Raw genomic sequence first — 144,179 nt, forward strand, 5'->3', positions numbered from 1 at the left:
GGAGGTGATAGCGAGCCTGCTTCTTGAATCGCTGTACTCCATGTGGTGAAGGTACTCCCACAATGCTGTTAGGTAGGGAGTTCCAGGATTTTGACCCAGTGACGATGAAGGAACGGCGATATATGTCCAAGTCAGGATGGTATGTGACTTGGAGGGGAACCTGGAGGTGATGGTGTTCCTGTGCACCTGCTGACCTTGTTCTTCTAGGTGGTGGAGGTCGCGAATTTGGGAGGTGCTATTGAAGAAGCATTGATAAGTTGCTGCAGTGCATCCTATAGATAGTACACACTGCAGCTAGGGTACTCCGATGGTGGAGGGAGTGGATGTTTGAGGTGGTGGCTAGGCTGTCGATCAAGCGGACTTGTTTATCCTAGATGGTGTCGAGCTTCTTGAGTGTTGTTGGAGCTGCACACATCCAGGCAACTGGAGTGTATTCCATCACACCCCTGACTTGTCCCTTGTAGGTGGTGAAGAGGCTTTGGGGAGTCAGGAGGTGAGTCACTCGCTGCAGAATACCCAGCCTCTGACCTGTTCTAGTAGCCATGGTATTTCTGTGACTAGTCCAGTTGAGTTTAGGTCAATGGCAACCCTCAGGATGTTGATGGTGGAGGATTTGGCGATTGGCGATGCCAGTGAATGTCAAGGGGAGGTGGTTGGACTCTCTCTTGGTGGAGACGGTCATTGCCTGGCACCTGTGTGACATGAATGTTACTTGCCACTTATCAGCCCAAGCCTGGATGTTGTCCAGGTCTTGCTGCATGCAAGACCTTACAAAACATGAAATTAGCCTAAAATGTCTTGCCCTCTGTTTTTCTCTTTGTCTAGCACCTCTTTTTGACAGCTTGGCCAAGATTTATACCCTTATGCTGGCCTTTACTAATTTCTGAAATGTATGCCAAATAACAGTTGATAAAACATTAAAAACCATGAACTGTTGCTAGGTCAGGCACTTTGAATTCTTCAGCTTGGTGGGGAGGGGGGATCTTATCTATAATACATTAAAAATGTGAGTGGTCTCAGAATTCCAAACCTGTAGGTGGCTTTGTCAACGTAACATTACCTGACAAATTGGAAAGAATGGGATATCACCTAATATTACATGAGAGCCCAAACGGTACCTTCAGTGAACCCTCAAATTATGCAGAGAAAGAAAATGTCAGTAGAAGCCCATTTTTATCAAAAAAGTAAGCAACCAAAACAATATGGATGGCTGCAGATGGAGGAAATAATGTAAATAGGAGAACCTAATGGACATTTAAAGTGCAACAAAAATGTAAACAAAGCCTTATAAAAAAGTCTTAGAAGGGGAAGAATGAAATATTTAATTTTGAAAATAACTTAGTTCAGCATATATAAGTTGCATTGATAGCAATGGAGAGGCCTGAAGAAGAAGATTCTGAAATCTGTACAACTACAGCAAGACACACTCGTAATATGATGGAGTTTCCTCTCTTCCCCAAAATACTAACAAATATTTGGATACCACTGCATCCCACCCCCTCACTGCCCCTCCCCACAACCTCCTTGCTGAGCAAGTTTTTGGGCTCTGCCAAAAATCTCTCCGTGGAGTCCCTCCATCCTGTACAGTCACCTACTGTTGCAAAAGTGGCCCCAGTACCCACAAACTTGTGGACAACATATTTATTCAATACAAGCTGTGCTTTTTATGTTAGTATTTGCGACTGTAAGTATATTTTTATGTGTGGAATAATTTTGCGGAGCTTTGAAACACAGATGGTATTTCCAACAGCTCCCTTACAAAATGAAATAAATTAGCTGTTGACCTTTAACCTGTTTTGAATATAAAACCTGAATGCCACATACTGTGAATTTACAGGATGCTTGCCATGGATATCCTGCATGGAAAACTATCATATAATAAAAACAAGCTTGGATTTATTGGAGCTGACTTATGTGGTGGAAGGGGAGGGAATTGTTCATATCAAGTATATTTACTGTCTATTTTGCTCTTCAAGCTAGAAATTGTGTGTCAATTCTTAAATATATCACTTGTGTGATTTACTTAGATGAAATTTGCTGGTGTATGCTCAAATCCATGGCTCCCAAAACTATGCTACATTTCCATGTGAAGTTAAGCCATAGACTGAGCTGGAGAATCCCTATAAACATGTATTTGTGCAGTTCCAAAGGGAATTAATTATAAAATTGTATCTAGCTCTTTCAATTGCAAACTTTGGCTTTCTTTCTAACTTAAGAGATAAACCCAATTTCCAAAAATATGAATGCTCTTTATTGAGGAATTGCAATCTTTTGTGTGTGTGTGCGCATGCGTAAGGAGGAGGTGTAATTTAATAGTAGACATGAAGGTGGACATTAGGTAAGAATTAAGGACAGTTCAGCTAAAACTATGACCAATGCAACAATCCTCAATTACAATTTCCTGTACAACTCCAATTTATTATTATTAGCTGTTTTCTTTTGTTAAGAATATATAAATTATTTTAAGCCATTTTGAAAAGAACTTTTATTTTAGGTCTTGTGTTGCAGTCTGAGGAAGCACAGCAGGGTGAAAAGTCAGCACATGAACTGGTGGTTTTATTAATGCTGACAATCCAACAGCAGTAATAAGCTTACATTTCACATTAATGCCTGTGACCCTGCTAAGGTACCTCAGACATCACTTCCTAAGGGGCGATAAGTTAGATGTCCTCAAGTTGCCATGAGTGTCCCACAGGACCAATCAGAAGTCAGGAAATGCACTTAAGTGTGTTCAGACTTTATTTATGGACACATGTGCACTTTGTCCTGTGGAAGGGTTCCCCTCGGAGCTGCTGACCTATAATATAGCTCGAAGGAGCTGTAGAAACAGGCGGTAGACTGACATTTTTGAGAAGTCGTGACAACTGTAACATTTCCTCTACCTTTGACCTTTTAAAGATCATTTAAACTTTACATTATGTAAAAAATAGACAAGGGGACAAGATTATGGTGACCAAAAAAAAGACACTGGTTCCTCTAATGATTGTTAATTGACCTCTGTTTAGTGTATTAAAGGTAGCGGGCACTCCAGAGTTTTGTTCTGCTTACCTCAGTCATTATTGCTGGAATGCGCAGTGAAGGCTTTTATGCTACTGGTGGAGGAGGAAGGCTGAGGTGAGTGCTGCTTCGGATGGAGGCCGAGTGAACATCCACAGAGCATCCTGCCTCCCTTTTTTTAATTCAAAGAACCAAGATCAATTAAAGCTCCATCAAGACCACAGGGTAGATTTTCATCTTTGCTTAGGTGGGTATCTGGTGGAGCGGATCATTGCCGTTTATAGAACCGGCCTAATTTTCATAAAGGGTGAGTGATTCACTCCGCCAGATGGGCAATGAGGATGAACATCTACCACCATTCCCCCCCACCCATGACATATTTTACTTATTTTGAACTCATGAATCATGCAATTTTAGACCTTTCTGAAGTGAAGAGTTCATGGTGATGCTCAATGATATCACTCATTGTGCTAACATCAGTGAGGTTTTTATATCTGTAATATGGAGGCCAAAACTGAATGCAGCACTTCAGGTGTAGCCTCATCAAGGCCAGATAGAATTTCAACATCACTCCCTTAGACTCATGTCACACCCTTAGCTATACATCCCACAATTTTTTTGCTATACCTGCAACCATTGAACCAGTAGTTTTAATAGCCTAGCCACCAAAGCCCCCTGATCTCTCTCCTGCTTTGTTACCCTAAGCATATTGCCATTCAACATGTACTGCACATTCAGTCTCCTTTTACCTAATTTCATGACTTTACACTTATTTATGTTGAATTCCATCTGCTACCTCTCTGCCCAGTGACGTAGCCTGACAAGGTCTCATTGAATTATCGCACCTTGATTAACATTATTGGCCACTGCACCAGGTTTAGTATCATTGGCAAACCTAGACACCTTGAGCAATATTCCACACTCCGAGTCATTTATAAAAATCATAATCATACTCATACTGTATAGTGTAATAGTCAGACCATACATTGAGTGTCGTGTTCAGTTCTCGTCACCAAGACTCAAAGGAGACATGAAACCATTGGAGGCAGTTCAGAGAGAAGTCAAGAGGCCAACTCCTGGTGTCATAGGTCCACTTTATTAGAAAAGCCTAGAGAAGCTTAAACTTTTCAGACTTGAAGGGAGGAGACTGAGAGGTGATCCTATATAATATAGTAAACATAATAGAATAGGTAAATCTGGACTATTACTTCAAAGCAAATTGTGAGAGATAGTCAAAGGGACACAGGTTCAAATTAGTAAAAAGTAAATTTAGGCTGATATCAGGAAATTCTTCTTCATATGGACTGGACTTCCAGCATAAATGTTGGAATCATTTCAGAAAAAAGATTGATGCTGCAATGAGGAGAATGTAGGGTCTTTCTGGATGGATGAAGTGAGATAGGCTGAACGGTTTTCCATATCTATGTTTACCATGAGATCCTGTGAAGTGGTTTCAGATAGGTGGTTAGCTGAAAGTGCTTCTTGTAGTTATCAGATGTGGCTTGATTGTTCTGATGATAACTGAAGAAAATCAGTGACTCAGAGCAGCTGCTTTAACCATAAATTAGTAGCTGGAATTTGTTGGTAATGCACGACAAACGCCATTAATTGGGGATTTGCACTCTCCATTCATCTCACACTGTACTTAGGCCAAAATTTGCTGGAAAATCAATCCGGGTATGGCACAGCAAGCTCATTGATGAATCAGGGACCTTGCTCATGGCGCAGCCAATGGCTTACCTCTCAGATATCTGCTTTATGATGCAGGAAGTCATTTTGCAGTAATACTGCTGGCTAATCAGGAAATTGCACACAAAATGCGCTTGAAATTTGCTGGTTAGGTTACAGTTCAGGTTTCTGCTAAAATTCATTTGCATAATCACAAATGTAAAATCTTCCATGAACCAGCACAATCAGGCAGCGTAATAGAACGTAATTATTTCTTTTTGTTTTGTTTCCATTAAAAAGTATTCCTTGAGGTATTTAAGAGTTTTAACCTGGTCGAGTTTTATCAATACATCCAAAAATGGATTTATCACAAAAAATTAAGCATTTTTAATAAGGGTGTCCAGTCCTCCACCTGTGAGTAACCTGATTTAAAATCACTGAAAATGACTTAAAAAAACTATATTGAAACATTTAGTAGTTTAATTGGTGTACACTAGTCAGTTTCTTAGCAAATTAAATATTTCTTGTAAAATGTGCCTACTGGTGCCTCTGCGCCTAAGGAAATTAGTGCAATTTGGAGTCTTCCCAAACCAGCGCAATTGGCGGAATCTCGACCTGGGGGCGTGGCCAGTTGTGGGCGGGGCCTGATCCAGCAAATTCAATCTTGAACCAGCATAAAAGATCGCGGAAAATTCGAACATAAATGGTTTTGGGTGTAGCTCACTTCCGTTTAACATTCCCTGATCTTTTGCGCTGGTTCCAACCGATTCCACCCGGATTGAGCTGACATTACTGGCGTAAATGAGCGGAAACTCTACCTCTTGAATTTTACTAAGATGAAATATTTTATGTACAGGATAGGATGCTATAGTTTGAACCACAAAAATGCATAATTTATAGATATTAAAATCTATTAGATCTCGGATGTTTTCAGTGGGATTGTGTAAACAGCCTAGGAAAACATAACTGCCAGTACAATCAGAAGGAATTAGCATCAGTAAACAAAGGGTGTTTTACATGTAGGGTAAAGCCTTTCTATAAAAGTTCTTAATATGCAAAAACGTACGGCAGCGTCTAGTGCATCACAAGTTCAGTTATAAAGCGGTTAATTTTGTTCATGCATCAACCAGGCGTCTATCGACCCTGTGGGTGCAGTTTACACTGAAGAGTTGTTTCCCTCCCTTGGGTAGGAACTAAATGTTTGGGTTGATGTTCTGTGGGGACGGGTTGAGCAGCTGGAGCGGAAGTGCATGGTTATTGTGGCGCTGTAAAGTGAGGCCGACGCAGCGGATTGAAAGTAAGTGACCGACCGGCAGGGTTAGGGGCCGCTCCTTCCTCTCCCCGGCCGAGATACTCCCTGAACCAACCGACCCCGCAACAAGCCGACCGTTATTTAATCTTTCCCCTGACGTGCGGAGGCTGAGCCCGTTCATCAGGCCCCGGTGTCGGAATCACTCCCCCCGGGATTCTGTTCAATTAAAGTTCAGGCAGCAGCAGTTTGTGAAACTCCCCAAATATAGGTACAGGAGTAGGCCATTCAGCCCCTCATGCCTGCTCTGCCATTTGATAAGATCATGGCTGATCTGTGATCTAACTCCATATACCTGCCTTTGGCCCACATCCCTTAATACCTTTGGTTGCCAAAAAGCTATCTATCTCACATTTAAATTTAGCAATTGAGCTAGTATCAATTGCCATTTGCGGAAGAGAGTTCCAAACTCCTACCACCCTTTGTGTGTAGAAATGTTTTCTAATCTCGCTCCTGAAAGGTCTGGCTCTAATTTTTAGACTGTGCCCCCTACTCCTAAAATCCCCAACCAGCGGAAATAGTTTCTCTCTATCCACCATATCTGTTCCCCTTAATATCTTATAAACTTCGATCAGATCACCCCTTAACCTTCGAAACTCGAGAGAATACAACCCCAATTTGTGTAATCTCTCCTCGTAACTTAACCCTTGAAGTCCGGGTATCATTCTAGTAAACCTACGCTGCACTCCCTCCAAGGCCAATATGTCCTTCCGAAGGTGCGGTGCCCAGAACTGCTCACAGTACTCCAGGTGCGGTCTAACCAGGGTTTTGTATAGCTGCAGCATAACTTCTGTCCCCTTGTACTCCAGTCCTCTAGATATAAAGGCCAGCATTCCATTAGCCTTCTTGATTATTTTCTGCACCTGTTCATGACACTTCAATGATCTATGTATCTGAACCCCTAAGTCCCTTTGGACAGCCACTGTTTTTAACTTTTTACCATTTAGAAAGTACCCTGTTCTATCCTTTTTTGGTCCAAAGTGGATGATCTCACATTTGCCTACATTGGATTCCATTTACCACAATTTTGCCCATTCACTGAATCTATCAATATCCCTTTGTAATTTTATGTTTTCATCTATACTGCTTACAATGCCACCAATCTTTGTGTCATCGGCAAATTTAGATATGAGAATTTCTATCCCTTCATCTAAGTCATTAATAAATATTGTGAATAATTGAAGCCCCAAGACAGATCCCTGCGGGACTCCACTCGTCACATCCTGCTAATGTGAGTACCTACCCATTATCCCTACTCTCTGTCGCCTTTCGCTCAGCCAACTTCCTAACCAACTCTGTACTTTTCCCTCGATTCCATGGACTTCTATCTTAGCTAACAGTCTTTTATGTGGGACTTTATCAAATGCCTTCTGGAAGTCCATATAAATAACATCCATTGACATTCCCCTGTCCACTACTTTAGTCACCTCTTCAAAAAATTCATTCAGGTTTGTTAGGCACGACCTACCTTTCACAAATCCATGCTGGCTCTTTCTGATTAACTGAAAATTTTCGAGGTGTTCAGTCACCCTATCCTTAATTATTGACTCCAGCATTTTCCCCACAACAGATGTTAGGCGAACTGGTTTATAATTCCCTGGTTTCCCTCTCTCTCCTTTCTTAAAAAGCGGAGTGACATGCAATTTTCCAATCCAGAGGGACGGTTCCTGAATCTAGAGAACTTTGAAAGATTATAGTTCGGGCATCTGCAATGTGCTCACCTACTTCCTTTAAAACCCTGTGATGGAAATCATCTGGCCCTGGCGATTTGTCACTCTTTAGCGCTATTATTTTCTTCATTACTGTTGTTTTACTTATGTTAATTTTATTGTGTCCCTGTTCCCGATTCAATATTAGTTTTCTTGGGATTTCCAGCATGCTATCCTCTTTTTCTACTGTAAATACTGATGCAAAGTAATTATTCAACATGTCTGCCATTTCCCATTGTCAATGACAATATCCCCACTTTCAGTTTTTAAGGGGCCAACACTGCTCCTGACCACCCCCTTTTTCCTAATATAACTATGAAAGTTCTTCGTATTGGTTTTGATATCCCTTGCAAGTTTCTTTTCATACTCTCTTTTTGTCGCTCTTACTATCTGTTTTGTGACCCTTTGTTGATCTTTGTATCTTTCCCATTCGCCAGGATCTCTGCCATTTTTTGCCTTTTTTATGCCCTTTTCTTATGTCTTATACTGTCCCTTACCTCTAGTTGTCCATGGCTGTTTTTTTTGGCAAGTAGAGTTCTTGCCCCTCAGGGGTATAAACTGGTTCTGTATCACGTTAAATGTTTCTTTAAACATTTCCCACTGATCATCAGTTGTTTTACCCATTAACAGATTTGCCCAGTTTACTGTGGACAGTCTCTGTCTCATCCCATTGAAGTCGGCCTTACCCAAGTCTAGAATCTTAGCAGCTGATTCACTTTTTTCCCTTTCAAACACTACCTTGAACTCGATCATGTTATGATCACTATTGGATAGATGTTCACGCACAGTTAAGCTGTTAACTAAATCTGGTTCATTACTAAATCTAGTGTGACTTTCCCCCTTGTTGCCTCTAGGACATACTGCTGTAGAAAACTATCTATTCTCATCGCCCGCTTACAGGGAGCGCATTCGTATATCCGATTTATTGATATTGGCTGTGCTGGGCCGGAGGCCGGGGGTCCGGCCCGTGCCCCTGAAGTCTTGTTCATTTAATTATTTCCTCTCCTTTGTGTCTGTACAGTTTTTGCTGTCTCTGTCCCTGTCCAGATTTGCACTTGGTAAAAGGTGACAGCTGCCTATAATCTACAAGGTTTACTTTTATCTGGCTGGAAGATGCACAAAATATTTCAAAATGTTCAATAAATTATATAAATGTTTTTAAAAATGTAGTATTCATGTAAAAGTGTGACAAGCATTTATTTATGTATCCTAGAACCACAGGGATTGTCTCCTTGTCCTCCCCACATCAACACCGAATATTGGGGAAGGTTTTAGTTTAGGTTTCTGCAATAGTGGCTGTGGTTCCCTACAGTATTAATGTTTTCATCTGTTGAAAGTAGTTTTGAATGTGGAGTTAGATGTCTGAATATCGCAGTCTTGAGGGCTAAGGGAGCAATTTTTGTGTGGGGTAAGCATTGTTTTTGCTACTATAGTTTCATGTGTAAGTGTTGTGGCAGTGAGTTATGATGTAACGTTGTTGCCACTGTGATTTTGAAACACATAAAAGGTTAAACACTTTTACAGGAAGACTTTTTAAGATTTTAATTTCTTTAAGAAATACTTTTTGGACCTTCTAGCTGGGTTTAAGTAAACTTTGTAGTTGTGAGACAGTCACTGATGCTAAGTTTGAATTGTAAACTAAAGGAATAGCTGATCTATAAAACAATATTTTGTTGGGAGTCTGGAGCCCATATGAAAATTAACGAATTCTTATTTATTTCTTGCAATCAGGCCATTTTATTTCATGCTACATGATTTGGGAAAGATCATTGTTTTCAAAAATTTAGCATTTCCTGTTTATAAATATACTTTCTTGTGTGCATACTGCAGTGCTTGTGTCGCTATTGTTTAGCTGCACACTGTTGGTCTCATGTTTTACTAAAATTTTGTTTGCTTCAGTATTCTTGTAGGTGCTAAACTATAGTGAAAGGGTGGTGGGTACACTGTTAATTTAAATGACAATTGTGATCTTCAGCAGCAAGTTGGAAATGGTCCATACATTGTAAATAGTCATATTGCTAACTCTTAATGTGAAATTCATAATGAAATTAGGTTGTATATTTAAAAGAAACTGAAAAATTAATTTCTCCAGTCTACTCCACTGTGTGATAGTATTGTCTAATTAATTTTTAATAAAATTTGAGTTGAAGCATATTTCCAAATGTTTAAATTAATTTTGGAAACAATTACTCTGTATATTGTAAGGTTGTACCAGTCAAAAAAATGAATTTGAAACATTTTTATATATCAAAGTGATGCTGATACGTTTGATCATTCTCTAAGTTCTTAAAAACAAAAATGGAAAATTACTCTCTTATTTATCTAGGACGATAGTATGCTAAAGATTCACTTAATTTTACAGATCCTTATTTAAATTGAAGGGACATAAGAACATAAGAAATAGGAGCAGGAATAGGCCATACGGCCCGTCAAGCCTGCTCCGCCATTCAATAAGATCATGGCTGATCTTCAACCTCAACTCCACTTTCCTGCCCGATCCCTGTATCACATGATTCCCTTAGAGTCCAAAAACCTATCTATCTCAGCCTTGACAACTCAGCATCCACAGCCCTCTGGGATAGAGAATTCCAAAGATCCACAACCCTCTGAGTGAAGAAATTCCTCCTCATTTTAGTCTTAAATGACCGACCCCATATCCTGCGACTATGCTCTCTAGTTCTCAACTCTCCAACCAGAGGAAACAACCTCTCAGCATCTACCCTGTCAAGCCCCCTCAGAATCTTATATGTTTCAATGAGATCACCTCTCATTCTTCTAAAATGCAGAGAGTATAGGCCTATTCTGCTCAACCTCTCCTCATCGGACAACTCTCTCATCCCAGGAAATAATCTAGTGAACCTTCGTTGCACCACCTCTAAGGCAAGTACATCCTTAGATAAGGAGACCAAAACTGTACGCAGTATTCCAGGTGAGGTCTCACCAAAGCCCTGTACAATTGTAGTAAGACTTCTTTACTTTTGTACTCCAACCCCCTTGCAATAGAGCCCATCATGCCATTTGTTTTCCTAATTGCCTGCTGTACCTGCATGCTAACTTGTGGTGTTTCTTGTACCAGGACACCCAAGTCTCTCTGGACACCAACATTTAATAGTTTCTCATCATAGAAAAAATGAATATTTTTTAAATTCTTCCTACCCAAAGTGAATGACCTCACATTTCCCCACATTATACTCAATCTGCCACCTTCTTGCCCACTCACGTAACCTGTCTATATCCCTTTGCAGACTTTGTGTCCTCCTCACAGCTTACTTTCCCACCTAGCTTTGTATCGTCAGCAAACTTGGATACATTACACTCGGTCCCTTCATCCAAGTTATTTGTATAAATTGTAAATAGCTGAGGCCCAAGCACCAATCCTTGCGGTACCCCACTAGTCACAGCCTGCCTACCTGAGAATGACCTGTTTATCCCTACTTTCTGTTTTCTATCCGTTAACCAATCCTCTATCCATGCTAATATGTTACCCCTAACTCCATGAGCCCTTATCTTGTGTAACAACCTTTTATGTGGCACCTTATCGAATGCCTTTTGAAAATCCAAATATACTACATCCGCTGGTTCCCCTTTATCTACCCTGCTAGTTACATCCTCAAAAAACTCTTAATAAATTTATCAAACATGATTTCCCTTTCATAAAACCATGTTGACTCTGCCTAATCACATTATGATGTTCTAAGTGCCCTGTTACCACTTCCTTAATAATGGATTCCAGCATTTTCCTGATGACTGATGTCAGGCTAACTGGCCTGTAGTTCCCTGTTTTCTCTCTCCCTCCTTTCTTAAATCTGCAAAGGGATATAGATAGGTTACGTGAGTGGGCAAGAAGGGCAGATGGAGTATAATGTGGGGAATTTGCTACCTTTCAATCCACTGGGTCCATTCTGGAATCTAGGGAATTTTGGACGATCATAACCAATGCATCCATTGTCTCTGCAGCCACCTCTTTTAGAACCCTAGGATGTAGGCCATCAGGTCCTGGGGATTTATCGGATTTTAGTCCCATTAGTTTCTCAAGTACTTTTTCTCTACTGATAATTATTTTAAGTTCCTCACTCTAATTAGCCCCTTGGTTCCCCACTATTTCTGGTATGCTTTTTATGTCTTCTACTGTGAAGACAGATACAAAATATTTGTTTAACGCAGCTGGCATTTCCTGATTTCCCCATTATAATTTCTTCCGTCTCAGCCTCTAGGGGACCAATGTTTACAAATTTACAAAAACAAATTCTGATAGCCTATATGTTTTTCCCAGTTCTGACTCTCGAACATCTAGCGGATTAATCAGAAGATGGAGACTGTACCTCAAGGCAAGAAAATGGTGGCACCCACTGTATCTCAGATAAATGCCGAGTATGTTACTCAGGTGAGGCTTTGCATGTGTGTGTGATATGCAGATGAAGCAGTAGTGTTTCAGTATCGTCTTTCGTGTTCATGTCTGAAAAACATTAATCAGATCTATTTCACAAGGGTTTTATTTGTAATATAATTTGTGACAGTAGTCTTTTTGAACAGATAAGAGACTCAGATGTCTGTACCAGATTCTGTCATGCATGACACCTGTAGAATTCTATATATAGAAGATACTCATTTTTAACATTATAAACAGGATTGATCTCACAAATGGTATGCCCGTATAAGCTGTGCTTGTTTCTTTCACGTGGGATAAACATTGTTTTTAACACCTAAATATCAAGTTCCCTATTTATGTTTAATTTAGTCCAGAAATGCTCTTTTATTAATGGGGTAAATAGTTTCATGGTGGGTGAGTGGCTGAGGTCATCATTATTAAATGTGATGCAGGTAACAATATGGGGGATATATTTATTTTTAATCCAGTGGATGTGTCAGATAATATGCTGTCTGACTTTACAGTCAAGAGTTATGGTATAAACTTGCATAGATCCACCATACCAGTTTGCACTGATGCAATGCTTTGGAAGTGTTTACAATCTCTATCTTCATATTTTCAGCTATCAAATAGATATTGGGCACCTCACGTGAAGAAAAAGATGACATTTGATTCTAAGGTAAATCAGGTTTAGTTTTCTGATGTTCAAAGCATTTGCACTGTACAGAACTTTGTTAAATGTGGTCGCACCAACAAAATGCAATTAATTCATCACCAGAAATATATAGAAAGCTCATCAATTTATGATATGGAAAATATTTTTCAACTGCAGAGTTACTTAACTAGAGATTATTGTATAACTAGAGCTTGCAATGAAAGTCTCAATACAGTACATTTTGATACAGATTAAATGGTCCAACAAAAGCACAATCCCCTTTCCATTACTTTGTTGTAATATATTCTAAACCTAACTGGACCACGTGGCAATTGAACTGTTCATTAAATTTGTTCCCCTGCCCCAACTCCACACACCACCCAAAAATGATCAGTCTTTATATTGGAAATAAATTGACTCATTCTGGTGTTGTTTGGTTTTTTTTCTATTCCACAACAGATCATTGAAGATGTGTATCAGAAAGAAATTGTAAAGACAAAGTAAGTTACACCCTTTTCTGTGTGATCCAGTTTTAAGGCAGGGTCTTTTCCTTCTGCAACTTACTTATTACTTTGTACTAAAGAACCCCAGAATTCTAAAAATGCTCTGCATGATCATTATGTTGGTCTTACCAGGAGAGGAATATTTTTGGCACCTGTCAATTTTCCACTGCAAATTCTGTTTATTGCTACAAAGTGCCAGTGGACTTTTTTTAAGAGCAATCCCTCCATAAAAGATCTGCTGTTGGGAAATTGAAATAAATGTGCACATTGTACACTGTTATTGAATAGATAAGGTGGTGGGGGAGAGAATTGATCCAAAGTAAATATAAGATGAGTAACAGCATTGCAATTCAACATAAGAATTTGAGGCAAGACAACAAAAGTGCACCACGTGCCCTTTCATTTTCAATTATATAGCAAGGATCTAAGCATAAGAGTAAACATACATATCTCTGTCTTTAACTAGAATCCAGTTTTATGTATTGAAAAGCCTAATTTAAACGTGTCGTCTGTTTTCTAACCAAATCTAAACTTTTTTTTAGTACTTGTACTATTTGCATTTAAAATGTATTAAGTGTTAGTCTTGAAAATGAGATTTAATTCAGTATCATTATTTGAATATGGAAGGGAAAGAAACAAAGGATTTAATGAGTTAAATTCTTGCCCACTTTCCTGCATTTTCCTTAAACAAAAGGAAGAGAAATTAAACTTATCAAAACTACAAAGGCTTTTTTATAATTTTTGTGCTGCACAAAGTGAAGAATGTTTTTTTTTGCAAGTATGTTTATTGTGTTTCAATGTCCATTTGGGTACTTAGGGAATTTGAGCCAAACACTTTGTACACCATCTCTTTAATCTTAATAGTGGGGCTAAAGCAACATTGTTTTAATGTGGTATTCACAAATATATGCAAACAACAATTAAATACTGTTTCTACTTTTCAGGTTTGCAATTAGAAAAATTATGCTGCTTGAATTCAGGTAAATGTTTTTGTTTAATGGTTTGGGATTTTTTTTTAAAAAGAGAAACATTTTTGAAACATGATTTTTAATGAATGTTATGCCTCCAAGTTACTTTGTATATTTTTTTGTGACATTGATAGCCAGTATCTGGAGAACTATCTCTGGCTAAACTATTCTCCAGCAGTGTCCAGCAATGCCTACCTGATGTCCATTTGCTGTATGGTGAATGAAAAGTTTCGAGAAAATGTTCCTGCTTGGGAGGTAAGAGGCTTCCAGTTGTCTGTTTGTTTGTGTAGATCAGTGTTGCTTCTTAACCTTTTACTAAAAGGTGTAATCGGCGTCGAGGCCTGAGGGGGTATCTCCCAGGGATGCTGCACCAAGAGTAAGGGTACGCAGGTCTATGCCTGTGACTTCCCCTAAAGTTGGTTTCATTGTGAATTGTTGCAAAGTGGTGTCCTGGCAGTGCCACTCCCCCTACCCCCACCCAGTAATAGAAAGATATAAAACTATAGGACTAATCGCCTCCCAAACCCGCGACCTCTACCACCTAGAAGGACAAGAGCAGCAGGCACATGGGAACAACACCACCTGCACGTTCCCCTCCAAGTCACACACCATCCTGACTTGGAAATATATCGCCGTTCCTTCATTGTCGCTGGGTCAAAATCCTGGAACTCCCTTCCTAACAGCACTGTGGGAGAACCGTCACCACACGGACTGCAGCGGTTCAAGAAGGCGGCTCACCACCACCTTCTCGAGGGCAATTAGGGATGGGCAATAAATGCTGGCCTCGCCAGCGACGCCCACATCCCATGAACGAATAAAAAAAATAGTTTGATTTTAATAGGCTCTTATCGTTTGCTACATGAACACTCCCTTGCCTTTGTTGGAGAAAAAGATTAAAAAGAGGGGACTGCACTAAATCCCAGCTCACTCAACATTTCACTGTTGAGTAGGTTGTGAATGAAGGCCCCAAGCCACATGGAGCAGCAAGTATGCTAAGGATCACTGGTCAAGGAGAAATGGGGAATGACTCCTGGGCTGTATTGTGAGAACCATTGCTATGCACACAGTTGAGAACAGCTGCTGTTCACACAATTTAATCCACACATGAACTTAACATGGATGCAGTTATTTTTTTTATTTTTCCAACAAATATTGCACATACAGAAGATTTTTTAAATTTATTGTTCTGTCCATGGGATAATACTTTTCATGTTGAGTTTTACAATTCATTTCTAAAGGCTGTCCTAGAATGACTTGACATTCAATCTGAAAATTGCATTTTCCCCTTTGTCCATGCACATCATAAAATTAGGTGCTAAAGGAGGAAGTTCCTTTGACAGCCGCACTGCCATATTCAAGGCCACAGTAGCCAATAACAATAGTACTTGGAATCACAGCCATGTTGTTTTTTACATCCAGTACAAACCACTTGAATTCTGCACAGTACGAATGTATTTTTTTGATGGATTCAGATAAAGTCGCTTACTCTGTGATGGAAGTACACATTGCATTACATTACCTGCAGTTTGTCCTGATTTTACTAACTTTTTTTACCTAAAGTTTGTGTTTGTATATATGCATGTCTCTGACCCTTTAGGCATGATATTTCTTCAACTTGGTGTCATAATGTACTCATGGTTTTGTCCAGTAGATCTGTGACTTGTATTCTCTGTCCATTATTTCAAAACTGGCAGTGAGTCAGGAAGTTATGACTCTAATTTTGATTTTATCGTTTTGATTCCGCTTAATATGAATGCTGAAACTTCTAAGATTAAAACCCAGGTTAAAAAAAATAAAGCCCATGTAAGTCCTCTTCCTGGAATTCAAAATTGCTGCTGATCACTTTTTTAAATAAAATCTGTATATTACTGTATTGCTTGGCTGACTGCAGCAAACTGGCAACTTAACTGCTATTGATAACCAGCAGTCATGGAAATGTAATACAGTGCATCTCTATTTGTCACTTTAATTTGCTACACAGCAGTCCCATATAAGTGCATCTTGGTGCTTTCACAAACAAACCAAATTGTAACCCTGAAGTATTTTGCAAGCAGCATATACCATATTGTAGAGTACATTAAGCTGATTATTGATACAGTGTGCCTTGCAGCACTTAGTCTCACTGTTCAAAAGATTGAGAGTGTTCTGCCATTATTGCAGGGCTGAATTGCAGAATTTAGTGTAAGGTTGTTCAACAATTTGCTTCATCTCAGTCCATATAAATGAATGGTAGTCTGATATTTAGTCTCTTTGCATTTAGTATATTTTCATGTGAAAAGTGAAGGTAGTACATGTGAACTGAATTCTAGCAGCATATGTAAAAAGATAAAAACAAAATAAAAATCTCAACTACAGCGATGGCTCCTGAATATTTATGAAATTTCGATCCTACTTTATTCAAAATGGCAAACATTTAGAAAATAATTGTGGCAAATATCACCTTTTGAAAACTGCATCTGATCATAGCCATAAAATCCAGGGCAACAGCTGCTCTTGGAAGCTTTCTATAATCTGCGAGCATGGCAGGCGTGACTTTTACACTGATGTAGTGCATATACTTATTTATGTTAATAGTAGATATTGTTCACATGGTTCATTCCCTTTTGTGGTTTGATTTAAGGAAATGTGTTTGTTTTTGCGCCCTTTTTATTTTAGACGTTTACACAGAAGCCCGAACAATTTCCTTATTTTTTCAAGTGTATTTTGACTGCATCTCTTGCTGAAGAAAATAAAAATCTTTCATTGCGGGAACGGACTGTCCTCCTGGTCTTTCTTGATCACTGCTTCAACAGCTTGGTAAGTAGTTTTGGAAGTTATGAACTTAAAAAAAATGGAACCTCTTCAGGTCACCTTATCACAATACTTTGTATGGGGGTTTTTAGTTGGTTTTGTTTCTAGATTGTATAAATGCAAAACAGAAATGACCCAATTAGTCTCCTGACTTTTGGGAGATGGGACCATATGATTAGAAATTGACTGATTTGTTTTTCCTCATCTTGCCCTTTGTGTACTGTGTCAGTGAAAGATATGGTTCCAAACTACTCAAACTTTGATTTCACTTATGTTTTATGTAATTCTGATCTTTGTTTTATCTGAGAAAATTTTGTAAAATTCATAATAGTTCTCAATATGTCAAATGCAACTCTGCAAAACACACAAAAGATACCTTCAGAATAAAGATTTGCATTTTTGATCCCCTTTGTTCAAGAGTCGTGAAGTTTTGAGTGTGAGAAATACTATACTGTGCCACAAGAGGGCCTCAGCTGAGCATGTTAAACTTTAAACATATTTTCTATGGTTGCCTATTATTTGGGAGATAAGAATTGAGAACCATGTTAACCAATTTGACCATAGTTAAGTAATGTAAAAAGCTTTGGAGGGAGTATTTGTGAAGATTTCCATTCCCTAATATCAATTAAACTGCTCCTTTTTCTTGGGCAAGATCTTATTGTATAATATAATTGAGTTTTAAAGGAGATGTTGCAAAGGTAGGATTGGACTGACCTTGTTCCCCATTCATATTTCCTAATGTAATTTTTTTTGGAGTTGGGACTCATAATATTGCAGTAAGATTAGCATTTATTTGGCAATGAATTTGCCTATAAAGCATTGATTCCATTAGTGTAAACAGTATTGTTTGTGAACGTGATTTCAGCCTGTGAAATACCTTATTATCCTCTAACAGGAAGTGGATCTAATTCGAGAACAGGTGCAGCGGCTAATCTCTCTTCCAATGTGGATCTGTCTGCTTTCGGTAAGTTCAGTGACCATTCAAGGTATATATAAAAGAATGAATACAGATTAGTGACATGTACTTTTGCTGAGAAGTTTCCTTGAGGTTCATTTATTATCTTTCAGCAAAAACTATTCCATTGCTCCAAAAACATAGTCATGTATTTGGTATAATTATGCACTTACCTCATTAAAATATGGGACTAGGACAAGATCCCTGACTAGGGTGTCACTGATTGTTAAACTGTGGGTTAACATTAAATCTGTATTTTATCAGTCAAGACTTGAACACGAACTGAAAAAGACACCAAAGCTGAAGAAATTCTGGAATCTAATTAAAAAAAAGGAAGAGAAAATGGATGAAAAATCTACAGAACAGTAAGTTTGTTGTAATCTCAAGCTGCAAGTAACGGACTATCCATTCTACAATGTTGAGATCAGTATAGCCTTTGCAGTTGTCTATTTAATTCATGTTGCTTGATAAAAACATGGCTACTGTATCCTCAGATATTTTGTATTCTTCACTGGAGTTTGCTTTGAGTTTTTTTTTGTGGGAACATACTGCTTTGGGAAGTTACTTTATGTTGCACAGAAAATGGTATATCAACATTATCTTTGTTTCTTAACCTAAAGGGCAAATCAAGAAAAGCGATTCCTTTCTTGTCTGATCAGCAAATTCCTCGGCGTATTAAAAAGTATTCCTCTTTCAGGTAACTGCTCGAGCACCTTTGTATTACCTCTCTTGGCTCCTCCCCCATAAACACAGTGGGTCTGAAATACTGATTTTTTTTTTTGCAAAAGTGTTGTAGTTCTGGTGCAGGGGACTGAAATTTGGGGCACAAGTCAGTTGCACAACAAATAGTAGTACAATTGGCTGATGGCAGAAGAGGTGCCCGCTTCCAAAGTGGCGAATGTGTGTAAAAGACAGGATCATCAGGGCAAAACCTGCTGTGCCAGAAATTCTGCCTTTTACCCCAGAATTGCACCTGATTTAAGTTAAACCTGCAGAAAAGAAGGGTAAGTTACCATTGCAACTTGGTAATTCAGGAGGTGGTTGAGTTCACAGGCTTTGAATGTCCACAGACTTTGTCTGAAAGATCAGCTTTGACTGAAGCAATTAGAAAAATCTTTTTGTAACTGTGCAACTAAGAAATGATTCTGCAAACTGCCTTTCAGCAGTTTCTGAAAGTCTTTTGCTTCCCCTCTTTCTGTCACACAGCTCTTACTATGCACTTACATCAATAGCCACCTCTCTTCAGAAAGTGTGCATCACATTCCTGAAGGGTCTGTGACCCCCCTCCATGCCCTAGATAATGCCTCCACTGTATCTCTGCTACAAGGATGTGCAAGTCTGGCTCTTGTTTGCTACTTGTCCTTTCAGTCTGACTGCCATTCTTGTTGCATGTTCCCTCCAGTGTTGGCATAGCCCCTTAAACAGTAGCAGGTTTTACAGGTCTCTGCCTCACCTTCGCATATTTTCCTGCCCACTCCTCCCCTCCCCCAACTATTCCACAGCCCTGTCATGGCCCATCTGGGGCTCAGCTCCTGCCCCTGTGCTTTTTCTTCCACCTCTAGCATATCCGAGGCCTATTTACACAGCCTGCACACCTCTTCCTATGTAGGTTGGCTGACCTTACACTTAACAGTGGAGTCAGCACCTTGTCCGATGTTGGGCAGAAGTCCAACTCGACCTTAGTTCTGTACAGATAATTTGTCTGTGCAGACAAATATCTCAAATGTCAGATTGCTAGGATTCATTTTATTGACAATTAACTGTTCCATTAAATTATCTGCTTTAATTCTATCTATACTAAAACATTCACTTTTAATTTATATACAGGGTTGTAAAATTCAAAATAGAACTGATTTACACTGAAATTTCTTAGTTTAATCTAATAAAAGTTTTATTTTGTTTCAGTTAAGTTAGTCTGCAGCAAATGTCTTTGCTTGTATGATACCAACAGTATGGTGAAGGAGAAAATGACATACATATATATATATAGGTGATTGATTTGAAACTCTTGAGGATACATCATACGTTTTTGCCACTAGAGGATGCTGTAACTTTGTGTCCCCTGGATGAAGGAAGATGATATTTCAGTAGCCTTCAGTATAGAATGAAGATTTTATTAAAGGTTTATTCCATACAGACTTAGAGATATCATTTACAGATTTACTTTAAAATCAAATTTATTATTTCATAGCAATCAACATTAAAGTTCTGACGGTGAACATTCCTGTAATGGTGTTAGAAATCTTCGAATTGACAGCACACATGGAAGCACTTTGGCCCATTGTATTTGTGTTAAGGCTAGTTCTTCAACTGCAGCTATCTGCTGTAATCCCTTTTCCCTGCCCCTCATACCTTATTGTGTTCATCCTTTTCAAATACTTATCCAATTGCTTTTTAAATGATATTACAGTCTATCTCAGTAGCCACTTGTGGTACACCATTCAGTGGACTAATAAATCTCTGTGAGAACAAGTTTCTTCTGACATCCTTCTTTTATTCTAGTGAAGATCCTCATTCAGCAACCAGTGGAAACAGTCTCACTATTTACCCCTTCGACGTCTTTCATAATTTTGAAACTTTAGTTAGACCCCTCCTCCTCCCTTTAACCTTCTCTGTTCCAGTGAAAAAAAATTGTTTTTCAAGGTTTTCTTCATAACTGGAATCTCTCATTCTTGGCATCATTCTAATGAATCCTCACTGTACTCTTTCCATGGCTCTAATATCCTTCCAGTCATGGGATGCCCAGAACTGCAAATGATATTCCAACTGTGGTCTAACCATTGTCTCATACAAATTCAACATCACATCCTTGCTCTTATATTTAGTGTCCCCACATATATAAAACTCAAATCCCAATTACCTTTTGATGACTTTCTATCTGCACTCCCAACTTTTAAAGATCTATGTTATTTTATTGTGAGTGAGTTTTTGCTGCCACTTGTTAGACTTCTCATAACTCTCTCACATTCAGGAAATCATCTTGTGCAAAAGACCTTCCTAATGTATCTTGTTCCATTAGCTGTCATTTTTTTTTTGTTTTTACTCCTCTTACCCCATCTCCCTCCAAGCCCCCAATTAAACCTATAAGCACAATGGTTATCCTAGGTATGTAGCTACTCTTACAAGCAAGTGTCCCTCAAAAAGGAGAACTGTATGAACATCTGAAGTGATTGATGTGGATCCACATTTTGCATTATTACATTATCTGTTTTTTCACTTGTATGTAGGGCCGGTCAGTATGGATATGGTTCATTATTGTGAGAGATTTATCGAACTAATGATAGATTTGGAGGTAAGTAGTTTCTATATCGACATGGCAGATGTGTATATAAATTCTAAAGTGGTCTCCTTTAATAAATCAAGATAATCTGCTATGTTTGCCAAAAGTTTAACAGGCTGAGCCTGAATTGAGTATTTGGTTAAATATGTACGGTTCAGTTTGGAATTACAAAATGGGATCTTTTTATTGATGGTTAAAGTGTATTAAAAAATCAAATTTTTTAGTTGAAATGAAGCAAGATCTTTTAATTTTCACCATATGTATTTTCTTAAAGGCACTGCTTCCAACTCGACGTTGGTTCAGCACCGTACTGGATGATTCTCATCTAGTCACTCACTGCTATCTATCTAATCTGGTCCAGAGGGAGAAGGAGGGACGGCTTTTCTGCCAGGTGAGACATGGCAACAACCATATACTGCTGCTTTTACTTACAGTAGGAGATAAATATATGCTGATAATTTTCCATAAAGCCTTTTGAAATCCTAGCAGCACAGGGATCCAGTGCATTCATGCTCTAGTCTGCTGTGATGCGGAGAGGCGGGTTGTGGGATTGCATTGTGATAACCTTAGATTGTGAGTTCCCACTGTGAGCTGTACTGTTGGAAGGAAATGTTAAGTGGAGGCTTTTTTATCCACTCTTTGGAGAGATTAGCATTAGCAGAGGCATTGCCTACCATTCCTCTTGGCTGAAGAATGATGACACCTAAAAGTAAAATATTTTCCAAAGAAAGGATCATTTAGTACTTTCAGGTTTATGATTTACACACTTTTTTGTTGGATGTTTTCCCACCCTTCAACTGCTGAGCTATAGTTCCACTTGTACCCTCTAGGATATTGCCTCTTCTAGTACCTTACGCAAGTGGCCATTATTCATCTGTGAGCTTAGACCAGGATTGTCCAACCTGTGGTCCGTGGATCACATGCAGCCTTTGAAGCTGAGGCAACTAAGCCCTATTTGTGCTTATATTTATTATTAACTGGTTTGGCCTGTTTAAATTTTGTGAGCCTGGAGGTTTGGAAAGAGTTGTTTCTAGTGCTGTTGCCTCATTGTGTGTTCAAACCTAAATCAAAAGATCAAGATCAGCATCTTGAGATATGTACAATTAGTGGGAACATGGATTTAAACTTTATATGTGTCCTCCCCCTCCTGCCCTCCATAGTACACAGCTATGTGGCCCACAAAGACAAAAGCTTATGCCCCTCTGGCTTAGGCAGTGGGAGTCTGCAGGCTCTTCAACCACATGGGACATCACAACTGAGCTGGATCCTGTGCTCAATTAATGACCACAGATCCAGTGTTTGTTTAGGTCCTCGGCAGCTCCATTTTCCCCAAAGGTGAAAGGGTCTGCTTGTTATGTACCTTTCCACTATGTCCAGCTGCGAATAAATAAAATTTCTAATTTATTAGAGAATCTATTAGATTGAAGGGCAGAAGCCCATAATTTCAGAATATAAAGTGAGTGCCTTCATTGTTATTGTCCTGGGTAACTGAATCATGCATAATTATTTCAAATTAGTGACCTATTACAGAAAGCCACACTGGGAATTTGCTTTAAAATATATGAATGTCTGTGGTTTAGTTCAATGGTAATTCATTAACTCCACAATTCAAATGGCAGGACTAGGCAAGAAAAGTGGTAAACAAAGTTTTTATATGTTCAATCATAAAAAATTCTAATGTGTAGCTTTTGTGCAAATCACCTTGGGCTGACACATGACTGGCTTGTTTTTGGCCTTTACTCTTAGGTCTGTGACCATGCATTAGATCTAATTGAAATTCAAATTCTTGGAAGTTTAGCTTTGAATTTGAATCCTGTGAGAGTCACTGCTAGGTTTGTTGGAATAGTGTAAGGCCTTCGACTTATCCAAATTTTCTATCTGCTTATTTGCAGCTGCTGGATATGATGAAGTTTTACACCGGTTTTGAAATTAATGATCAGACTGGAAATGCTCTGACTGAGAATGAGATGACTACAATCCATTATGATCGCATCACCTCTCTCCAGGTAACATACAGCAAAGCTTTCTTTTGTGGGGTCTTCATTGCAAGATAGTGTTCACTTACAAAATGTAATTTTTTTTCACTCATTTAAGCTGTTTACAATCCAAGAATGGTAAGATATTACCAGTTACTTATGCTGTTATGTAGTGAGTAAAATACTTAAACATGCATCAAGATTCAACTTTAACCTTTATAGCAAGAAAAATTCATGACAGTAAAATTTATAACAAATTCAGCCTATCCTTCAAAAAGCATAAATAGGAACATATACCTGTTTGTGCTTTTTTTTGCCTTCTTGTCCAAAAGCTAGTTACTGATTTCCAGGCAGTTTTTTTTTGTGCATTGAATGTTGATGTTTTGTTATTCTTTGCTACGTTTTGTAGCTTGAAAGAAAAAAAAATCCTGCACATAATTAAACTTTGGTACTCAATTGGTTTACTTGAGATATTTTTCTTCGGGGGAAAATAAAAATTTCCATTCTTGTCTATGAAACACAAACTCTTTCCAGTTAGGCAATTTTCCAAGAGGTCTTTCCTGGTTCTCAGAATATACAGCAATCTCAATCCAGTCCTACATCTTTACCAAGATTAATGAACTCGTGCCAAAATCATATCCTGTAGCAAAGCTTTGAATTTCAAACATGCATTGTTTAAACTCCTTCAGCCATTGTTGAGTTAGAAAATTAAATGACTGCTAGTTTTGAAGTATTGTACATCAGACATCTGGTTTTGTCATTAAATTGAAACTCAAGTAATATTCTTTCCCCTTCTCTTCCCCCTACCCGACACACACAATCATACAATACAGAAGGAGGCCATTCAGCCCATCGTACTTGTGCCGGCTCTTTGTAAGAGCTATCCAAATAGTCCCATTCCCCTGTGCTTTCCCAATAGCCCTGCAGATTTTCCCTTTTCAAGTATATATCCAGTTCCCTTTTGAAAGTTACTATAGAATCTGCTTCCATCACCCTTTCAGGCAGTATATACCAGATCGTAACAACTCATCTCTCCTGGCTCTTCCATGCCAGATATATTAAAGTTGTGCTTAAAATATAAAATGAACACTCAGAAATGACATGGACATTTTGTGACATTGTGCATTACCTGTCGGGGGAAGAAATGAGTCCCTCAATATTAGCTTTTGTCTATACCGTTCTTGGTAATGACAAGGAAGGAATGAGAGAGTGATCAGGGTGGCTCACTCTGTTTTTACATCCCTTTGTGAGGAAGCACTAAGCATGATCAAGATCAGGAAGTCACCATATTAGGAATTGTGTGTGAATGCATGTCCTACTACTTCAGTAACTTGTGATATTCAAACTTATTTATTTTGCCCTAATTAAACAAATAGTCTGTGGAAGTTAATTTTAGCAGGTAGAATTGCTAATGTGGTGGGGTTTTTTTTGTTACCAATAATTTGTAAAATATAAGTTTTTAACTTGTCTGCCTCTGCCCCCGCATCCCAAAATGAAGTAAAGAAGTTAGTTAGCACAAGAATGCAGTGGTTTCACATTCCCACCCACTACAACCTAATCCCTATTTCAGAATAGAGTAACAAAGTAGTAGACTAGTGCCAGATGAGTTATAAAATTGAATCCAAATTTTGTTATGAATTGTTGGAATAAGGATAATAAATTTGAAATTAAATTTTTACACAAAGTTTCTTTAACTAGTTCTAATAAATTCTTCTGCTGTCTTAATTTGATGCAGTATTTCTTCACATTGATAAAATCTGTTCCATAAGCTGTAGATGTTTCTGTCATCCGTTGTGGATTAGTGATTTGCCACTTCTTTCTTCTGTTACTTCTTGGGTCCTTCCATTCATTCTTTCATGGAAAATAACCATTAGCAGCTACGTAATAAATAAATTTGTTTGCCTCACATACCACCGTTTGATAAATAAATCTGTGCTTGTGTCATGCGAGGAGACAGCACTTTAATTTGCCACTTTGAAACCATATGGGTACACTTGTTTCTGTAGCCATTTTTTTAGTAGACAAAGCCCTCTCCTGTACATTTACAGAAATCAGCCAGGTGTGAGTAAAACATCTACTTTTATTCAGCAACTGGTGTTTTCATTGAGGCCAGGCCATTTGGAAAATAGGTATTTCTGAGCAAACCAAAAGTCACATATTATAATATATATTTGTCTGACCTATATGAGATAAACTGAAGCACTAAATGAGTTGACTGCTCCCTATTTTGACCAGCAGTGCTTCTTTCAATTTTAAGCACCACTTTAATATTTTGCCTTGCAGAGACTTCTATATTTCCTTTGTGGTCAAAGGTATAAAATAGTGTTTTGAGTAAAAGTAGTACGAATTATAATTCCTTTCAAAAGCTTCCTTAAAAGAGACTTAATTCAGCATTTCCTTACAAAATGTTGCATCTGTTTAGGATGTAGGTTTGTAAGGAGAACCAAAAAATATAAAACTGAAGAAAAAAATTAAGCATACTTTACCGAATGTTTCTGCCACAGCACTTATTATTACAAAAGGTTCTGCTTAAATAGAATCATAAAATGGCTACAGCACAGAAAGAGGCTATTCGGCCCATTGAGCCCATGCCAGTTAGTCCCATTCCCCCGTTCTTTCCCGTAGCCCTGCAATTTTTTTCCCTTCAACTATTTATCCAATTCCGTTTGAAAGCCACGATTTGAATTTGCTTCCACTACGCTTTCAGGCAGCGTATTCCAAATCATAACCACTCGTCATGTAAAAAAAATTTTCCTCATGTCACCTTTGATGATACAAAAATTGGTAGGGTGGTAAATAGCGAGGAGGATAGCCTCAGTCTGCAGGACGATATAGATGGGTTGGTCAGATGGGCGGAACAGTGGCAAATGGAATTTAACCCGGAAAAGTGCGAGGTGATGCACTTTGGAGGGACTAACAAGGCAAGGGAATACACAATGAATGGGAGGACCCAAGGCAAGACAGAGGGTCAGAGGGATCTTGGTGTGCAAGTTCACAGATCCCTGAAGGCGGCGGAACAGGTAGATAAGGTGGTAAAGAAGGCATATGGGATACTTGCCTTTATTAGCCGAGGCATAGAATATAAGAGCAAGGAGGTTATGATGGAGCTGTATAAAACACTGGTTAGGCCACAGCTGGAGTACTGTGTGCAGTTCTGGTCGCCACACTACAGGAAGGATGTGATCGCTTTGGAGAGGGTGCAGAGGAGATTCACCAGGATGTTACCAGGGCTGGAGCGCTTCAGCTATGAAGAGAGACTGGGAAGATTGGGTTTGTTTTCCTTGGAGCAGAGGAGGCTGAGGGGGGACATGATTGAGGTGTACAAAATTATGAGGGGCACAGATAGGATGGATACTAAGGAGCTTTTTCCCTTCGTTGAGGGTTCTATAACAAGGGGACATAGATTCAAGGTAAAAGGCGGGAGGTTTAGAGGGGATTTGAGAAAGAACTTTTTCACCCGGAGGGTGGTTGGAGTCTGGAACTCACTGCCCGAAAGGGTTGTGGAGGCAGGAACCCTCACAACATTCAAGAAGCATTTGGATGAGCACTTGAAATGCCATAGCATACAAGGCTACGGACCAAATGCTGGAATATGGGATTAGAGTAGACAGGGCTGATGGCCGGCGCGGACACGATGGGCCGAAGGGCCTCTATCCGTGCTGTATAACTCTATGACTCTATGACCTTTGGTTCTTTTGCCAATTACCTTAAATCTGTGTCCTCTGGTTCTTGACCCTTTCACCAATGAGAACAGTTTCTTTTTATTTACTTTATCTAAACCCTTCATGATTTTGTACACTTCTATCAAATCTCCTCTTAACCTTCTCTGCTCTAAGGAGAACAACCCCAGTTTCTCCAGACTATCCACATAACTGAAGTCCCTCATCCCTGGAATCATTCCAGTAAATCTTTTCTGTACCCTCTCTAAGGCCTTCACATCCTTCCGAAAGTGCGGTGCCCAGAATTGAACACAATACTCCAGCTGTGGCCAAACCAATGTTTTAAAAAGGTTTAACGTAACTTCCTTGCATTTGTACTCTTTCCCTCCATTTATAAAGCCCAGGATCCCGCATGTTTTTTTAACTGCTTTCTCGACCTGTCCTGCCACCTTCAAAGATTTGTGCATGTACACCCCAGGTCTCTCTGTTCCTGCATCCCTTTAGAATTGTACCATTTAGTTTATATTGCCTCTCTTCATTCTTCCTGCTAAAATGTGTCACTTCGGTCTTCTCTGCGTTAAATTTCATCTGCCATGTGTCCGCCCATTCCACCAGCCTGTCTATGTCCTCTTGAAGTCTATTACCATCCTCCTCACTGTTTACTACACTTCCAGGTTTTGTGCCATCTGCAAATTTTGAAATTGTGCCCTGTACACCCAAGTCCAAGTCATTAATATATATCAAAAAAAGCAGTGGTCCTAGTACTGACCCCTGGGGAACACCACAGTACACCTCCCTCCAGTCCGAAAACAACCGTTCACCACGACTGTTTCCAGTCACTTAGTCAATTTCGTATCCATGCTGCCACTACCCCTTTTATTCCATGGACTTCAAGTTTGCTGACCAGCCTATTATGTGGCACTTTATCAAACGCCTTTTGAAAGTCATCAACCGCATTGCCCTCATCAACCCTCTCTGTTAAGCATGTTTAAATTCAGGACCTTTATTTAGAATCTCCTGGGTTGGAATCAGAGCTCCAATATGCTTCATATAGTAAAATTCTATAGTTTTTTTTTATTGACTTGACTTTAGATATCATAATGTTGAATTTAAAATTAACTTCAGTTAGCTGTGGCTGAGACATAGTTCTTTTCTCGGTGTCAGGGGAGACAAACAATATATGAAGCTATCCAGAGATTTTCATATTTTCAACTTGTTAATTACATTAACAATTTCTAATGAACTCAAATTTGCACTGGAAATTTCAAAGAAGACCGTGTCTCCAGTTTAACACGTATAAAAATCTTAACCCCCTGACTTGTGAAGAATTTTGCTTCTCACTGTTACTTGATCAGTGGTATGTTAGATATTCAATAGATATTCTGATTATAAATTTGAAGGGATTGTCACTGATTTTCATTGCAGAGAGCAGCGTTTGCTCACTTTCCAGAACTACATGATTTTGCTTTGTCTAATGTGTCAGCTGTTGATACTCGAGAATCTCTAGTAAAGCACTTTGGATCACTTGGGTAAGTGATTTCTTTTTTCCTCTGTGTCCTGTACTGTTTCTGTACAAGTTGAGTTCACAAAGTATTACATAGTATTTACAGCACAGAAACAGGCCATTCGGCCCAACAGGTCTATGCCAGCGTTTATGCTCCACATGAGCCTCCTCCGACCTTACTTCATCTCACCCTATCAACATATCCTTCTGTTCCTTTTTCCCTCATGTACTTATTTCGCTTCCCCGAAAATGCATCTATGCTATTTGCCCCAACTACTCCAATGTGGGAGCAAGTTCTACATTTTAACCACTGTCCAGTTCAACTAACATTGCGAAAGAATTTATTGAGTTTCAACTTCATCCTATTTCTCATTTCTTTGTTCATCTGAAAACTTGGAGGACAACTTATGTGAAGACCTGTATGTAGAAATAAAATGCTAAATTAATCTTATTTTCCATTTGCAGCTCCACCACACTCCATCAAGTGGCATCCTACCTTTGTCTTTTGTCCACCCTGCCTGAAGGAGAGAATACTTGTTATGAGAAGGAATTTCTTTTAGAGATGTTGGTAGGTATTGAAATGAAAAGGGCATTGGTTAACATAATATTGGGACATTTTTTAAAGCAGGAAGTTGGTATTCATTTAAAATTGTTTTTCATTATTTTAACAGGTGTCCCGACACGAACGACGAACATCCCAAATTCAACAGTTAAATGAGATGCCCCTTTACCCCACAGAAAAAATCATCTGGGATGAAAACATTGTACCAACAGAATATTACTCTGGAGAAGGTATGATATATATTTAGGTTTGTGGACAGTTTTTTAAGACAATGCTGGAATCTGTTTGGTTTGACAACCTCTGCTTTGCAGGACAGATTCTGTATATTTTTTTTTACACCAGGCTGCCTTGCGTTACCTAAACTGAATTTGCAGTTCTTGACACTTCATGACTACCTACTGAGGAATTTTAATCTCTTTCGTCTGGAGTCCACATATGAGATTAGACAAGATGTGGAGGATGCGATCAGCAGACTTAAGCCATGGTGGGTAGTAATGTGCATGGTTGTACCATTCTGTTTATAAATACATTTTTTTCTGACTTAAATCAAAATTTCTGTCCAATGTAGGTTTCATGGTTGTTATAAATTATTAAAATGCCAGAAATGAAAGTATATTTTAAAATTTGTTTAAAACTTTCCATTTTATGTCTATAGGATGCATTCTTTTTAATCTAAATGTGCACCTACATTTGTCCAACATAATTTGTCTATTTAACATTTTAAAAATAGCAAATCATAGTCCAGAAGTGAGATTCCTCTCATTAACTGATGACACCGATGTTACACTGCCCAGTCCACTCGAATGGGTGGAATTACATGGCCCAGTCCACTCCGCAGCGAGTGGAGTGACACTGCCTAGTCAACTCGAGTGGGAGGAGTTACACAACCCAGTCCATTCCGTAACAGGTGGAGTTACACTGCCCAGTCCACTCTGCAGTGGGTGGAGTTACACTGCCCAGTCCACTCTGCAGTGGGTGGAGTTACACTGCCCAGTCCACTCTGCAGTGGGTGGAGTTACACTGCCCAGTCCACTCTGCAGTGGGTGGAGTTACACTGCCCAGTCCACTCTGCAGTGGGTGGAGTTACACTGCCCAGTCCACTCTGCAGTGGGTGGAGTTACACTGCCCAGTCCACTCTGCAGTGGGGGGAGTTTTTTTTTCAAAAAATATACTTTCTTCATAAAATTTGCAAAAATACATACAATACAGTTGTCATATCTCATTCCAAACGTACACAATACAGATTATACAATTTGCAGGTTACATCAAGTACAGTTCAATGAACACATTGGACATAATTACAGTTCATGACACTCTAGGGTGCCTCATTGCATCACAATCAATACAAGTGATTCATTACAGATTCATTACAGGTACATTATATTTCATTACATCAATTTGAATTTTACATTCTGCCCGAGGGGTTTTTCCCTGATTTCAGCCCCTCGGTATACAGTGGCGGGAAGGCTCTAAACGGTTGCCTTTCCCCACAGAGCCTTTACTGCGGCCGCACCCATCCTCAATGCGTCCCTGAGCACGTAGTCCTGGACCTTGGAATGTGCCAGTCTGCAACACTCTGTCGAGGACTGCTCCTTGCACTGGAAGACCAGCAAGTTTCGGGCAGACCAAAGGGCGTCTTTCACTGAGGTGATGGTCTTCCAGCAGCAGTTGATGTCCATCTCAGTGTGCGTCCCCGGGAACAGCCCGTAGAGCACAGAATCCTGTGTTACGGAACTGCTCGGCACGAACCCGGACAGATACCACTGCATCTCTCTCCAGACCTTCTTTGCAAAGGCACGTTCCAAAAGGAGATGGGTGACGGTCTCGTCTCCCCCACAGCCTCCTCGGGGACAGTGCGTGGTGGTGCTGAGAGTCCGGGAGTGCATGAAGGATCTGACAGGAAGGGCCCTTCTCACTACCAGCCAAACTAGGTCTTGGTGCTTGTTTGAAAGCTCTGGCGATGAGGCATTCTGCCAAATGACATTGACAGTCTGCTCGGGGAACCAACCAACAGGATCCACCATCTCCTTTTCCCGCAGGGTCTCGAGGACGTTACGTTCGGACCACTTGCTGATCACCTTGTGGTCAAATGTGTTTTTCTGCACAAACTTTTCCACAAAGGACAGGTATGGCGGAACAGTCCAACTGGACGGAGCATTCCGTGGCAGTGTGGCCAGGCCCATCCTTCTCAACACCAGGGACAGGTAGAACCTCAGCACGTAGTGACACTTTGTGTTTGCGTACCGAGGGTCTATGCACAGCTTGATGCAGTCGCACACAAAGGTGGCCATCAGGATGAGGGCCACGTTGGGCACGCCTTTCCCCCCTTTCTCTGGAGATTTGTACATTGTGTCCCTGTGGACACGGTCCATTTTTGATCTCCAGATGAAGTGGAAGATGGCTCAGGTGACTGTCGCGGCGCAGGAGCGAGGTATGGGCCAGATCTGCGCCATGTACAGCAACTCCGAGAGCACCTCGCACCTGATGACTAGGTTTTTGCCCACGATTGAGAGGGATCTTTGGTCCCACAGTCCCAGTTTCTGCTTAACCTTGGCAATACGCTCCTCCCAGTTTTTGGTGCACGCCCTGGCCCCCCCCCCGTACCAGATCCCTAGCACCTTCAGGTAATCCGACCTGATGACGAAGGGGACAAAGGATCGGTCGGTCCAGTTCCCAAAGAACATGGCCTCGCTCTTGCTATGATTTACCCTGGCCCCCGAGGCCAGTTCGAACTGGTCGCAGATGCTCATCAATCTGCGGACCGACAGCTGATCCGAGCAAAAGACGGCGACGTCATCCATGTACAGGGAGGCCTTGACCTGAGTGTATCTGCTGCCTGGGATCGTCACCCCTCTTATGCTCGCATCCCTCCTGATGGACTCGGCAAAGGGTTCGATGCAACGCACGAACAAGACGGAGGAGAGAGGACAGCCCTGCCTGACTCCAGATTTGATCGGAAAGCTTTCTGATTCCCACCCGTTGATTGAAACTGTGCTACTGATGTTTGTGTAGAGCAGTTGGATCCAATTGCAGATTCCCTCCCCAAACCCCATTTTGGAGAGCCCGTCCATCATGTACGTGTGGGATATTCTGTCAGTCCACTCTGCAGTGAGGGGAGTTACACTGCCCAGTCCGCTTTGCTGCGGATGGAGTTACGCTGTCCCGTCCGATCCAGAATGGAAACCTCACCAGATTCACTTAAAAACATTCTTAAGCTGTTGAAGCTTTTATTTCCTCTATGTTTACAAAACCTTTGCAACTCATTTGATTAATATTTCACCTTTTGTAAACATTGCTCTGGCTGGAGTGCAATGAAAGTAAATTTTTATCTTTCCTTCTACAACTATTCCAGTGTTTAAAATTAATTTAAATAAACCACCTCTACTAATATGTATTATTTGTTTAGAAACTTTCTGTGCCAGCACTTCTCAATGGATCACAATTTTAAAAAATGTTTTCAAATCTTTCACTACTGATATTAAAAATAATTGTTATTTTTGTCATTATTAACCTTTTAAAGTACATGGTTACATGGATATTCTAAAATAAATCTTGGATCACAACAGTTTCTTAAGCCATTTTTGTATCCATTGTTATTGAAAACAATTTCATAAAAGCATTTGTGTCACTTTAAACTGTAGAATATTTCTGTGGGCATATTTTGTTATGACTCATGTCAGATAATTGACTTAGTACATTTTGGTTGGATCATTAATTTGTTCAATAACTTCATAGGCAGGGGGAGTATGGAGGAGTTGTATTTGGTGGCTGGGCAAGAATGGCACAGCCTATTGTCACTTTCTCTATCGTCGAAGTAGCAAAACCCAACATTGGTGAGAACTGGCCAGCAAGAGTCCGTGCAGACGTATCCATCAACTTGAACGTTCGAAATCAAATCCGAAGGGAATGGGAAGGTAACTCCAAGCACTTGAATTAATTTGTCAGTTTTGTTTCCTGTATTGCAGAGAGTATGTAGAGTATTGTAACTTCTCTTTTCCAAACGTAACATGGAAAATAAATCATGAATCAGAAGGCAATTCCGGATACTGAAAAATTTATTTGAATCGCCCACAGAAATAAAAAAGAGAGAACCTGGAATTATGCTGTGCTGAATGGCATCAAAGATTAGTTCTACTCATTTAACTAAAAATACCTTGCTTGAATATGTGTAGATACATCTAACCTGGTTTTGGGCAGACTTGTACTACTAAAACTTTTTAAGTTGAATAGAATAAATCTTATAACTCTTCCACAAGGTTTCTGTTTAGGGAAATAAAACAGCAGAGTTGTATGTCTATTTTTGGGTTTATCTGTTGCTTTTTCAATCCTGTAGCTCTTCGCAAACATGATGTATGCTTCCTTATAACTGTTCGACCAGTGTTGGCTTATGGCACAAAGTTTGATCGAAAGCAACCATTTGCAGAGCAGTCTGGGCTCTTGTTCGTGCGAGGATGTGAAATTCAAGGCATGCTGGATGAGAAGGGACGGGTCATTGAAGAAGGTATAGTTTTATGATCTTGATTGCAGAATAAGGTGGGCTAATATGTTTTTAAAAAATTGAGCATATATAGAGTCATAGAGTTATACAGCACGGATAGAGGCCCTTCGGCCCATCGTGTCCGCGCCGGCCATCAAGCCCTGTCTAATCTAATCCCATATTCCAGCATTTGGTCCGTAGCCTTGTATGCTATGGCATTTCAAGTGCTCATCCAAATGCTTCTTGAATGTTGTGAGGGTTCCTGCCTCCACAACCCTTTCAGGCAGTGAGTTCCAGACTCCAACCACCCTCTGGGTGAAAAAGTTCTTTCTCAAATCCCCTCTAAACCTCCCGCCTTTTACCTTGAATCTATGCCCCCTTGTTATAGAACCCTCAACGAAGGGAAAAAGCTCCTTAGTATCCATCCTATCTGTGCCCCTCATAATTTTGTACACCTCAATCATGTCCCCCCTCAGCCTCCTCTGCTCCAAGGAAAACAAACCCAATCTTCCCAGTCTCTCATCATAGCTGAAGCGCTCCAGCCCTGGTAACATCCTGGTGAATCTCCTCTGCACCCTCTCCAAAGCGATCACATCCTTCCTGTAGTGTGGCGACCAGAACTGCACACAGTACTCCAGCTGTGGCCTAACCAGTGTTTTATACAGCTCCATCATAACCTCCTTGCTCTTATATTCTATGCCTCGGCTAATAAAGGCAAGTATCCCATATGCCTTTACCACCTTATCTACCTGTTCCGCCTCCTTCAGGGATCTGTGAACTTGCACACCAAGATCCCTCTGACCCTCTGTCTTGCCTAGGGTCCTCCCATTCATTGTGTATTCCCTTGCCTTGTTAGTCCCTCCAAAGTGCATCACCTCGCACTTTTCCGGGTTAAATTCCATTTGCCACTGTTCCGCCCATCTGACCAACCCATCTATATCGTCCTGCAGACTGAGGCTATCCTCCTCGCTATTTACCACCCTACCAATTTTTGTATCATCAGCGAACTTACTGATCATACCTTTTACATTCATATCCAAGTCATTAATGTAGACCACAAACAGCAAGGGACCCAGCACCGATCCCTGTGGTACCCCACTGGCCACAGGCTTCCAGTCACAAAAACAACCTTCGACCATCACCCTCTGCCTTCTGCCACTAAGCCAGTTTTGTATCCAAAGTGCCAAGGCACCCTGGATTCCATGGGCTCGTACCTTCTTGACCAGTCTCCTGTGCGGGACTTTATCGAAGGCCTTACTGAAATCCATGTATACCACATCCACTGCGTTACCCTCATCCACACGCCTAGTCACCCCCTCAAAAAATTCAATCAAATTAGTCAGACATGATCTTCCCTTGACAAAGCCATGTTGACTATCCCTGATTAATCCTTGCTTCTCCAAGTGGAGACTAATTTTGTCCTTCAGAATTTTTTCCAATAATTTTCCTACCACTGATGTTAGGCTCACTGGCCTGTAGTTCCCCGGTTTTTCCCTACTCCCCTTCTTGAATAATGGTACTACATTAGCGGTTCTCCAGTCCTCTGGCACATCCCCTGTGGCCAGAGAGGTTCTGAATATATGCGTTAGAGCCCCCGCAATCTCCTCCTTTGCCTCACTCAGTCGCCTGGGATACATTTCGTCCGGGCCTGGGGATTTATCCATTTTTAGGCCTGCTAAAACCGCCAATACCTCCTCCCGCTCGATGTTAATATGTTCGAGTATATCACAGTCCCCCTGCCGTATTTCTATGTCTACATCGTCCTTCTCCACAGTGAAAACAGATGCAAAAATTCATTTAGAACCCCTCCTACATCTGCCGGCTCCACACACAGATTGCCATTTTTGTCCCTAATGGGCCCTATTTTTTCCCTAGTCATCCTCTTACCCTTAATATACTTATAAAACATCTTAGGATTTTCCTTTATTTTGCTCGCCAGTGTTATTTCATGGCCCCTCCTTGATCTCCTAATTTCTTTTTTAAGTATCCCCCTGCACTTTTTGTACTCCTCTAGGGCTTCCTCCGTCTTTAGCCTTTTGTATCTGCCAAAAGCCCTCCTTTTTTTTCCTAATCCATTCTCGTATATCCCCTGACATCCAAGGTTCCTTGGAGTTCTTGGAACCACCCTTGACCTTTATGGGAACATGTTGCCATTGTATGGTCTCAATCTCCCTTCTGAAAGACTCCCATTGCTCCGATGCGGATTTTCCTACAAGCAGCTGATCCCAGTCCATTTTGGCCAGATCCTGCCTTATCCTATTAAAATCGGCCTTCCCCCAATTTAGAACCTTTATTTCCGGCCCCTCCCTGTCCTTTTCCATGACCACCTTAAATCTCACCGAATTATGGTCACTGTCACCAAAGTGCTCACCTACTAGCACTTCTTCCACTTGGCCGGCCACATTCCCTAGAATTAAGTCCAGTACCGCCCCCTCTCTTGTAGGACTTTCTACATGCTGGCTCAAAAAGCTCTCCTGGATGCACGTTAAGAATTTTGTACCCTCTAAGCCTTTTACACTCTGAGTATCCCAGTTAATATTGGTGAAGTTGAAATCCCCCACTATTATTACCCTATTATTTGCACAATTTTCTGAGATTTGCCTACATATCTGTTCCTCTATCTCCCCCTGACTGTTTGGGGGCCTATAGTACTATATGTATCTTAAGCACGAATAATATGTTTTACATTGTTTTGGTTCAGTTGATAGCATTCTCACCTCTGAGTCAGAGGGTTCTGGGTTCAAACCCCACTCCAGGACTTGAGCACAGAATCTAGCTTGGTATTTCAGTGCAGTTCTGGGGGAGTGCTACATTGTTGGAGGTGCTGTCTTTCAGATAGACGTAAAAGATCCCATGACACTACTCAGACGAGCAGGGTGTTTCTCCTGGTGTACTGGCCAACAATCATCCCTCCAACATCGCTATAAGATATTACCTAGTCATTCATCTCCTGTTTGTTGGACCTTGCTGCACGTGAATTAGCTGCTGTGTTTGCCTAAAAAAAAGCAATGACTACACTTCAAAAGTACTTCATTGGCTGTGAAGCACTTTGCGATTTCCTGACGATGTGAAAGGGCTATTGGGTTAGTGGTTACCCAAGCTGAGCAAGTATATGTACTTTAAACACTGAGAGTACATTACTGTGTTCCTAATGAAACTTACACTGGTTACTTTTTTTTCCTTTCACAGGTCCTGAACCTAAACCAAAGTTGAAGGGAGACTCACGAACCTACAGAGTATGGCTGGATCCTAACCAATATCAGCAGGACATGAGCTATTCCATTCAGAATGGAGCCGAAGATGTCTACGAGACCTTCAATATTATCATGAGAAGAAAACCTAAAGAAAATAATTTTAAGGTGAGCTTAATGTAACTTGTAGAAATACAATTTTCTGCTGTACACTTTTAACAAACTAATAGTCATTGTAAGCAGCAAGAATGGTTGTTGTTAAGTAGAAGTCCCATACAGTAATTTATATGCAATCCAAATACAACAGAAAATCTATAAAGCAGGCAGTAAAATAATAATTGACTTTATCGCTTTAGTGAAATGAATTGTTAGATGAACTTTACAATATGAATTAATTTCTCATTGCTTATTTGTTTTAACTGTCGTAATCACAAATGTAAATCCAGTCCAGTAGTGTAGTGGAAATGTTACTAGACTAATAATCCAGAAAACATGAGTTCAAATCCCACCATGACAGTTGGAGAATTTGAATTCGGTTTTAAAAAATCTATGAATAAAAAGCTGCTAACAGTAAAAGACACCATGAATCTGTCAGATTGTCGTAAAAACCCAATTGGTTCACTGATGTCCTTTTGGGAAGGAAACTTGCTGCCATTACCCGGTCTGGCCAATATGTGACTCCAGTTCCGTACTAATGCGGTTGTCTCGTGACTGGCCTGGCAAGCCACTCAGTTGTATCAAACCATTAGCGGTTCAAGAAGAAGGTCCAGCACAACGGGGTTTCTCAGGGCAACTAGAGATGAGCAATAAATGCTGGCCTTGCCAATGAAGTGCCCACATCATGAGAATGAATAAGAAAAAATATTTTGCACCATTTTCTACCTGAAAATATAATTAGAGATGATCCCAGTTTGGGGTGATCTCATGCTTGCTGACCTGAGAGGCACATGCGTATCTTGGTAACTCAGTCACTGACTACCCTTCCTCCCTGAAAGAAAGTACTTGGCTACTGCTTAATATTTCCTTGTAACAGCATAGCTGAGCTTGTGAACTTACCATGTAGGGAATAGTAGGCACACAGTGTTACCTATCCCACTGTAGCACACAGTGTGTTTTAGCACCAGTACACTTTGCAACCTGCACCCCCACCCCCCGCCCCACCAAAAATAGAATTTAAACTATTGCATTCTGGGAAGGGGAGATAACAAAGAGGAGCTGAGTTTTTTTTCCTAATCAGAATAGAAAAGCAGAGAAAAACATTGACAATTACTAAACACACAGAGAAGTCACACAGACCGATTCGAATTTAAAGCCTCTTAATTTCACAGTGGAATACACTTTGTAGTCTCCAGAGTAAATTAGCAATATGTATGTGTAATTGTGTATATTCAAAAAAATACATTAACCTTTATACATAGGACCTGAAATTTAAAGTTATGATATACCTGTTCACAAATGGCCCAAAATTAGCTGCTTTAATGTTGACGTTAAACAGTGATTTTACATATGGAATGCATGTTTGCAATTAAAATACTTTTCTTAAATCAAATTGAAAACTAGTGGCCTCTGAAAGGTTTGATTCTGCTGTTTATTTTGTTCAAATAACAGAACATTATACTAAAGATTTGCTCTGAAATAGTTATCAGAGCAGGCCGCTTCAGTTTAAATGCAGCCTAACTCTTTTCTCTTCAATTACTGACCCTAAGATGTTTTTTAATTTAAAAAAAACTGTGTGCCTATTACAGTAAGTATGATCTGAGGAATTGACACTCAATCCCTAAATGTTGTAATGGTAGCTGTACACTTACTGGCACCTCCCAGTTGCCCTTTGCATGTTGAATTGATGGTTAGAAGCAGCAGAGATTTTGTATGGAACTCACCTTTAATTAAAATTTTTCTTTATTTTTATAATACTTCACTGCAGTAGCTTTCATTTGGAGTGACTTTTCTTTTTAAATTTCATCCCCAGGCAGTGCTAGAGACTATCCGGAATCTAATGAACACAGAGTGTGTAGTCCCTGACTGGCTTCATGACATTATCCTTGGATATGGAGATCCAGGAAGTGCTCATTATTCTAAAATGCCAAATCAGATTGCCACACTGGACTTTAATGACACCTTCCTCTCTATTGATCACCTGAAAGCTAGTTTTCCTCGGTGTACTATTAAAACTACAGTTGAAAACCCAGCTCTACAGAAACCTCCCTTCAGGTAACAATACAATGATATAAATTGACATGTGCGCAACCTTTACATAAAAATAACATTCTTTCACCTTTCATACCTGTAAATACTAATATCTTCTGAGCATTCTGCGATAAATTGTTTGGTGCCAGTTATCAAGCTTTCTTTGCAGACTTGCAGTGTCGCCTTGTATGAAGAGGAGTTGTGCAGCATAAAGTCATAATGCTGAATGTTTTTAATAGAATAATGTTAATGGCACAAAGATAAATGTTCGAGTTAATGAGAAAAATCTGAAATAATTTTGTGATGACCAATTTGAGCACTTTTTAATCCCTGAACTTTAGGATCACATTCCCAGTACAGTGTGGAAAAGGAAAAAAAAGAAAAGGGGAGAATGATGAAGAAGGGATGGAAGAGACTCAACCTTTAATTGTTGAACCTCATGTGATTCCGAACAGAGGACCGTACCCATACAATCAGCCCAAGAGGTAAAGGCAAAGTAGCGTCCTATCCAATGTAACAGATTTGGACGTGACACCAATTGGTAATCAATGTCTCATTTATTAATAGTCAAATCAAACATATAAAGGTATTAAATATTTAGACAACAAAGATCAAAACAATATTATTCCATTTAATCTCTGGGCAGAGGTCGTAATTACGTTGGCGACTTGGTCATTTCAAGTTTTTCGACAGTGAGGTAGTCTTCTGACAGCGGTGTCGTCTTCAGACAGTTAAGTGTTCTTTCTACTGTCAGATGGTCTTCACTGATTCCCCTGCCCTGAGCTCAAAAAAACGTTGGGTTTTTATGTCTCCTGTCAGGAAACTCTCACCATATATGGAACAACATTTATAAGACCCTTATAGATTAACAAAGTTGTTTTTCAAAGAATTCAAGATAGTCAGCTTGTTTTAACATTACTCATTTAACCACAAGACCCTTTGTGTAGTGCTTCTTGTTAGTTGTAACACAATACCTTCCTCTCTCCGAAAAAATAACGTTGGTCCTTTTCAAATTCAATAGTACAATTAGGGGAGTCTTCATCCAGAGTGAAACCACAAGCTAGCAATGCACTTTGTAAAGCATAACATCTGCACAACCAGGATCCACTTTTCCTGAAACAGCATGAAGTGTCTGGTGTAATCCAGAACCCTTCTTTTCCCCTTTACTGATATCTTTGATCTTCGGATAATTTACAAATTCCTTATGTATATCATCATCCAACAAGCCCATCGATTCCACTTTTTAAATACTTTCTTCGGTTTTACATCAGCAGATAGCAATGGTGTTGCCACTACCACAGGAATCAGTCGCAAAGCAATGTCACTTTGCTTGCAAAGCTTCTTAGCGTAATACACCAATCCAAGTCTCTGCAGCTTACTCCAATCTATATTCCCATCTGTTTTCTAGATTTTCATTTGTTTGTCCAATGTAAAATTTGGGATCCAATTGTTTTCTATAGCATTTAACCCCCTTTTGAATCTGAATATTGTAAAAACCCTCCATACATAACTGCTTTTAAGATCAATTCCTTAGTCTTAGTTATTCTGAATGATTGCCAATATCCCTAACCTGTCTCTGCCAGTCCTTTTATTAAAACCAGGGACTCTCCTTGTTGATATAACATAGGCCTATTCATTCCTTTAAGTAATCCCTCTAATTGCTCGTGCATTGTTTTATCATTTTCCCATTGTCTCTATGTGAGTTCACCTAAATCTCTTCCCGATTGCACTTAGTAAAACTGTGTACCATTTCTCTTAGTGTGATTAAAAAATCTACATATGTTCAATTACATAAATCAGAAGACAAAAGATAGAGAAGGAAAAATTTAACAGAGCAGGAATAATCTCTAACTGCAAATTATAACAGGCTTCTTATATTTGTGTCACTACAAGTTCATTCACACATCTTTTCCTGCACCTCCCATTTTAAAGTTTTAATTACATTGGTTTCAATTTTAGATCACGTCTCCACTCAGGCATGCGTGCAGGGAAACATCCACATCGGACTAGGTATTGGTTCCCCTGCTTGACACAACAGTCCAAATTGGGCACCTTCTGTGATGCAGTTTTCCTGTCATACACTGTTAACTTAGGCGAGTTTACCCTTTGCTTGTACACTTCTCCCTCTAAATATCCTACAGAATGTGGTTCTGCATTCAGTAAATACTTGGGTCATAACATCCACGATGGGTGAGGATAGGGTAAAAATCTAGGTTTGTTCTTATCCCTAACTTGGCTCATTGGGTGAATAGTAGTGAACCCCTGATTGTGGATTGTTGATACAGGTGGCACTTCAAGCCTCACATTTGTTTCACCATTTCCCTTAGAATACCAACGGACAAGGTCGTGGTCCCTTAACATATTCGGGACTTCACCTCACATCAAAAATCTGAGTGTTTGATCAATAAACGAAAGCACATATGCGCTGTATGCCGTACAAATGGTTGCCTGTCTATTCCCTTTGCTCGCTCGTTTCCCTTGTATATCATCTCATTTATTTTACCCTGCGTCTGAATGAAAAACTTGGCAATATTGTGCATCTTATAGTCGGTATATTGTTCTTCCTGTGCTAGCTCATTGATTGCGTTTAGGATTGGTGCATCGACCAGTTTGGCCCGCGCATGTTCATAATGACATGCATGCTTCTTTATAGTCTCAACATTTACCCAATTCCAGTTTGACATTCTTGTTCAGAATACCCCCGTTATGGTATCTATCATTCTCTACCTCTCATTTCCATTTTATCTGCATGTCTCGTGGCCATTTACAACAGTACCGTAAATTGGACGTTATTCACTTGGGGCATATTTTACAGTTTCTAAGTCCCTGTCATATTGCACTCCCCAATAATAAATGTAATTAATACCACATTTTCCATTGCGCTTCATCTGTGGAGAAAGCACAAAGAATTATTTCTTCCGCCTCCAGTTTCTTTGGAGACTTGGAGTAGAACACTACACAATCTTGACCTGATGTCTTAACTGTCTGTTGTCTTGGACGCTTTGTGCTCTGTGACGACTAACTTTTCCCCCATTGGACAGCTGTAGACCCACAGGGTTAAAGTCGTCCCAAATGTGGAACTAACTCGGTGTAAGGCAACGTGATTTGAAAACTTCTTTGCAGTACTGACTGAAAAGAAGACGGAGCCAGTTTCATCACAGCAGCTTCAGACTCGGGCAGGTTTCAACTAAATTTAAAGAAACTTTGCCGAATTGAAAAGAAAACAATCTATTTAGATCTCAAATCTCACATACATAAAATAGGACATAGTCCTGTAACTGTATAATAATTCTCCAAACACTTTTGATGACTTGTACATTGTACAGTGACACTATGCTTAGAAAACACAATGATTTGAAATGCTTATATTAAACAACCGGCACTACAAAGAGTGAACGCTGCTTCAGTTTTGTGAAAAAAGAAGAAATGGAGCCAGCTGCAGCCTGCATGCTGCAGAGTGCAACACACTAAAAACTAAAGAAAAATCCAGTAGCTTGTAACAGTAGGAGCGATGGAATCTTCCCTTTTCACCTTTTCCCCCTGATTTTAATCATCTATCCTTTTATTTCTCCTCTGCTGTTTCCTACTTGACTCATGTCTCACGAATTTGATTGAGTTTTTTGAAGGGGTAACCAAGAAGATAGATGAGGGCTGTGCAGTAGACGTGGTCTACATGGACTTCAGCAAAGCATTTGACAAGGTACCGCATGGTAGGTTGTTACATAAGGTTAAATCTCATGGGATCCAAGGTGAGGTAGCCAATTGGATACAAAATTGGCTTGACGACAGAAGACAGAGGGTGGTTGTCGAGGGTTGTTTTTCAAACTGGATGCCTGTGTCCAGCGGTGTGCCTCAGGGATCGGTGCTGGGTCCGCTGTTATTTGTTATTTATATTAATGATTTGGATGAGAATTTAGGAGGCATGGTTAGTAAGTTTGCAGATGACACCAAGATTGGTGGCATTGTGGACAGTGAAGAAGGTTATCTAGGATTGCAACGGGATCTTGATAAATTGGGCCAGTGGGCCGATAAATGGCAGATGGAGTTTAATTTAGATAAATGTGAGGTGATGCATTTTGGTAGATCGAATCGGGCCAGGACCTACTCCGTTAATGGTAGGGCGTTGGGGAGAGTTATAGAACAAAGAGATCTAGGAGTACAGATTCATAGCTCCTTGAAAGTGGAGTCACAGGTGGATAGGGTGGTGAAGAAGGCATTCAGCATGCTTGGTTTCATTGGTCAGAACATTGAATGCAGGAGTTGGGATGTCTTGTTGAAGTTGTACAGGACATTAGTAAGGCCACACTTGGAATACTGTGTACAGTTCTGGTCACCCTATTATAGAAAGGATATTATTAAACTAGAAAGAGTGCAGAAAAGATTTACTAGGATGCTACCGGGACTTGATGGTTTGACTTACAGGGAGAGGTTAGACAGACTGGGACTTTATTCCCTGGAGAGTAGGAGGTTAAGGGGTGATCTTATAGAAGTCTATAAAATAATGAGGGGCATAGATAAGGTAGATAGTCAAAATCTTTTCCCAAAGGTAGGGGAGTCTATAACGAGGGGGCACAGATTTAAGGTGAGAGGGGAGAGATACAAAAGGATCCAGAGGGGCAATTGTTTCACTCAAAGGGTGGTGAGTGTCTGGAACGAGCTGCCAGAGGCAGTAGTAGAGGCGGGTACAATTTTGTCTTTTAAAAAGCATTTGGACAGTTACATGGGGAAGATGGGTATCGAGGGATATGGGCCAAGTGCAGGCAATTGGGACTAGCTTAGTGGTATAAACTGGGCGACATGGACATGTTGGGCCGAAGGGCCTGTTTCCATGTTGTAACTTCTATGATTCTATGATTCTATAATTTTGTTACGATTTAAAATCTCACGTGGGAAAAACCATGTATCAGGCTTGTATTGGCTCTCTTGTTTAAAAGTTTTCTCCTTCTCCTCCGTTGCTGGAAAGATTGGGTATAGTGAATGGAAAGGTGTTACTGGGGAACCAGCCAGGAGCTCTAGTCTCTTTTTTGGTTCACTTTCTAGAACCTCTACAACTGCCTCTCTCCCTTCTGGTCTTTGACTCTCTAACACATTTTGGGTTTGCTTAAATGATTGTTTGACTTCTGCGACTTCCATTTCGCAGTCCTCACCTAAGCCTTCATAATCTACTTTATTCTCATCACTGGCTCCTTGTGTCATTGTGTTGTCTGGGGAGCGATAGTTTGCATTCTCCTCTGCCAACCCTTCCCTCGTCTCCATCACCACCTGCTTGGGTCATTGTACATATACTATCTCTTTTAACTCTCAACTATTCTTGGAACTGTTGTATCTGTTTCTGTTGTTGGGTAGTTAGGAGGGTTATTAATTTATCTAATTTTTGTTCGACCCCTCCAGGTTTTTGGAGAGTCATGGTCTGATTTCCCTCATTGTTTCTCTGCCAGGGGGTGCTACGTTACTCTGGCAGTCTACGGTGTAATGACCCATTCTTTGACATTGGAAACAACTGTCATTACAACCTTCTGTTCCTCCTATGGCTCCTTACATTACAGCCGCCACCACAGCTCCTTTTCGGCCCAATTTGCCCCGTAACTCCTGAATCATTAACTTACACCGTGTATAGTCTACCGAATTCATGGATCGACACGTAATCTCCCTTTTAAAGCCCCTCTACAGTTGGCGAGTTCCGACTCTAGTTTTCTCTTTTTTTTTCTGTAAGTCTATCTCTCTCTTGTAATATTTTCTGACTCTGTAGTCCCTGTGCTGTCGCAGTTTTAGCCACCAACTGCAAACTTTCCAGCATAGCCATGACATCAGTCAGACGTTTTTTCATCTGACTGTCTCTTAATTTCCCTGTCTTTTTCATCTGACTGTTAATATCCCTGACTTTTTTTATCTGACTGTCCCTTAGTTTCCTCTAACTGATTCCCATTTTCTTCTTTTAACTGTTTAACACGTTCCTCACTCATAAATGCACACAAGTTGGCCGTCCACATACGGGTCCTTTTACCAATTCTCACCTTCATCTTTTTATTTCGAACTTGATCCTCGACCCATTCTATGGCCGTCTCATAAGCCTCATCCTTCTCCACTATTTTGGAGATTAATTCTAAGGGTTCCTCAGAACATCTTAGTTCCTTTTTCAGTTTCTTTTCTAACATTTCGCGGACACTTGCCATGATCACTTATACTAAACCTCACTTCCGGAATTTGAACAATTCATGTCTTTTGCGATCAACTTAAGTCTGAGATTTTTAAGCACTTTTTTCCTTTAAGTGTTTGATTTTATGTCAACACGAAACATTGATTAGTAACCTCCTGGCTAGCTTGCCAATTTGTAATAGATTTGGACATGATGCCAATTTGTAAACAAGAGAGAGTCGAACCACCTCCCCCTGACATTCAACGGCATTACCATCACCGAATCCCCCACCATCAACATCCTGGGGGTCACCATTGACCAGAAACTTAACTGGACCAGCCATATAAATACTGTGGCTACGAGAGCAGGTCAGAGGCTGGGTATTCTGCGGCGAGTGACTCACCTCCTGACTCCCCAAAGCCTTTCCACCATCTACAAGGCACAAGTCAAGAGTGTGATGGAATACTCTCCACTTGCTTGGATGAGTGCAGCTCCAACAACACTCAAGAAGCTCGACACCATCCAAGATAAAGCAGCCCGCTTGATTGGCACCCCATCCACCACACTAAACATTCACTCCCTTCACCACCGGCGCACTGTGGCTGCAGTGTGTACCATCCACAGGATGCACTGCAGCAACTCGCCAAGGCTTCTTCGACAGCACCTCCCAAACCCGCGACCTCTACCACCTAGAAGGACAAGAGCAGCAGGCACATGGGAACAACACTACCTGCACGTTCCCCTCCAAGTCACACACCATCCCGACTTGGAAATATATTGCCGTTCCTTCATTGTCGCTGGGTCAAAATCCTGGAACTCCCTTCCTAACAGCACTGTGGGAGAACCTTCACCACACGGACTGCAGCGGTTCAAGAAGGCGGCTCACCACCACCTTCTCGAGGGCAATTCGGGATGGGCAATAAATGCTGGCCTCGCCAGCGACGCCCACATCCCGTGAACGAATTTTTAAAAAAATCAATGTCTCATTAATAGTCAAATCAAACATGTAAAGGTATCATATTTAGACACAAAGATCAAAACACTATGGGCTCGATTTTACCAGGCCTGCGGGTTTCCGGCGGGTTGGGTTTCGGGAGCGTGGTCAACACGCTCGGTGAAATTAGTGGGTTGCCCGCGCGATCGTAGCAGGCAACACACTAATAGGAATCAATTACCTGCTCCTCCGGGGTCCACGCTGCTGGTCTGCGCGTCGGGCGGGCTGCGCATTCGCAGTACGATTTGTCAGCTGGAGGCTCTCTAGTTAAAGGGGCAGTCCTCCACTGACAGATGCTGCAACCAATGGAACAAATTTCAGCATGGAGCAGCCCAGGGGGAAGGCTGCTCCCAGTTTAATGATGCCTCACCCCAGGTATCATCAGATGGGGTGAGGAGGAGGGCGAAGACAGAGATCTTCCACCCGACGGGCGGGAGGAAGCGGCCAGCCTCTGCCACCAAGAAGGCCTGCCTCGAGGTGGCAGAGGGGGTCACCTGCGCAACCAACATATCGCCCACCTGCATACAGTGCAGGAGGCGCTGCAATGACCTCAGTAGGTCAGCCACAGTGAGAACACGAAGTCTATCCCCTACACTCCATCTGCCACAACACTGCCCCAACCCCACATCTCCTTCGGCACCGCCAACACTACTCTGTCACATCACCCCTCATACCCACTCAAACCCCATCCTCATCTTACCTCCACCTACTCACCTCGCCAGTACTCATCCTGCCACTAACACGCGACCCAATCCTCATACAATCTCATGGCTCTATTCCATACTCACCCTCTCGTGCATCTCCCTCACGGCCAGCCTCACTCAACCTGCCACCACCTGTGCTGCAGCCACAGGGCATGCATCACATATGTGCAGTAGGCAGCGTAAGGCAAATGTTTCGTGAGCATGAAGGGGGTGCACAAGGGTGTCGGAGGGTTTGCCATGGGTGGTACCTATATTGAATTTCAGAGCAACAAACAGCACACATTATATTGGCACCACCACTGCCATGTCTCCGCGAATACTGTCTGTTGTGTCCAATAATGCCCGCTCCTGGGTATCACTATGAGGACCCACCACTGATGCCACCCATCGTGTTACTGCAGAGTAGGTGCAGGTGTATTTGCAGGGCTCTTCCGCGCAGACCACTGAGAGACATCGGCGGTGTAGCCGGCTGCACCCTGGAAGGATGCGGAGGAGAAGTTGTGGAGGGCAGTGGTGACTTTGGCAGCGACAGGTAAGCACTTGTTGCTGGGGCCAGGCAGGAGCAGCTCGGCACGAAAGAGGCTGCAGATCTCCATGACTACATGTCGAGCGAATCTGCGCCTCCGTGTGCAGTGCTGCTCGGAGAGGTCCGGGGAGCTTCGCCTCGGTCTGTGGACCCTGTGGCAAGGGTAGTGCCCTCTGCGATGCGTCTCTCTCTGCGGTAGCCCTCCCTCCTGCTGTGCAGGTGGGCGTGCAACAACCCCGTGTTGGGGGGCTCCACGTCTCTGCGGCGGACGGCGTGGACTGCGAGGCTGCTGGGGCTGGTCATGCTGTTCGTCCTCCGAGGGTGTCCACGCACCACCCATCTGGCCGTTGTTGGTCTGAGGGGTTGTGCAGGGTAGGTGGGTGGTTCCTCGGACTGGGGCTGCAGTTTCGTGTCGGTCTGTCCTCTGGCTTGGCGGGGGGTGGTGGGGGGCAGGGGTTGCCCTATGTGACGCGGTGGCCTCCTGCGTGGGTGAGGGCTCTCCCCCGTGGGGTGCACCTTGGCACCTGCCACAGGCTGCTGGCTGCAACACGCCTGGTTGGAGAGAGACTGTTTCCCCCAGTGTGGGAAACACGGTGCGATGCAGGTGAAATCCCACACTTCCTCTTTTGACAGCTGATTCAGCTCATTAACTGACCTCAACAAGCAAGGTAAGTACTCTCAAGTGGAACCCCGCTGGCTTTAATTGCCTGCGGGATTCCCACCAGCGGGGGCCACGCACGCAGCCCCGCACGTCATCGGAGAACCTGGAAGTGGTCGGGATCGCGGCGTGATCCGGTCACGTGACCTCATATCGGGATTTTCGGGGCCCCCCCGCTGGAAACCCGACCCTAAAATCGAGCCCTATTACTCTGTTGGATCTCTGGGCAGAGGTTGTAATTAAGTTGGCGACGTGGTTGCTTCAAGTTTTCCAACAGTGAGGTAGTCTGATAGTCACTTGTTCTTCTGACAGCGGTGTCATCTTCAGACAGCTAAGTGTCCTTTCAACGGTTAGACGGTCTTCGCTGATTCCTCTGCGCTGAGCTCAAAAAATGTTGGGTTTTTATGTTCCCCCGGCAGGAAACTCTCACCATCTCTGGAACAACATTCATAAGACCCTTATAGATTAACAAAGTTGTTTTTCAAAGAATTCAAGTCAGCTTGTTTAACATTACTCATTTAACCACAAGACACTTTGCAAGGTTGTTTTTCAAGGTGGCCAGTTTGTTTGACTGCACTCGTCTAGCTATCTTGTCATGGCCCGGTCTTATCGCTATCTTTGGACTATTGTTCCTCTTTTATCGCGTAGCTGCCTTGCCTTACAATGAGGGTGACAAGGGTCAGACACTCGTCAAAGGCTAACAGTTCACAATTCAGCAAAATAAGCTGCATACTCAGAAAAATACACAACATAGCCAGCAGAGCACGATGGTTAGTAGCATTAAGAAAATGATGTCAATTTTCCCTATTTCCAATAGTCAACACCAATTTAGCTTGCACTTGTACTTGTGCTGACTCAACTGGGCTATTTTGGTTTCTAACCAGTTACATTTAATGAATCCTGCTATCCATGTTCAATAATTTGCAAATGCCATTTGCACAGAAGGATGCCATTTGGCCCACTGTGCCTGTGCCAGCTTTTCAATTGAAGGTATCAACTGTAGTCTCATTTCCCTGCCCTTTCCCTGTGTATTTTTATATTTTTTTCAAATATCTATCCAATTTCATTTTAAATGATGTTATAGTCTCTCCCCCAATAAACACCTTTGGTTTAAAAAAGATTCCAAGTCCTAATAACCCACAGTGTGAAAACATTTCTTTGTAATTTTTTCCCCTTTTGTAATGAACCTGAATTTATGTCCTCTTGATACTGACTTGTCACCAGTGAAAACAATCTTTCACTATTTATCATCTCAAAACCTGTCGTAATTTTGACCATCTCCATTAGATACCCCTTAACCTTCTCTATTCCAGTGAGAGAAATCTTAATTTTTTGAGCCTGTCTTTATAATTATTATTCCCTGTAACAGTCCATTGAATCTTATCTTTACCCTTCTCATGACTCCAATAACCTTCCTTCAACAGAGTGCTCAGAACTTCACACAATATTCCTGTGGTCTAACCAATTTCTTGTACAAATTCAACATATTTTCCTTGCTTTTACATCTAATGACCCTATGTATAAAACCCAAAATCCCATCTGCTCTTTCTGGCATTTTCTACCTGCACCTCCACCTTTTAAAGATCTGTCAACCTGCTAGCCTAAATCTCTCCGTTCCTCCACTCTGTTAAGAATCTCATCATTTGACGTATGCGATTTTTTTTTTCCATTAATGTTCTTCTTCACCTTTGCATCAAATTGCCATGGGACTTTTTCTGTTAATCATGTTATGATTTTAAAATTCTCATCCTTGTTTTCAAATCCCTCCATGGCCTTGCCCCTCCCTATCTCTGTAACCTCCACCAGTCCTAAAACCCTCCAAGATCTTTGCGCTCCTCCAATTCTGGCTTCTTACGCATCCCCGATTTTCATTGCTCCACCATTGGCGGTCATGCTTTCAGTTGCCTTGGCCCCAAGCTCTAAAATTCCCTCCCTAAACCTCTCCTTTAAGATGCTCCTTAACGCCTACTTCTTTGACCAAGCTTTTGGTGACCTGTCCTAATGCCTCCTTATTTGGCTTGGTGCCAAATTTTGTTTGATAATGCTCCTGTGAAGCACCTTGGGACATTTTACTACATTAAAGGCACTATATAAATGCATGCTGTTGTTGTTACAGCCATCTTGTTTTGAAGTAAACAAACAAATGGAAATGTTTAGACTCCACACCTGGGCTTGCAGTTAGAAATTGCAGCTTCTTTATTATAATGTCCCCAGACTATTTCAAGCATTATATTGGATTTCCTAATGGCTTGAAAATGTGAGAGAATAGGGTCAGCTATGTTCCAGTTTGTTGAGCTATACACATTATCAACTGCAAACTGGCTCTTCCAGCCATCAAATGGATTAAAGGGACTTATTTTATCATCTCTCTGTTTCCCTGCAGAATGCCATTTTATAAATTAGTGCCCTTCTCCATTTTAGATCCAACTTTTTAAAAAATGCTTCAGTGACAACTGCAATTGTGGAACATAATGCATATTTTAACAAATAAAAGTGCTTTTGATAGGGGTGAATGTCCTGTGAAGTTGGAGCACACCTGTGCAGGGTGTGTAGTGGCCTTAACTCTGAATGTTGTTTACAATAAAATTGGTGTTTATCCGTCTTTGAGCAATCTCATTGACCAATAGTAATAACCTGAATTTTCTCAGTGTTATTTTCTAAAAAATCTCATTGGCTAATCGTGATCAAGTGATGTTTCAAATGTCAGTGATGTTTTCTAGCAATTTCAATGGCTGATAACCATGTGACCCATCTAATTGCTCCTTTTTTAATTGACAGGACTTTTGTTTAACGCTGTTAAAAACAGGGCAGCATGGATGAGAATTTGGCAGGTTTCATTTTATACAGTAATGGCAGCTGGCTCACCTGCAGCCACCAATTCATTGTTTTTTTCAGCAGTTCCTAACCTCATTCCCTTGCTTTGGTCCTTACTGTGTGGTTTCTTTTCATCATGTCCTCATTCTGATGCTCCATTTACTCTTATCCCACCTCTTTTAATCAGATTCCCGATCTTCCGGCTACAATTGTTCTGCTTTTTCTCTTGGCTCTTCTTCCTTTTGGTCTCCACTTCTGCTCTGCTTCCAAGTTTGTGTCCGGTTACTTGGCTGTGACCCTATTTCTGATCTGTGCAGGCACTGGATGCTCAGCTCCCTCCCAGCCCTGTTTCCAGGAGTTGGTCAAGGGAGAATTGTCAGCATCTGAATTAGGGTCAGTGAGGAAGGCACATTAGAATGGTAATTTTAAGCATGGGCACATGCTCACTCAACAGGTCTTGACGTTGATTAAACTTTCTGCTCTGAAGCAGCACAGATGTGAAATTTGGAAATAATAGGGAAATGATTGTGGCAAGGAGAAGAATACATTGGTATCAGAAGGGTGCCTTGGTTAGATTAAAATAGAAGAAAGTAATAGAAAAGAAAGAACTGCAATTATACAGTGCCTTATCACATCTCGCAAAAATGTAAAACGCTTCACATTGAAAGAACTACATTGTGCAGTTACTATTATGTGGGTATATTAAGCAGTTATTTTGTGCACAAGTCGGTCCTACAAAACATAGTAAGATGAATGATCAGATAGTCTGTTGGTTAAGGGTAAAATTTTGGACGGGGCACGAGAATTCCTTGCTGTTCCTCGAATAGTACCATGTGATCTTTAATGACCACCAATAGATGGGGCATTGGTTTAACATCTCACCTGAAGAACATGGTCATCTTTTCCATTCTTGGAGTCTAGCTATTGCCACATGGGATTGTTTTTAACTTTAGGCTTGTAGCATCTTTGCTGCTCATTGAAGCATTTTTAAAAAAGAATATAGGATATGCACTTCAGAATATTATGACTTGTATGGTCTTGGGAGTATTTCTATAAGCCTGTTACTTGATACTTTTGTCAGAAAAATATTGTGTCCCACATTAATTTGAAGTGGTTTTCAGCACCAGTAACAGGTTCCAACAGGACGATATGTTACTAGCTCCTTTCCTTTCGAACATGGTCCTGACTCTCCTGTTCCAATAATTGTAGGCACCGATTCAACTTGTTCAACTGACGCCAGAGTGTGACGATATGTGATGATATGCAGCCACACGTCAGGTTATGTATAGGTAGTCAATAAACTCCTAGTGAATACTATGACAGTCCTCAGGGACAAGATCACACCCCTGCTTAAGGTCAGACACTACTTTGGACAAGTGGAATTCACCTTATCAGCAGTCAACTGTATTAAGAAGTCTAAGCTATCAGGGTGGAAGGAAACATTTCAGACAGTTAGGTTTAAAAATAGGTTTTGTTAGCAACAGTGATAGCATTAGTAAAGAATGGAGCAATGAGATAACCAAGGAACGGCTGCGAGTGGGAGGCAAGACTATATTTTACGATGAAAGGTTATCTTGATGTGGGAGGTCCTGAAATGTACATGATGAGGTAATCAAGGGAGCTGTGAGCCCCTGAATTTTGGGCGATCATCTAGTAAATCAAAATATTTGTTTTTTCCTCATGATTGAAATACACATGTTGCTTATAAGTATATTGCTCATATACACATGTTGCTCATGTATATCCAAACTTGTTTTTTAATTGCAGGAACACAATTCAATTCACAACTACACAGATAGAAGCGATTCGGGCTGGCATGCAACCAGGCCTAACAATGGTAAGAAATCTTGGAATCTTTTAGCTTTCACTTCCTCAGATTTTTTTTCCTAATTTTAGCAAGTGTTTGTGGGTTGGGTTTAATGTTACTGCAGTTCTTCCCTTTCTTTATTACTATGTTTCTATATTATAGGTGGTAGGACCACCTGGTACAGGAAAAACTGATGTGGCCGTACAGATCATTTCTAACCTGTATCACAACTTCCCAGAGCAGAGGACTCTCATTGTGACCCATTCTAACCAGGTACATCCACAATAAGTAACTACAACTTATGTGCTAGTTTGGATCATATTCCGTCCGATTGAGATATTTTAATGTTCACTTATATGTAGCACAGGCCTTAGTAAGACTGTAGTTGCTGAAGAAATGTTGTGTGGAATGCCCTGAAAAGGTGAATTATCCCTTGAGAAAAGGAATTTTCATTTGTAGTTTGTCATGGGTTTAACATGATTTATTAAAAAATCACCCATTTTTAACTTAGCTCATGAATGCGCACATAATGTGCACTTTTTCCATTTTGACTACTGTGTCAGTATGGAGCACTCCTTGGTCAGGAATAGCACAACCATGCACACAGTAAAGTGCGTTCTGTTCTGCCCAAACAACATGCCTAACCCTAATTTCAGAAGAGTACCCCCAGCTGCATAAGCATGGTGATTTTTATTTTAAGTCAGCCATCCTTACGGCTTTTGTAAGTGAGGTTGTTGTTTTGTGCCAAATCTGATCTGTTTATGTGGATTGGGCAAATTCCCAGTAGGACCCAGATTAAGCCTGCATTTATGTACGACCTTTATGACCAAGAATGAAAAGAGACTTTGTCAGTCTGGACTGGATCCAAAAATAGATCACAAACAGGACGTGGCAGTATGCCGCACAGCTTGCTGTATTTCCTGTATTTTCCAAACTTGTAGTTTAGCTAGGCAGTTTGAATGTTTCAATATCTAAAATGTTGAACACTGCCCAATGCTGTAAAAATACTTTTTTTTAAATCAATATGACCTTTCCTGATCATGTACTGAACAGTTCTTTGAAATTAGTGGCCCATTTATACTTATACACTTCTGTTCACACTGCAGAACTCGCTGATGGCTAATTAGCATTTCTGTTTTGTGTGATGATTACATAAGTCATGATGCAGAAATGTGTGCAATTTCCTTTTTCACCTGTGTTGAAGTGAAGTTTCATTGTAGCCACTGGCTCATTTTTAGCAGTACCTCTTTGAAATCCCTTGCATTATCTGAACTGTACTGAAACTTGAGGAAACCTGACAGAATTTCTGAGAGAAACAATCTAGTCCAAAATGAAGGAGGGAGAAAAAAGTTGACAAACTGAAAACAACAAAAATAAATCCAACAGACCTCCCAAAAAGAAAATGAAACAATGGAGTGGGTGAACCACTTTAAGAGGGAATCTTATTAATTCTTAACATGACAGAAATGGAGCAAAAAAGAAACCATTTAAAATGGAGGAAATGAGAAGAAAAATTCTACTTGGAAAGAGAAATCTACCTCCCGGAAGGTTACATTCCACTCATTGCTTCAATCTTTTCTGTTGTGTGTTAAATAATATAGAAGAAAGTTGATAACTCCCAAGATGAACCTGCATATCTGTAAAAACATTACTTATCATACACTTTATCCTATAAGATATATCATTTTCAAATTTTGAACTAGTGATAAATTGATGCAAAACATTTAACATTTGACAGATTTGCTCCAGAGAAATAATTAGAAATGTTCAATTCAGAGTTGACAATCCTTCTTTAGCCAGGCTGACATTACATGTTGGATGGAAGTGCTACCAAAATAAGTTCTTTTTCATGCACTGCAGCAAGTGTTCAAAGTATTTTCAAAAGTTATTCTCATTTCTAAATACTGAGTCTTCTGTTACTGTCAATCTACAGGCATTGAATCAGCTGTTTGAGAAGATCATGGCTCTGGACATTGATGAACGTCACCTTCTCCGTCTGGGTCATGGAGAGGAGGAGCTGGAGACTGAGAAGGATTTTAGCAGGTGAGAAACTGGGTGGAGTGTAACAATAAGATGGGGAAATTATAATCTGACATTTATACTGACATATATGCAGTATAAATTTGTCAGATTAGAATTTTCCCCAATTTTTTCTCCATCCTATTATTACACTCCACTCCGTCCATTAAGTTTGAACGAGAAGAATAGGAAGAAAAAGCATTGGGGTATATACCTGCAAAGCCATGCAATAAAGACTACATAAAATGTTTTCTTGAAATCAATGTCTAATTTTAGGAAAATGGCCTTCAAAGTAACTTGGTGCAAATGGGTAAGGAAGTTCTTATATTGCAGACTTTGCTGAAACCCCTGTTATATAAACTGGAATAAAACTTTTTATCTGCACTCTCAAAAGTTTAACTTGTATTATGGATCCAATTCTTGATTACTTGCTGTTTCAGTTATCTTCATTGGTTATTATTTTGTTTTTTATATGTATTTATAAAAAAAAGTCTATTTATGATTTCCATTATGTTATTCATGTGAAGAATTGTAGATTAAATGTCCTGTGGAGGGGAAAAAGGCATGTTGGCCTTTATAGGGGGTTGTAGTACAAGAGTAAGGAAGTCGTAGTGCAGTTGTACAGGGCTTTGGTGAAACCTCATTTGGAGAGCTGCATACCGTTTTGATCTCCTTATCTAAGGAAGGATATACTTGCCTTAGAGACGGTGCAGTGAAGGTTCACTAGATTAATTCCTGGGATGAGAGGGTTATCCTGTGAGGAGACGTTGAGTAGAATGGGCGTATACTCTCTGGCGTTTAGAAGATCTCATTGAAACATACAAGATTCTGAGGGGGCTTAACAGGGATGCTGAGAGGTTGTTTCCCCTCGCTGGAGAGTCTAGAACTAGAGGGCATAGTCGCAGGATATGGGTTCGGCCATTTAAGACTGAAATGGGGAGGAATTTCTTCACTCAGAGAGTTGTGAGTCTTTGAAATTCTCTACCCAGAGGGCTTGGATGCTGAGTCGTTGAGTATATTCAAGGTTGAGATAGATTTTTGGACTCTAGGGGAATCAAGGGATATGAAGATCGGGCAGGAAAGTGGAGTTGAAGTTGAAGATCAACTATGATCTTATTGAATGGCGGAGCAGGTTCGAGGGGCCTTATGGCCTACTCTTGCTCCTATTTCTTATGTTCTTAAGTTCTTCAAACAAGCCATCAACAGAACTATCTATTCTGTTCCAGTATAAAAACAGGACAAGATGGTTTTTGGCTATGGTTATTTGGTAGATATGGTTTGCCCCTTTTAAGAACTGGTGTTTCAGAAGCATTCATTGGAAGCCATCTGTAATTAGTGCCTGTCGCTTGAGCCTTCCTTGCTGCATTGCTGGTACCATTGCTAATTTTTCATTGGCATTTTCATCCTTTTACTCTTCTATGGCTTTGCCATTCTGGTCATTGAGCTGCTTGCTTACGCCTCTTTTAAGGGTGAAGTTATGGATGATGCTACAGATGATTATTCTTGAAACTTGTACTGTAAGATTGTCCCCAATTGGGTCTAACTTGTGAAGCACTGCTTTCAAGATACCAGTGGCGTGTTTGATACTTCTGGTTCAATAATCTGCGCTCTGCTGTCCTTCATTAGTGCCTGGGTGTTGTGAGCCATGGTTGCATAGCATAGCCTTAGTCTCTCTGATGTGATCCTTCCACTCTTTATTCCCATTCAAATAATGAAGGCAGTGTGACAACTTTGGAAAGCTGATGTCCTGCATGATGCTGTGCAGGTGATTACATATCATGTCCATATTGAGATTAAAAACTGCTTTTTCTGTCATTGGAAACAGCAAGGACCTGAGCGGAAACCTGGTTATAGGCAGTTAATTCATGGGGCTCGATTTTAGGGTCGGGTTTCCTGCGGGTTTCCAGCGGGGGGGCCCCAAAAATCCCGATATGAGGTCACGTGACCGGATCGTGCCGCGATCCCGACCACTTCCGGGTTCCCCGATGACGTGCGGGGCTGCGTGCGTGGCCCCCGCTGGTGGGAATCCCGCAGGCAATTAAAGCCAGCGGGGTTCCACTTGAGAGTACTTACCTTGCTTGTTGAGGTCAGTTAATGAGCTGAATCAGCTGTCAAAAGAGGAAGTGTGAGATTTTACCTGCATTGCAGACTGTTTCACACACTGGGGGAAACAGTCTCTCTCCAACCAGGCGTGTTGCAGCCAGCAGCCTGTGGCAGCTGCCAAGGTGCACTCCACGGGGGAGAGCCCTCACCCACGCAGGAGGCCACCGCGTCACATAGGGCAACCCCTGCCCCCCACCACCCCCCGCCAAGCCAGAGGACAGACCGACACGAAACCGCAGCCCCAGTCCGAGGAATCACCCACCTACCCTGCACAACCCCTCAGACCAACACCTGCCAGATGGGTGGTGCGTGGACACCCTCGGAGGACGAACAGCATGACCAGCCCCAGCAGCCTCGCAGTCCACGCGGTCCGCCGCAGAGACGTGGAGCCCCCCAACACGGTGTTGTTGCACGCCCACCTGCACAGCAGGAGGGAGGGCTACCGCAGAGAGAGACGCATCGCAGAGGGCACTACCCTCGCCACATGGTCCACAGACCGAGGCGAAGCTCCCCGGACCTCTCCGAGCAGCAGTGCACAGGGAGGCGCAGATTCGCTCGACATGTAGTCGTGGAGATCTGCAGGCTCTTTCATGCCAAGCTGCTCCTGGCTGGCCCCAGCACCAAGTGCTTACCTGTCGCTGCCAAAGTCACCACTGCCCTCCACAACTTCTCCTCCGCATCCTTCCAGGGTGCAGCCGGCTACACCGCCGATGTCTCTCAGTGGTCTGCGCAGAAGAGCCCTGCAAATACACCTGCACCTACTCTGCAGTAACACGATGGGTGGCATCAGTGGTGGGTCCTCATAGTGACACCCAGGAGCGGGCATTATTGGACACAACAGACAGGATGCGTGGAGACATGGCAGTGGTGGTGCCAATATAATGTGTGCTGTTTGTAGCTCTGAAATTCAATATAGGTAACACCCATGGCAAACCCTCCGACACCCTTGTGCACCCCCTTCATGCTCACGAAACATTTGCCTTACGCTGCCTACTGCACATATGTGATGCATGCCCTGTGGCAGGTTGAGTGAGGCTGGCCGTGAGGGAGATGCACGAGAGGGTGAGTATGGGATAGAGCCATGAGATTGTATGAGGATTGGGTCGCGTGTTAGTGGCAGGATGAGTACTGGCGAGGTGAGTAGGTGGAGGTAAGATGAGGATGGGGTTTGAGTGGGTATGAGGGGTGATGTGCCAGAGTAGTGTTGGCGGTGCCAAAGGAGATGTGGGGTTGGGTCAGTGTTGTGGCTTATGGAGTGTAGGGGAAAGACTTCGTTTTTCTCACTGTGGCTGACCTACTGAGGTCATTGCAGCGCCTCCTGCACTGTATGCAGGTGGGCGATATGTTGGTTGCGCAGGTGACCCCCTCTGCCACCTCGAGCCAGGCCTTCTTGGTGGCAGAGGCTGGCCGCTTCCTCCCGCCCGCCGGGTGAAAGATCTCTGTCTTCGCCCTCCTCCTCACCCCATCTGATGATACCTGGGGTGAGGCATCATTAAACTGGGAGCAGCCTTCCCCTGGGCTGCTCCATGCTGAAATTTGTTCCATTGGTTGCAGCATCTGTCAGTGGAGGACTGCCCCTTTAACTAGAGAGCCTCCAGCTGACAGATCGTACTGCACATGCGCAGCCCGCCCGACGCGCAGACCAGCAGCGTGGACCCCGGAGGAGCAGGTAATTGATTCCTATTAGTGTGTTGCCTGCTACGATCGCGCGGGCAACCCACTAATTTCACCGAGCATGTTGGCCACGCTCCCGAAACCCAACCCGCCGGAAACCCGCAGGCCTGGTAACATCGAGCCCATGGTCTCTTGGAAAGCCAGCAGTTCTGTAGAATTGTGTTGCTTTCTCACATGGGCGCTGTTTGTTGGGGAAAAAATTATGAAGTCATAGGCCCTGCTGAATAATGCATCTGTGACCACCTTATTACATTTATTGGCAACAAACTAGCTGACACTGTAGATGTCCTCTGTGCTGGCCTGAAAAGAGCCAAACAGAGAGAGAGAGAGAGACTCTCCCTTTCTGAAGTTGCCACACAAATATAATCATAGAATTAAGCTCAAATATCATTAGCACTCCTACAGTAATCCGTAATGGTGCAGTTTGACTTTTCAATCATTGTAAATCAATGACCTTGATAATATTGCATATTACATAGCATAAAGCAACTTATTTTGAGTTACTATTAGCAATAGCACAGGAGATCTACTTTTAATATATTGGGCCGGATTTTACTGTGAACGGCCATTTTGTTAGACTTGCACTTGCCGTGCAAAAGCTCATAGAAAGTCTATGGGCAAGTGCCTGAAAATTAGAAATCCAAATAGCACAACTCCCTCTACAGGGCATCAGAGACCCGTGTGAGCAGAGCAAGCAGCCGTGTATCTCCTTAGCCAATCAGATTGAAGCATAATTAATAACAGCGCAGTCAGAACCAGGAAGTATAAGTTAGAATAGTGAATTCAATGTCAAATCAGGTACAGAAAGCAAAATAAAGAGAAAGATTGAATCAAGAGACAGAAAGAAAAAGTAAAATAAAAGTATTTACATTTATTTTTAGTGCCTAGCAATAATTAAAATCTGAAGGAATGAGTCTCCACACATGTAAAAGTTAATTTTCAGTGCCAGAAATGTTGTTTGGCAGTGATTAAGACTTACCACACCGTTAAAGTGGTACTGAGACTTGAAATGACTTGACTTAACTTTTTGGGAAGTTTAGTTCGTATCTATCAGGTAAGTACATGAACTTTACACCATTCAATACATTTGAATGGGGAGCCAGACAATGAGATGTTGTTTTTGCACAGCATTTGGAGGAGCATCTCATACAGAAACTTCTGGATTTCCGCGTTTAACTGCTTATGTGCGGTCACCGGAAGTTACTGTCCAAATTGCACATGAATAACGGTGAGCGCTGTTAGCCTCACCATTATTTTTACAGCAAAATCCGGCCCAGTAAAAATATTATATCTAGCATGAACAAATGTCACACTCCAGACATCATACTTTGTTATAGATGCAAAACAATAGTAAAATGATGCATTTATATACCATGTTGTCACATCTCCAAGGAATGTCTCAAAGCACTTCACATACAATGAATTACTTTTGAAGTGACTGTTATGAAGACAAACATGGTAGCCATTTTGCATATAGCAATATTCCACATGCAATAATTAGCAGAATTACCGGCTAATCTATTTGTGGTGGTAATGGCTGAGGGAAGAATGCTGGCCAGGACACCAGGAGAACTCTTGTTTTGCTTTGAAATGTGCCATAGATCTTTAGTGTCCATTTGTTTCATTGGAGCAGGCAGATGGGGCCTCAGGTTTAATTTCCCATCTGAAGGATGATGCCTGTAACAATGCAGCATTCTCTCAGTAATACACTGGAGTGTCAGCCTTGATTATGTGCTTATATCATAGAATGTGGTTTGAATCTACACGCAAGAGTAAAACCATCTGAGCCATGCTGATGCATTAGAAGGAATTGCTTTCGCATAATAAAAGCCATGATTTTTATGGTGATGCATGACTAACTTCTGATTTTATGGACTTTTTAAAGATTCTATATTTTCCAGTCTAAAATTTTGAAAAAGAAATATATTTTCTCGAATAAAATATGGCCAATTTCACCATTTAATCATGAATTGTAATACAGTGCAAATAGTTCCACATGAACTTGATTGTAATGTAAGTATGTTGGGTTTTAATTTATGTGTGGACCATAAAATGTCTAGGATCTGCAACCGGGTTTGTTTGCAATTTGTTTTCTAGGTATGGTCGTGTAAATTACGTGTTGGCTCGGAGGCTAGAGTTGTTGCGTGAAGTAGGACGATTGCAAGAGAGTCTGGGGGTTCCTGGAGATGTGTCATACACTTGTGAAACAGCTGGACATTTTTACCTCTATCAGGTAAGACATTTGTAGTGTGGAAAAATAACTGTGTATCCAAATTTACTGCTACGTAGGCGTGGGAGCATTTGATCGTTTTCAGTTTGATTGTTTCTGTTAATATTATAGTAACAATTATACGCCTCAAAAGTTTGCTTTGATGACTTGTGGTGGTGGCAATGGTAGGTTGCATTTGGCTTTGAGTGTTTTATTTAGACACAAAGCAATGGATTTTCATCTAAGTAGGGGAAATCTCAAGGACATTATCCCTTTTATTCCTTTCTTTCTTGCAACTAATTCTTCATTTAAGGCAAGCATGTTCTACCCAGTGTCATACTCATTCAAAGCAGAGCCTCCATCATCTCTAATGATTGCTTTAGTCAGAACCAGAGCCAAAATGTGAGTATTTGCACCTGTTGTCATCAGCCCTTTCCACCAACAGACATTCATCAAAAAAATTGTCAGTTATGCTCTCATGTTGCATAATTTTGAAATATGTATTGTATGTTCCCAGCTTTTAAAAAGGTTGGCTGTGAAAAGTGATCAAGGAAGAATTGTATTCTTTTATCCTACATGTTTTACATGTGGAGTCTGAGAGCACAGCTCATAATCTGAGCACAAATACTCTGGCGTTGGACAGTACATTCACTGAAGAACATATTAAGTGCTCCTTGGATTGCACTTTGCCAAGCCTCAACCGGGTTTGGTTCTAAATTCCTTTCTGGGTCAACGCTTAGATCTGGGAATCCCTTGCAACTCACAGTCTCAACCAGTTCATTACTTAAAATGGCCCCTTGGTAGGGAGGGACAGGTGTGTTTTTGGTAAGGAAGCTGTAACCAATATTTCAATCAGAGTCTGGCTTCCAATCTACATATTAACCTGGGGATGTCTGAAGCCCTGACTCAATCCTCTGGTATTTTTTAAAAATTTCTTCTCAGGATATGGGCAATGCTGGCAATGCTACATTTAGTGCCCATCCCTCGTTGCCCTGAGACGGTGTTGGTGAGCCTTTTCTGAACCATTGCAGTCCTTTTGCTGTGGTGGTTCAGCGATGGTGTTAGGTAAGAAATTGCTTAATTTTGATTCATTGACAATGAAGGAAAAAGATGGTATATAACTTAAGAAGAAAACTTGGAGGAGATAGTCTTCCCATGATCATTGCTGCTCTTCATTGGTGGAGGTCGTGGGGCTAGGAGGTGTGTCGAAGTAACCTTGGTGAGTTGCTACAGTAAATCCTGTAGATCGTATATACTACCACTACAGTGTGCCAGTGATGGCAGAAATGGATATTGAGTCCCGTGGCAGGGGCACCGATCAAGCAAACTGCTCTGCCCTGGATGATGTTGCGCTTCATCACACTCCTGACTTGTAAATGAACTACTTGTCACAGAGCGCCCGGCCTCTTCTCTGCTTTTGAGCTACCTTATTGATATGGCTGGTCCAGTTAAGCTTCTGATCAGCGGTAACCTCAGGATGTTGATAGTGGGTGACTTGTTGGCAGTGCCATTGAAGGCCAGGGGAGGTGGTTGGGTCTTGTTTGAGATGGTCATCGTCTGGCATTTATGTGGCATGAATGCTAACTGCCATGTGTCAACCCAAACCAGGATGTTGTCCAGTTTCTACTGTAGGCTGACATGAGCTGCTTCATTATCTGAGGAGTTTTGAATGGAGCTGACCACTGGAATCATCAGTTAATAGCCCCACTTGTGACCTTATGTTGGAGAAAAGGTTATTGATGAAGCAGCTGACTATGGTTGGGCCAAGGACGTTGCATGGCACCAGCTGGTCAACACCACGCAGATTCCTTTGTTCTCATCCCCTTTGTCTCTGATAGGTTAACACCAAATTGCACAGATTCAGGACTGCAGCTTCCTCGGAAGGATTATCGGTCAAGAAATCATTCCTGAAAACAGACTTTTGCTTACATCCTCTTGATAAAGGATGTTGCGTTGCACATTCTCTAAGGGCACCTTAGAAATGAAGATAGTCGCTTTTTAAAATATTTGTTCTTGGGATGTGGGCGACACTGGCAAGGCTGCGTTTTATTACCCATCCCTAGTTGTCCTGAGAAGGTGGTGGTCGGCCTTCTCCTCGAACCGCTGCAGTCCTTGTGGTGACGGTGCTTCCCACGATGATTTTAGGTAGCGAATTGCAGAATTCTGACCCAGCGATGATAAGGGAATGACGATATATATCCAACTAAGGACATTATGTGACTTGGAGGGGAACTTGGAGGTGATGGTGTCACTAGGACATTGCTGCTCTTTTTTGATGGTAGAAATCACAAGGGAGTCCAGTGCTGTTGAAGGTGATTTTGGTGAGTTGCATCATGTAGATCATATGTACTGCAACAATAGTGATCTGGTGGTAGATGGGGTGGATATGAAGTCCCATGGCAGGGGTACCCTAAGGATGAAGGAGAACCATTGTTGTTCTGAAATGGACCTTATTCACTTTAGTTCTTGTTGAGAAACTAAAGGGCCTGTTCACTTTAGTTGCTGTTAAGAAACTAAAGAAAACAAGGTCCTTTTCAATGCAGCAAGGGTTTTTGCATACTTGGGTTGAAAAGGCCCAAGTATGGAAACCAGCAATGAGCCAAACAACAGCCCCTTGTGTTTCGGTTTCTGCTATGGTATGCCTAGCAGTGATTTTATTTATATCTATCTTTCCAAAGGTTCAATAGATAGCAGCAGATAATAGATGATGTACTTTGCTTTGAATTTGTGATTGGGGAATCGCTTACAAAATTTTGTTGCAATTTGGGGAATAATCTTGGGAAGATCAGAGAGTCCATCTGTTGAGGAAGCTTTATCTCAGAAGTAAAGAATCTTCTCCCTTGGGCCATAAAATGGTTTTCTTGGACCATTAAAATGCAGGGTTTTATTCTTGTGCCTTCATTCTCTCTGTAAAAGACTTGAGAATTTGGCCCATCCTAGACCTAGAGGCTTTGAGCAGTTTCGTGCACAGGAGAAAAAATATTCAAAAAGATATCGAGCATTATTCAATCCCAGGGAACTGGCTCGTGACCATGGACCGCAAAGACCTTCACAAGAAGTATTTAGTTTACTCCTCTGTTGAACCATCAGTACAAAGTACTGTCTTCATATCTACCCTTTAAAAAATAGCTAGTCCAAGCTTCCTTTCAAAATGCTATAATAATTTTGAGAAATTTTGGATTTCTCATAGTTGAGAAAAATCCAACTGGAGCTGATGCAGGACCTGTTATCCTAAGGCTCTCAATTCCAACTATACTCAGCGAACAAGTTCAAACCTGTATATGCCAGCAAGCTGTGATATCACAGCTTCATTTATTTTGTCTTTTTGAAGTTGATCCAGCACTTGTAAAAATGTATTTTTTAAAATCTAAATTAGCATTTCTACGCACCATTTAATGTCTGCAGGATAACTTCTTTCAAGTTAATCCATGTGAAAATGAATCCAAGATACAAACATACTGAACTTATTGAACATTACATTTGCATATGGTTTGTTGTTCACTGAATATAGTTTTCTGTTTTGATTACACATTGTGGGTATAAATTGATTTATTAGTCTTAAACAGTACTTACAGCTCTGCTTATATTATATTTAGTACATTTCAATTCTGTTATACTGATCAATTCGACCCCATGATACTAGAACCAACAGAAAATAGGCATCTTGCAACCACAATGTGTTGCATTAGAGATTAGGATAAGACATCTGCAAAGTGGAAATACTGAGTTGAACATGCACAAACAACAGCTCCTTTACAGTACTGTTTGGAGTGTCCTGAATGATGACAGTTAGATAACTAGATGCAAATTTTCTCCCACTGGAGACAACAAGACGACCAGTGCAAAATGAACAGTACAACTGATGTGTACAGATCCGTGTAAACTGTATATAAATTTCTGTCTATTCTTTCTTTCTCTTTCACACACACGCTCGTGATCTCTCATCCCGCTCTCATGCATACTCTGTCTTATATTTATATATCCCTTCCTCTCCCTCTCCCTTCCCCTCCCCCTTCTCCCTTCCCGCCACCCCTCCCTCTTATTCCAGGGTTTTTACTATTACTTTAACAGTTGGGAGTTACCTCACACTGATCCAGGATGACTCTCCTAACTTTTTTTCTTTCACCTCATTCTGCATATGTTCCTTGCCTCTATTTAAAAATTCGGACGGTTGTGTCTAAGGAAAATATAAGTACAAGCCAGCATCTCAGAAGCACACCACCCAACTGCACCATAATCTTAATGGTAGATTTACAATTTAATATTTAAAATAAGAAGAATTTTATTTTACTTTTATGATGTTTAAATCTGAGAATTATTATCATATAAGTAATATGAAGCTCAGGTTTATTCTTAATACTTACTATATAAGAATATCTGTACATGTTTTTTTTTCATTCAGGTGATGTCACGCTGGGAAGAATATCTCAGCAAAGTAAAGGCCAAAAGTGGAAAGTCTGGTGATATTACAACAGTGTCTGAGCATTTTCCATTCCATAAATACTTTGCAAATGCACCCCAGCCTATTTTTAAAGGTCAGTCGTACGAAGAAGATATGGAAATAGCTGAAGGTTGTTTCAGGCATATCAACAAAATATTTACGCAGCTGGAGGTAGGTTACATTTTTAAGAATAGTAAAAAGTCTTGTGCCATTTTCAAGTTGATAACTGAATATAATTCCAAGATTTATTGCCTGCTTTATCATTAAATATATAATGATTGGAAAATGTCATCTCTTTTGTTTTACTGACTCTAACCTCAAAAATGGCATTAGCTACAACACAGAGACCAGGGATTTTGGAACTGGGCGCCCCTCACCCAAAAAAGTGACTGATCTCTTTGTTTGTTTAGTGTCCACTCCTTTCTTATACCCATGGGCTGATACTGATTATTTCTTAAGCACGCCATAATTTTCAGGTAAAATCATGCTTGCAGTCCATAATTCATAATTTAAAATCACGACCATGCTGCTGTTGCAAGTTTATGCTTAGTATGCTGAGCCTGTTATATTCTTTGAAGGAATATTTATCAATTACATACTGTTGAAAATTCTGAACAGATTTAAAATGTGCAAACCTACTATAAAGAGACACGATTCACAGTGATGAAGGCGAGAAGAGAGGAGGAACACAAAACATTATTATTTGGTGCTAAAGTGCCTTTTGTTTATTTTAACACAATTATTTAGGCTACATTTTCAAATTTAAATTAATTATAGGAGAGGAGCTCTACACATGTATGTACCCAGACCTGTGCAGAACTCACACCTGGGCAGGAGAATTAGAATTCTAGCCAGGCAGCATAAACGGGGTATTGCTTGGCTGGAACTGATATGGCAGCTCCCAGTGTTGCACTGAAATTTCGACACCAGCTTGAAAAACACAAGTGTATAATATGGCATTTTATATTTCCACACGTACATTCTTGGAAATGAAACAAAGTGAATACGTGAATCACCATAGGATGTTCTTGTCTATATCACATAGGGAAATGGCTCTAATTGCCAATTTGCAGTGAATACTGGCGTATCGTGTTCCCTACTCTTAATCCAAGACCTTCAAATGGTCTATTTATGTATAGTTTGTAGAATTGCAATGGCTAGTGACAGACCAGCGATTTGTACAGTGGCGCAGTAGACAAATTCAGAGTTGCATTATTTGGAGTACCTGAAAGAGAACTGATGTACCTAACCCATGATGCAAACTTGGTTTCAACAGGGGCAAGCAGAACTAAACATTCCTAGATATAACATTTTCAGGAGACACAGAGAAAGAAAAAAGGAGGAAGGATGCTCTTAGTTAAAAACATGATTACAGCCATAGAGAGAAAAGTTTTTGTTGATGGTGATGCTCAGACCTTCTATGTGTTGCTAAGAAATAAGGAATCTGTTACCATTTTGTGAGTACATTATAGACTACCAGACAATGGGAAAGGAATCAAGGATGATATTTATAAGCAATTTAGAGAGGTTTGCAGTAGTAAGAGAGTTGCAATTATGGGGAACTTCAACTATCCTAAAGTAGCTTGAGATAAGACAGTGGTTTCTGGTCCAGGATTGTTTCCATATTCCTTGTTGGGTGCGCAACAAAGAAGGATGCTGTATTAGATCTGATTCTGAGTAACAAAGCAGGACAAGTAAGTAGTGAGATGATGGGACAGTACTTGGGAAAGTCACGATCAAAACCTAATCAGGTTTACATTGAGCAAAGAGAGGAGTCAAAGGACCAGAAATTAGCAAATTTCTTTGTGGTGAATGGAAATGGATCCTACATTAATTGGTTGGAAAAATGGCAGATTAAACAGCGGACCTGTGGAAGATATTTAAATGTAAGTAGGGTAAGGTGTGGATTAAATACATTCCAACTCAGAGTAAAGGGGGTACATCAAAGGAAAAGTTCTATGAATAAAGAGAGAGGTTAGAAAGAAAGAATGTGCATTATAAAGTGCCTTATCATGACTTCAGGCTTTCCCAAAGACTTCACAGCCAATGGATTATTTTTGAAGTTGCTATTGTTGTGCAGGTAACGCAACAATCAATTTGCACACAGCAAAGTCCCACAAACACCAATTGAGATGAATTACCAGATCATCTATTTTTGGTTGTCTGCTTGAGCGAAGAATGTTGAGCATGACACCAGGAGAGCTTGTTGTTCTTCAAGTAACGTAATGGTAGCTTAACGTTTAGCTGATCAAGCAGACACGGCCTTGGTTTAACATCTCATTCAAAAGATGGCAGCTCCAACAGTGCAGCACCGAAGTGTCCAGTGTTCTGAAGTCCTAGAGAAAAATAGGGTTATTAAAAAAAGATGTGGTAAATATTGGGGGATAATACAGAAGGAAAGTGAGAAATATAAAATGTATTTAAGGGAGATTAGAAGATTAAGGGGTACAAGAGAAAACTGGTGGTCAGCATAAAGGAAAATAGCGACGACTTTTATAAGAATGTAAGAAGTAAAAGGATAGTCAAAGAAGGGGTGGGACCAAGTGGAGCAGAAAAACAGGGCATCTCTTGACTGACAGAATGGTAGAGATGTTTAAGTGTTTTGCACAGTTTTTACAGAGGAATATGGAAATAGGGCTGTAGGGAATCTTGAAGGTATGGAAAAGCATATTTGGACTTAAATTTTTCAAAACAACTCATGAACTAATAAGATTAATGTAACATGGAATGTTTTAACACACATGGCTATTGAGGCCAAGACCAGAACATCATTTAAAGTGTATTTGTGTAAGTATATTGGGGATCGGGCAGGAAAGTGGAGTTGAGGTCGAAGATCAGCCATGATCTGACTGAATAACGGAGCAGGCTCGAGGGGCCATATCTCCTGCTCCTATTTCTTACGTTCTTATGTAAGAAAAGGAAGAAAATAAAAGGACCACTGGGAAAAGACAAGGAAATTGGATTAGAAGAGATAGTTTCAACCTTCTGTGTTGCAATTACTATTATTGTAATCATTATATGGGATTTTCTGAGATAAATGTTTTTGTGCCTCAAGGCATCAGAAAAGGTTTAGCTTGCTGAATCTGACTAAAAGGCAGCACCAATGCTCCTCATGTCCAGAAATTAGATATCAGATAAGTTCTCCCTGTTTCATTCTCTGAATAGTGGCTCTCCCTTTCCAGGAGAGTCTAAATGATGCATAGGTGATCTCAATTTGCTTATCTTAAATTTAAATCCTTTTAAGTTTTTAGAATGAGCTTATTTTCTAATATCTGCAAAAAGTGAATTTCCTGTACGATTTGTGATTGGTATCAAGAATTACAGAGTGTATTGAACATAAACCATTTTAATTCACTGTCCTATAGATAAACTTCAAAGTCTGCTATCCTTTTTATATATAGTCATAGCTTTGCTTCGGTACAGAAGCACGGTTTAAGACAAATATTCACGAATTTTTTTTTAATGTGTTTTCTTGGTAATTTCTGTAGGAATTTCGAGCCTTTGAGCTGCTGCGCAGTGGGCTGGACAGATCAAAATATTTATTGGTGAAAGAAGCAAAGATCATTGCCATGACATGTACTCATGCTGCCTTAAAACGACATGACCTCGTAGAGCTGGGGTTCAAGGTACAAACCAATTCAGTCCTTTAAAGCAGTAATTCTTGGAAGAGGCTCAAGTATTTCAGAACAGCTTATCTCCCGATGCGTTGAAGCTTGGTTATGTTTCCAGTCTGATCCTTGCTTTGTACAAAGTAATTTGGTAATTAAAGAACCAAAGTGAAAACTCTTGCCCAAGTACACAATAGAGACCTGTAGTTTAGATTGGATTCAGTACAGTTATGAATCTGATTAAAACATTTTTTTAATCTTTTATTTTAAAAAATTTGACCTGCAATTACAATTTTTATTTAAACACAAAGCAAGTGATGCAGTGAAGAATATTGCCTTTTAATCTGTAATGATTTAATTTAAAATTTGCAGTGTCATGTTGTTGTAATATATACTACACATGCTAAACTAAATTTGGATTTGATTAGCAAAAGCAGTGGATCAGCCAGCAAGATTGATTTTGTGAATTAATTGTGGTTATTTTTCATCTTTTATAAGAAAGTATCCAAAAGATGACTTTTCAACTAATTAGCAGTTCTCATTCCCCCGGTTATGCGTAATATGCCAGGCTGGACAGAAGCCTAATCCTAAGCAGTATGGCCTCGGTCAGATGTATGAGAAGGAATCCTTTGGGCCCAGCTAGCCCGTGAAATTTCAGTCCTTGCAAGACCAACGTTCCGTACCATTAGTGCCACAATATCTGACCAACAATGATCTGAGTATTTTTTAAGAACCATGTAACTCCTGCCATTGTACCGTCTGAGTCCTTGGATTGTGAATTTACAGCACCAAATTCGGTACAATAGCAATCATTGTTGTTCTACTGCACATTAGGTCTGTATTTTAGACATGTAGCTATTGTGAATCTTCACTGCACCATTCTTAGTTCTAGACTAAGTGTTGTAAAATGACACAAACTTTTCCCATGTATATTGTTGTCATTTTGATGTACCTATAATGAAGAATATGGATAGCACTAAAAACTGATTTTAATTGTCAATTCTGACAAACTGTTATTTCTAAACTAAGAAACTAAACTTAACATTTCATGCTTCCAGGAAAGTATTCATGCTCAGGGCATTGAGCAGCACAGTGGGTTAGCACAGCGTCTTTTCATCTGGGACGTGGTTTGAATCAAGTTCAACAAGATGAAAGTGTCCTGTTCTGCTGGCTGTAAGGATACTATGTGAAATTAGTTTGGGCAATTTCATAGAATTATAAAAATTACAATGCAGAATGAGGCCATTTGGCCCATTGTGCCTTCACCAATGCTAACTCTTCAAGTGGAACTATTTACTCTAATCTGATTTCCCTGTCCTTTCTCAATATCATCTTATTCTTCCTTTTCACATTGTCCTATGTAAATGATGCATGGTCTTTATCTTAATAGACACTCATGTTAAAGCATTTTATGGTCTAATAACTCTCTGTGTGGGAAAAACATATTTTCTAATTTCCTTCTTCATTCTTCTAGTAATAATCTGCCCACTTTTTACCTTTCGCTAACCAGTGGAAACAATCTTTCATTATTTCTCCCCTCAAACCTTTAATTGTTTTAAAAATCTGTTAGATCACGAGATAGTTATGGATCAGGAAGGTGATTCACCCCATCTAAATTCATCCAAAGATCCTAAAGTCTTCCCATTGTAGCATCCAATTGTTTCTTGAATGCCTTCAGGGTTTTACATCTTTGATGTCTATTCCATATGTTGCTCACTGTGTGAAGAATTTCCTGATATCAGTCTAAAATTTATTTTTTACTAATTTCAACCTGTGTTCTCTTGTCTACTTTTGCAATTTAATTTAGGTATTCGGCATTTACTTTTCCTAATTCCTTTACTATCTTGTACACCTCTATAAGACCCCCTCTCAGATGCCACCTTTCTAGGCTAAAAAGCCCAAATTTCTCCAGTCTTTCTTCACAAAACAGACATTTGACACAAGGGATGAGCCTCATGGTTCTTCTCTGCACTGCCTCCAGCGCTTGAATATTTCCCTTGTGTGTCAGAGACAAGAACGGGGCAATGTATTCAAAGTTCATCCTCCCCAGAGTACTGTGCAGTCTGATTGCAAGTTCCTCTGACTTATTTCCGATCTTTTGGCTATTGAGTTTAACATTTTATTGACTTGTTGATTGCTGCTCTGCATTCGTTGGACATGTTTAGCATTGAGTCTACTAAGACTGCTGGGACTCTTTCAGCTTCATGATTTAGCTGTTTCTGCCTAATTTTTTGGTCCTATGTGCACTATGTTTTGCACATATCTACAGTAAATGTCACCTACCAATGTTCGCCCACAGAAATTTTATCCAATTCATCCCGTCATTTCTGAGCTCCCTTCTCCAATTCCAGTGCCCCACATAGTTTGGTTTCATCTGCAAATTTGACCACTTTGCATTGAATTCCTGAATCCAGGTCATTTATGTAAATTAGGAACAGTATTGGTCCCAACACCAAGCCCTGGGGCATCTCACTCTGTACTCCCCTCCCTCCTACACCTGGTAATGACTGCTGATTGTTTTCTGCCCTTTAGCCAGTTTCTTATCCAGTGTTTATCCTGAAACCCCACAGCTTTGAGTTTCACTAATAGCTTTTTGTGTGGATCTTTGTCAGATGCATTTTGGAAGTCAAGATAAACCATGTCATAAGGTTTTCCACAGTCCACTTGGGGTGTCAACCTCCTCAAAGAAATCGAAGAGGTTGGTCAGGTGGGATCTTCCTCTTCTGAATGCATGTTGATGACTGTTTACTAAGCTGCTCCTGTACAGATAATCCTGCAGTTTACTCCTGATGATGCATTCCATAATTTTATATGGAATGAAGGTGAGACCAATAAGTCTATAGTTGCCTGATTGTGTTTTGTTACCCATTTTGGATATGAGCACCAGATTGGCCTAGTCCCAATCTACAGGTGCCTCCCTGACACTGAGGTGTCCAGTAGCTACCTTATAATTACTGTCAGTGCCTAACAAAAAATCTCCTCCCTAGTCTCTTTCTATAGCCTGGGATAAATACCATATATTTCTAGTAATTTATTTGTTTAGAGCGCTTATAGCCTGTCACGGATATGCACACATTTATATTGAAGTCATTGATTTATCTACCCTTTAACCTTCTCTGTTGCAGTGCAAAAGACCCAATTTTTGGAGCCTTTCTTCATAGATTTTAACCTCTCATTACTGGTATCATTCCAATTAATCTGCAGTACTGCAAAGATGGCTGTAATATCCTTTTTACAATGGGACGCCCAGAACTGCATGCAATATCCAACTGGCCTAACCAATGTCTGTTACAAATGCAGCATTACTTGCTTGCTGTTTTATTCAACGCCCCAATATATAAAACTCAGAATCCAGTTTGCTTCATTATGGCCTTTTCAGCTTGCATTCCCATCTTTTAACCATCTATGTATCTGTATCCCTAGATCTTGCTGTTCCTTCACTTTGTTAAGAATCTTACCATTTAGGACATACTTCCTTTCACTTGTCTTTTTCCAAGAATGTAGCACTTCACATCTCTCTGCATTGAACTGAACTGCATTTGCCACCCGTCTGCCCACTCTGCAAACCTGTCTGTCCTCCTAATTTTTTTATTTTTTTCCTCACAGCTTGCCTTATTCCCTAATTTGGTATCATCAGCAAATTTCCAAATCCTTTATCTAAATGGAAAACAGAACTAGTTTTAATCCAGTTCTTGACTCCAAGCAGTATCCTTTCTCTAGTGTGTCAGTAAATTGACTCATTCCACACAAGGGGGAAACATCTCTTGACTGCAGTAGCGGTTGTTGTTTTAAAGTTAAGGCTCAGTCTCTGAGAAGTATACTTTCCTGAAATCATGAAATATGAAGTTTATTTTCTTAGTTGTGAAATTATATTTTGTCAGAAATTACATTTAAAATCAGATTTAAGGAATTAGTGCTATGCATTATTTTTATTCCTGGTACATTGAAATCACACACACAACGCCGTTGGGGCAGAATGGAGGAAGATTTTACTCTATTTCTGACTGTGCTATACTTGATCTGAGCATGCTTGATATTAACACTGGCTACCTGAATTGTGGCGTATTCCATCCCCTGGAGCAGACGTCTCTCGTTTTCATAGCACTTGCATTCACTAAAGCAAGTATACACAACCATTTAATCATTTTTGGGGAAATAAGATAGGTGTTTGACATCTGAAAATATTTTTTAAAACTCACATTTTCTTCTTTTGACAGTATGACAACATCCTGATGGAGGAAGCTGCACAGATTCTTGAGATTGAGACCTTTATTCCACTCCTACTACAGGTAATGTTTCTATTAGCAATAGACTGTCACCACATTAGAGGCTTGATTACTGGTAATGGTTTAGCTATGATCATGTGTTCTATCAGCCTTTAATTAACTTTTTTTTTCAAATTAGAACAAAGCAAAAAATGTACCTCATGCTGAAATTTTGCCTGTTCCTTAAATTCGATTTACTAATATGGGACTAAGATGTGAATCTGACTGTCACCCATGAATTTGCAATCATCAGGAGATTACAGTGAACTTCACAAGTGAAAATAAACTTATTTCAAGGGAGATATTAACTGTCCAATTTCTTATTGGCTTATTTTACATTAAATTAACTGAAAAAGGGACAACCGTTCAGCCTTTGTGAAGTAGTAATTGAAAGTGTGGAAAGTGCTTCCAATTTCTAGCAGCATTTTTGGGACCGGAAGTTGTTTATATATTGTCCATTCTCCATAGAACCCTGAAGATGGTTTCAGTAGACTGAAGCGTTGGATTATGATCGGTGATCACCACCAGCTTCCACCTGTCATTAAGAACATGGCCTTCCAAAAATACTCCAACATGGAGCAGTCCCTGTTTACGAGATTTGTTCGTTTGGGCGTTCCAACAGTGGATCTTGATGCCCAGGGCAGAGCAAGAGCAAGGTAAAGCAAAGAAAACTTAATCAAGAAAGAAAGAAAAGACTTGCATTTACATACCGCACTTCACAATTTCAGGACAGTGAGATAAATGGGCAGATAATCTCTCTCTTTGGTGGTTTTGGCCAGGACACACAGAACTGCCCCACTGTTCTTCAGGTAGTGCCACAGGATCTTTTACATCCATCTGAGAGGGCAGACAGGGCCTTGGTTTAATGTCTGATCTGAAAGACAGCACCTCCGACACTGCAGTACTTCCTCAGTACTGCACTGAAGTGTCAGCCTAGATTATGTGCTCAAGTCTCTATAATGGGGCTTGAACCCATGACTTCTGACTCTGAGACAATAGTGCTACCACTGAGCCACGGCTATTTAAGATTTTTGAAAAACAGGAAGCAACATTGAAAAGGAATTTGTTCATTCACAGGTGTCAATTAATTAAAATATGTGCGACGATTTTCTGACTTTTGCTCTACTTTATCTTCTGTTAAGTTTGTGCAACCTCTATAACTGGCGTTACAAGAAGTTAGGTAACCTACCTCATGTCCAGATCCTACCTGAGTTTTGTGCTGCCAATGCCGGTTTAGTGTACGACTTCCAACTTATCAACGTGGAGGATTTCAATGGAATTGGTGAATCAGAGCCCAATCCATACTTTTACCAGGTAAATCGTTGTCTTAATATCATTATAATTTCTATAATTAAGTCTATAAACTTAATTAACGCATATAAAGATTGATTATTTTACATCCTGATGATTTTTGTAGTAAAATCATTTTGGCATTCTTTTAAGTAGTAATCAAGAATTTAAAGAATATTTGAGTCGTCTTAAATTTTTTCATTTTCTTTGTATTTGTTGGGTTTTCTGTGTGTAAAATGCCTGCCTTTCTGAAACCCATACCTTGCTCAACCATTTGACAGAATCTTGCTGAGGCTGAATATGCAGTGGCCCTTTTTATGTATATGCGTTTACTGGGATACCCTGCAGAGAGAATTAGCATCTTGACAACATACAATGGCCAGAAGCATTTGATTCGTGATGTTATCAATCAGCGTTGTGGTGGTAATCCTCTTATAGGACGACCAAGTAAGGTAAGATTTCTCTTCAAATTTTGTTACACAGTTGATCTGATTTATAGCAGGATAGTAAAATATAATGACATTTTGCAAGTATTTTTTTAAAAATTGACTAGATGGAAACTATATAGCACAGTGTGAAAAGAGCTCCATTGAGTTACGTCGAAACTACAGCACAGAAACAGACTATTCAGCCCAACTGGTCTGTGCCGGCGTTTATGCTTCACACGAGCCTCCTCCCTCCCTACTTCATCCGACCCTATCAGGATACCCTTCTATTCCTTTCTCCCTCGTGCTTATCTAGCTTTCCTTTAAATGCATCTATGTTATTTGCCTCAACTACTCCTTGTGGTAGCACATTCCCATTCTCACCACTATTTGGGTAAAGAAGTTTCTCCTGAATTCCCTATTAGATTTATTAGTGACTATTTTATATTTGTGACCTCTAGTTTTGGATTCCTCCACAAGTGGAAAAATTTTCTCTACCCTATCAAATCCTATCATTATCTTAAAGACCTCTATCCGGTCATCCCTCAGCCTTCTCTTTTCTAGAGAATAGAGCCACAGCCTGTTTAGCCTTTCCTGATTTTAAAAAATCCCCTCAGTTCTGGTATCATCCTTGTCAATCGTTTTGTATCCTCTCCAATGCCTTTGCATCCTCTCTATAATATGGAGACCATAACTGTGCGCAATACTCCAAGGGCTCGATTGTCAAATGAAAGTCCGGAGTGGGTAAGGAACCCAGCTCCAACCCGCCAACCCCCGTCTCACACAAACACATCTGTGTGTGCGCGCGGGAATTCTGCAATCCAGAAGCCAGCGGAACGATATTTAAAGAAGCAAATGTACCTTATGGTACTTTATTTGTTGCATAGTAGGTAGTTGCAATGATTTTCAACTTACCTGGGCGGCTTTCCCACAGTTTCCAATTCACGCCTGATAAAACCAGACGTGAAGGGCCGAATCAGGCAAAAATAAACTAAATATATTAAATAAAATAACAATTCACAGTTTAAAAGATAAATAAATCTACCTTTCAAACGATTCACCTGCTCCGATGTCTCTTCTCCGATGTCATTCCCCCCCCCCACCGATGTCTCCCCTCCGATGTCTCACCCGCCCCGACGATGTTTTCCCCCCCTCCCCCCAATCTTTTGTGCCCCCCCCACCACCACCACTCTCTGTTCCAGTGCCTGATGACGTCTCTTTCTCACTCTTTTCTCCACCCCCTCCCCCCCCACCTTGGCGTTGCAGCTCCTGTCGGAACCCTTTTAAAAATTGAGCCCCAAGTGTGGTCTAATCAAGGTTCTGTACAAATTTAACACAACTTATTTGCTTTTCAATTCTATCCCTCTAGAAATGAACCCTAGTGCTTGATTTGCCTTTTTTAATGACCTTATTAACCAGCGCCGCTACTTTTAGTGATTTGTCTATCTGTACTCCTAGATCCCTTTGCTCTTCTATCCTGTTTAGGCTCTTCTATCCTGTTTAGACTCTTATTATCCAAGCTGTATGTAGCCTTCTTATTCTTCCTACCAAAATGCACCACCTCACACTTATATTGAAATTCATTTGCCAATTACATGTCCTCTTGCATTTTGGCACTTTCTTCCTTTGTATTAACTACACCCCCCAATTTGGTGTCGACTGCAAATTTTGAAATTGCACTTCCGATTCCCGAATCCAAATTGTTAATGTAAATTGTGAACAACAATGTTCCCAGCACCGATCCCTGTGGAACACACTTCCCATCTTTTGCCAGTCTGAGTAGCTACCCTTAACCCCTACTCTCTCTTTTCTGTTTTGTAGCCAGCTTGCTATCTATTACGCTGCCTGTCCCCTGACTCCAGTTGCTCCAACCTAAGCCATGAGTCTATTTTGCAGTACCAACTTTCCCTTCTAAAATCTGTGTTGACTATTCTTCATTATATTTTCGATCTCTAGATGTCTTTCTATTATATCTTTGAGTAAAGATTCCATTATCTTCCCTACCACCCACCTTAAGCTAACTGGTCTATAGTTCTCTGGACTTGTTCTATCTCCTTTTTTAAATTTAGGAATAAGATTAGCTGTCCGCCAGTGCTCTGGCACTTTTCCCTTTTCTAGTGAATTATTATACATATGTAATATATGGGTATATATGCACATGGGTCCAATTTCCCTTTGCTGCTGAATTCTCAATTTCAACCACACCTTATCACCAGGCTATCCTGAAGCATCTCTTGGTGCCTCGCTAAGAATGGCACTGGAAGAGGCCTGGTAAGAGCTGTGCAAAGGAAGGGAGAATTTTTTTTTTAAAGCATTTAATAAAGGTAACTTGTCCTCCCCAAACTCATTTCAGCAAATTCAGACCAAATTTGTTGTCATTTAAAACCATACAATATTGCAGGTTATGCAACACGTAAACATGGAATGAGCAACGACCACTCGTCTCATTAACGCTATTCCTTTCAATGGATCATGTGGATTTTGTTCTGTCATAGTTTTACTAATGTGATCCAGAGCTGTCATGCTGCAAAGAGTATTTCATTATCTGTGCATATACTTATTTCAGTAACCAACTTTCATAAGAGTTTGTTTCACATACCTACTATACTGTCAAGGGATACTAAACCTTGTGTACGTTAAAGGTACTATGTGCAATCCAAATTGAGGGCCTTTCAGTCACCGTGGAAATTGTTTTTTCCTCAATCTTGCTCCGTTCCCACCAAGTTTCCTATTTTTTTCTTCTTCTAGGTGACCACAGTAGACAGATTCCAGGGACAACAGAATGATTATATTATCCTCTCTTTAGTACGAACTAAAGCTGTTGGACATCTCAGGTATGGTGTGTGGCAGGATTTTTGATCACTAATTAGCTACAAGATGAGACGACTGAATGACAGCGTCACAAGACTCATATAAATGTTTACAAATAAAATAGTTGAAGCATCACGTCATTAGAATCTTGGAAATCTTTCAGTGGATTTACTTTAAATCCTTCATTTCTTTGTCATATATATCCTACATAGTCTTTATCAGTGGTACAGGGTCTGACTGATTTTCTTTTATATCAATTTTCAAAAATGCTTTTCATAGCATAAAGACAGCTCCTGATTTCATTAAAATCAGCAGGACAATATTCCTGCTGTTGTGTTAAAAGAAATTAGATATTTTTTTTCACTATTTTGAAAAATGTATTTTAAATAATTGATGAAAATACAGTAGAAATGGACTGAAGTAATAGAACTTGTTGGGATCTTCAGTTGTTTTTAAAAGTCATTTTTAGAAAATAGAAAAAAGTGTAAATGCTAGAAATCTGAAATGGAAACAAAAAATGATGGCAATGTCAACCTATCTTTTTCTTTCAGCTGCTGACCTGTTCTGTATTTTCAGCATTTTAAATTTTTTTTTATATATATATAATCTGTTTTTGCGTTGTTTCAAATAAATGGAAACTTCCTTTCCTACAATAGTTAATCTTCCCTTCACTCAACGGTTGTAATTCTCTTGGCAAAACAGTAGTGCCCAGGATGTTTGTGTCTGCCAGTAATCTATGTAGATCAGTGGAGACTAAATTTATTTATAACAGATGTTTATCTATAGTAGTAGGACAGTACTTTAGTAGAAGTTATAAAACTGTACGAAAACATGTCTTCTTAACACATCTCTGTTAAAGGGTCCTGGGTCATTTCTATATGAAACACTTGGGACCCTAGGTATAATTCACAAACATCTGATTGACTTTGGCACCTAAAAATTGAAAGTTGCCAAGTCTAAATAATAAGACTGGTGTGAGAAACAGGAGCTACATATTGTTATGCTCAATTAAAAATAAACCAGCTGTACTCTTTTTATAGGTTATTTGTGCTGTGAAAGATGTAGCTATTGACTGATATTTAAAATAAAAACAGTGTCTCTGTTTATTTTAATTTTCATTTGTTTTAACAAAATTTAAATGTCTCGAGCATCTCTAGAAATGCAGGCAAAATTAAATGGACCTTCTAGCATCTTTCATGTTATTGAGGGATTGGGGAACCTGCCAAAGTAGTAGCAGTTTGTCACAAACTTTCTCATTACTATGTTGCCATGCTTGGAAAAATTGGTGCAGTTTTAATGTCATTCTTCCACTTGACTAGAAAATCTCGTCACCTTAAATTTGGGGAAAAAAAATTTACAATTTTAAAAAGCCACCAACAACCCATAACCAATCTTCCCTTTCTTTACAAAGCCTTGGAACGTCTCATCATTTCACAATTATGCTCCCACCATGCCCTCCAATCGAAACTCTCCAATCAAACTTTTACCTTGCTGACTGGACAGAGACTGCAATGGTCAAAGTCGCCAGTGATATCCTGTGTGATTGTGACACCGCCTCCCCCCCGCCCCCCCCCCAGCATGCTCTGCCTTCTCATCCCCCCCATCTCCCTCCCAGCTGTCCACTGACTCCAACCTCGCCGAATCTCTCCTCCACATTCTCCTCTGTGGCACTGTTCACGTGTGGTTCCACTTTTACCTGTTGCTTTGTTGGCACTACATCACCTCTAACAGCTTCTTACTCATCCCCTCCCATGCTCGCCATAGCAACTTCTACCGTTTCCCTGACCATCTCAGTGACATCATTACAACATGAGGTTAGCTTTCACATGTAAATCAGTGACGGTCAGCTCTACCTCTCCACCTCCTCTGTTAATCCCAAAGTCTTTTCCACTCTCTCCAACTGCCGATCTGACACACTAAGACCTAAATGAGCCAAAATTCCTCCAGCTAGATGTTGGCAAAACCAAATTCCCCTCTTCGGCTCCCACTAACACTGACATGTCTCAGGGCTCAACTTCATCAACCTCCTCAGCTGTCAACTCAGAAGACGTCCAGAGGTGCAGATTCTTGGTGTACTCCTCAACTCCAAGTTCCAATTTCACCTCGCACCTGATCGATTATGAAAACCACTTTCTTTCACCTCAGAACCATTGCCTGCCTCTGGCCTATGCTTCCCCCTGCCACTGAAACGCAGATCCACACCCTTGAGGCTCTTCAATGCTCTCCTTGCTAATCTTCCCACTTCCATTCTCCACAAACTACGACTCATGCAGAATGCCATGGCCCATGTTCTCAACCTCACTAAGCCCCATATCCCGATCCTTGCCAACTCCCATGGCTCCTAATGCCACCAGAGAACTGACTTTAAGATCCCTTTTTGTGCATTCAGGTCTCTCCATAACCTCACTGTTCTCTACCTCCCTGATCTCTTCAAGGTATATATCCGTTTGTCGACCCCTCCTGTCCTCCGGTGCCAGACTATTACTTGTTTCCAGCTCCATTGTCAGTAGCCAATCTTTCAGTCATTATACTGCTACCCTCTGGAACTCCCTCTCTCAACAACTCCACTTTGCCGCCGCCCTCCCTGCTTTCAGAAGCTTTCCAAGGACCCCTACCTTCAACTGCGTTTTTGTCCTTCCTAATCCTTTTCCCTTCTCCCTCATGTTTGGTGACTACTTGTCCATTTTCCTGTGAAGCACTCTGAGACATCTCGACATGTGAGGAGCTCTATAGAAATGTAAATTACCATAAGTTGCATTAGTTTTATTTTGGTTAGATCAAGTGGTCTTACCCTCAGGATTCATGTAATTTCGGGAGGGGGGGTTGCATCAGTGATCTTCATGAGGGAAATGTATCTGAAGATACCAGTCTGGCATGGCTAGCATCAACTGTTTTTCATGGGAGCCTTGATGTTGATTACTACATAATAGAAAGATCTAGTAACTCATGCAGTCTATTGCTTTTTTTGACAATGTTGAATCAGCAATGTGATCCTGTTTGAATGCAGGAAGCATAGTAAATGAAAATAGAAACTCAATTCCAATGAGAACACATATTGTCTAGTTTAAAAGAAAAATTAAATTGTAAAACACGATGTACTACAATGTATAAATCCTTCTGTGACTCAGATAACTGGTAGTTGAGCTAGTGAATGATGAGCCTTGCTGTATGGCCATTAGATATCAGTTTGTAATTTTAGATTTATTTATGGATAAACTGGTGTCAGTCAGCATTGAGCTCAGATGATTCTTGCTGCAATGACATAATTATTAGTTGCAATTTTTTTAAATTTTAGACTAAATTTTTTGTACAACAGTAAGCCTTTTGAAGTAACAAGGATATTAATCATTGTCTTCCTTTTTATCCAGAGATGTTCGGCGATTAGTTGTTGCCATGTCAAGAGCCAGGCTTGGGCTGTACATCTTTGCAAGAGTATCACTGTTCCAGAACTGCTTTGAGCTTACTCCAGCCTTTAATCAGCTGACTGCTCGACCACTCCAGCTACACATTGTGCCCTCTGAGTACCTCCCGACTGACAGAAGGGTAACTTTTTTTTAAATGAAGAACTACATTCCTTTGCGATTTGGCTTGCAGCAGTTATTTTGCAATTGTTCTGTTATAACCGTTGGTATCGGTTTTTTTTCAGAATGGCAATGTCCCAACCCACTTAGTGCGAGTTATCAAAAACATGCCGGAGATGGCAAACTTTGTTTACAATATGTACATGCACATGATTCAGAGTATGCACCAATACAGAAAGGTAAGGAACTGCTTTTTTATTTCCCCCTCAGCACTGTAAAGTTCGAGATTCTGTGTTTTTAAAGTTAAAAGTCTGCATTTTAGGAGAGGAGTAGACTCTCAACTAGCTAGGTGATGAGAGCTTCAGGTCAGGAGATTAGTGGAAATGAGTTATAAAACAAATACAAAACTAATTTGCCTGTTCATTTTTTTGTACATCTGTCTTTCTCAAATATGTGCATACATGTTCAAAATCCTGCTGTTACAAGTTTTAATAACTTTTTAAGATGTATGTATCATTCCATTTTTTGGTTACTCAATTATATCTGAAATAGGTATTCCTCCATTACATTCCTGACATATAGTAAATATTATTAATACAGAGGCAGCACTATATAGGGTTTTCAAGCCTACAGGGGTTTAGTGCCTATGAAATAATTAACAGTAGATCTATATTTGTGTGGTTTATGTATAACAATAACAGCCTCAAGTATGTTGGCCTGTTGAATAGAGGCTAAGCTTTTCTAGTTAAGCCATTGGTACTCCTAGCTCCTTGTGTAAAAATTAAAACCGTATCCATGTGAGCGATGGAAAAAGCATACGAAACCTTCATTACTAACAAATAGAACAGGGAATACGTGTGTTAACATATTTTACTCGTCAAATAGTTTTCACTGCAATGCAACCTCAGGACCTGCATACCCTACCATATGTTAATTCTTCATTGTCAGGTGTTAATTAATAAGCATTGAGTAAGTCCATATTTTAAATGTATAAAGATCTTGCAACTTAGCAATGATCTTATTTAGTTTTATTATTATGAGGAATCGAATTGTGCAGCCATGTGTTTTGTACACACAGTGGTACTGATCTCTGATGCTTTTTCCTAAAAGTCAGGGTCTGGACCTAGGGTCGAATATTGAAGAGCAGTGCCATTTATCTGTGAAATACAATTCACCTTTTATTTTACAATTTACCTCCCTGTAAAGGAAGAGGAATTGTATTAAACTTGGCAAAATGTCCATATATAAATAAATAAATAAATAAAAAAGTCTTTCTATACTGATAATTTCTCCTGGTGCCTCAACAAGGCTTTTCAATACAATTTGCATATATTTGAGTTTGTGATATTTTTGGCCTTGCGATATTTGCTTTAACAAGTGACAGATTATCAAACTTGCCTTGTTTATTCTGCAAATGTAGAAATGGAAATAGTGGAAAATAATTGTAATAGAAAATGCAAGCTTAACTTTTCAGATACTGACTAAGTGTAGAAGCACAATATGTGCTGATTTGTGATTGATTCAAGGGGGCAGACTGGCTTTAGTTTTTCCTTTCCTTTCTCACCCAGTCATCTCTGTTTTCGGGAGCTCTTAAGATGCCATTTTCTGATCTGGGAATATATTTGTACGGGACCGGCAGATTTGAAAAGTCAGTGCTCTGTAGTGAATATGGGACTATAGGGTGAAAGTTGGGATGTCCTGATAACTGTGACATTGCCAAATATGGAGATTGCTGGTTGTCACATCAGCTGTTACATCTTGTTATGTTTCCACAGATGCTTCAGGGTTTTTTTTATATTAACAGAACCATTGTGTCAGTGCAGTGCACCCATCAACAGTTGTCATATTAGTCAAAATATCACTAAATATCATTCTTTAAATTTCTCTCTGCAGCAGTTACTTCCACCACCAGTCCCCAAGTCAATAAAAGAGCCAGTTCCGGTTCCAGTTCCAGACATCGAGAATGTAGAAGAAACTGAAGCGTCAATTCCTGAGAATAAGGATGAAGAGGCAACAAAGGAGGAACATAAACAAATGCCTGAACATCCTGGCAGGGACAGTGATAGTGAGGGCAGTGGAGCTGAAGAAGACAAAGGAAGCTAATGTTTCTTTGTTCCAAAAATCACATTTGTAGCCTGAAAGAAAAGTTTCCAATGCCAGTGAATGAACATGAAAGTTGGACATTCCATTGTACAAGTGTCCAGATTATTTACGTAGAACACTGGCCAGTATTCACAATTGTTGTCCTGTGGGTTGCAGGAAATAGTTTCATTTGTAATTATGAGGTTGAACAATCTATTTTGTATTCTCAAAAGCATTTTAATAAATTCTTGTAAAAATGTTTCTTAACTGTGATTGTCTATATTTTATCAAACTAAAATAATTAATTTTTCAGACCTACATGCCAAATTTCATCAACTGCAGGATTCTCATATTTGCAAAACTATGTTTGCAAGAGACGGGAATTAAATCTGGAGTGAGTTAAACTTCAGAATAAAAAGGCATGTACTTCTGGAGTGATTCTAAATTCAAGTAAATAATTTGTCTTTTCTCTTTATTGCTGTCTGATCTACTGTGTATTTCCAGAATTTCCTTTTATTTCATAAGAGTGTAACTTTACATATACAGCTGTGAAACCAATAGCTGCAGTATCCGCTCCAGCGAGGCAGCACTTTGTTTAAACAGTTGCTGCAATTGGATTTCCCACACCCAGGGTAGAGCGTTATTCTTGCTTGCAGGCTTGCACGGAGCTTTGCTTCCAGACGTTAAGTTTTAAATGTCTCGAGAGCATAGGTAGGAGCATCCGCACTTTCGATACATTTAAATCTGTTCCAGGTAAGTTTAAAAAGTGCCCAGAAGAGGGTCTTACACTGTTCCCTTCTGGAGTCGAGAATTATACTGCAATTTTCAAGTCCTTTTCACAGTAATGTTGACATTTTGGTATAAACACGCCCTCACTTTATTCCAATTCAAGTAGTGCAGCCAGAAAGAAATAATACATGAAAGTAATTTCCAGGGCTTCCCTGATAGTCTAGTAATTAAAGGCAATGTCCAGTGTAGGACAAAGCCATACAAACCAGAAGGTCCCCAATTTGATTCCTGGCCTGTACTGAGTTAGCTGATATCAGCCAAGGGAGCAACTGAGGTACTAAAGTTGGCTTTGGTGCTCCTGAGCTAGCGAGGGGAAAAGTTAGCCCAAGTTCCTGCTCCTGTGACCCCCTTCTGAATTGTGTGTGGGCGTACAAATGCCGATTTTATGAATGTGCTCTCGGGGGAGCCTTGCCCATCGGTAGCATATGTCAGGAAATCGCAAGTGCATTCCCCACAGTTTTCCATCCATTAATCAGGAGCCTGCTAACATTCACTGTCTGGTCTCATACATGAAGAATGGCTGCTTGGAAGAGGCACTGGAGGGCTGCTGGACTCTGAAACCACTGCATCAGTTGGTGCCTTGAGCAGCAGAGGGTAGGGGAAAAAAAGTGCGAGATGTACATAGTTTTTTTTAAAAAGCAATGTTCGTGGACACTTCTGTGTGATTTTATAACTGCTACATTATTCTTTATGCCACACATACTTTAGGTAAATTAGTGAAGCTAACTTTGAAAAGCACTAGACTATTCATTCCTCCATTAAAACTGGTTCCTGGTTGCTATCTTCAGTTATTTTTTGCTTTACTGCATGGAAAGCCTTTTTCTCATGCATGGTACTTTCTTTGGTACATAATTCCATTTATTTCATTTTGATCATTTTAAGTTTAACTTTGGTGCATGTAAGCAGTCAAATACTGAAAAAATGGAGAGGAAGCCTTGGTAATGACCTCCACAGCTTCTACCTAGGGTCTAAATGCAAGGCAGATATCTTTTGATGCCTCAATTTAAAAAAGCACACAGGTGAAAGATTTCCCTCTTCCCCCATATCTGCAGGGCATTCCAATCAATGTCCCAGAGCAGAAGGAGAGTTTTCTAACTCTGTGTCATTCAGTCCCCTCTATTTCTTGACATTGGTCTTCATTCATGGAGAACATCCTACACGTAGCCAAGCTGACCAGTCGAACCAAAATCTTAGTCCAAAGGATTAATATCTGAATATACCTCGTTTCCTGCAGCTGGTGCAAAAGTCCTGAAAAGTAAACTTCAAAATTAAAAATAAGTTCTGTTGGCCCACTTTACCATTCTTTATACTTAAATGATTGTAAACTGCTGATGTGATAGCTTATTTTCCAATCCTTAGAAACAATTGCATGGCAGCAGGAGGACAATGAGTAGCATTCCATGCACATGTTTGAAACATAAGAAATAGGAGCAGGAGTAGGTCATACGGCCCCTCGAGCCTGCTCCGCCATTCAATAAGATCAGGGCTGATCTTCGACCTCAACTCCACTTTCCCACCCGATCCCCATTTCCCCTGATTCCCCTAGAGTCCAAAAAACTATCTCTCAGTCTTGAATATACTCGTGATGCGGAGATACCGGTGAGTCACCTGACGAAGGAGGAAAGCTCCGAAAGCTTGTGATTTCAAATAAAGCTATTGGACTATAACCTGGTGTTGTAAGACTCCTTGCATTTGAATATACTCAACAACTGAGCATCCACAGCCCCCCTCGGGTAGGAAATTCCAAAGATTCACAATCCCCTGAGTGAAGAAATTCCTCCTTATCTACGTCTCAGTCTCAGTCTTGAAAATGTGACAGACGTACTGTAGTCCGGTCGAGTCCCATTCAAGGCGTGCAGAGAAATTCCTAGGCGAAATAGAAATACTGAATAACTTTTCTCATCATTGAATATATAGTTATCAGATATTTGCCTGTACAAATGTTGGTTCTGTTGTTGCTGCCTTTGGATATATGAGGTAAACAATCTGTTGAACTTAATTGTGTTTTTTCAACTTCGTAATGCAAGCAACCATTTATTTTTTTCACAGCCTCCATTGCCTGTCTGATTTGCCATGCCATGAGTCAATGCATTTCTCTGTGTTTTGCTCTCATCTGGTAATTCTGTCGCAACAGCTGTAACTTCCTTTGAGTGCTTTCTTTTAAGAATTTTGCTCTCAAACTTCTGCTTTCACCATTCTGTTTTGTTAAATGTCTACACACTCAACAATTCTTGCATCTTTTTGGATATGTATTTCTGCAAATGGATTTGCAGCCACCCTAAAATTGCAGTACAAGCACACTCTTAAATATAGTAATGGGGCCTGAAATTTCGGCAATGGCAGGTTTGGCGGTGAACAACGCTAATTGGACTCTTAAGCTCACCATTAACATCGCACTATACTTGCACCACAAATTGCCGGAACATCAATCTGATAACGGCGAGGCGATGACAATGAATCAGGGACCTCGTGGACAGCTGCCCAATGACTCATGTCACAGACTAACCACGTGGCACTAGAAAAAGCTGAAAACAGATTGAAGTGTGGCACTGAGGTGAGTGACCTGCAACTTCTGAAAAGACCTTGGCCCAGAGTTTCCGCTAGATTGTGCTAGCTTTTTCAGCGCAATCCGGCCGAATCAGTGCAAAACATCGCGGAATTTCGATTTATGCTGGGCGTAATATTTTTTTAATCGGGCTGAAACTAGCCCCACCCACAAAACTGGGCATCCTCCCTCCCCCACTCCAAACAATGAGGATGGTGAGTTTCTGCCGATTGCGCCAGCCTGCGCCCGTTTTAGGTGGGTTTTAAAATTAATCAAGTTTTCTTCGGTGCAAAGGCACTAATAGGCACGATTTAAATGTTTTTAAATATTAAAAAATATTAATTTATTACAAAACTCTTTAGTGTATGCCATGAAAGTAGTAAATGCTTCAGTATAGTTTTTTTTTAATCATTTTCCGTGATTTTAAATTAGATTACTTACAGGCAGAGGTCTGGACACCTTTATTAAAAATGCACATTTTTAGTGATAAACCCATTTTTAGCTGTATTAATAAAACTGCACCAGGTTACCACTCTTAAATACATCAATGAATATTTTTGATTGCAAAAATAAATGATTACGCTATGTTAAGCTGCGGAATTGCGCTGATTCATGGCATATTTTACGTTTGTGATTATGTTTATGCATTTTAGCGTAAACTGGGCACAACTTGGCGTAAAATGCACCAGCGCAATTTTCAGGTGAAATTTGCGCCCAAATGCTGATTGCGCCCAAAGCGCAAACTCCAGGCCCTTAAATAAACTTTAAAAAGTTACTAACGTTTTGAAAAACCTTTGTAAAATGCAGTAAAAAGTAATTAACAGTATTTTGCATATACACTTTTCCACAGAAATGTCTCAGGACGAAAACAAAAAAAGAGTGAGTACTTTTGGAGGTGAGGACCTGCAGGCCCTCTTGGACGAAATGGAGTAGAGGTAAGAGCGGCTGCTGTGGACCGTGAGGGCTCCTTGCAAAATAAGACGGGTGGCGGAGACCCTGACCACGACGTTGGCCGTCCCACAAACAGGTGACCAAAGTAGGAAGAATTACAATGACCTGACCTGACCCGGCAAGATAAGCACTTTCAGCGCCTCAATTCTGAACTATCAATTAAAAGTACAAAAGTTGTCTGCTTTTTCTGAAACAATAGACCACAATTGTCCTTCTTTCAGTGCTTGTAGAGAGGGGGAAAGATTTGCTGGTTTACTGTTTGTTCAAGGCAGAATCCAAAGGCAAGTAAGTCATAAAAGTCAGTTGCCATCAGAAACAGTCTTATCACAGTGGCCAGTTGATGGATTTGACAGTTTCTTTTCTGCTGAAGAGAAGATTCCAATGCCTGGAAAGAAGCCTCTCAAACCAAGCAACCCAAGTAATGTTCTCTCTGTTTTCTCCGCGCAGGGCAAGTTTGTGCATAACGCACAGGTGCGGGCACAGTTCGGAGGTGGGATCCCCTTCCCTAAGCAGCTGACTTCACATGAAGACAGGGCCCTGCAGTTGCAAAGGTACCATGGTGCGGCAAATGTATACAGTCCTACAGCTGACACCCGTGTCCTCCCTTTCAGCGCCACCCACTACAGCGATGGTCCTCAGTCATGAGGGACATGCTGCTGACAAGCAGGAAGGCAGCAGTTCCCAGGGCCACCTTCCATCTCCAGGCTTTGTGCCAGATGCGCAAGCCTTGCAGGACCCAGCTGCTGAGGATCGCCCTCCAATGATGCAACCCTATCACAGGAGTCACAGCACACCTACTTCCCATGTCCTCTTGGAGCAACATCCGGAACCCAATTCCGAACTCCTTGATCCCGACCGACATGAGACGTAGAGGCTGTGCCCTGGCCACAAGGGTTTGTGCGTGGGGAGGGGCAAGACACCGGTGCACGAGGGAATAGGGTGTCCCTCTCATGCAGAGTCCACCTCTTCCTGCTCAGCCTTGCCCTCAGCGGTCCTTCAGGCATTCTTCAGACTACAGTTGTAAATAGTTTCAAAAGTTTTCACAGTTGTTCCTGTTGTTGATGGTGCCATTGTAATATTCTTGTTGCTGTTGTTTATTATTCTTGATGTTGCTGTTATTTAATAACTTTATTAGAAGTTGTTTGAAACTTTTTGCTTTTTTGAAATAGTTTAATTCTGTTGAACAAATTTACATTTAAAATTGTTGATACAGGAGAAATTTTGCACTACTTATAAAACTAACCATTACTTTTCATTTGACTACCTTAATAGTGTTACCTCTGCTGCTTAGGTCATAGGCAGTGCTGTAGATGTTCATTGTAGAATGTTTGCTTACCACTGTTAACAAAGTCCTGTAACTTAAAAATATTTGCACTGTTTATAAAAATATGCACTACTTTTTTATTGATTCTTCCTGATGAGAGTTTACAGTTTTTTTTTGTTCTCATCTGCACTTACATTGACGTTGTTTGTTGACTCTTAGTTTTTGCACTGTTGCATTGAATAAAAGTTTCAATGTTTAAGTTTCAATCTTGCTTGTCCTTCTTTATGTTCGTGCCACCACAGGGAATCATTCCACGGAGATATTGTGGACTTCCTGCTCCACCCTTCTTCCACTAGTGGAACTCCAGGGGTGGGAGGAGGGTGGGGTGGGGGGGGGTGGTTGGTGAGGACTGGGGTGATTATCATTGTCCGAACACCTGAGTCACCAGCTGCTCTCTGGTTACCCAGGGTGCCTTCCTTCTGGGGTCCAGGGACATCCAGTTTGGGATCCTCCAGTTCCACGGGCATCTCATCTGCCAAGTTAAGGGTCAGCCCTTCCTGCAGGGAAAAATGGTGTAGTGCACAGCAGACCACTAGAATCTTTGCCACTTTGCATGGGGACTATTGTAGAAGGCATAAAAAGCATGTTTTAAGCACCCTGATTGTACTCTCCACCACTTGTGTGCACTTGTTTCCTGTGATGATTTGGTGATGTGGAAGGGTGTCGTCGTCTATGGCTTCAGTGGGTGAGCTCTGTCCCCTACTTGGTTGTTAGCCATGGATCAGCAGTAGCACTCTCACTTCTGAGTCAGACGGTTGTGGTTTCAAGCCCCACTCCAGAGACTTGAGCATTAAATCTAGGCTGACACTTCAATGCAGTACTGAGGAAGTGCTGCACTGTTGGAGGTGCCATCTTTCAGATGAGACATTAAACCGAGGCCCCGTCTGCCCTCTCAAGTGGACGTAAAAGTTCCCATAGCACTATTCAAAGAAGAGCAGTGGAGTCCTCCTGTGTGACCCAGCCAATATTTATCCCTCAACCATATTCACTGAAAAAACAGGTTATCCAATCTTTATCTCATTGCTGTTTGTGAGATTTTGTTGTGCACAAATTAGATGCCACATTTCCTACATTAAAAACAGTGATAACACTTCAAAAGTCCTTCAATGTCTGTAAAGCATCTTGGGATGTCCTGAGATTGTGAAAGGTGCCACAGAAATGAGAGTCTGTTTTTCTTTTTTGTCCCTCCCTGCTGAACAAGAAGTGAATGTTGGAGTGGTGAAGGACAAAGACATCATGAGTGCTTCCCCGATAGGAACAGGAATAGGGCATTCAGCCCCTCGAGCCTGTTCCGCTATTGAATGAGATCATGACTGATCTATGACCTAACTCCATATCCCTTAATATATTTGGTTAACAAAAATCTATCAATCTCAGATATAAAATGAACAATTGAACTAGCATCAACTGCTGTTTGCGGAAGAGAGTTCCAAACTTCTACCATCCTTTGTGTGTAGAAGTGTTTCCTAACTTCACTCCTGAAAGTCCTGGCTCTAATTTTTAGGCTCTGTCCTCTAGTCCTAGACTCCCCAACCAGCGGAAATAGTTTCTCTCTATCTACCCTATCAGTTCCCCTTAATATCGAAAATTTTGATCAAATCACCCCATAATCTTCTAAATTCCAGGGAATACAACCCTAGTCTGTGTAATCTCTCCTCGTAATTTAACCCTTGGAATCCAGGTATCATTTTAATAAATCTACACTGCACTCCTTCCAATTCCAATAAATCCTTCCTAAGGTGCAGTGCCCAGAACTGAACACACTAATCCAGGTGTGGTCTAACCAGGGCTTTGTATATCTGTAGCAAAACTTCTATTCCCTTGTATTCTAGTCTTCTAGATATAAAGGCCCGCATTCCATTAGCCTTTTTGATTATTTTCTGTACCTGTCTATAACATTTTAATGATCTATGTACATGGATCCCTAAGTCTCTTTGGACCTCCACTGTTTTGAGCTTTTCACCATTTAGAAAGTACTCTGATCTATCCTTTTTAGGTCCCTGATGCTCTGCATTAACATGCAGGGTGCATAGTTGATATTTCTCATCTACCTGCTGCCCCTCGGCGACATCATCCGAAAACACGACACCAGATTCCACATGTACGCTGATGACACCCAGCTCTACCTCACAACCACCTCCCTCGAGCCCTCCACTGTCTCTCATTTGTCACATTGCTGGTCCGATATCCAGTACTGGATGAGCAAAAATTTCCTCCAAATAATATTGGTAAGACCAAAGCCATTGTCTTTAGTCCCCGCCGTAAACTCGGTTCCCTACCCACCGACTCCATCCCTCTCCCTGGCCACTGTCTGAGGCTGAGCCAGACCATTCGCAACCTTGGCGTCTTATTTGACTCTGAGATGAACTTCCTACCACATATCTGCTCCATCACCAAGACCGCCTACTTCCACCTCCGTAACATCACCCGTCTCCACCCCTGCCTCAGCTCATCCGCTGCTGAAACCCTCATCCACGCCTTTGATACCTTTAGATTGGACTATTCCAATGGTCTCCTGGCTGGCCTCCCATCTTCCACCCTCCATAAACTCGAGCTCATCCAAAACTCTGCTGCACCAAGTCCCGTTCTCCCATCACCCCAGTGCTCGCTGACCTACATTGGCTCCCAGTCCGGGAACACCTCGATTTTAAAGTTCTCATCCTTGTTTTCAAATCCCTCCATGGCTTCGCCCCTCTCTATCTCTGTAACCTCCTCCAGCCCTGCAACCGTCCGAGATCTCTGCGCTCCTCCAATTCTTGCCTCTTGCGCATCCCCGATTTTAATCGCTCCACTATTGGTGGCCCTGCTTTCAGCTACCTCGGCCCTAAGTTCTGGAATTCCCTCCATAAACCTCTCTGCCTCGCTACCTCTCTCTCCTCCTTTAAGATGCTTCTTAAAACCTACCTCACTGACCAAGCTTTTGGTCACCTGTCCCAATACTTCCTTATGTGGCTCGGTATCAAATTTTTATGATAACACTCTTGTGAAGCACCTCGGGACATTTTACTACATTAAAGGTGCTATATAAATGCAAGCTGTTGTTGGGCATCACAGACAATTAGGCCATTTAAGGAATGGTAACCTTTTTTATTGAGGAAGGTGACAGGTTCATCAGCGGCACATTGGTCCCATCGGTGGCCTCCTGCACCCTGGGGAAGCAAGCAATTCTATGGAAAATAATGGACCTGCCTCTTTGCTGAGCAGGCACATGTTGTATTTGGTGAGGTCAGATGCCCTGCAGAATAGCTAATTGGTGACCTGTTGAATGCAGGTCCTCACGGCGCCTTAGCAAATATTACAGAGGTCTCCGGTGCCTGCCTGGAAGGAACAACATCCCGTAGAAATTGAGGGCTGTCGTCACCTTCATAGCCATTGACAAGGCCCTGCAAGAGGTAGATCGCAGCGTCAGGTTCTCAAGGAGTATCTCGCGCAGGTGGCCGATTGCTTCCTTGCTGAAGTGCAGTCTGTGCATGCAGAGCTCCTCCGACATCGCCTCAAAAGATATCCGTTCCCTGCACATTCTCTGGGAGGGGGTTAGTAGTGAGATCTGCTCATCCTCCGGCCATGGTGCCTCACTTGATCTTGGTGCCTGCTACCTCTGCTCCTCTTCCAGGTTGTCCACAGTGATCAAAACCAGTGGAATAGCTAGTGGATGGGCCATTGCAATGCTTTTGCCCTCTTCTGTGTGTAGAAAGAGCCTTTAGTCCTGAAAATTATTGCCTTCCAACGCTAACAGGATTCAGGATGGCAAGACAAGACTGCCATAATAGATTTAAAAAATAAAAAGCTCGAAGAACAATTTCCAGCCTGCTAGAGTAAGACGCCAAGGCTGCAATGGTCCCTTTGTTGGCCTTCCAGAATGAGAGTCATGTGAGGGCCATAAATCATGTCATTAGCATGTCACCCACGCCACTAATCTCCAGCCCTAAGTTGCTGCAGAGCCATTAATGTAGAATAATGGCATAAATTCGCAAACGCCATTGACTTGAACACGGGCCTGAGTGACATGAAAGAAATGTTAATGGCTACGGTGAGCCTATCGGCGGAACGGCGCAAATAGTCTAGCAAATGCGGAGTTAGAATACAGATCAGCCATGATCTAACTGAATGGCGGAAGAGGCTAGAGGGGCTGAATGACCTAATCCTGTTTCTAAATTGCAGCCTATCTCAGATGCTCCACAAATTGCTGAACTTTTAGTGTCATCATTATTATGGAACTACTTGCCAGCAATTTCAGGTGAGTTTCACCAAACATATGTTACTTGCAGGTGGTCTTATAAATCATAGTCCACAAGCATTCTGCACATAAATTTGAATGAGAAAAACATATTTGACGATATTTTAACCTCCCCGCTAATAACCAGGACTTTTAGCCGCAGCTTTCAGAGACTATGGCTCACCTTTTTTTTAAAGACGTTCTACCTTTACTGCGTCGGTTAACAGCCACATCCCTAATTTCCATATGCAAGTTTCGCAAGAAGTGTGGAGCAAATAGAAATTGCTAGCACGTAGTGACCGAACATTTCACAAAAAGGTATGAGGACCCTTGTAACTGTCTGATACTTTATTAAGTTCATCAAAGGTAGCATTCTTTAAAAGTTAACTTTATTTAGACTCGGGAATGTTTGTGGCTTTACAATAACAAGTTGCTGTAAAGTTGCCTTCAATTAAATCAGGTGAGTTGGGGTTTGAAACCAGCTTCCTCGAGGTTGGGAGATGTGCCCAAATCAGAGAGGACAGGTGAGACTTTGTTTCATTAAAGTTAATATTTCGCAGGGACAAGTCATGCTTCATTTAAAGAGAAACAACTTTCTAGTGGTGATAGAAGGGAAGTTCTCTCCTGACTCCGCTCCGTCAATCGACTGGAACTGACCTACCCAAGGGGCGTCCGGACTCGACTCGACTCGACTCCGAATGGGCCAGGCTCCCACTTGTACCAATGTCACGGTACAAACCACACCAAGTTCACGCTCAGACCCTTCCTCTCACCCCGGAACATATCCCTGATGTACTGGTGGGCGTGTAGCTTGCCAGTACATTTTACTGTTTGACTACCTGCTTCTTGCTACCACTTCACAGAACTATTTCTAGCACAGTACCGAGTATCAATTGTAATGTACGGGTTTATGGTAACCACAGTGCTTACTTTAAATGTAATGATGTTTATATATACGATTTGTTTATGGTGACTATAGTACTTTAAATATAATGTTTTATTTTTTTTTATTCGTTCATGGGATGAGGGCGTCGCTGGCGAGGCCAGCATTTATTGCCCATCCCTAATTGCCCTTGAGAAGGTGGTGGTGAGCCGCCTTCTTGAACCGCTGCAGTCCGTGTGGTGAAGGTTCTCCCACAGTGCTGTTAGGAAGGGAGTTCCAGGATTTTGACCCAGTGACAACGAAGGAACGGCGATATATTTCCAAGTCGGGATGGTGTGTGACTTGGAGGGGAACGTGCAGATGGTGTTGTTCCCATTTGCCTGCTGCCCTTGTCCTTCTAGGTGGTAGAGGTCGTGGGTTTGGGAGGTGCTGCAGTGCATCCTGTGGATGGTACACACTACAGCCACTGTGTGCCGGTGGTGAAGGGAGTGAATGTTCAGGGTGGTGGAAGGGGTGCCAATCAAACTGGCTGCTTTGTCCTGGATGGTGTCGAGCTTCTTGAGTGTTATTGGAGCTGCACTCATCCAGGCAAGTGGAGAGTATTCCATCACACTCCTGACTTGTGTCTTGTAGATGGTGGAAAGGCTTTGGGGAGTCAGGAGGTGAGTCACTCGCCGCAGGATACTCAGCCTCTGACCTGCTCTTGTCGCCACAGTATTTATATGGCTGGTCCAGTTAAGTTTCTGGTCAATGGTAACCCCCAGGATGTTGATGGTGGGGGATTTGGCGATGGTAATGCCGTTGAATGTCAAGGGGAGGTGGTTAGACTCTCTCTTGTTGGAGATGGTCATTGTCTGGCGCAAATGTTACTTGCCACTTATGAGCCCAAGCCTGGATGTTGTCCAGGTCGTGCTGCATGCGGGCTCGGACTGCTTCATTATCTGAGGGGTTGCGAATGGAACTGAACACTCTGCAATCATCAGCGAACATCCCCATTTCTGACCTTATGAAGGGAAGGTCATTGATGAAGCAGCTGAAGATGGTTGGGCCTGGGACGCTGCCCTGAGGAACTCCTGCAGCAGTGTCCTGGGGCTGAGATGATTAGCCTCCAACAACCACTACCACCTTCCTTTGTCCTAGGTATGACTCCAGCCACTGGAGAGTTTTCCCATGATTCCCATTGACTTCAATTTTACTAGGGCTCCTTGGTTGCCACACTCGGTCAAATGCTGCCTCGATGTCAAGGGCAGTCACTCTCACCTCACCTCTGGAATTCAGCTCTTTTGTCCATGTTTGGACCAGGGCTGTAATGAGGTCTGGAGCCAAGTGGTCCTGGCGGAACCCAAACTGAGCATCGGTGAGCAGGTTATTGGTGAGTAAGTGCTGCTTGATAGCACTGTCGACGACACCTTCCATCACTTTGCTGATGATTGAGAGTAGGCTGATGGGGTGGTAATTGGCCGGATTGGATTTGTCCTGCTTTTTGTGAACAGGACATACCTAGGCAATTTTCCACATTGTCGGGTAGATGCCCGTGTTGTAGCTGTACTGGAACAGCTTGGCTAGAGGTGCGGCTAGTTCTGGAGCACAAGTCTTCAGCACTACAGCTGGGACGTTGTCGGGGCCCATAGCCTTTGCTGTATCCAGTGCACTCAGCCGTTTCTTGATATCACATGGAGTGAATCGAATTGGCTGAAGACTGGCTTCTGTGATGGTGGGGATATCGGGAGGAGGCTGTATGTACAGTATCTTTATGGTGACTATAGTACTTTAAATATAATGTTTATATGTATGCTTTGTTTATGGTGACTATAGTACTTACTTCAGATCTTTTCCCTTTCCTCACCAGTCCAGCCTTTGGAATTGATCCAGAGCCATCGTGTCACTATCCAACGAAAATCAACATGGCCAGTGCAAAGGAAATCCTCTGGTCTATTTTCTGGCTCTTGGTGCTCCTTCTCCTAGCCTGGCCAATCAGTATGTTTCTCGGGTTCCTCTATGGTTTTGTCTCTCCTCTGACTACCTGTGTGGGACTCGATAAGGTCACCGAATTGCTCCTGAAAGGTGCAAGCCTGGGTCGATCCTGTGCTGAGAACATGAAATCAAGTAAATCACTGTGCTAAAAGGAAAAAAACCTTGGTTTACGTTTCAGCGATAAAGAAAACTTTGTTGTATCGCGACCAATGTTACAGTATAGAAAGAGGCCGTTTAGGCCCAAGCTCTTCACATGAACTCCTAGTCTAACTTCACGCTCCTGATTGCCCTCCATATGCTTTAATATTCCTCTTTTTCAAGCAATTTCCATTTCACCACGCAGAAGTTTGCTCCGATTGTCTTAGTGGCTATTGTCATGGACAATTTGTTCCTACAATCTCTGAATTTTTGTACAACTATGCCTTTCTAAAAAAAATTGGAATGAATGAACTTGTACTTTTGTGATTTGCATCATGTAATAAATAATTCCAGTTTATAAATTACCTGTTTTATATTAATAAACTGTATAATGTTATTGCCCCTTTAAGTGAACTTGACGATGGGTGGGGGATTCATTTATATTTTTAAAACCGGTTGCAAAGTACTAAATGGGCAAAATCAACAACAACTTGCATTTATATAGCGCCTTTAACATAGTAAAACGTCCCAACGCACTTCACAGGAGCGTTATCAAACAAAATTTGACACCGAACCACATAAGGAAGTATTGGGACAGGTGACCAAAAGTTTGGTCAAAGAGGTAAGTTTTAAGGAGTGTCTTAAAGGAGGAGAAAGAGTTAGAGAGACGGAGGGATTTCCAGAGCTTAGGGCCTAGGCAGCTGAAGGCACGGCCGCCAATGGTGGAGCAATTAAAATCGGAGATGCACAAGAATTGGAGGAGTGCAGAGATCTTGGAGGGCAGTTACGAATATTTTTAATTTAATCCATTCCTTGAGTGACGTGAAGAAAAACGAGTGACAGTTTATGATAAAGTTGTAACTTATTGCAGCCCGCACACATTCCTCTTTGATATAAGATGGAGTGCTTTTTTTAAAATCAGCCGATTGATGAGAAAATCTGCTAATCCTGCAGAAGACTTGTTTATTGTTAACCGGTAACCTATATTTGCCATAATGCTTTATCCCAGCAGTAAATATGCATAACTAATATGCCTGTGTGGGCAAATCAAATCTAAACAGACTTTATATGTCGGCGTGTGAGTGCATTTGAATCTTAAAGTCTCAGCAAGATATTCACAGGCCAAAGCAGCGGGGTGTTTTCTTGCTTTTTGGGAAGCATGTTTTTTTTGGTTCTGATAAAGGCCCAGGAACTGTTCGATAGCTCAGTTCTTTTTGACCTACATTATCCTAGAAAAACACTTCCTAACCATAAAACTGGGGTGAGCCCTTAAGGTAGCACCTCTGCCTGGCAAACAGCCACCCAGAACAGTGATTTCAGTTGGTGCTGATGACTCACCCAGATCATGATAGTAACAGGAGGAGGCCATTCAGCCCCTCAAGCCTGTTCCACCATTAGATTAGATCATGGCTGACCTCAACTCCATTTACCAGCCTTAGCTCCATATCCATTGATACCCTTACCTAACAAACATCTGTCGATCTCAGTCCTGAAAATTTCAATTGACCCAGCATCCACAGCTTTTTGGGGGGAGGGAATTTCAGATTTCCACTACACTTTGTGTGGAAAAAGTGCTTCCTGATTTCACTCCTAAATGGCCTAGCTCTAATTTTAAGATTATGTCCCAATATCTAGGTAATTTGTAGCAAACCCTGAAAAACCCTCATTACTGTATTTCAGCTACTGGTCATATCATGTGATATCATCTTCGACTTTGGAAGGCAGTAGAATAAGTAATTCAACAGACTGACTTAGGCTATAAACTACCAAACAGGTTTATTAACTAGTAAGTGGATAAGTGAATAAATGGAGCGATGCACTGTAGAATTACAGTAGATTAACTATCTCTCCTCAGAAGATAGAAAATGACAGTCACATCTGTTCTGCTAAATTGCAAGGTCCCTTTTAATATTATGTTTAATATTAACTTTTTACATCGCCGTTTGTTGTTGAGCATCCACAGAGTCACTTTTTGGCCTATTTCTTTCTGATGGCATCAGATAGATTCCCCAATTTGAGTAAGTCAGGCTGAGAAATACTTTAACAAATGATTGGGACAAATTCAGTTAAAATGTGTGTCTCTTAAAAAGAGCTGCTAATCAAACATGAATACAAATAAATCCCACAAGATGCTTGTAGTTCAATTGAATAGCTTAGTCCCCCTCTTGCAATGTCTGGCATGACACAATATCAATGCTCTGAGGCTATTGTATGGAAACCATTTTCTCTGAACGAACCTTATTTTTAATGTGCCTTAAGTCTAACCCCAGAAGAATGCCTCCTATTGCACCACCTCTGCAGATTTTGCTAAATTCTAACAATTTTGATGCTATGAACTTGCATTCATCATTTGACAGAAATAGCAGATTTTCATCCCGTTAGACTGCGTTGAACTCTAATCCATGTTCCAGTGGTGAAAGTGTAGCCTTCTAACCGGTTGCACCATTTAGCCACAGACACTCTCTCTTATGTCTATTGTTCAGGGATCGAGAGCAAGTGAGAAAACCATTTTGGATTAAGCCCCTAAGATTAAAAACTGGCAGAACTTTACTGACAGTGGTAGTCATAAACAGCCTGACCTCAAGGTTAAACAACACATTGATTACGTTTAGATCGTAACTTTCTCACTATTCATGCATGTTTAAAGATGAACTTATCTATAGTAAAGCCATAATAGATACCTCCTTGATGCCGAGCGGCTCCCGGCTGGCCCGAGCACCATCTTCTTACCTGTCGCTATCAAAGTCACCACTGCCCTCAACAACTTCTCCTCCGCATCCTTCCAGGGTGCCACCGGGGACATCGCCGACATCTCTCAGTCGTCTGCACAAAAGAGCCCTGCAAATACACTTACACCCACTCTGCAGTGACACAATGGGTGGCATCTGTTGTGGGTCTTCAAGGTGATCCTCAGGAAAGGGCATTATTGCACAAACCATACAAGATTTGTAAAGATGTGGCGACAATATAATATGTAATGTGAGTTGATCAGAAATCAAATATAAGTAAAAACCATGACAAACCCTCAAACACCCTTGTGCATCCCCTTCATGCTCACAACACGTTTGCCTTACGCTTCCTACTGCACATATGTGATGCATGCCCTGTGGTTGCAGCACAGGTAGTGGCAGGTTGGGTGAGGCTGACCGTGAAAGAGATGCACGAGAGGGTGAGTATGAGATAGAGCCATGAGATTGTATGAAGATTGGGTTGAGTGGTAGTGGTGGGATGAGTACTGGCAAGGTGAGTAAGTGCAGGTAAGATGAGGATGAGCTTTGAGTGGGTGTGAGGAGTGATGTGATCGAGTAGTGTTGGCAGTGCAGAAGGAGATGTGGGGTGGGGGCAATGATGTGGCAGACGGAGTGTAGGGGAATGAGTAAGTGTACTAACTTTGGCTGACCTACTTAGGTCATTGAAGTGCGGAACACCCCGAATTCACTGGGCGCGTTACCCACGTGCCCAGTCGACCCCCTGCTGCCAACCCACCTCCCTCCTAATATCGAGCCCATAGTTTCTAAGAGTTAGTCCACAACTGACATTAGACTGACTGGTGTATTGTTTATCCTTCTTGAACAGAGGTATTATGGTGACAACCCCCCAGTCCCATGGCACACTTTGCATATTTAAGGAGGATTGAAAAGTTGTGACCAGCACCTCTGCTATCTCACCTCTGACTTCAACAGCTCTGCTACTTTTTTGAGAACCAATTCCATTTCTACAGTTACTTCTAACAATATTTCCACTTCCCTCTCTAATGCACGTATATTCTCATTATCACCTTTATTTTAAAATCATTACAAAATATTTATTTAGTATCTCCTCCATACCATCATCTTCATTAATTGGATTCTTCATTCATCCCTGAGTGGTCCTACCACTCCTTAATTATTCTTTTACTTTAATATGCTTATAAAAAACCCTTACTCTTTCTTTTAGATTATCTGCTGGCCTCTTTTCACATACCCTTTAGTCCTTCTAACCACCCTTTTCACCTCACACTACACTTTCGATAGTTGTTGTGATTAGTACTGCTAGCCCTAACTTTATCATATGCTTCTCTCAAGTCTCAGCTGAGTTTTAATCTCTATTCATGCATGATATATATCCTTTTTGCCTCATAGGAATATATATTTTTTTTGCATGTCATATTTGAAGATTTCCCCACTGCTGATCTGTCATTTCTACTTGTTAACTCTTCTGTCCAGTTAATTTGGCCCTGATCCTATTTTATCTCAATTAACTTTTCCTTTTTCCGGTCTAGCACTCTTATCTTTTATTCTTCATTGTTTTTTTCCATTTTCACATTGAACTAAACTGTGCTGTAATCGCTATTTCCCAATTGTTCTCCTACTCTCACATCAGTTATTTGTTCTACGTCATTTCCCAAAACTCAATCAAGCTTTCCCGTGGCCATTCATGTGATATGATTAATATCCCCACCAATGAAACCAACTGGATAGGCCTTGAGTAATAAAATCACAAATAAGTTGTGGTTGCCTTAAGATTGGAGGTGTTTATTGTATGACGTAACGTAATATGCTCTGAAATTGTCTCCCTAAACCTTGCCACCTCTCCACTTCCCTCTCCTCCTATAGGTCCCTCATTAAAACCCACCTCTTTGACCAAGCTTTTAGTCACCCCTCCTAATATCTCTTTTGGCTTGGCGTCCACCTTCATCTGATTCTGTGAAGCACCTTGGGACGTTTTATCGATGTTAAAGGCACGATAGAAATGCAAGTTGTTGCTTTTGTAATGCACTAATTTTTAAATATTTTCCATCACTCAATTTCTTCCAGTAGAAAAACTATGTAGGTTAAATATTTTGAAAGGAGATCCATTGCAGAGACCTTTTGCTGAAAGCAAATTGCTCTGCATTCACCCAGATGGTTTAAAAGTTATCAAAAACTTATTTAGTATGCAAATTGTACCAAGTTTATAACACGTGCTCTTTTGTCGACTGAAAAAGTGTTGATGAGTAGGTTTGTAGTTTGCAAAACAATTTCTTGAATCTGCTTTGTGATGTCACTTTGTCATGTCACTTTGTCACTGTGACATCCTACCTGTGAAGAAATTATTTATTGTGCCACTTGTAAATTGCCACATGAGGGTTAGCAGTAAATTAACCTGCTCTTTCTGTGCTTTTTTATTGGAAGTTGCACATTTCTTTTAGGAGCTACTCTGCTTTTAATTTATCACTGTTCACAGTGTCTAGCTTTGTGAACCATTAAATTGCTGGCAAGGAAGTGACTCCGAAGTTTCAGCAAAGGAAAACTGCAGGTGTCGTAGCCTTTGGATCCTTTAATACATTATTTAGTCCATCAAAGGTAACCTTTCTTGGACATTATAGTTAGATCTTTATTAAATTGGAAACCTTACAATAAGAAGTGTCAATGCTAGTGGATTTTTCAGTGTCAATAATGTAGGATTATATTGTATTTGTTTTTTTAAAAAATAGTTTACACTTAGTTTAGTTGAATTGTGTATTAAAGCTTACAGCTTATTGCTTGAAAAGGTTTGGGTGGCAGCGCAAGTCCAAATCCACAGCAACGTGCTCGGCCGGTGCCAAGTCAGTCAGTGAGGCAACACTGGTGACTTAAATATTGCTGATACGAGAATAGGGCAGAGAAATAATTTAACAAAAATTGGAGGAGAGGGGAGTGATGAAGCAATAAATTTATTTTTTTTAAAAATTCTAAACATTTTCTGTAAATTAAAAAGTATTCTCTCCCTTCTTAGTGTAACTGCAAGGCCTTAGCAGAGTAACCAAACAGGAGTGAAGGCTCCAGTAGAAAACACTTTTAAAACAAGCACTGAGCTCTCTGGTTGAGAGAACCTTTCCCCTAGTTCTTATTTTACTGTGTTTTTAACAAAAAAACCTCTCTTTAATTACAGCCTGTTTAGGCAACAAAATGCACAGCTATGTGTGACACAGCATTAGTGACTTGAGACATACCTGAGGCCAGAAAAAAATGTTATGGTTTTAATTTTTTAAATTATGATTTTAAAATAAGTTTTAAAGATGAACACACAGGTTTCATGTGATGGTCTGTGTGAGGAGTGGCTTCATTATCTTGCATTATGACATCACGTTTGACATCATAGAACTTGTCTTTATATAATGCTTCAAACCAAATTTCTTTTTATTTCCATATATAGATAAAGAACGCATACTTAGTAGCTGATGATGTATTGAAAATATACCAATAATAATGACAGGGGATTTTCCTTTGCTAACTAGTCATAAGGAATATATACAAACATTATATCACCAGTGAGTTTTCACTTCAAATATAACTTCTTTGATGTTATGCAATGTGATGGCATAATGCCGAATAGTGAAATCACTCTGTACACAATGGCAGTGTGTGTTTGTGAGACATTGGGTCACTCAGGCATGTTTTTTCCATCCACCATAAGTATTCAATATGTACCCTAAATTATAAAGTATTTTTATAAGAAATGATATTCATGTCAGTGTTTAATGACACGTGCATTTCTTGGTGACTGTAGTGTACTCGTTAAACAATTTCTGTTTTCCTCACTCCAGTATTTGGAATTCACCCAGATCCAGTCTATCAACCTTCAGAGCAACATGGCTAGCTGCACGGATCTCCTGTGGTCCTTTTTCTGGCTTATTGTGCTGTTCTTTTTGGGCTGGCCACTTAGTATATTCTTTGGGGGCATCTATGGGTTTTTCTCACCTCTGACTACCTGCATTGGACTGGATCAGGTCACCGATATCCTTCTACAAGGTGCAAACCTGGGCAGAACCTGTGCTGAGAACATGAGATCAAGTAAAGCTCTCTGCTAAAAAAGGATGGCGGCTACCCTTTCAACGTCAAAGAAACTTTACTACGACTGGGAGCAGTCCGCTTCACCACCCAGATTACTGCGGATCAGTGCATTTAAAACACATTCACAGAACTTTACTTTTCACTTCTGCAGATTTGTTTTATCCCTTTTACAACTTCTTTAAGCAAAATAATAATGCCTTTTTGAAGGAAAACAAATACATTTCAAATTATTTGTAATTAACATACTGCAATAAATGGCCATTCTCTCATACATTTCAAACGGCAGCTTCAATATTTTAAAAAAATTCTCAACTTACTGTTTGCCCGAACCTGTAATCAGAATTTGCAAAACATTTCACGTGCTGTAGGTCCACAGAACACTCAAGCTATCAAATTTGTGCAGGGGATATGCACTGAGGTGGTGGATCATTGGAAAATAAACCACCAAGCCAACGAAAAGCATGAAATAAGCCATATCAAGGGTGCTTTACTTACTGTAATGCACCATTTCCTAAAGTATTCTGTTTATTGTGCATGTTATATTTTTCTAAGTGGGCATTTTTTAAATGTATAAACAAGTTGTTATCATCATTTTCCTTCCTTTAGGCAGAGATCGTGGCTTAATATATTTATTAAAAGGGACAATGCGATGTCGTAAGTTAGCACACTGCCCTTTCACCTTTGGGATGGGTTTCCAGGCCAGCCCTACCCAGACGGATGGGATGAGAAGTCTCCTTGTATCTGCTAGCTGTATGGGTCCTACATGAAGTGAGTTTAGACAGTCTCAACCCAGTTCCTCGTGATTATAAACTCTCAGCATAAAACTGTGCACAAATGTACACTGAAATAACATTTTCATTTAGAGAGGTCATAACGTTTGCTGGTTTTGATAATGGAAAAAAATTACGCTGGTGCAGAAGGGAGGATTAGGAAATGTTGGCATACAGTAGAGTGTGCTTTACACTATGAATGGCAAAGCCTTTGTCTTCATGGGTTGCATAGGCACATACTGTGGAGCCTCAGGGGCCACATATAGAGTTTTCTTGTGTAAATGTTAGAAGTATCAGAAATAACGGGGTAGATTTTCAATTTGCCTCTGGGTGTAAAACTGGCATTATGGATTGGCAACCCATTATGGAAACCGCCATTGATTTAAATGAAAATTGGGCAATTTCTACAATGTGCGGCCCATCCGCCATGCCTGCTTTACGCATGGGCGGCAAGTTGAAAATCTACCCCAAGAGGTTACAACTTAGTGTTACGCAGCTTTGGAGAGCTTAGACATTATTGGTATTACTGAGACATGGTTAGTTTCAAGTAATGGGCTAGAAATCCAACTAAAAGTTTACAAGGAAGTAGTACAAAATGGAGGAAGTGTGGCTTAATTTGTGAAAGAGAGAGGGAATTTTGTTTCACAAGGTACAGGTGAAGGTGGATCAAGCTATTGGCCCAAAATTGATCATTGGCATTTGTCATAGCAATCAAGGTCAAGGGGGACATTATGATGAGGCAATCTGGGCACAAGTTCCAATGAATTTAATTTTCCAGATATTCAATGGTCAAATGGTGATCCATTTGTTATTGAGGGAAGGATAGCTGAAAGATTTGTAAATATTCTAAACGATTGCTTGCTTACACAACATGTTAGTGAGGAAACTAGGGAAATCGGGTACTGGACCTCGTTTTTAGTTATGATGCTGATCTGATATCAGATCTTCATATAGGAGAATACCTGGGCAACAGTGACCGTTATATTTTAGATTTATCTTAATCAACCAAATCAAGGCATCTAAAAATTTAATGGAAATATCATATTTTAAGAGAGCTAAATTTGCAAAGATGTTAGATGATTTGAACTAGATTGATTGGGCAGTCCTACTAGGTGGGGATGTAGTGACACTGAAGAAAAATGAAATGCCTCCAAAACCATCCTTATGCAAAAGGAAGCTATGTAAGTCCCTAAGGTTAGGGGATATGGTAAAACAAAGCCAAATTGGCTAATGGGTCATGTCCAAAGACAACTTAGACTTAAGCAGAAATATTTTTACAGACTTAAAGAAAATAACTCAAGAACGAAAGCTGTTATCAGGGCAGCCAGAAGGACAGATTAGGCTGTTGGCCGTGATGGCATTCCCTAAGGGTGCTCGGCGTGCCTATTGCTCATCTATTTAACAGCTCACTGGAGTCTGTGATTGTTCCCTTGGACTGGAGAAAAGATTATGTGGTGCCTGTATTTAAAAAGGGAAATGTCAGAACCAGGTAATTACAGACCCATGAACTAGACTTCAGTTATAGGCAAGTTGCTTGAAGGGGTCATTAGAGACACACTGTATTACCATCTTGACAGACATAGGGTTATTAGAGAGTCCCAGTATGGCTTTTTGAAGAGAAGTTGTCAAAAACCCGATCAACATTATGTATCCTGATTTTCAAAAAGCCCTTGACAAGGTGCCGCACAAAAGACTATTAAATAAGGTTGAGTCCTGTGGGATTAGTGGGCAGATTTTGGTTGGATAAGGAACTGGTTGCATTCTAATAGACAGAAGGTTATTGGTTCTGCATGGGACCAGTCACTAATGAAGTCTCACAGGAGTCTGAGTTGCTCTTCACCATCTTTATCAGTGATCTGGATGAAGGCGTTAGGGGAATTGACCGTAAGTTCACAAATGTTACACAGATATGTATGAGTGTAAGGATCTTGGATGGAAAAATATATTGTAAGAAGATCTGGATGCAATGGGGACTGGGTCCATATCGGGCAGCTGTCTTTTACTATAGACATATGTAGACTTATACACTTGGATAGGGACAATGCCAAACACATGTAACCTAGCTATTCTAATGCATGAATTATTGAAAGTCCATGACCAATGCCGCATGTGTTAGGATCTAATGCCAGGACGATTAAATACAAAACAAGTAACACTAGTCTGTCTTTGTATAAGGCCTTGTCAGTCCTCATCTAGAATACTATGTCCAGTTTTGGTCCCGTCCTTTGGCGGGGGTGATATCGAGGCCCTGGAAAAAGTTCAGAGGAGGGCCATTACATTGATACCTAGTATAAAGGCCATCAGTTACCTCAATAGGCTTAGAGAGCTGGGGCTTTTGTACTTTAGAAAAGTATAGACTTTGAGAAGATTGAGGTCTTTAAAATAATGGAAGGATTAGACTCAGCCCCAGTGGATAGGCTATTCGAGCAAGTTAGATTAGGAAGGACAGTGGACATGATTATAACTTATCTAAGCATAGCAATTGGTTTAATGTTAGGAGGTACTTTTCACAAAGAGTCAATGACCTCTGGAACAATTGCTGCACATGCAGTGCGTGTAGACTAGCTGCAAATATTCAAAAGGGAACAGGACGAGTTCCAGAGTGTGGCCAACACATCAGGGAATGTGTCTCCCAGTCGCTGTGGTCTCTTAGAAATTGTCTTATCCCAAAGTTTTTTCCTAAATTGTCCCAAGGCTTTTTTCTCTGTATTTTTGCCTCTCCCAGGAGATTGGTGTGTGATGGGGGGGGGGGGGAGGATACTAACTAATGTTAGGAGTTATCCAGTGAAGCCATGACAGTGCTAAAAACAGTCCTTTCCAAGCATCCAGGCCAGATTTAAACAGGACGAACCAGCAAATAAGAAATATAAGTACAAATAGAACCGAATTGCCTGAGTTTCGAGTAATGAATTGCCAAGGCTTGGGAGTTCCTATGGCTGCAGGTTGGACACCCCTGCTCTACACAATTAGTGTTTGCTGATGCCACTACATGCTCAAAGTGAAACTAAACCCTCAGCATAAAACTGTACAAATTTAAATTGACATTCTTCAACTTAATGTTCCTCAAAATGGAATCAAAAAGGATATTCGTTTAGTAAGGGAGTGGTTAGCCACAATCCCTGTATTAGATAATCCAGCAAGGACTCCCGATTAACTAAAGATTGAAGCATGTAATACGGGGAAAGGTGTGTTTTATACACAAAACATGGGGGGAGAACCAGCCAGACTCTAACCAAAGCATAGCAACAATTGTCTCACCAGAAAAGAACTCCTGATAAAGGTTATTATAATTCATTTTTTAAAATCATATCTTATTGAATATGAGATTTTGGTCAGACAAAACATTCCTAGGTTAAGGAACTTAAAAGATTGAGGAAGACGGAGTGACCCAATTGAATAGCATGTTGGAGGGTCAACAAGCTTGTGTCACAGAGTGATATGTTATGTGGGTTCTCACCGAAGATTCTTCTGATCTCAGCCATGCCCTCTCATGGCAGTGCTTATTAAATTCACACTTCCCTACAGCAAGGATGCAGGTGATTTGGCCACTTTCAGACTGGTCCAAGTACCTACTTTTTACAGTATTACTGGTACAAACCTGGGAGCAGGCGTCCATTTCATCCTCTTGGCCAGGGGAAAGTATATGGTGTGCAGAGTCTTTTAGGGAAAAGGGAGAAAGCAATACAACTTTAGAAAAAAAATTATAGGACAACTGGCTCACTGAATTGGAGTTTAAGGAAACTACAGTCCAAATTTTCAGCTATGAATGCAGATTTGGACCCAAATAGTCAGAAGCAGGTTTTAGACAGATCCAAATGAAAGTGTGCTGTTTGCACCCAACCTTCCAAGTTCAGCTCAATAGCTCAAGGTGCAGATTTGCAAGGAGCACACCAGTGGTGGGAGCAGAAAATGGTGGAAGTGAAATTTAAAGGGATGGGGGTAGTTAAAGCAAAGTTGTAGAATAAGGTTATAAAAATTCTGAAAGCCATTGGAAAGGCTCAACAGGTATTTCAACCCATCAGCAACTTTTACCAAGGCTTCAGGGGGAGGCAATTAAGAAATAACAGGTAAAAATAAAGAGAAAAGGAAAGTCAAGGTTCAGGCATGGATTTATAGGCAAGGCATGATGCCGCCCAGCACCTGATCCCATGTTTGATGACTACTGAAAGTGGAGATGGTACTGCATGAGACAGTTGTGAGGAGGGTGTCCTTCTTTGCCACTCCATGGCACCATTCACCAGAGAACATCTCTGAGCATACCTGCAATGATGTGGAGGCAGGTTGTAAGTCACTGCTAGACCGTATTGGCTGTGCCATCCCTAAACTGTATAGTAGTTGCTAGCAATGTCCTAACATCACATGACACAACTCTGCATCTGGTTCTCTGCTGTTCTGGGTCCTATGAGGACAGTTCCTCATAGTTGTCGCCAGGTAAATGCAATACCACCTGCAGATATGGCTGGTAGCATCATGGTAGGTGCAGTTAATCAAGCTATGCTGGCTGTTGATCACATTGGAATGCCTTCTTTCATGCAGTAATACTGAAAGCATAGCATACTAGGGGGCTGTTTTTAACTTTTGCCAAAAGTGGAAAACAGGCAGTTCTAGATTGTAGCCGACCAATTTTCATTTCCATTTAAATGGAATGGAAAATCGGACATGTATAATGGGTGGTCAATCTGCCATAGTCCATGTTCTGCCACCACCAGCCGTTATGACTTGTTCAGTTAGTCAAACATTCCCATATCTTAGTGGTGCCATTGGGATTTCTTTCCCAACTTCCTTTCAGAATAGGAGCCTTTGCTTGCACAAATTATCGACCAAATGTCCGTGCAGGTATTGGCTGCTTGACACAGAGCACCACTTACCTGCTTGGTACCACTCCATTGATCCTCTAATTCTTCCAAACATGACAGATGGTGGGTTCCCATTGGTGGAGGGTAATGGTGCTGGGGCAACAAAAAAAATTAGGACGTTTGGCACAAGGGCTCATTAAAATATAAGTGCCAGCAGAAAAAAATGAAGAAAAACAATCAAGAAATGGCTGTCAAATCATATAGTGCCCTTTAAGTTGATTGTGTATGGGTGATTCTCAGCAACCCAGCATGCCTATTTCACGTGAACATGATTTGGAGTCCATTTCCTGCATCCTGATCCCTGCTCCAAATTAATGCTTAAATTAAGCTCCTGCCTGTTTAAGGCTGGAACTTCCACTATTGGCATTCCCTGCCCATGCAATGTCACATGTGCCATGGTGAAGGGAGAACCAGTGTAACAGAACTCTGCCCAATTTTCCAATCAGGTCCATCCAATCTCTGCATAACAAAAGTTACATTGAGTTACATCGAGTCTACAGCACAAAAACAGGCCATTTGGCCCAACTGGTCTATGCCGGCATTTATGCTCCATATTAAAGGGCGGAACTAATTGGAAAATCCAAGCACCTGACTTTAATATCCATCATTGCAAAGAAAATCACTGATAGCTTATCATTGTGGTCATCTGCAGACTGTCACTGTTACCGGTGAGCCAAAAAAGAAAGGAGTAGCCATGTGAAGAAGATAACAAAACTTTTGCATCCTGACAAGCTCATGCTTAGTTATTACTGAAAGCTAGGGTTTGATGCTAAGCCATACATTAAATGTCAAGATTTTCACCAATGTGAATGACTGATAATTTATCAGTTCTCACCACAAATATCTTGACTGACTGGGGGAAAGAAAGGAATCCATACATATCTCTTGCAATACATTTACTGTACAGTTTTGTCACATGGTACTTACAGGAGCATACACTAATATTAGTGTTATCAGTACTGTCATACGCACTGCAGGATCCTAATTTCAGCTGTGCTAACCAGGCAGGCACAGAATAGAAAACAGCTGCTTTACCACAGGGAAGATGTTGACCCCTAGACAGCACACTATTTTGAGTCAAGATATGGCAATGGTCTGTGGCTGGCTCCTGAAAATAAACCAAATAGTACTGACCAAACCAGACTGAAATTTCATCCAAAGACCCCTTTAAAAATGGTAGTGGATGGAATGGGATAGGAAGCACAGCAAGATACCTTTACAGAGGGCAATCTGTTGCTTTAAATCAAATAATCCAGCAACATGTGGTGCCCTGATGCATGAAAGGGAAACTCATGATTTTTTGATGGGCAGATGAGCAGGGAGGGTATCTCCAAAGTCTTGGAATGAATCTGGACCGAGTTCCACAGGAGCTCCTGGATTAATCCAAATTTGTGAACCTCTTGAATTGGTCCATTAATGTCACCCTACCATTATGCCTGTATTGGTTGATTCTTGTTATGATACTGCCGTCCACTTGTGTAGTGTAAGAGTTGAATGTTTGTGAAATGTATATATCTTTAAATAACTCAAATAAATTAAAATCTTTTATATTTATTTACTTTTGTGAAAAAAAAACGTTCAGTGGTGATCAAATGCTTTTAGCTTCTTTTGAAGACGATACCAATAATGCAGAATGGTGAGATCATAGATTGAGTGTATTTCTGAGGCATTAGGTAACTCAGTCCTGTATTTTCCATCCACTTGTTACTTATTATGTATTCTCAACATAACAGTAAATCATGAACTCAAGAGCACACCCACACCCCTACCCCTCCTGCTGTAAAGTTACGCTGTTGCCATTAATTTTCCATCTCAAGCCTAAGAGCCAGATCGGCTCTGCACTCTCAGTGCTAGCCTCGGCCCGAAGAACTCACACTTCCTTCAGCTGCAACTCCAACTCAGGTCCAGCTGTGCTGCCATTCACTCCCCAAGACCGGGTTCCATGATATCGCCATTAACCCCAGAAATGAGAACCACTGATAACCAAGCTGCTACTCATCCCCGGGCCCTGGGTCCAGCCTCAGCTTATTCTGAGAACTTGCCCTGGGATCTGAACTGAGATTTTGCCCCATCCCTGGGCAACACTAAATGCAACCATGTGAGAATAAGAAGAAGAAGAGTCTCATATCAAGGCTTTGTCTGAAGACAATGTGAAGTGAGACAAGTACAAAATAGATCACATAAAAACATTGTGGGATGGCAAACATGCAAGGCTGCTTTCTAAAATATCAGATATGATGTACTCCTGTGTAAAATTATAGTGTGAAAAATGATATTCGTATCTATGCTTATTTGCACATGATTTCATGATAACTGCAGCATACTTTTTAATTTTATCCATTTTTTTCACTCCAGCATTTGGAATTGACTCAGATCCAGTTCATCAACTTTTCCAACCTACAGAGAACATGGCGAAAGATGCAGATCTTCTTAGGTCCTTTTTCTGGTTAATTGTGCTGTTTTTTTTTGCCTGGCCACTTAGTATTTTTCTAGGTGGGTTCTACGGTTTTTTCTCTCCTCTGACTGTCTGCCTTGGACTCAATGAAATGACTGATGTCCTTCTAAAAGGTGCAAACCTGGGCAAACTCTGTGCTACTAATATGCTAGAAAGTAAACCTCCCTGCTAAAAGGACTACGGCTACCATTTCAACAACGTAGTTCCACCTGGGACAAAGCTTTACTTTACCGCAAAAATTACTGTGAATCTATGAATTTTAAAATGTACTGACAGAACTTCACCTTTCTGAACTCTGTGGGTGGCTGTTGATTATTTAACCACTTTAATAATGCAAATGTATGCCTTTTCGAACAAAGACAAATAAATTGACTTTACAGCATTAATAGTGACCACTTTCAAAAATTTCTTACAACTGTTTAACTTTTCTTAAAGGTCTCAATTTACATAAATAGAACAATTTGTTACTATTTACATGAACCAGTGAACTTTTAGAGACAATAATCCAGGACAAAATAAATTGGCACCTGGAAAAGTATGGGCAAATAAATGAAAGTCAGCACAGATTTGTTAAAGGAAAATCGTGTTTGACTAACTTGATTGAGTTCTTTGATGAAGTAATGTAGAAGGTTGATGAGGGTAGTATGGTTGATGTTGTGTATATGGACTTTCAAAAGGCATTTGATAAAGTACCACATAATAGACTTGTTAGCAAAATTAATGGCCATGCGATTAAAGGGACAATGGCAGCATGGATACAATATTGGCTAGGGAACAGAAAACAGAGAGCAGTGGTGAACGATTGTTTTTCAGATTGAAGGAAAGTATACAGTGGTGTTCCCCAGGGGTCAGTGTTAGGACCATTGCTCTTTTTGATATATATTAATGACCTGGACTAGGGTATAGAGGGTATAATTTCAAAGTTTGCAGATGACACGAAATTCGGAAATGTAGTAAACAATATGGAGGATAGTAACAGAGTTCAGGAGGAAATAGACAGCCTGGGGAAATGGGCAGACACATGACAGAGGAAATTTAACGCAGAGAAATGTGAAGTGATACATTTTGGTAGGAAGAATGAGCAGATACAATATAAACTAACTGATACAATTTTAAAGTGGGTGCAGGAACAGAGAGACCTGGGGGTGCACGTACACAAATCTTTGAAGGTGGCAGGACAAATCAAGAAGACTGTTAAAAAAGCATATGGAATCCTGGGCTTTATTAATAGAGGCATAGAGTTCAAAAGCAAGGAAGTTATGCTGAACCTTTGTAAAATGCTGGTTAGGTCTCAGTTGGAGTATTGTGTTCAATTCTGGGCACTGCACTTTAGGAAGGATGTCAAGGTCTTAGAGAGGGTGCAGAAGAAATTTACTGCAATGGTACCAGGGATGAGGGACTTCAGTTATGTGGAGAGACTGGAGAAGCTGGGGTTGTTCTCCTTAGAGAAGGTTAAGGGGAGATTTGATAGAGGTGATCAAAATCATGAATGGTTTTGACAGAGTAAATAAGGAGAAACTGTTTCCAGTGGCAGAAGGGTCAGTAACCAGAGGACACAGATTTAAGGTAATCGGTAAAAGAGCCAGAGACGACATGAGGAAACATTTTTTTACGCATCAAGTTGTAATGATCTGGAATCCACTGCCTGAAAGGGTGGTGGAAGCAGATTCAATAGTAACTTTCAAAAGGGAATTGGATAAATACTAGAAGGGAAAACATTTACAGGGCTATGGGGAAAGAGCAGGGGAATGGGACTAATTGGATAGCTCTTTCAAAGAGCTGGCATAGGCCAAATGGCCTCCTCCTGTGCTGTACCTACTATGATACTATAATACTATGAACCAGATTCTGCAGGAATTCCACACATCCTAGTCGCACATAAAACTCAGCTTTGTGTAGCGGATATGGACTGGGGTGGCGAATTATGAAAAATAAGCCATAAAGTGGCATAAGCCAAGGGAATGTGTTAAATCATGTCAAGAATTCTTTACTCACACTAATACACCACTTCCTAACAAGTATTCTGTTTCTGCTACATATTATGCTTTTGTAAGTGGGCATATCTATAATTGTTAAAATTGATATGTAGATCACCTGCTCCATGGAAAACTGGTAAGTAAATATTTCCTATAGGAAATCCCATGTTCAGATGTCCATCCTCACCTGTTACATTTCCCTGCGATGCCAGTAAGTCATGATCTAATAGCAATCCCCAGCTTATTTTTAAATTGTAAAGAGTAATGCCTTCCTGTCGCACCAGATGGCTGCTGATCCTCTGCCAGGCTTCTTGAATACAGTTCCATCTCTTGCCATCCACTGTACTTCATCCAGTAAGTGCATATTTGATTCAATTTTAAATTTAAGTTTTATCTAATTAGTTTTAGCTTTGTAAGCAGCTAGCATTTCTCTGTCTCTCCTCCAGCAGGTCAGCCCTCATATCCCACTCCAGGCAAGAAGCCAAGATGCCTGAGTTTATATTTAATTAATTTATTTCTCCACTTCATTTAAGTTCCTGCTCCAGGCAAGAGGTCTGAGATTATTGGTACAAGAAGGCAAGCAGCTCCAGCTGAATTAATTTGACCCCTTGATTCTGGCTTTTGATCCATAAAAAAATCCTGGCACTTCCAGCCTCAGAAGTTTCTCCTGGCCCAACTTTGGCCCCCAATTCAGAAACCTCCTTGAGCCACCAGCCCCACTATTTTGGAAAACCCTCTTCTGTTTAATTAATTCCACCCCTGACTCTGGCCTCCAATTCCCAAACGTCGGATGGCCTTCAGCCTGCTGTTTTTTGCGATCCCAAATACGGCTTCCAACCTTGTGCTTTCGAAATCACTTCCCCCCACCTCACCTCCCACCCCCAAGTAAGAAGCCCCAAAAACACAACAAATACACAATAAGCACATTTCTGGATTTGTCAGCATTGAGTAAGATTGTAGCCCAGTTGGGGCGCAGGCTGTGTGGCAAAATTGGCTGAAGGTTCCGATGAACGTGTTAAGGCAACTTTGAAAGGAAGCAGAAAGAACAAGAGCTCAGCCCAAAATAGACTATCGTATCAAGCATACAAGACGGTCAAAACATGTAGCCAGATTCTTCAGCACAAATAAAGGCAGTGTTAAGGACAATCCTCTGATGTCCAGGTTGCCAGGGAATCTTTATGATCTACTCTACTGAACACCATCATTGGAGCACCATCACCACAAGGACTTCAGCGGCTCAAGAAGGCCCACCGCCTCTTTCGCAGGGCAAGTGAAGATGGGTAGTAAAATGTAGCTTTGGCAGTCTTACCCACATCCCAGAAATACATTAAAAAAAGAACGGGCCCAGAAGATTAAAATTAAAGGACAGAATTTCCCTTTCTATTCTGCCGTCCACTTCCGGTTCTAAGCCACACCCACGTCGGATCCACCCAGAGATTTTAGAAACATTTTAGCCCACGCCCACTTCACATCTGCCTGACGATTAGGGAACCACAAAGACTGAGAGATTTGTGCCCCGATTTTAAGGAGGGTGCCGGCACAGTACACCATGCCGGGAGAGTCCGGGCCATGGAGGTCCAGCCAATCTTAACGGGCAGGCCTCGTTTACATAAATGTTCCCGTAATCCCGTCCGACACCCGGTCACATTCACTACCTGGCCGGCAAGTGGCAGCGGGAATTTGGCGGCAGGAGGCCGCAGCGGGGGAACCGTGGGAATGGCCCCCAGCAGTCAGTGGGAGGAGGGGGCTGGTGATGATCAGGGGGGTGTTGCAGCCATGATCATGGATTGGGGGGGGTGGGGTTCCATCGTGATTTGGAAAGGGGAGGCCGGGGCTGTGGAGCGGCCTGGGGAGAGCACTCCTGCTCCTCCTGGTCCAAAAGGAGTTCTCACGTAAGTCATTTTTAAAAACTTAACTGGCCTCTTCTGGCCAGTCATCGCCTCCCACCGTGGTTTGGCTGTTGGGTCACACGCAGTGCAGGACTCCCAATGACACGACGTTAAAATTGCATCGCGGCACTGATGGTGTCATCGGGCCATGACTTTTGAATTTAAAGTTGGGCCCCACTTGCCTGTCGGTGAAGATAAAATGGTCATGGGCGTGAGCGGAGTGACATCAGGCCGGTAAGTGGACAAGGCCTAATCTTCACCCCTCCCACCCACCATCCTCGCTGGGTGAGGGAGGTTAAAATTGAGGCCTTGATGTGAGAGTTCAGTCTGTGAAGGAACCAGCAGAAAATAGAGACACTGAAGAATGGCAGCGTATTAGTTTGCGTGGAATTTGCAAAAGATTTGTTTGCTAAATCTGAGTATTAATTTGCCTGGTGCTGAGATCCAAAACTGAGAGAGCTCTAAAACTATGAGTGTTAGTTCAAGAGAGACAGAGTATTTCGGAGGGAACAGAATGGTAATGGTTATAGTTTGTTGAGGAAGCTGACAGAATAGTTATATTTTGTCAAAGAAACTGACTAGCTCCAATGATGGTGTTAGGTAGAGTACATCTTAGATCTTAAAGTTTCCCTGGCAACCTGGACATCAAAAGACCTTTCTTTTACACTGTCTTTATTTGTACTTACAAATCTATCGACATGTTTTGACCATCTTGTATGCTTGACACGGTACCCAAAGAGAGAACGAACATTTAAAAAATGCCTTATCACATCTCCTAGAAATGTCCCAAAGTACTTCACATTCAATGAATTACTTTTAAGTGAAATCTCTCCTGTCATGTAAGTAAACACAATAGCCATTTGGTGCACAGTAAGGTCCCATAAACAATATTGAAACAAGTGTTGGAACATTTTAGTTGCTAGAATGCAAAAGTTCACAGTGATTTTTAAAAAAATATTTATTTCTACAGTTTGAAAAATAAATTTGTGAGTGCTTTTGTACGTTGCATATACCTTCCTACATTGGTCTACCCTGACCATGTTGTGGCTCTTGCAAATTGTGCCTTTAAACATAATAGATGGACTCTTGCATGTTTTGTTTGATAACACTGGGTTGTTACATCGCACTTCAGAATGGGGGGAGTCAGCTGGCCAGGTTGGGAAACATGAACTGAGGGAAAAGATTTTATCTGGGGTCCAGGAGATATGGTGGGATATGTCCTGGTGGGTGGTGGGAAGCAGAGGACTAGGATGAATATTGGTGCCAGGTTCATGAGTAAGATTGTGACTTTTTTGGTGATTTTTTTTAACGCTTATTATAGGATAAATTTTATTTTTAGAGGTACATAGTTAGTGAGATGGTTGAGTAAATGACATCACAGTCAAATCTAAGATTTTTTGCTTGCTGGAATGTGTCTGTGTACAATTTTTTTGGTACATTGTGAAAATGTTCTTTTTTTATAGGATTTAATTGTGTAGGTCTTTTGCTGAAATTGCAGTGTTAATATTTTATTGGTACAATAAAACTACGAGAGGGGAGACCCGAGAGTATAAAGCGGTGAGAGTGGAGACCCAGAGGATAAAGCAGCGACAGCAGACCCAGAGTATAAAGCGACGAGAGCAGAAACCCAGGGTGTAAAGTGGTGAGAGTGGAGACCCAGAGTGTAAAGTGGTGAGAGTGGAGACCCAGAGTGTAAAGTGGTGAGAGTGGAGACCCAGAGTATAAAGTGGTGAGAGTGGAGACTAACGGGAGGAGGATGCTCTGTAAACATCCCTATCCTCAATGATGGTGGAGTCCAGCACGTGAGTGCAAAAGAAAGGCTAAAGCATTTGCAACCATCTTCAGCCAGAAGTGCCGAGTGGATGATCCATCTCGGCCTCCTCCCGATATTCCCACCATCACAGAAGCCAGTCTTCAGCCAATTCGATTCATTCCACGTGATATCAAGAAACAGCTGAGTGCACTGGATACAGCAAAGGCTATGGGCCCCGACAACATCCCGGCTGTAGTGCTGAAGACTTGTGCTCCAGAACTAGCTGCGCCTCTAGCCAAGTTGTTCCAGTACAGCTACAACACTGGTATCTACCCGATAATGTGGAAAATTGCCCAGGTATGTCCTGTCCACAAAAAGCAGGACAAATCCAATCCGGCCAACTACCGCCCCATCAGTCTTTTTTTAATTTGTTCATGAGATGTGGGCATCACTGGCGAGGCCGGCATTTATTGCCCATCCCTAATTGCCCTTGAGAAGGTGTTGGTGAGCTGCCTTCTTGAAACGCTGCAGTCCGTGTGGTGAAGGTTCTCCCACAGTGCTGTTAGGAAGGGAGTTCCAGGATTTTGACCCAGCGACGATGAAGGAACGGCGATATATTCCCAAGTCGGGATGGTGTGTGACTTGGAGGGGAACATGCAGATGGTGTTGTTCACATGTGGCTGCTGCCCTTGTCCTTCTAGGTGGTAGAGGTCGTGGGTTATGGAGGTGCTGTCGAAGAAGCCTTGGCGAGTTTCTTCAATGCATCCTGTGGATGGTACACACTGCAGCTACTGTGCGCTGGTGGTGAAGGGAGTGAATATTTAGAGTGGTGGATGGGGTGTCAATCAAGTGGGCTGCTTTGTCCTGGATAGTGTCGAGCTTCTTGAATGTTGTTGGAGCTGCACTCATCCAGGCAAGTGGAGAGTATTCCATCACACTCCTGACTTGTGCCTTGTCAATGGTGGAAAGGCTTTGGGGAGTCAGGAGGTGAGTCACTCGCCGCAGAGTATACAGCGTCTGACCTGCTCTTGTAGCCACAGTATTCATATGGCTGGTCCAGTTAAGTTTCTGGTCAATGGTGACCCTCAGGATGTTGATGGTGGGGAATTCAGCGATGGTAATGCCATTGAATGTCAAGGGGAGGTGGTTAGACTCTCTCTTGTTGGAGATGGTCATTGCCTGGCACTTATCTGGCGCGAATGTTACTTGCCACTTATAAGCCCAAGCCTGGATGTTGTCCAGGTCTTGCTGCATGCGGGCTCGGACTGCTTCATTATCTGAGGGGTTGCGAATGGAACTGAACACTGTGCAATCATCAGCGAACATCCCCATTTCTGACCTTCTGATGGAGGGAAGGTCATTGATGAAGCAGCTGAAGATGTTTGTGCCAAGGCATTGTCTTGAGGAACTCCTGCAGCAGTGTCCTGGGGCTGAGATGATTAGCCTCCAACAACCACTACCATCTTCCTTTGTGCTAGATATGACTCCAGCCACTGGAGAGTTTTCCCCCTGATTCCCATTGACTTCAATTTTACTAGGGCTCCTTGGTGCCACACTCGGTCAAATGCTGCCTTGATGTCAAGGGCAGTCACTCTCACCTCACTTCTGGAATTCAGCTCTTTTGTCCATGTTTGGACCAAGGCTTTAATGAGGTCTGGAGCCGAGTGGTCCTGGCGGAACCCAAACTAAGCATCGGTGAGCAGGTTATTGGTGAATAAGTGGCGCTCGATAGCACTGTTGACGACACCTTCCATCACTTTGCTGATGATTGAGAGTAGACTGATGGGGTGGTAATTGGCCGGATTGGATTTGTCCTGCTTTTTGTGGACAGGACATACCTGGGCAATTTTCCACATTGTCGGATAGATGCCACTGTTGTCGCTGAACTGGAACAGCTTGGCTAGAGGCGCAGCTAATTCTGGAGCACAAGTCTTCAGCACTACAGCTGGGATGTTGTCGGGGCCCATAGCCTTTGCTGTATCCAGTGCAATCAGCTGTTTCTTGATATCACGTGGAATGAATCAAATTGGCTGAAGACTGGCTTCTGTGATGGTGGGGATATCAGGAGGAGGCTGAGATGGATCATCCACTCGGCACTTCTGGCTGAAGATGGTTGCAAACGCTTCAGCCTTGTCTTTTGCACTCATGTGCTGGACTCCGCCATCATTGAGGATGGGGCTGTTTACAAAGCCTCCTCCTCCCGTTAGTTGTTTAATTGTCCACCACCATTCATGACTGGATGTGGCAGAACTGCAGAGCTTTGATCTGATCCGTTGGTTGTGGAATCGCTTAGCTCTGTCTATAGCATGTTGCTTCCACTGTTTAGCATGCATGTAGTCCTGAGTTGTAGCTTCACCAGATTGGCACCTCATTTTTAGGTATGCCTGGTGCTGCTCCTGGCATGCTCTTCTACACTCCTCATTGAACCAGGGTTGATCCCCTGGCTTGTTGGTAATGGTAGAGTGAGGAATATGCCAGGCCATGAGGTTACAGATTGTGCTGGAATACAATTCTGCTGCTGCTGATGGCCCACAGCGCCTCATGGATGCCCAGTTTTGAGCTGCTAGATCTGTTCTGAATCTATCCCATTTAGCACGGTGGTAGTGCCACACAACACGTTGGATGGTGTCCTCAGTGCGAAGACGGGACTTCGTCTCCAAGAGGACTGTGCTGTGGTCATTCCTACCAATACTGTCATGGACAGATGCATCTGCAACAGGTAGATTGGTGAGGACGAGGTCAAGTAAGTTTTCCCTTGTGTTGGTTCGCTCACCGCCTGCTGCAGGCCCAGTCTGGCAGCTATGTCCTTTTGGACACGGCCAGCTCGGTCAGTAGTGGTGCTACCGAGCCACTCTTGGAGATGGACATTGAAGTCCCCCACCCAGAGTACATTCTGTGCCCTTGCTACCCTCAGTGCTTCCTCCAAGTGGTGTTCAACATGGAGGAGGACTGATTCATCAGCTGAGGGAGGGTGGTAGGTGGTAATCAGCAGGAGGTTTCCTTGCCCATGTTTGACCTGATGCCATGAGATTTCATGGGGTCCAGAGTCAATGTTGAGGACTCCCAGGGCCACTCCCTCTTGACCGTATAACACTGTACCGCCACCTCTGGTGGGTTTATCCTGCCGGTGGGAAAGGACATACCCAGGGATGGTGATGGAAGAGTCGGGGACATTCGCTGAATGGTAGTGTCTGAGAGGTCTACTCTCAATCATCAGCAAAGTGATGGAAGGTGTCGTTGACAGTGCTATCAAGCGGCACTTACTCACCAATAACCTGCTCACTGATGCTCAGTTTGGGTTCCGCCATGACCACTTGGCTCCAGACCTCATTACAGCCTTGGTCCAAACATGGACAAAAGAGCTGAATTCCAAATGTGAGGTGAGAGTGACTGCCCTTGACATCAAGGCAGCATTTGACCGAGTGTGGCACCAAGGAACCATAGTAAAATTGAAGTCAATGGGAATCAGGGGGAAAACTCTCCAGTGGCTGGAGTCATGCCCAGCACAAAGGAAGATGGTAGTGGTTATTGGAGGCCAATCATCTCAGCCCCAGGACATTGCTGCAGGAGTTCCTCAAGGCAGTGTCCTCAGCCCAACCATCTTCAGCTGCTTCATCAATGACCTTCCCTCCATCAGAAGGTCAGAAATGGGGATGTTCGCTGATGATTGCACAGTGTTCAGTTCCATTCGCAACCCCTCAAATAATGAAGCAGTCCGAGCCCGCATGCAGCAAGGCCTGGACAACATCCAGGCTTCTCATAAATGGCAAGTAACATTCGCGCCAGACAAGTGCCAGGCAATGACCATCTCCAACAAGAGAGAGTCTAACCACGTCCCCTTGACATTCAAAGGCATTACCATCGCCAAATCCCCCACCATCAACATCCTGGGGGTCACCATTGACCAGAAACTTAACTGGACCAGCCATATAAATACTCTGGCTACAAGAGCAGGTCAGACGCTGGGTATTCTGCAGCGAGTGACTCACCTCCTGACTCCCCAAAGCCTTTCCACCATCTACAAGGCACAAGTCAGGAGTGTGATGGAATACTCTCCACTTGCCTGGATGAGTGCAGCTCCAACAACACTCAAGAAGCTCGACACCAACCAGGACAAAGCAGCCCACTTGATTGACACCCCATCCACCACCCTAAACATTCACTCCCTTCACCACAGGTGCACAGTGGCTGCAGTGTGTACTATCCACAGGATGCACTGCAGCAACTCACCAAGGCTTCTTCGACAGCACCTCCAAAACCCACGACCTCTACCACATAGAAGGACAAGGGCAGCAGGCACATGGGAACAACACCACCTGCACGTTCCACTCCAAGTCACACACAATCCCAACTTGGAAATATATTGCCGTTCCTTCATCGTCGCTGGGTCAAAATCCTGGAACTCCCTTCCTAACAGCACTGTGGCAGAACCTTCACCACACGGACTGCAGCGGTTCAAGAAGGCGGCTCACCACCACCTTCTCAAGGGCAATTAGGGATGGGCAATAACTGCTGGCCTCGCCAGCAACGCCTATGAACGAATAAAAAAAAGTGGTGAGATTAGAGACCCATAGTATAAAGTGGTGTGAGTAGAGACCCAGGGTATAAAGTGGTGAGAGTGGAGCCTCACAGTATAAAGTGATGAGAGTAGAGACTCACAGTATAAAGTGATGAGAGTAGAGACTCACAGTATAATGCTGTGAGAGTGGAGACCCAGAGTGCAAAGCAGTGAGAGCGGAGAACCAGGGTATAAAGCGGTGAGAGTGGAGACCCAGAGTATAAAGTGGTGAGAGCGGAGACCCAGAGTATAAAGTGGTGAGAGTGGAGACTCACAATATGAAGTGATGAGAGTGGAGACCCAGAGTATAAAGCAGTGAGAGTGGAGACCCAGAGTACAAAGCAGTGAGAGCGGAGACCCAGAGTATAAAGTGGTGAGAGCGGAGACCCAGGGAGCTAAATTGGGTCGTGTAGCGCCCGTTGTTTCGGCGCTACACGGCCTTTCCGACATCAAAGATGGCGTTCCCTGCATGACTTGCGCCAGATGCCATGTTGGTGTAGGAGTTAGTGCATGAGCAGACAACGAACGCTGGAATCATGTATAGTAGGGAGAAAATGGCGTCGATCAGTGTGCAACGCTGATTTCAAATGATAGACACCATTTGGGACTTAACCCTCAACTCAACACTCAGTGTTAACCCCGACCATCTGAACGTGTCTTAGGGTGCCTGGACGACCCCCCACCAGTGCTATTTAAAGGGACCATGCAGGATTTACAGGTTAGTGGCTGGATTATTGCTTCTGGCTGGCGAGACATTTGTAACTGTTTTTGGAGGTCTCCTAGACTGCAATACTAGGACACAGGGACATAGCCCTAACATTTAGAGCCAGGATATGCAGCAGTGAAGTTAGGAAATGCTTCTACACGCAAAGGAAGGGAGATGTTTGGAACACGCTTCTGCAGACGGCAGTTGATGCTAGCTCACTCGTGAATTCTAAATCTGAGGTTGATAGATTTCTGTGAACCAAGGGTATTAAGGGATATGGGGTTAAGATGGGTTTATGGAGTTAGGTCACAGGTCCACCATGATCTCATTGAATGGCGGAACAGGCTCGAGGGGCTAAATGCCACTGCCACTTGCTGTATCTTGATCTGCGCCACCTTCTCCTGCAAGAAAGCGTGACCTGTGTCTGGGTGATGTGTCTGTCATGGTTGAATAGCTGCCAATGTGTGTGGCCTGTGAGTTGTGGGTGGGCGGCTTGGAACAGTGGTAATGTGTAAGGGTGAGAGGAAGCATCTGATTAGAAGAGTTGAGTACTGATGGAAAGAGCTTATTGATATATGGGTGATGGGGGGTGTAGTGCGTGGTGCAGTTGGTAGGAGACGCCACTTGACAGTTGACCTCACTCACCTTGACCATTCATGTCAAAGCATTGAACTTCTTCCTGCACTACATCCATGTTCATGATGCTGTGCGCCTGGCATTGACTTCGTCCCCCGCTGCCTCCCACTGCCTTTTGAGTGTATGTCTGGAGGGACTCTTGCACCCTCCCCCCACCCCGACTGCGGATATCGGATGTCCCTCCTTCTGTACACCTCTTGCACCCTAGTGCATCAGCAGAGAACCTTGATGCACGCACTCTCGCAGGCCTGGTACCAACTCAGATTGGCAGATTGGTGAAGTCTGGTGTGCAAATTGGCAGATGTGAGATTTAGTAATGCGCAACCTTTATTCAATGTTTTCACATGACCCTCATCAGTGTGTAAACATAGGGGTGGGACCTGCATCTGTGTTTTATGTGTGTGATGTCTGATCTCCGTTCAGACTCTGTGCAGACAGTAGACAGTTATTTACAGCAAATAACAGGTACCAGCTACCTTTAAGAGATTTCTAAGGAACATCCTCCCTTTAAGAGATTGAGCTCCCTCTGGTGGTGGAAAGTGCGAATTGCATTGATTCCACGTGCAAGGCCTGGAAAGGATGGCTGATTGCAGGTAAGTCCTCGGGTGGGTCCAAACTTGCATCCTGCCTGCGTAGGGTCCATCGAGCGTGGGGTAGTAGCGCATCACTACCCCGCCCAAAACGGACCCTTATCCAATTTATCCCGCCCCCGGAGTATAAAGTGGTGAAAGTGGAGACCCAGAGTATAAAGTGGTGAGAGTGGAGACCCAGAGTATAAAGTGGTGAGAGTGGAGATTCACAATACAAAGTGGTGAGAGTGGAGACCCAGAGTATAAAGTGGTGAGAGTGGAGACCCAGAGTATAAAGTGGTGAGAGTGGAGACCCAGAGTATAAAGTGGTGAGAGTGGAGACCCAGAGTATAAAGTGGTGAGAGCGGAGACCCAGGGTATAAAGTGGTGAGCGTGGAGACGTAGGATATAAAGCGGTGAAAGCGGAGACCCAGGCCGCTAAATTTGGCTGGATAGGGTCCGTTGTTTCGGCGCTACACGTCCTCTCCGACATCAAAGATGGCCGTCTTGGATGCGCACGCACGTTTCCTGCATCACGTGCGTCAGTTGCCATCTTGGTATAGTAGTTAGCGCAGGCGCAGATAACGAACGCTGGAATCATGTTTAGTAGGGAGAGAATGGCGTCAATCAGTGTGCAACGCTGATTTAAAGTGATAGACACCATTTGGGACTTAACCCCGACCATCTGAACGTGTCTTAGGGTGCCTGGACGACCCCCCACCAGCGCTATTTAAAGGGACCGTGCAGGATTTACAGGTTAGTGGCTGGATTATAGCTTCCGGCTGGCGAGACATTTGTAACTGTTTTTGGAGGTCTCCTAGACTTCAATACTAGGACACAGGGACATAGCCTAACATTTAGAGCCAGGATATGCAGCAGTGAAGTTAGGAAATGCTTCTACACACAAAGGGTAGGAGTTGTTTGGAACGCTCTTCTGCAGACGGCAGTTGATGCTAGCTCAATTGTGAATTCTAAATATGAGATTGATAGATTTCTGTGAACCAAGGGTATTAAGGGATACGGGGCTAAGGCGGGTATATGGAGTTAGGTCACAGGTCCACTATGATCTTATTAAACGGCGGAACAGGCTCAAGGGGCTAAATGCCACTGCCGCTTGCTGTATCTTGATCTGCGCCACCTTCTCCTGCAAGAAAGCAGGACGTGTGTCTGGGTGATGTGCCTGTCATGGTGGAATAGCTGCCAATGTGTGTGGCCTGTGAGTTGTGGGTGGGCGGCTTGAAACAGTGGTAATGTGTAAGGGTGAGAGGAAGCATCTGATTGTAAGAGTTGAGTACTGATGGAAAGAGTTTGTTGGTATGTGGGTGATGGGGGGTGTAGTGCGTGGTGCAGTTGGTAGAAGACGCCACTTGACAGTTGACCTCACTCACCCTGACCACTCATGTCAAAGCATTGAACTTCTTCCTGCACTACATCCATGTTCATGATGCTGTGCGCCTGGCATTGACTTCGTCCCCCGCTGCCTCCCACTGCCTTTTGAGTATATGTCTGGAGGGACTCTTGCCCCCCTGCCCCGCCCCGCCCCGCCCTGCGGATATAGAATGTCCCTCCTTCTGTACACCTCTTGCACCAAAGTCTGTAGTGCATCAGCAGAAAACCTTGGTCCATGCACTCTCGCAGCCTGGCAGATTGGTGAGGTCTGGCATGCAAATTTGAGGATGTGGGATTTAGTAGTGCGCAAACTTTATTCAATGTTTTCACATAACTCATCAGTGTGTAAACATAGGGGTGGGACCTGCATCTGTGTTTTATGTGTGTGATGTCTGATCTCCGTTCAGACTCCGTGCAGACAGTAGACTGTTATTTTCAGAAGATAACAGGTACCAGCTACCTTTAAGAGATGTCTAAGGAACATCCTCCCTTTAAGAGATTGAGCTCCCTCTGGTGGTGGAAAGTGCAGATTGCATTGATTCCACGTGCAAGGCCTGGAAAGGATGGCTGATTGCAGGTAAGTCCTCGGGTGGGTCCAAACTTGCATCCTGCCTGCGTAGGGTCCATCGAGCGTGGGGTAGTAGCGCATCACTACCCCCACCCAAAACGGACCCTTATCCAATTTATCCCCCCAGATTATAAAGTGGTGAAAGTGAAGACCCAGAGTGTAAAGTGGTGAGAGTGGAGACCCAGAGTGTAAAGTGGTGAGAGTGGAGACCCAGAGTGTAAAGTGGTGAGAGCGGAGACCCAGAGTGTAAAGTGGTGAAAGTGAAGACCCAGAGTGTAAAGTGGTGAGAGTGGAGACCCAGAGTATAAAGTGGTGAGAGTGGAGACCCAGAGTATAAAGTGGTGAGAGTGGAGACCCAGAGTATAAAGTGGTGAGAGCGGAGACCCAGAGTATAAAGTGGTGAGAGCGGAGACCCAGAGTGTAAAGTGGTGAGAGCGGAGACCCAGAGTATAAAGTGGTGAGAGTGGAGACCCAGAGTATAAAGTGGTGAGAGCGGAGACCCAGAGTGTAAAGTGGTGAGAGTGACGATCCGGATTCTTTCCCCTCAGTCTGGTTCAGTAATAACTGAAGTCGAATACATTTTAAAGTCCAACACATCTTTAATAGCAGGGTTCTTAGTCTGCAGCATTGATTTGGACTCCTGATAGAGTCCCTCTATGCTGGCAGAGCAAGAACAAAAACATACAGAAATCCACACGTTTTTATACAAATCAATAGGGTTGGAACATACTTAACGAGGGTCAACACCAATCATAAGCCGGGCATAGGTTGCCATGCGAGGTTACATTATTTCCGGCCAATCATAAATCGTCCATGTGCTGATCATGCTGCTGTTAGACATCAAAGGGGATAACTTCCTCACTTTCCAACTTAGAATGTTCTTCCCTGTCCCTTCTGTTCCTTATCTCCCAACCTGGAATGTCTTTCAACTTTGGCTAAGCTCGTTCCCTATATTGATCTGCCATAAACATGGAGACATTCAGACCAGTCCTTGACTCACATCAAAGACCTATCATTGATAAGACAATGCAGGCCTGCTGACTAAGCAAACATATGGCCCAGCAGGAGGGCCAGGCCACTTGTATCAATCTCAGTTACTAACTAATTAACCCTTTCTAACCATTTTGCATTCTGCTTCTTTGCCACGTAGGCATCTTAATATTTTACCGAAAACTGACCACGTAGGGATTCTCATTCCCCCCTTTTATCATTTTATGATAACCAATTATTACGGTGCTCACTGGTTCTGCAGTGCAGCAACATTTAAGTAAGCAATAAACTATAAGAATTATAACAATGAATATGACTAGCCCTTGAACTAGAGAAGTCCCAATAGAACACAGACTTGTTTCATCAGTACGCCTTTGTATCTTATCTGTTCTCAGGAACAGACTCCTTCTAAACATCTCTCAAGTAAGCTGCGAATGTCCTTGGTCAGCTAAACCTATTCATGTTAGTTTGAAAAGGCTAACAAGGTCAAATGTCCTATGGTGCTTTATATTTTGTTTCCAGCCTAACTAGACTGAATGGTACCTTTCAGACCATTTTACACCTGTGAATTGGTGCCCTCCCCATTATATCCCTTAATCCAAATTCTCCCTACAATATCCCGTTAGATGCTGTACCTCATCTTAACCAGGTTCCCTTCGTGTTGGCCACCAGTCCGGGTGGAAGAGAGGCAGAGCATCTGATAATCCTATCAAACTATAATTGTCTTCCCTTTTACATGCACCTTACCCCAGCGGGTGCTACTCCCGGTACCATTAAGATGTGTTCTTAGTTGAAACCACAGAGACAATGGGGACATTCTCACCCAGGCTCTGTTTTACTATCTTTGCCAAACCCTTCATCCTCTGCTTACATTTATTACATGCAATGAAAATCAAGAAGCACATTACAACAAACTGCACTACGACTAATACATATGAAATTAATCTAATCCAAAGATGGATCTGTATATTCAGTCCCAAATTCCAGAGGTCATTTCACCAGGTGGTGACTTTAATTTCGTCAATGTCATGCTTAATGTTGTTATTGTCCTGTTGTAGGTTGTAATAAACCTTCTGGGAGAGGCGTATCTCCATTCGCAATGCTTCCAAGTATTTAGGCAACAGGGGTGTCAGATACCCAAATGTGTCCTGATATGCTTTTAAGTCCTTTCTGACATTCTCAGAAACTTGTACGGTGGTGAGGTTATGCCGATGTATCTCTACCAGTTCCTCGGGTCCAATCCAAACCAGGACTTCAGAAATGGAGTAGAATTCTGGACTTAAAATATCACAAGTTAGATTGGCATATTTAAACGTTTTCAAATTAGTTGTAACACAATATTCGCCCTCTCCGGCATATGCCACTTAAGTGGGTTTTAGATCCGCCTCTAGGGCCTCCATGGTACAGTTAATATCCTGATTGGTACCGGTATTATTAAACCCACACTGTGCTTCTAGGCTGTGTCCAACACTATGTGGACACACAGTGACAGCATGTCTAGTAACACATCCCTTTAATTTTGTTCCAGCCAATCAGCTTAAATCTACGTCCTCTAGTTCTTGAACCCTCTGCTAGGGGAAACAGGTACTTCCTGTCTACTTTATCTGGGCCCCTCATAATCTTATAATTTTGTATCCATCGTGCGGATATCTTCTAAATATTGTTTCTCCCAATTTTATTGTTAACTGACGGGAACCTAACCCTGAATTTTGGAAATCCAAATTACTGTGTCCCTCTTTACTTTAATTTCAGTCCTTTTGATTGATACCAGTGTTTCCTGACTGTTTCATTAATTAGTTGGTTTCTCTATGGACCATGTGTCAGTGCCTTGTTTAAAAGGATTTCTCACTCGCCTGGACCACATTAACCATTTTCCTGTTGTGCTGTTGTCAAGTAACTGAGCCTGTCTGAGACTCATTCTTCAATGTATCTTCTTCATGTATCTCCGCATACTAGCAGCATCTCATAGGAATGAGCTTAGTGTTCTTGGATATTAACTTTCTGCTGGCCAGTCTCTTCTTCCTCATGGTATTTCCGAACATTTTCCATAGCACACATCATATGTCCTGTTGGATTCAGTCCTGTAAAAGCAACTGGTTTGTTTAAAGAGTGGTTGCAATAGCTCACCAGGCCATAGGCCTTTGTAATCATGTTCTTCATCCTGATCTCCGTTTCAGATGATGGCAACATACATTTGTATCTTTTATGTCCACTGTAGCCACTCTTAGGTTTTCAGGTTATCTTATCAAAAAGATCAGGGGTATCTAGAGTGCTTATCTCCCCCTGAATGGTCCCGATGTCAGGGTAGTGGCCAGGCTATTGAGTGTAGTTTTCTCATTATTCATTATAGGCAAGGACACAAATATCTCCACGAGAAAGCTATCAATTTACTATTCTCAACTACACTTTCCTGACTTCCACTAGATTGTATATTTATGCCAGATTGATTTTTTTATCATACCCAATTCAATGACTTTAGAGAAATTCCCATATCTCCCCACCTCGAGCATTCTGTCTCGGAAGACAACAAATAGGCTAAAACAAAACAAATCAAAAGGTTTTCAAAAGAAGAGAATCAGGTTGATATCACCACGCTGTGACATTTGGTATCTGCTGATGTCTGCAGCTAAAGTCTTAAATCTGTAACACCACTGGATCGTTTCCTGCACCAAATTTCTCCAGCAAAGGTTGCACCGTAACTTTGTAACTACTCTTGGTAATCCTGCACCATCAACACTCACGTGGTCCCAAAAAAAACCAGGGTCACCTGTTTTAAAAGAAACACAGAAAATCCATTGCAGCTCTTCTTGAGAGCCCAAGTGATTAATTTGTCAAATCTTCATTTATTATTTATTTATCCAAAGGAATAATCCCTATACCCGAAACAAATTTAGAAAACAAAACAGGAGAGAGAATTTGCCTAGTTCCACTCTCTCCCTCTCTCTGAAGCACGCAGCCTGTCTGAAATAAACACTGTCTCTCCCACATACAGATGTACGCAGGGCTGCAGACTGGAATTTCTAACTCCAAGTCCTAATCTCTGTGTTTTCAAGATGTAACCACATTAAACAGATATCATTAGCAGCCGCCTGCTAAGATACGTTATATTCCTCTTTTATTAATTTATTAATGGTTTGGGCATGTGTTTCTAGCACTGTAGCTATCCTTTGCAAATATATGGTCAGCATTTGATCCTCAGACAATTCCTTATCTGTATTTTCATTTATCTTTTAATATATCTTTAATGCGAGACCCTAAATCTCTGACCTTTTGATCTAATGTTGCCAAATCAATGGTGTTAACAACTGAGGCAAAGGCAGTTGCTATATCACTTATCACAGATCTTTACGTCTCCATATTTGCCTATCTCTTTTTACGATGTCCACCTCCATTCCATGTCGCTCTTTGTTTTAACACTTGAGTTAGGAGGTGTTGATCTAATTGTTGAGTTTTCTTAGCATTCTCAATGCAAGTTATATAATTTGTCAGGGAAGGTCTCCCCTCTTTGGTCAGATCTTGTATTCTACTATTAATTTCAAATAAAATTGAATAGCCCCAGAACTTGTCAAAACTTCCTTATCATACTGTGGCAGGGTAAAACTGATAGGTGTTTAGTACCCTGTGTCAGTACATAGCTCAAGTAATGGACTTCCAATTGTCTAACCTATGCTTCCTTTTCATATGATTTGTTTTACATTCCTTTCTTATCAATTTTTCACTGTAGCGTGAAAACTTATATCTCAGTCAATTGTAGCCTTTGGCATTTCCGAGTGATTGGGACAATTTTACTAATATAACCTATACCAATTATTACCTCATGTTCACCTGTGTTCTGGGCAAGCCTCAGACAATTCTCAACCGACTGGGTCATTTCTATCTGTTTGAACTGGTCTTGGCATGACAGTCTGGCTTCTTGGGATGGAAGGGGTTAATATTAACTTGCTCTTGTGGTAGGAGTAACTTGATCCTTCTCCCTTTGAGATTAACTTCCCACCTTCACAATTTCACTTCACACAGGTTTGACTGATTTTTTTACTTCTCACATTTGTGGATTGCTTTATACTATATTTTTGCACACTATTTTTTCACATACTTTTAGTGGATGTGATTATAATCAACGCTGCGAGCTGTTCCAGCTTTCTGACTTTTCCTATCACAATGATACCAGATAGTTTTTTTAATCTATCCCGTTAATTTTTAACCTCTTTTTAAACCACAGCCAATCACAAAATAAACATTCAAAATGCCAATTTTTTTGAAGATCCCATGTCTGGAATTTAACATGCCCACACTTTATAAGAACCAGAATTTAATAGGTCACTTAACCTCAATAACTCCAATTTTAATTCGGCAGTATCAGAATTAAACACATGACAAGACAGATACATTACACAAAGGAAGAAAACACACAAGACACAGTAAGAAGGGGGCGTGGCCCACAACACCGACAAAAAAAACACTGATCAAGACAGGCTTTTTAAAGGGACAGTACACTTAAACAACAAAACCTTTCTTTTTTTTGGGTCTCTGTCTTTTAAACATTTGTCTAGTCACTTAATTCTATCCATTTTTTTTACAGTACTGTCTCCATAAAGCAATTAGTTCTTTGGCTGAGGTACCTCTGTTATTTTTCCAAATTAATTCCTGAGCCTTTTTTCGGCATCTAAGTTTTATCAATAGTTCCTGTTTATATCCAATCATCAGGAACTTAAACCCTGACTACCCTCAGTGATATTAACCACTGACCTACCGCTTACAAGTTATTCCCTCAGTGATATTCGACCACTGACCTCTTCCTGCTATTTCTGTGTATTCGCCAGACTGACCTGAATCTTGTAAGGACGCCACGCGAGTGTTAGCGATTGGACGATTCGTCGTCAGACTGACGGATTGGAGGAAAACCGACATAGTAAATTAAGACTACTTACATCGGGGCGCCATTTCCTTCCTCCGTGTCTGAGACAATCCGCCTCTTACTCCGCGAACTCTCGGTGAACGACCGTTAAGATCCCACCGCTGCCACCAAATGACGATCCGGATTCTTTCCCCTCAGTCTGGTTCAGTAATAACTGAAGTCGAATACATTTTAAAGTCCAACACATCTTTAATAGCAGGGTTCTTAGTCTGCAGCATTGATTTGGACTCCTGATAGAGTCCCTCTATGCTGGCAGAGCAAGAACAAAAACATACAGAAATCCACACGTTTTTATACAAATCAATAGGGTTGGAACATACTTAACGAGGGTCAACACCAATCATAAGCCGGGCATAGGTTGCCATGCGAGGTTACATTATTTCCGGCCAATCATAAATCGTCCATGTGCTGATCATGCTGCTGTTAGACATCAAAGGGGATAACTTCCTCACTTTCCAACTTAGAATGTTCTTCCCTGTCCCTTCTGTTCCTTATCTCCCAACCTGGAATGTCTTTCAACTTTGGCTAAGCTCGTTCCCTATATTGATCTGCCATAAACATGGAGACATTCAGACCAGTCCTTGACTCACATCAAAGACCTATCATTGATAAGACAATGCAGGCCTGCTGACTAAGCAAACATATGGCCCAGCAGGAGGGCCAGGCCACTTGTATCAATCTCAGTTACTAACTAATTAACCCTTTCTAACCATTTTGCATTCTGCTTCTTTGCCACGTAGGCATCTTAATATTTTACCGAAAACTGACCACGTAGGGATTCTCAAGAGCGGAGACCCAGAGTATAAAGTGGTGAGAGTGGAGACCCAGAGTATAAAGTGGTGAGAGTGGAGACCCAGAGTATAAAGTGGTGAGAGTGGAGACCCAGAGTGTAAAGTGGTGAGAGTGGAGACCCAGAGTATAAAGTGGTGAGTGTGGAGACCCAGAGTATAAAGTGGTGAGAGTGGAGACCCAGAGTGTAAAGTGGTGAGAGTGGAGACCCAGAGTGTAAAGTGGTGAGAGTGGAGACCCAGAGTATAAAGTGGTGAGAGTGGAGACCCAGAGTATAAAGTGGTGAGAGCGGAGACCCAGAGTATAAAGTGGTGAGAGCGGAGACCCAGAGTATAAAGTGGTGAGAGCGGAGACCCAGAGTATAAAGTGGTGAGAGTGGAGACCCAGAGTATAAAGTGGTGAGAGTGGAGACCCAGAGTATAAAGTGGTGAGAGTGAAGACCCAGAGTGTAAAGTGGTGAGAGCGGAGACCCAGAGTGTAAAGTGGTGAGAGTGGAGACCCAGAGTGTAAAGTGGTGAGAGTGGAGACCCAGAGTGTAAAGTGGTGAGAGCGGAGACCCAGAGTGTAAAGTGGTGAAAGTGAAGACCCAGAGTGTAAAGTGGTGAGAGTGGAGACCCAGAGTGTAAAGTGGTGAGAGCGGAGACCCAGAGTGTAAAGTGGTGAGAGCGGAGACCCAGAGTGTAAAGTGGTGAGAGCGGAGACCCAGAGTGTAAAGTGGTGAGAGCGGAGACCCAGAGTGTAAAGTGGTGAAAGTGAAGTCCCAGAGTGTAAAGTGGTGAGAGTGGAGACCCAGAGTATAAAGTGGTGAGAGTGGAGACCCAGAGTATAAAGTGGTGAGAGTGGAGACCCAGAGTGTAAAGTGGTGAGAGTGGAGACCCAGAGTGTAAAGTGGTGAGAGTGGAGACCCAGAGTATAAAGTGGTGAGAGTGGAGACCCAGAGTGTAAAGTGGTGAGAGTGGAGACCCAGAGTGTAAAGTGGTGAGAGTGGAGACCCAGAGTGTAAAGTGGTGAGAGTGGAGACCCAGAGTGTAAAGTGGTGAGAGCGGAGACCCAGAGTGTAAAGTGGTGAAAGTGAAGACCCAGAGTGTAAAGTGGTGAGAGTGGAGACCCAGAGTGTAAAGTGGTGAGAGCGGAGACCCAGAGTGTAAAGTGGTGAGAGCGGAGACCCAGAGTGTAAAGTGGTGAGAGCGGAGACCCAGAGTGTAAAGTGGTGAGAGCGGAGACCCAGAGTGTAAAGTGGTGAAAGTGAAGACCCAGAGTGTAAAGTGGTGAGAGCGGAGACCCAGAGTGTAAAGTGGTGAGAGCGGAGACCCAGAGTGTAAAGTGGTGAGAGCGGAGACCCAGAGTGTAAAGTGGTGAGAGCGGAGACCCAGAGTGTAAAGTGGTGAGAGTGGAGACCCAGAGTGTAAAGTGGTGAGAGTGGAGACCCAGAGTGTAAAGTGGTGAGAGTGGAGACCCAGAGTGTAAAGTGGTGAGAGTGGAGACCCAGAGTGTAAAGTGGTGAGAGTGGAGACCCAGAGTGTAAAGTGGTGAGAGCGGAGACCCAGAGTGTAAAGTGGTGAAAGTGAAGACCCAGAGTGTAAAGTGGTGAGAGCGGAGACCCAGAGTGTAAAGTGGTGAGAGCGGAGACCCAGAGTGTAAAGTGGTGAGAGCGGAGACCCAGAGTGTAAAGTGGTGAGAGCGGAGACCCAGAGTGTAAAGTGGTGAGAGCGGAGACCCAGAGTATAAAGTGGTGAGAGCGGAGACCCAGAGTATAAAGTGGTGAGAGTGGAGACCCAGAGTATAAAGTGGTGAGAGCGGAGACCCAGAGTATAAAGTGGTGAGAGCGGAGACCCAGAGTATAAAGTGGTGAGAGCGGAGACCCAGAGTATAAAGTGGTGAGAGCGGAGACCCAGAGTATAATGTAGCGGCAGAATCCGAGGAATTTATGAAAAGTAGAAGTATCTAATTCACTTACGCATTCTAATTTTAACTATAAACTAATCTGTCAAATTGAAATAATCATAGAATCATAGAATCATAGAAGTTACAACATGGAAACAGGCCCTTCGGCCCAACATGTCCATGTCGCCCAGTTTATACCACTAAGCTAGTCCCAATTGCCTGCACTTGGCCCATATCCCTCGATACCCATCTTCCCCATGTAACTGTCCAAATGCTTTTTAAAAGACAAAATTGTACCCGCCTCTACTACTGCCTCTGGCAGCTCGTTCCAGACACTCACCACCCTTTGAGTGAAAAAATTGCCCCTCTGGATCCTTTTGTATCTCTCCCCTCTCACCTTAAATCTGTGCCCCCTCGTTATAGACTCCCCTACCTTTGGGAAAAGATTTTGACTATCGACCTTATCTATGCCCCTCATTATTTTATAGACTTCTATAAGATCACCCCTTAACCTCCTACTCTCCAGGGAATAAAGTCCCAGTCTGTCTAACCTCTCCCTGTAAGTCAAACCATCAAGTCCCGGTAGCATCCTAGTAAATCTTTTCTGCACTCTTTCTAGTTTAATAATATCCTTTCTATAATAGGGTGACCAGAACTGTACACAGTACTCCAAGTGTGGCCTCACCAATGCCCTGTACAACTTCAACAAGACATCCCAACTCCTGCATTCAATGTTCTGACCAATGAAACCAAGCATGCTGAATGCCTTCTTCACCACCCTATCCACCTGTGACTCCACTTTCAAGGTCTGAGGTGTGACTGTACTCTGGAGAAAATAAAAAAGCAATAAATAAACAAAAAAATAAGACTAATTAATTACAATCATTCTGAAATCAAGCTAAATCCATCTACTAAATATAATCTCGATCTTAAGTAATTCTATTATTTCTAGAATTAAATTGCTACTAACAAATATATAAATATATAACTAGAAATGGCAGTGCAGGCTATGTGTCGGGACTGTGATATGTGGGAGTTTGTGGACTGTCCTGGATTTCCACATCGGCAGGAAATCTCTCTACCTTGAGACACTCCAGCTCAGAATCCTTGAGCTGGAGTGCGAGTTAGAGACACTCCAATACATAAGGGAGGGGGCAGAATTTCTGGATAATTTTCTCCAGAGTACAGTCACACCTCAGACGAAAACGCAGGTACAGGAAGGGGAGAGAGTGTGATAGTCAGTCAACAGGGTGAGGTGAACCAAAAGGAGATAGAGGAGGAGGTCCCGCAGACATTGGTCCTATCCGCAGACGCTGATCCTATCCAAAAGGTACAATGTACTTGATACCTATGAGGATGAGGAGAAAGACTGCAGGGAGCACAGCCACAATGCTGACTGTAAACCTGTCCAAAGTGGGGAGCAGCAGAATAGAAATGTAGTAGTTATAAGGGATTCAATAATTAGGGGGATAGATAGCATTCTCTGTAGCCACCATCGAGAGTCCAGAAGGGTGTGCTGCCGACCCGGTGCCAGGGAAAGGGATATCTGGATACAGCTAGAAAGGAATTTGGAAAGCGAGAGGGAAGATCCAGTTTTACTGGTTCATGTTGGGTCCAATGACATAGGGAAGAAAAGGGAGGAGGTCCTGCTGAAGGAATATCAGGAGTTCGGAGCTAAATTAAAAAGCAGGACCTCGAGGGTGGTAATCTCAGGATTATTATCCGAGCCATGGGTTAATTAGCAAAGGGACGAACAGGAAGGTGAACACGTGGCTAAAGGAGTGGTGTGGGAAGGAGGGGTTCCGTTTCATGGGACACTGACACCAGTACTGGGACAGGAGGGAGCTGTACCTTTGGGATGGGCTACACCTGAACCGGGCTGATAAATAGGGTGATAAAAGGATTTTAAACCAATAAATCAGGGGCGGGGGGGGGGGGGGGGGCTCAGTCAGAAACAATAGTAAAAGTTATAGTTTAAAGAATTAAAGAAGGGATAAGAGCAGAGTTCAGGTCACAAACAGCGATATAGATACTCCAGGTGAAGGGAATACTAAAATAACTAAAGTAGTTACAGCGGGAGTGACAAATAAAAAATGTGTTAAGTGGTGTGACAAAGACAGCCACAGGGCAGAGGCCAGGGTAGGGTCTCTTGCCCAAATAAGAGTTTTATATACTAACGCACTGAGTATAAGAAATGAATTGAGTGAATTAGAGGCTCAAATACAATTTAGAGTCTGACATGGTGGCCATTACTGAGACCTGGCTGCAAGCTGGTCATGATTGGGAGTTAACTATTCCAGGTTATAAGGTCTTTAGAACGGATAGGAAAATTGGAAGAGGTGGAGGGATAGCTGATTGATTAAAAAGACCATTACAACATTAGTAAGAGAGGATATAGGTAAGGGAAAGCAATCAGCGGAGATTCTATGGTTAGAATTGAGGAATAAGAGAGGACTTAAAACTGTAATGGGAGTTGTCTACAGGCTTCCTGATAGCAGAAATGAAGTGGCAGAATGTATTGATTCAGAGATTAGAGGCTTGTAGCAAAAGCAGGGTTGTTTTAATTTGAGACTTCAATTTTCATATAGATTGGGAAGAGCAGAGTAGCTCAAGTCAGAAAGGTAGTGAATTTCTTGAGTGCATTCAAGATAGTTTTCTGGAACAATATGTTCTAGAACCAACAAGAGGACAGGCCATACTAGATTTAGTAATGAGTAATGAGCCACACTTAGTTAATAATCTAACAGTAAGGAACATTTATCTAACAATGTGAGTGAGATGGTTTGGTCTTTGATCAAAAAGGCTCAGAAGTGTTTGTTCCAAAGTATAATAGCTTTATTAAGAAGTTACAATAAGTAGTAAAGATGTTAAAATGGAAGAATACAATTAAACATACTAATAAGATGTTGGGATACAACCTGGCAAAACTTATCACCCCACACAAGGTTCCGAGGTGCACTTCTCAAAGGTCCTTGATATTACTTGAGCGTCTCCAGCCTCGCTTCGAGAACATTCTAACAAATATGATTTATGCCTCAGTGTATATATTTATTAACACAATCAGTTCTACATGGCCGTAGGCAAACATGGGGCTTTCCATCAATCATCCTCTCTGCCTCGTGGAGCTACCATCCGTTTTACTCCCTTTACTTTCCAGATGACACACAACATTTGATCTCACTGCCTCCCTTTTGATTAGTTGTCTCCGACTTATCAAGGAAACTGTGTTTGCCCAAAGTATCCTGTATTCTTACTAAACTATGGCCAACTCCCTTTACCCATCTTATGCCCATGAGGTAAGAATGACTCAGAATGTTTATAACTCAAAGGTGCCTCTCTACACAAGGTGACCAAAAGCCTGTTGATGCTTAATAACTGAGAACGGAAAGCCTTGTTCACAGGAGAAGCCTACATAATGCTTTTGCTAACAAGGTTAACAATATTATATAGAAAGCTTGTATAATGCTTCTCTTACAGTCCCTTCTTTTGAGCCTATAGGGGAATCCCTTTAGGCTCACATTCCCATCCCATCCTTAGTTCATGGCTTGGTAGCACAATACACCCATTTGCATATTCAGCTTTTATACATTAAGGATACTACATAAAGTATTATGACAGCAATTACAATAAGAATAAACTGAGTAAGAATTAAAACCAATGAGAGAATTCTAGCCCAAGGATAATGTTCCACCTTATATACTGTTTCCCATCATGCATGATTCCCAAGGGTAGATGTCCCCTTTACAATGTCAGCATTACGTTGTTTCATTTCAGTCTTTCAATATTAGGGTTTTTAAACTACCAAAGTAATCCAAGAAAATGATTTCCTTTACTACTTCTCAGTCTTAATCTGCAACAGCCCTGGTAACCCCGCATGGCCTTTTCTAATGTTCTTATCTTATCCGCATCACATATCTATCTCGAGCCATTTGCTCTTCCAGCCTAAGTTTCATTTGGTTAATATTACGCATCATGATAAAGACAAAGAAAGTCATGATACATTGTACAGGAAACTACAGTGTACCATATTACCAAGAAATCATGGACTTAAAAGATTGTCCAGCTCTCCTTTTACCAATATCCATCTGGTGGATATTTTTGCTAGGTCTTATTTCTCCCTAGCACTCAGTTGTCCCAATTTAATTGTTAACTCAAAGGAACCCAACCCTGAATTTTGGAAATCCAAATTTCTATATCCCGCTTTACTTTAATTTCAATCCCTCTGACCATTGTGTTTAACTTTATCCTGCTTGTTTCATTAATTAGTTGGTTTCTCTATGGAGCATGTGTCAGTGCCTTGGTTAAAAGGTTTTCTCACTCTCCTGAGCCATATTAACCATTTCATATCGTGCTGTTGTCAAGTAACTGAGCATGTCTGAGACCCATTCCTCAGTGCATCTTCATCATGCATTTCCGCACACTAGTTGCCTCACACACACATACAGTGATATCTCAAGATCATGCCACACGTGACATCAGATATAAGCCATTAGGTTATCTTATCAAACGATCGAGGGGTGTCTGGAGGTCTTTGCTTATCTCCCCCTGCATGGTCCTGATGTCCCTGGTAGTGGGCAGGCAATCAAATGCAGTTTTCTCATTGTTAAGTATAGGCAAGGACACAAACATCACCAAGGGAAAGCTATCAATTAATTATTCTCAACTACACTTTCCTGACTTTCACTAGATTGTACATTGATACCAGATTGATATCTTTTGGTGAATTTATGTTACTCATGGATGTACTCACACATCTTTCCCTAATCCCTTTAGATTGGTTGCTGAAATTCATCCATAATCATCTAGGGCATGATCTTAGAAAAATTCCCATTTGGAGGTGTAATTTCCCTGTTTCTACCTTATATTCTCAATCACTTACCCTCACCCAATTTTACACATCCCATTATATTACCATTTCATTTCATTCATGAGCCCTGGAGGAACTTTATTGTCAAACACAATATTTACAGTTTGGTCCAATATCTCAATACATTTTTTCACTTATTTTACTTAAATTCTTCCTTTTATTTCCCAAAATATCCCGCTGCATTGTGCATGAGTCCATTTTATCATTTCAAAATTATCCCAATTCCAGAGAGCAGTATTGTTGGACTGACAGAACTTGTTAATGTTCAGTTTTATTTCCCCCCAAAAAACTTTCTTCCTTGATACGCAGCACTGGGTAGGAACCACTTAGTCTGGACTCCTTTTTAAAAAAATATATTTTGTGTATCCCCTTAAACTTCAGATAAAATTTCCCTTCTCGAATGATGGAATAGCAACTCATATCAATTTATCTTATCAATTTCAATTTCACAAGCAAATTATGCTCAGGCTTGGTGGTTTGTAATCACTTATGGATGTAATTCCCATATCTCTCCCCCCTCAAGCACTCTTTCTTCGAAGATAACAAATAACCCTGAATGGGTTAAAGCCGAGCCTTTGAAAGGCAAAGTCTTATTCCAAATCATCATCGTGCTGTGACATTTGATATCTGCCAACGTCTGCAGATAAGGTCTTAAATTCTTAACACCACTCGATAGTTTCCTGCACCAACACTTTTCCAGCAAAGTTTGCTCCGTAACTTTGTGAAGCCACTTTTATGCCAAAGAACTACTCTTGGCAATTCTGCACCATCAACACTCGTGGTCCCGAAAATCATGGTCCCCTGTTTTAAAAGAAAAGAAAATCAGAAAATCCATTGTGGTTCTTCTTGAGAGCCCAAGGGGTTAATTCGTCAATTCATGATTTCCTTCTGTCACCGTGGGGAAATATCCACTTAAATTAAGAAACTTAAAAAATTTTATACGCTTGATTAAAGCATTGTGACAATAACATTAAATGATCTATTTTAAAGAATAATCCCTTTAACCGAAACGAACCCAGAAAAATATGCCCAGAAAAACATGAGAGACTGCCTAGCTTCTCTTACTTATCTCCTAATGTTTCTCTCTCTCTCTCTCTCTCTCTTTTGAATCTGGCAGCATGTCTGAAATTAACTTTGTCTATCCCACACACAGATGTACATAGGACTGCTGAATTTGGAATTTCCCAACTCCAAGTCCTTCTCTCTGTGTTCTTAATTGTTTTCATCTATTCCCTCAGGTAAGGAGGGTTCAGAATTTCAAACTCCCACTCATCATCCCATGTTAAATGTAAAAGCTCATGGAGCTCATAGCCTAGGAATGTCCTTCCGGAGTCAGTAGAGGCGATCTTCTCCTTCTCAACTAGCACACCATCATCATCCATAAGCCATAAAAGGATTATAGGAATGATGGAATGTGCCCTTCCGGTATCCTGTCCCTGCCATTTCTTTATCTGGTTAATATGTACCCACCTATCCCTTTTATCAGCTTGAATCTTGTACACATTACTACTTCAATCTGTATTATTGAGAGAGGTCCTTCAAATCTCTTTGCCCACTTTCCTGTTACATTGTTAAGTTTTACCATCACTTTATCCCCCACTTCAAGACCGTTAACATAAGGACCAAACATGTGCCGGCACTTATTATTGTGGCCAATGGATAGGGCAGCACTGAGATACACCTGTCAGAAATGAGTATGTAACTGCTCCATACATGTGTCTGTGGTCGCGCTCTTGTGCTGAGGTCCAGAGAGGGCATCATCTAGCCAAAACTCTGGCAACCGCATCTGGCATCCAATCATGACCTCCCGTCACCTGGGAGAGGTTACACTGAATTGTCATCAATATGAGTGGCAATACAACATCCCAAGTCTTACCAGCCTCATCCACTGACTTGATAACTTGCTGCTTAAGGGTACGGTTCATACGCTCGACCATCCCAGTTGTCTGAGGGTTATATAGAATGTTAAATTTTTGCTTGATTCCTAGGAGTCTTAATGTCTCCTTCATTGGCAGTCCCCAGCGAGTGAAAACATGCTCAATAAGTACCTTTGCAGTTTATGTAGCAGTGGCTTGTCTTACAGGGATAGCCTCAACCCATTTAGAAAAGCAGTCAATTATGACTAAGACATACTGGTTACCCTTCTGCGTCCTTGGAAACAGGCCAATGTAATCAATCTGCAAATTTCTCCACGGGCCATCGGATGCTGGGACATGGCTAGAGGGTGTTTTAATTCTGGGTCCGGGGTCATACTGGCATACATGAAGCAGTCATTAATAATGGCATTCACGGTCTGATCCGTAGAAAGACATCACATCTACTGCATTAGCCTTTGGACCAGGCTGGCACCCTTCCGGTGCCCACTGGAGGTGTGACCCAACGTACCACCTCATTACGAAGTGACTGCGGGCACTCCCATTTGCCCTGATAAAACAACATGCTATTCTGTACTGTAAAATTGTCCCTTCTGTTAAAGGTATCTTTGGGCCATGAGCCTTCACCTTTAATGGTCGCCTGGACTGATTTAATCCGAGGGTCCTCACCATGCACCCCAGTAAGATCCAAAGGGAGTGTTTCACTTTTCCCTTCATTTATCTGGCCCTGCAAAGCTACGGGTGGTTCCCACACTTCTAGGACAATCCCAACCTTTCTGGCTAGCTGATCTGCCTTGCCGTTCGATAATAACATGAACTGTCCGAATGAGTTCGCGGCACAGGGCTGTAGGAACTACAAAAATCATTGTTTTTATTAAGGGACAGTAAAATTATTTGTACAGTGACTAAGGGTTAATTGCTTCTTGTTTGTCAAAACCTTAGGGGGTGGGGGAGGAGTCAGACTTGCAGTAACCAAATTAAGAAAACTGTGCTTTGTAAATGTTCAAATTGATTTAAAACAAGACCACGCAAATTGTATAAAGAAATAGCAGTTTTTAGCTGTAATCCAATTAAAACAAAGTACTTTGAAGAAGTTCAAATTGATTTATAACCAAAACCATTCTGCAACTGTAACTTGTAATTTTTTAAAGCTGCATTTTATCTTTTTTTCCCCAAAGAAGTCTTTGTGCTGTTAAAACAGTGACACCTTGCACAAAGATCCTAATACAATTACATTCTGGATAATAAATTAAAACAAGCAGAAATCACCAGTAACATCATTATTAATTTTAAACATATTCTTGTCAGGAAGACAGCATTTCAGTTTGTTCATCTAATTTTAAAGCATTTAGTATTAATTTAAGAGGTATCCAAAATTTTATTGACTCTTAGATAGTTTGTCCAACTACAAGACATCGCCAGATTGTTGTCCTTTAATCCAGATCCTTTAATCAGCCTCTTTTTTTCATTCACTTTTATTTTTTGACCGCAGTCAATCACAAGATCAAAGGGTGTTGTCAGTTTGCTAACAGCTATCACATTCCAGTACAACCAAGATGATTAAACAAATAGAATCACCTCAAATATCACAAAATTTTAAGACATCAATTCATGCTTACCGATACTTAACACAACTCCAAACGCATTAATTCACTCGACATTAACTCCATTCATTTCAAATCATTAAGCATTTAAGAAATTCAAAATGCCAATTTTTAGATGTGATAATCTCATGTCCAGAATTAGAGACTCTCAAATAATTTACAATAATCAAAATTTCACCGTGGCCACAATTAAAGTCTGGTTTTCATAATTTATTGGGTTAGTTAATCTCACTAACTCCCAATTTAATTCAGCAGTATCAAAATTAAACACAATACTGAACAGATAAAATTATCAAAATAGCACATGCTTACAAATACCCAGTAAATTACGTAATCTTTCTTTTTGTTCTTTCTTCAGACACCTTTCCAAATGACTATAAAAATACTTAAAATAACTGAAGAAAAAGTTATCCTTCACAACTAAACAAAATCTTTGCAACATTGCACAAAACAGAAAACACATAACAAGCATTGAAAGGGGGCGTGGCCAGCCGCAGCGAAAAGAAAGCACTCACGCAGGCTTTTAAAGAGACAGTACACTGAAAACAAAAGAACACATTTTGTAGCTTACAACTGTCTCCCTTTCTCCTTCTTTATTCCACCATAGACTAATTTATCTTTTTTCACTTAAACCAATTTTCAATTTCTGATATTTGCAACTTAACCTCATTCTGTACATATTCAAAACTTCAAAACATGTCCTCCCCTCTGGTCCCACCATCTTTCTTTTTATTCCTCTTTTCTTCCTTATCTTTCAACCTACCCTTCAGAACTTCAACTTCCTCTCTCAACCTCCCTAACTCTTGCAGTTGAAACAACAAGTCTCCCACTTTCCGATCATCCACTTTACTTTTTATCTCCTTTACTGGTTTCTTCACCTTAGTCTCTACCACACACAAAGTCTGAAAGTTTTTAACTAATAAAACACAAGTTCCCATTTTCTCCTGGATATACTTCTTTGTTTTACTCACCAGAGATTTTATTGGCTTTCCTCCCACCTTCCCATAACTATCAACCTCATCTGTCAGGGTGAAACAAACTCCCTATTTTTTTTCCCAAAATCATGAGTCTGTGTGAGGATATAATCTCTCGCCATGTCAAACAATTCACCACTGTACCGCCCCCTGAACTATTACACAGGTCTCTCACGACCCAAATCTCATAATCCCAACTTTGTCCATTTAACAGGTACAACAACCCAGAATACCTTGTTCACAGGAAAAGCCTATATAATACTTTTCCTAACAAGGTTAGCAGTATTATATAGAAAGCTTGTATAATGTTTCTCTTACAAACATAATACTATCAAATTCAATGTTAGGATTGAAAAGGAGGAACATAACACAGTTACTAAGTTTCTAGATTTTGGTAAGGCTAACTTTAACGGGATGAGACAGAGACTTACAACAACAAACCGGTCAAAACTGTTATCAGGTAAAACTACAGATGAATAGTAGGAGGTGTTCAAAAAAGAATTTAGCTCAATACTGGACCAGTTTATACCCCTAAGGGGCAAGAGCTCTACTTGCTAAATAAAACAGCCATGGTCAACAAAAGAGGTGAGAGATAACATAAATCTAAAGGAAAGAGCATACGAAAGTGCAAAGAATAGTTTAGATCCAGGGGACTGGGAGAGTATAAAGAACAGCAAAGGAAGACAAAAAAGATGGTAAGAGCTGCAAAAATGGAATATGAAAAGAAACTTGTGAGGGATATCAAGATTAACACAAAAAGTTTCTACAATTATATTAGAAGAAAAAGGGTAGTCAAGGGTAATGTGGGCCCTTTAAAAACAGATGCCGGTAATATTGTAAATGAAAATAAGGAAATGGCAGACTTGTTGAATGATTGCGTTGTTTCAGTCTTCACAGTAGAGGAAAAGGGTAATATAGCTGACATTCCAGGGAAACTAATAATGAATCAAGGATTGGAACTCAATAAAATTAATGTAAGCAAAAAAACAGTGTTGGGAAAAATAATGGCACTAAAGACTAACAAATCTCCAGGACCTGATGGTTTCCACCCCAGAGTTTTAGGAACATAGGAACATAGGAAATGGGTGAGGAAACTGCAGATGCTTTAGCCATATCTTCCAAAGCTCTCTCAGTTAAGGAATTGTCCCTTTAGATTGGCAAATTGCAAATGTAACTCAATTATTTAATAAAGGTGAGAAAGAGAAACTTGGAAATTATAGACCTGTCAGCCTAATATCTGTTGTGGGGAAATTATTGGAATCTATAATTAAGGACAGTGTGACTGAGCACTTAGAGAAATTTGAGTTCATTAGAGAGAGCCAATGTGGATTTGTAAAGGGTAAGTCATGTCTAATGAACCTAACTGGGTTTTTTGAGGAAGTAACTAAAGTAGTAGTCAGGGCAATATCTATGGATGTAGTTTATATGGACTTCCAGATGGCATTCGATAAGGTTCCACATAAGAGACTGTTAGCTAAAATTAAAGCTCATGGAATTGAAGACAAATTATCGACCTGGTTAGGAGATTGGTTAGGCAGTAGAAGACAAAGAGTAGAGATAATGGGTATGTACTCGAATTGGAAGGAAGTGACTAGTGGTGTCCCACAAGGATCTGTGCTGGGGCCTTAACTATTCACTATATTTATTAATGACTTGGCTAACACAATAGAAAGTTATATATCTAAGTTTACCGATAA

General features: G+C 41.5%; 1 protein-coding gene and 3 long non-coding RNA genes across 4 annotated transcripts; 3 read left to right on the forward strand and 1 right to left on the reverse strand.

Moving 5' to 3' along the window:
- Window positions 1-5,877: 5,877 nt before the first annotated feature.
- aqr (aquarius intron-binding spliceosomal factor) lies at window positions 5,878-83,107 on the forward strand. The gene is made up of 36 exons (XM_067991382.1): window positions 5,878-5,962; window positions 11,957-12,067; window positions 12,675-12,731; window positions 13,167-13,207; window positions 14,155-14,190; window positions 14,313-14,433; window positions 16,834-16,974; window positions 17,864-17,932; window positions 18,188-18,288; window positions 18,544-18,620; window positions 21,151-21,215; window positions 21,478-21,594; window positions 23,096-23,209; window positions 28,264-28,367; window positions 28,808-28,910; window positions 29,014-29,134; window positions 29,247-29,388; window positions 32,640-32,818; window positions 33,238-33,405; window positions 36,571-36,740; window positions 38,542-38,783; window positions 39,101-39,244; window positions 52,359-52,428; window positions 52,561-52,671; window positions 54,332-54,441; window positions 60,292-60,427; window positions 64,806-65,015; window positions 68,333-68,470; window positions 72,670-72,741; window positions 73,186-73,373; window positions 73,860-74,031; window positions 74,289-74,459; window positions 77,181-77,266; window positions 80,612-80,786; window positions 80,890-81,003; window positions 82,658-83,107. Exons 2-36 carry the CDS (start codon window positions 11,993-11,995, stop codon window positions 82,865-82,867), a joined length of 4,350 nt encoding a protein of 1,449 aa, XP_067847483.1. The 5' UTR covers window positions 5,878-5,962; window positions 11,957-11,992; the 3' UTR covers window positions 82,868-83,107.
- Window positions 65,555-92,973, reverse strand: LOC137326373 (uncharacterized). The gene is made up of 3 exons (XR_010964188.1): window positions 92,856-92,973; window positions 85,304-85,502; window positions 65,555-67,180 (listed from the first exon to the last, which is right to left on the reverse strand). It is a non-coding gene; the product is annotated as an uncharacterized lncRNA (long non-coding RNA).
- On the forward strand, window positions 86,157-88,230 carry LOC137326118 (uncharacterized). Its single transcript, XR_010964110.1, has 3 exons — window positions 86,157-86,189; window positions 87,031-87,207; window positions 87,579-88,230. It is a non-coding gene; the product is annotated as an uncharacterized lncRNA (long non-coding RNA).
- LOC137326372 (uncharacterized) lies at window positions 92,787-96,031 on the forward strand. Its single transcript, XR_010964187.1, has 2 exons — window positions 92,787-92,989; window positions 95,404-96,031. It is a non-coding gene; the product is annotated as an uncharacterized lncRNA (long non-coding RNA).
- The last annotated feature ends 48,148 nt before the right edge of the window (window positions 96,032-144,179 follow it).

The sequence above is a fragment of the Heptranchias perlo genome, chromosome 10, assembly GCF_035084215.1.
Source record: "Heptranchias perlo isolate sHepPer1 chromosome 10, sHepPer1.hap1, whole genome shotgun sequence".
NCBI classification, from domain to species: domain Eukaryota; kingdom Metazoa; phylum Chordata; class Chondrichthyes; order Hexanchiformes; family Hexanchidae; genus Heptranchias; species Heptranchias perlo.

Bases quoted from the DNA above. Each gene is read 5' to 3' on its own strand.
- aqr (XM_067991382.1), top strand. From the start codon at position 11,993: ATGGAGACTGTACCTCAAGGCAAGAAAATGGTGGCACCCACTGTATCT. The intron at 32,819-33,237 runs GTAACTCCAAGC...TCAATCCTGTAG, and splicing joins AATCCGAAGGGAATGGGAAG to CTCTTCGCAAACATGATGTA. The intron at 52,429-52,560 runs GTAAGAAATCTT...TCTATATTATAG, and splicing joins TGCAACCAGGCCTAACAATG to GTGGTAGGACCACCTGGTAC.